Genomic DNA, 111,277 nt, shown 5'->3' with positions numbered 1-111,277 from the left:
TGAGTGTAATTATTCTAGTTCACAATTCAATTAAAGTGTGTAAATGCAAGTAATGGGATCGAGCGCTTAGAGTACATAAAAAATTTCGCTTTAAGCTAATTGAGTTATCTCTTATCTGTATAAGGGTATACAAACACCTGTAAGTTGAAACCTGCATTAAAAACAAAAGAATAACCAAGATTCGCTCAGTGGAAATATGGTCGCAGAACCATCGAAGCGACAACAATGCCGACAGCCAGCCGAGGAGCAGCCATAACCAGACCACTTGCTCATCCTGCGCCGGATGGGAAGCGTCAAACGGAAACGGAAGCAATTGACTGAGTGACAGGTTCTCCGACCCCGTCCACCGAGCACCGAACCAACCCCGCACCTGAAAGGACTAGCAACACCCTGATTAACATTAACTGATTTAAGGTGAACGACTAACCTAAATCCGCGACAACTCCGGTGGCAACAGAGCCGCAACTTTAGGCGCAAGTGGAGCGGAAGGAGGATGTGGCCAACAAACGAAATGAGCAAAGAGCCTGCAATTTATTTTGCACATACTACACCCACATCCTTCATCCTGCCCCAGCACCAATCCGTCAGCCACATCCGCACTTAAATCCTGGTTCATAAATTAAGTCTACAAAATTGAGCATTTAATTGTCGGCGCACAATCCAATAAAAAGGACTCTGCGGTCGCCACAAGGGAAGCGCTTTATTTGATTTGCCTTTGGGCGGGAATATGAAAAAATGCAATTTCATTGCAAATAATAACAGGTGGAAGAATGAGTCAATATTTTCCCGACTTCAGGACATTCTGTCGTGTTTTCCATTAAATAAGGCCACAACGTACGCGTTGCATGTACAGTACATTCTGACTGTGATGGAAATGCGTTCTCATTTTTATTGGCTCATTTAAATTTCTCAATTGTATTATATCCGGCAATGACTCAGTTAAGATTCATTGATTTTGTTTTATGTTTGTCGCTGGGATATTGAGTTATTATTTATGTACTGAACTGAACTGTATGCTTGCACACCCCGAAACACGTGACCAGGTGACGAGCTAAAAATAAAGCAAGGACCTGTTAAAAAGGGATTAAGTCCACCTGTTTGTGTTCCAAAGACACACACACACACATACATGCAGGACTTTTCAGGACGCTTTGAAGTCCGCTTAGTTACTGAATGAATACCTGCAGTACTGGAGTAATGGTGATTGACCAGGCTCGAACTAGTTACGTAGCTACTCCCACATGGTCCCCACATCCCCATGTCCCCGATCCCCCATGTGGTTGATCCTGTGGTGAAGGAACAAGGCAACAGATACGAAAATATGCCGAAATAATGAACTCCATAGCTGCAGAACAAATGGTTAAGAAAACTTACATTATGAAAGCAAGGACAAAAGGAAACCATCAGGTTGCAAGTTTTTCACAGTTGAGCACTAATATAACTGACTAGTTAAACCAATTTTGAAAAATGCGATGTACATTCTTTAAGAGGTGTGTTTTCATAGCACCTTAATTGAATCAAAATATTGTCACACAACAATTTACTTATATTTATTTTCAACTGACCAAATTGGTTTCTGCGGAGGTTCTTATAGAGCCACAAACAGAGAGCTTTATGTTAGTTTAAATATAGTTAAACTTATTGATTAAATTCTAATACATATTAGTTTCTTTTACTGCCAGAAGCAAATAAAATTCTACTAATAATGCAAAATATTAAATGATTAATATTTATTTATTTTTATTTTTTTTTTTTTTGCAACACTTATTTCTCACTTGGGTCGATTTAAAGTGCTTCTTTTACAAAACGGGGTACTCTGCCGGGGAAATGTTTGCTTGAATGTTTTCTGGGGATAGTTTTTCAGGGATCAAAAATGAAAATGAAGGGGTAAGGGTACACATGGGTTGTGGATTGGCGCACCTCCTCCAGCTCTACCTCCGTCTATCCTCTAGTCGGTCGGACGTTTTTCGCTGTGCTTCTCGGTATAGTCCTCGGCGTTTTTCACGAATTCTTCGCGGTCCTTAAGAAACTCCTTGGCCAAGTCCACCCGCAGCGGATGCTCCGGCTCAGGCTCGTTGATTAAGTCCAGCAGTGCCTGGACGACCTGGACGGTGCGTGTGACCGGTTTCCAGTTCACCGAACTGATAATGGCCAAGCACACCTGACCCTTCTCATCGATGTTCGGATGGTAGATGCGTGTCTTGAAGTTAATCTTTGGCGGCTTGAAGGGGTACTCCGCCGGGAAGTTGATCTCGATGCGGAAGGCGCCCTTGTTGTACGGCGGATTGTCCGGCACAATCAATCCCGTCCAGCGCATCAGGTTGTCATCCTCCGCCTTAATGTCCCGGAAGGTCTTCAGTGCGTTGCCCTGCAAATCGCACAATTCTTTTCGCAGACGTCGCGGCGCAATCATCGTGACGTCTGTGTGTGGGTTTTCTTATGCTGATGTGTGCGTGTGCGTGTGTGAGGAACGGAAAGATGTGTGCGTGTGCACTTTTGCTTGCCCTTGTGTGAGCTGCAAGTCGATGGTTTCGTTTCCGGATGAGTAGTACCCTCGTTTGGCCGGCGGTGTTTCGTTGTTGGTGGGCTCCTAGTGCTCCAGTTGCGACGTGTCACCTTTGATTTTTTCACTGGCCCAAAAGAAAATCCGCACGTAAGTCTGCGAATTTCGTTGAAAAATGGTTCGTTGAAGAATCTTCCAAATAGCGTTAGGTTATTTTGCAGACCTGCTGTCAATAGCGCTGCAATTGGTTCACATTGGCCATGTACAACTTTGGCTTGATCACTATGCAACCGCGACAGCAACGGTATGTTTAGGACTAAACAAATCTTTATACGAAAATATTTATCACAGATATATATTTTAGAGAGGTAACAAATGAAAATAAACGAGTGGATTTGTAAAGAGTTAGAAACGTTGTAACGATCAACGACGTTATTTTTGACGATAAAGGCAAAGCCGCTTGAAACAGAAATCAGAAATCAATTTTTATTGATTCCCCGACTATCAGATACTAAGCTTTTATAGTTCCTGAGATCGAGCCGCTTATACGGACAGACGAACGGACAGATGGACGGGGCCAGATCGTGTCGGCTATTGATCCTGATCAAGAATATATATTATTTATATGGTCCTTTTCCCTGTTCCATACTTTTCAATGAATCTGATATACCCTTTTACTCTAGGAGTAACGGGTATAATAATCAAGAGCCACAAAAAGAAATATAACCAAGCATAGGCTACCCTTTTAAGGGGAGGGGATTGACTTATTCACATATTCAGCCCTGCCCGAAGAAATAAGAATATGCAGAGTGGCGAACGCCACGTTATGTTAACAATTCACATCCGCTCATTGTATACAATCAATATCGAAAGCGTGCGATCTCGTTCCCGAAATAATATTAGCAAAGGAGCACTACAAGTAAGATTTTTGTCACCAGAGTTGAGATCAAAGAAATAAAGACGTGAAAACTATGGTGGATTGAATTAGGTGGTTATGGGAAAAGCTTTGGCTTGATACACCTTGCGGATCCGCCACCGTAACATCCTTAGTCCCATTCGAGCCACCACAGGGTCCACTATCGCGGGACAACGAAGGAGTAACGCAGCGCAGCGGACGATAAAGCTGATTTAATCTGAAATCCTGTCTCCTCCTTGGTCAGACACACTAAACATAAATTTGGTGGTTTAAACAAACAAACTCTCTGAACTAGCCGCTGCAACTCATAGCGGTATAAAATGATCGCTATCAATCATTTCAATTGATATAATTGGTATCCGAATGATGATGATGACCATTCCGGAATGCAGGATGTATGGAAGGATAACTTGCCAATGCAATGGCCGCACTTAACTGGTTGGTTATCGATTATGTCGCAAATGGGAGATTGCCATTTCGTGTATTAATTGTAAATGGACTTATAAAGGGGCTAGAATCCTAGATAGCTTGGCTTTCCGTACTCCTCCGCTATCATGCACCCCAAAATGTGGTCAAGATTGGCTGGAAAGGAGTCTTATTTAAAATTGTCAAGTTGTTTAATATTATTAGTTAATATTGTTACTTAAAATAATATATGCATGATTATAAGCCGTTCAGTTCAGTTTACCTTCATCAGCGCTCGGCTGGCTTATATAGGCCTCCTTTAACTGTTTTCGGGGTGGCGGTCGTGTTCGTTTACGCAGCGCAGCATCCAAATTCCATTCCGAAACCAAATCAAACGGAAGATAAAAATGCTTAAGAAGCCTTTGTTGACCCTCACCATGCCAGACCCGCCAAACATCTGGAGAAAGCAACCTCCACACGTTGTGTTTCTAGTAGCGACTAGAACAGATGAAGAATCGCTAGCAAACATCACACCTTTTATAATCAAAAAACCAATCGACTTCACTGTCCAAAAAAACAAAAGATGGAAAGCTGCTCATCCAAACAAATAACATAATACAAGCAAAAAAACAAAAAGCTTCCCTTCGAACATCCCTAATATTAATATACCAATCAAAATAACAGAACACCTATGGCTTTACTGTGTAAAAGGGGTTATTTATTCGAATCGAAGAAAAATATATATTAAAAAATCTCAGATCACAAAAAGTAGGAGTTGAAAAAATACACAAATTTAATCTTGGCACATAAACTGATAAAAATCACTTGAAACTCACAAACTTCCAGATTTCTTATATATAGGATACGAAAGAGTCCAAATACGCCCATATATATTCCACTCCCAATGGGCTGCAACTCCTGCTTTCAAATTGGTCATACCAAAGACACTAGAATAACAAGATGCGTAACGCCATACAATTTTTTGGCACGCGATTTTTTGGCCGTGGCTCTAGGATGGCTCTAGAGGTGACTCTAGAGGTGGCTCCAGGCTCTCTTGAGTTTTTGTTCGAGAGAGAAAGAGCAGAGAGCGCTACAGCAAACAGCTCTTTTCTACGCATACAGTGATAACATACAACTGTATGTGTGCACACGTATGCTCATGTATTGTAAATTTGACAAAATATGCCCTTCACCTTAGAAGTTCGTTGACTGTAAATCTATATTATTTTTTATCAATTGGCACCATGCGAAAAATTCTTGTTTTGCATTGCCTCAACGTTATTATTATTTAAATAAAGCTTAGAAATAGTAATAGCCGAATCTATGTACATCACAAAATGAACTTCGAAAATGACTTTATATTAGAATACTTGTCATTAGGGTATTCAGCTTGCGGCGTGAGAAAAATTAATAAGGCAATGATTGTTGAGTGCTTGTGTCCGCACTTCGTGCCTGACGATATGACTTTTGCAACGAACTGTTTTCATATTTTTATTTATTTTATTAATTTTTATTTTCTAATACGTATTATTATTTTTTATGAAATATTATTATTTTTATTATTTATTAATAAAATTATTATTTTTTTATGAAATTAAATGAAATAATAATAAATAATGAAATTGTTGAGCATTAGTGCACAAATAAAAGTATTTTTTCAACATAAATTTTCAACATAATTATAAATATGTAAGCGGTATTCGAGCGGCGATTTTAACAAACGAATTTAAAAAACTTTAAAATTATAATAGTCAGGGAATTTTTATTTTATTTCATCATATTGCTACGAAATTGGCCACAACTCCAAATATGTAAATTCGTTTCTTCGATCAGAATTGATTTTGGCCCGAAAATCGTCTTCTAGCACAACACGCACACATATACGCGTTCTCGTCTCTTGTTTTTACTCACACAAGCAAGCAAATTCTATTTTTACATTTCTTACGCTCTCAGCGTAAGCGAGCGGAAAGAGAGCAAATTTGGCCTTCACCAAAAAAGTGGCTGCATAGTGCCAAACGAATGTATGGCCGTTACGCATCTTGTTATTCTAGTGTCTTTGCTAATACTTAAGTAGATATTAAAGAACTCCGGCTGAAAGCCCCAGCAGCTATAGCTGATAACTATTCTAGCATAAGTTTAAAACCGTTGTCTACAATGTACAAATAAAATAATTAAAAAATATTTAAAAATTTTTAATTTTGTTACTTAAAGTAAACCCACAACTTATAGTAAGCCTATTAGGTAAGCCCAATAATCCTTATATGGGAATTCATTTTGAAAGTTCATCAGTAAACGATGATTTGACGATGATCTGGCTCCTTTAAATATGCAACAGTTTTCAACGCGCTCTGCAATTGACTGCTTGACCCACTGCTTGACCACTGCTTGACTGAGCGACATACGTAATTTAAGTGTGAGACGAAAAATCCATGGGAAAATAACTTCTCCCCGCACACAAGCTCGCATTCCGGAGGTTGGCAAAGCTAGACAAATTTAGTAGGGGTCAAAAGGTGGACCACACAATTTGAATACATGTATAAATAAAGTGATGAGCCCTGAAAGTCACTGAAAATAATATTCGATACAAAGGTGATTTGCAAAAACAGATATATATGTTTGATATAACCAACAAGCGTGTATAAACGTAGAAGAAAATATTGAATGGTGGTCGCAGGACGCTCTCAATTTCTAGTAAGAATACTGGATATTTCTAATAAATTTTTTTTGAGTGTACAACTAAAACATCCCGTTGGCATCACAGACAGAAGAGAAAACCGCATCAAATATTAAAAATGTCGTTTGGCCAACTTGGCAAGAGTTTTGGCCTGGCCCGCGGCAAGCGAATAGAAAAGCTGGACATTGTCCTCGCTGGTGGTCAGAAGTTGGATCCGGATCTGTGGCCACTTGCATGCATTAATTGCAGTCCCCTCATCTCTCCCATTTGTTTTCACCCAAGTCTGAAACTAAACATCCCTGAATCCTCAACCACACACTGTCTGTTTGTTGTCGAGAAAACCTTGGTGGCCCTAATGGTCGACAACTTCAGGACGAAGAGCACTATTTGGCTAACTTTTTTTTCGATTTGGAGGTCTAATAGCGAGATTTAAAACTTACCCACACATGAATAATTTTACAAGAGAAAACGCTATGGTTAAGTCTTTTGACTATTAGATACTCATTTTCTAGCGAAAGGATGTGTATAACATCACACGAATAAAGAACCCTATGGTCGAGTGTTTTGACTATTAGATACCCCTTCCTTGGCGACAGGATAGCTCCACCTAGCGGCGATTACTTAATTAGCTCATTACATTCAAAATCGATTCGAATAGGGATATAAAAAAATTTTAAAATTTCTTCTATTTGTATATGAAATTTTCGTTTAATCTCCAGTACGCCGTTACATCCAACAATTAACAATTGTAATTTTGTATGAGTATTATTGAATATTGATTGATTTTGAATTTTTGGGAAATATAAATAGAATCTTCCATTAACTTACCTTATTTTCAGAAATAAATCCGTCAAAGAATCAACGCATTTTTGCACAATGTCAATAATAGTACTATGTTAAATTTGTTTTTATACCATTTCCATTTTACTTTATTTTTAATTATGCTCAAAGGTACGAAATACATTGAACTATTTGTTTTGGTTTGGTTTAGTTCGGTTTGGTTTGGTTGTAGTTTTGTGTATGATCTATGTCGATCTGGGGATCTGTTGTTTCTAATCATTAACTAACATGAGACAAACGTTGGGATCGATACAATACAATGCGCTTTAACTTAGGGGGAAATACTGTGGGTGTGAAACCAAATTCCAACCAAATAAGTCGAGAATAAAAGATTGAAACCTCCATGAGTGGGGGTTACAGTTTTTTAAGTTGGTTTCTTCGTTTTTGTTTCTCGGATAGGTCCAGAGTATAATATTTTGGATATACTATGGTTTTCGTAGGCGTTCGTACTTATGCTGGTTGGTTGCGTTATTGTTATACCTAGCTAATGTTCATGGTTTAACAAAATTAACCTTTGGGCTTTCATAATATTTAACTTTTTTGATTGATGCACATGCATGAATTCAGGCACATAGATACAAAAGCAACAAGGACTATCAAAGGTCTATGGGTAAACTAACTGAACACTTCATTCGACTAACCAGCATTTCGGTTGCGAATCCTTTCACAGGAAGTTGATGATTGAGGTGACAATTTAGGCGGGAACTGTATGTAAAGTTGTAGTGATTGCTATAGGTCTTGAAAGGTTTAATCAACGATGGAATGTTCTCTAACTTTGCATTTAGCGGGGAGCCACAAACATATTTTCGTTAACTTCCCATACATATGGTATATGTATAGTCATGTACATATCGTCTATTTATATTCTGCATATTTCACACTTAATGCTTTTGGGCTTTCTCCGATTTCTTTCGGTTATAATCTCTTAAATGTAGGGTAATAAAAAAATACATCTTTCTCCATTTAATATTTTAACATCTCATTCAGTTGTTTTCCTTCTAATTCTCGTTTTGGTTTGTCATTCGTCTAATCCGTAGTTTTAGCGTAATACAATTTGCAACTATTCTAGTTTTAATTAATGTATAATTCTTGTATACATATACATATGTATATTTCCATTCACTTTCTTAGGCGTATTCCTCTCGAGTGCTCGAGTGACCTTAATAAATCCAATTCAGAAACGATTTTATCATTTGGCTACTCATTTAAAAATATAAAATTAGTACAATTTCTGTATGCCGAATAATATACTTAAGAACAATTTTGGCTTTAATATAATCGTGTGACGTTCTTGTTTTTTCATTGTCACAAACCGAATTTAAGGACAGGATAATCTTAAGTAATGCCCGAGTCTATAATAGAAGAATACCCATAGCCAAATTGTTATTTACTTCATATAGTATATATATGTATGTATAAATAATTCTGTATACCAACTCATGGCACTCAGGTTCCGTGGAGCCTTTCTGTCGGATTTCCTCAGCTTTCGTTCCTCAGTATTGCCTAAAATATACACCTAATAATACTCAAAAACACAAGTCTAAACATTTCATCTGGATCCCTCTCAAACGGCCGTTTCGTGATCCGTTTCATCGATCCTTCCAAGGCGCCAAGAATTCGGATCCCCAGCTAAAAGGTGCAAGTGAAAAAAGAGGGAAGAAAGAGAAGACGATATTTATATATTTTTTTGAAGTCTTTGGATGATAAAAGGATGAAGAGGCGGAGACTAAATTTCCCAAATTTGGGAAACACTTTACAAATACGTTTTGCTTACCCAAGGCAATGGAAATAACAATTTAAAAACTTTTGCATGCACAATCTAAAAGCAGGCACACGAACGGTCACACTACATAAATTTGAACACCAACTGAGAGAGATAGTTATGTACACAGAGAAAGAGACGGGGACACACACAGGCTAGCATACATACACAGTGGGCTGCTGTTGTTGTTTCTAGATATTAGGGTCTACATCTTAGACCCTTGCAGAGGGGATGGGGTTTTCATTCCGTATGTAGTTGAAAGTGCAATCGGACTATTATCAAAAAATATCTCTCAGTTCTAAATTGTCTATGGGGTTGTATCTTTAATTGTGAAAAGGCAGACTCATAAATCTTTACAAAAAGGTAACGTTGATGTCTAGAAAAAAACTATAATGCAGTTTTTGAAAAACTTCAATTGACCTTGCCAGCTTTAAGGTACATCAATTGGTGACTTCATGGAGAACTCCATGGTAGAAAGCTGATTCGCTATTTAGAAATTTTTTTCAATGATCAGGCAATATTCGGACTACAAAATCATTAGCCATCGGTCTGCAAGGGCATTTGTGGTTTCGGGGACCGAAACTTAAGATCCATTTCCCTGTAGGACGTTAGACTTACCGCAATCGTAATACTTCGATATCCTAGGCAGGGCTGTTTCATGGTGGTTGTTGGATTTGATTGGTGGTGTTGTTGTTGTAGTTTTGTTGTAGTTGATTAACGTTTATGATGGAGTTTTGGTTTGGAACGTTTACGTTAGACATACAACAAAATTATAGTCACCGAAGAAATAGAAAATCAAATACATAAATTTCATCACAAATCAAACATAGATATAAACTTGTTGTTGATCGTGGAAAATCAGTAGAAAAACGTGGTTAGTATATAGGGGTGAGAAAATCGATCACATGAATAAATATAACACAGAAACAACTTTGATTGTGATACATCCATCCATCACGTGAGTAAATATTGATCTAGTGAATATATACTATATTTCTAAAACAGATGTAGCGCCTGCCATCTAATTGAATACGAATGCCATTTTTAGACGCTCTAATCAAATTGCAAGTATTTTTAGATTCCCTCTTTACTTTCGCGAGTCGATCGCCGCTGTTGATGATAAACAAAACTCTAGAGCCCTACGAAAGTATATTTCCTCTGAAAAAAGTATAGGAGTTACAAACTCCAATATCATATTTGGATCGAAACGTTTACCCAGTAGTAAGAAGAAAAAACTAGGGTATCCGTACTCAGTTACATATTCCCATGAGCTGCAATTCGAAACGCCAGTAAACAGGTATTGCAAATGGGCGGAAGTGCTCGGGCAGGGGCGTGGCCGGGCGCAGGGGCGTGGCATGTGCGTACTGTCGTCGGCTGCACTTTGTGTGTGAGTTTATGGACATGCATGCTGCAATTTTGGTTTTCCGTATTTAATGATTGCTTGCAAAGCCGATCGGATCATCGATGAATGCACGATGAATGCCCTGCACAATTCCATAGCCTATACAAGCTAAATCGATCGCAATCAGCACGCGGCGATCGCGACAACAGCCAAATTGTTTAATTAAATAACAAATATTGTTTTGTTTTCCTCGTGGCGGCAGGCCGAATAATGCGAATTAAAATGAAAAACATATAAATGCCTTTAATGATGTCAATGATGGCTGAGCGCGTGCCTATGCCCCTTAAAACGAAACTCGCCAGTGGATCGACTATTGGATTAATCTGCAGTACTTCATCTTGATTATGTGTTTTTTTATTAGCTTTCGGTTTTTGGCTTGTTTACATTCACATTGATTCCACTACGTTTATTACACTTTCTTGGGGGAGTAGAGTATTTGATTAGGGGCTTCTCGGATTTGAGGGCACTCGGGATTATGTACAGCAAATATATATAGCGTATGTACAACAACTTAGGCTAGGTATTGCTTAACGTTATCAAATATTATTCGATATTAATTCTAATTAGTTTTCACGCTTTCTTCAAGCTCAATTTGTATGCAAATCAATCAACGAATCAACGAAAAATACGTATGCATATAGAAATACAAAAAATAATAATGTGTTAATGGAAGATTTAGAGACTTGATGTATGTGCCAGCACAGTAAATTTCCAGTAAATGCCAAGCGGTAAGAAATCAGAATTTAATCAAATAAAGCGTTGAAAACTCCTGGCCCAGCGGAAAGTTAATTTATTACCTATGTCACCTGTCACTAGACTGATCGATCTTGAGATCTGGAATCGGTAATTGAAGCTGAAGAGCTGTAATCGAACCAGTTTGTATGCTAGTCATTATGCTTGTGAATACTTATAATAGGTTCTTGGAAAATAGTCTGCATCTACAAAGGTTTCCGTTAAAGTCGTGTATAGAAGATCGACTTAATGGTACTCAACCACTTCAACTAATATAAAATGTTTGTATACTGCGTGATATATCAAATATTACTAATTCCAATTCAAACTCAAAACCACGATCAATTAATTTCAAATTTAAACCTTGGCTGGCTTTCTGATCGTGTTCAATTGAAAACCCCACTCAAACTGAAACTAATTCATGTGCAATCAAGTGTCTTGTCTGACTACAACTCAACCATGATCAGTCAAAATAAATTACAATTTTTACAACTGGTTTGACTGCAGTTAACGATAGTTTTTGCGAAGGATTCGGGGAGCATATTGAATTCAACAGTGTTGCCATGTAAGTTTCCTACTTGTTTTTGTGTTTCCTTTGTGAAATAATTGGCTTCTTTATCTTTATGGGGTACAAGTATATTGGTACGGGTTTAATTAAATAATTTTAGCGCGCCAAGATCTTTCTTGTTTTTTTGTTTTTAATGACGGTCTACTATGTTGTGTTTTTCTCTACGCTGCTAAATAGAGTTGTCAGGTGAAACTACAAAGCATTTGAGGCAGTTCTACCGGTTTTCTAGATTTTAGTCCTTACTTTACAAATATATATAAGCTTTTTCCTCCGTTTGATAAAAGACTACTTATGTGTTTGAATAACCCTCCTAAAAAGGGGTATCAGGGGAAATGGCGAATCACACAGATGTCTGTAAACATCTTTAGTAACTTCTCCAAGTTCCTAAAGCCTTCTAAACACGGTGTTTTAGTACATTTCCGCTGGGACGAAAAGTTTATGTTTCCCAAATCAATTACTTTACACAAAACTCAAGCCTCTGGATAATTGTTTGCAGTGGAGTAATACAAAGTTGGCTATTAGAACGATTAGATGTGTTAGATGCTTGTTTAGCTAGTGCTAGTTGCTATGCTAAAGATGAGATTATTATGGAACTTAGGATGCGGATTTAGATGGATAGCTTCCAGATTTCTTCGATAGCTCTTTTCGCTTTTCTGATGATCGTGATGTTGCTGTTGGTGTGGCTGCGCATGATTGATGACTGACTGATGACTGATGGCTGTTTGCATGTGTGGGTGGGGTTGTTTTTCTGGTAGTTCTTGTGCAGGTCAAAGGTGAAGGGACGGATGGGTGCTCTGATTTCTGTTCGTGGCAAGTTGAGCAGCAGCGGGCGGTTGCATAAATTCAGATTGCACTTTGCTCGATGTTGTTGGCGCTGGTTGTTGCTTCTTGTACGCGTTGTTGTTCTAGTTGTTCTTGCAGTAGTAGTAGTTGTTCTTGTTGTTTGTACGTGCGACCGAGTAAAGGAACATGCTCGTCTAAAATTAGAGTTTTCGCGTAGAACAGGTAAAGAAAACGAAACAAAAAAATCAAAAATGCACAAAATATACGCAGGAAATATAATACAAACGAAAATGGAAAATCATAAGTTAAACTATAAGTTACGGGCTTCATTTAAGTAAAGTTATGTTGTTTCGCCATGCAGAAAGCGTGCAAACAGAGATAGATAGAGAGAGAGAGAGAGTGATAGCGACAAAGAGGGGGAGACACACAAAGTCGAAGTGGAGAAATCAAGAGCCCCAAACATCAAGAATGTTAATGAAAGCGTGGGGTAGAGCTAACCACAGCAGCGGTCACTAAAATAATACTGGGAGTACAGATTAAAAATCCTAACAACACTATTTGAATAGCACATTTCTGTATTTTATATTTAATATTTACAGAACAAGGCAATGAAATGGTTCAATCATTAAATTGGTGATTATGACTTTAAAGACTACCAACGTACATGATAATCAGTTAAAAAGGTTATACAAATTTGGATGTTTGCTTCTGAAGATCATTTGTTTTAAGTAAGTTAATGTTAGAACGCTACAAATACAATTTTTTTGAATCTGAAGTTATATTGATTTACGCCTGTCAAGCCATTTGAAAAATGGTTGAACAATTGACAGAAATCTAAATGGTTTAATGCGTTGCTACTATTTTGTTAACCGCCGCTGTACAGGACTAGGTTAGAAGTGTTTAGATGGCTAAGGGAGCCGACCGGGTCAAGGGTCAAGGGGTCTGCACTCACCCTGTAGCTGCCGGTTGATCAGGGCCGTCAGTCCGTGTCCCACATCCACACTCTTCTTGAGTATCAACATGGGCTTGTCCTCCGCATCCTCAGCATATCCACCAGAGGGCAGGAAGCCATTGCTGGCTATCGACTCGCTCACCTAGAATCGAAAGGGCATAGCGATTACCAAAGACTTGTTTATAAATAATACCTTGTAATAATGGACTATCAAATTGAAGTTCTTGATGAAAGAACACATATGACGGCACTAACCTGGGTGACCTGCATTAGCTTCTTGACCACATCCCGGCCCAGAATGTGATCGAAGACGGTCTGCAAGAAGGGCTCGGCCATAATTGACAGTTTGAGCTTGTCGCGATGCCAGATCAGCACGCGCGACTCCTCCATGGCCATGATGGAGACCTGTCGTGGTGGAACAAAAGTACGCAGATTGGTTAATGAGTCAGTAGAGCTGCTGACCAAGCACACCCACCTGAAAGTAGTCATCGGTCGAGACGCCAAACCATTCCGGCGAGTCTAGGAACTGATGGGGAAACACAATGTGCAGGGCGCGCTGATGCTGCGACACCACCAGTCTGTGGATAAAAGAGCATCGGTATTAGCCATATTAGCCAAAGGCGGAAGTCACTCCTTTAGGCACTCACTTGCCGCTCAGCACCAGCGACAGGCTGTCGACCTTGGTGACCTTCTCCTGGGCGTAGACCTCCTGGTACTTCAGGGCACGTATCACCTTCATGCAGTTGAGCACCTTCTTGAACTGGTGGCGTGTCACGTGCAGCGGCTGGAAAAGTGCCAGGTACACCTGCAAATGGAGTCGATAAAGTTAATGGTTATGGCGACAGCTACAGATCAATTAGAGGTATTTATTTGCCTATTATTTACATATAATATATATAATAATGTATATTGTATATTTTAACTTTAAAGTAATTTTACTTAGCGTTGTTCGTTCCTGGTATCTATTTATTACTAATTTGCTTGCTGATGAGTCTTATCTTGATATTCATTCAATAACGCCCATTAAAAATAAGTTCATTAAACATAACTTGCGCAGTTCAATAAATATTTACTGAAAAATGATTAATAGCTTTTACTTGATAAAAACAATGTATTATTTACTTAGAAAGCATGTTTATATTTCTACTTAATTCATGATAAAATAAACTCAAGGTTTCTCTGAAAACTTTCCACGTACATATTCTACTCATGCATCGATGGGATCTAAACTGATGGCCACATTATACATAATACCCAGTTAACGTGTCCATAATTTACATATATGTACGTGTGCCCAATAAAGTAAAGTGGATGGGCAAATGAAAGCTGCACCAAAGTAACGGAAACTTCCTATTTTCTTGGCCAAAAGACTGACATGGAGATCAATAGGACAACAATCACTGTTGCCAAGTAGATGTTGTTACACTCAGCACTGAAAGTCAAACAAACAAGCAACTGAAATAGGCAAATATTATCGCAAATCGAGAGTGTTAACTGCTTTGCATTGCGTCAAGTACGACAAGAGCACGCCCCCTTTTCCCACCATGTTCTCTGTTCTCATTTAAATGAGGCTACACTGCGAGAAACGACCGCTGCTAAGGGCTTCAAAGGAACTTGTCCTTTCGTTTAGTGTAAAAACCCAAAGTCAGGAAAAACATATATGTATGAAGGTTTCTCAAAAAAAAAAAGAACATCTACTTCATTTGCGACTGTTTTCTTTCCGTGTACTTATGTAGCGTGGGCGTGGATGAGCTTTTTGTCAGCTAGATAGTGCTGCGACCAGTTTTTGGGGGATCACCCCACCCCACACCACGCCACCCCGTTCCCAACCCTCTCGAGATCGAAGAGCCAAGCCAGCGATCACATGGCCAAAATGTAAGACTCGTGGTAGCAACAGCCACACACCACGACAACTTTAACTTGTTGCCATGCAAAATATCGTGCGTTTTGCTGACGCAGCCGTTAGACGTGCCAGCTTGGCCGGCTCTAGCCCCCGATCCCGCTCTGCTCCACAGGTGGGCTCCCAGCGATCGGGGCAGTAGCAGCACTCACAACTGCAACATCGGAGGTGGTCGTATTGCAGCTCGCAACATGAAACGCCAGCAGTTTTCAATTTTCCTCAACCCTATCTGAAAGGTATATAGGTTCTTGGATAAAACACAAATAATAACTTAACAATAAATTTTTGGTCAGGGTCCAACGAAGTCGACTTCACAGAAAGGACTTTCAAAGTGGCCCGAATGCGAATGCGGTTTTATTTCGATGGGATTTCGTCGCTTAATTTTTTCATACCGAGGCGACGCGCGGCAATAACATTAAACATTAACGAGCATGTCTAAATAAATAAATAACATAATCAAGAGGCTTGCCCGGGCGTCGGACAAATTGTGATCCGGGGCAGGTTTTGCTGGCGAATCCAGCGGATCCAGCGAATCGTTTCGATTTGCAACAGTCGCCGGTCGCCAGTCGGTCGTCGGTCGTCGGACATTGCCGCGGATTCCCGAGTCACGTAGGCCAGTCTCCACAGAGCCACAGAGCCACCGAATCACCAAACCACCGAGCCACTGAACCACTGAGCACCACCACCAAGCACCAAGCGCAGCTCAGAGAGCCACAAAAAGCATTACAAATGAAATCCAAATCCACACAGGCGCTGAGAACGAAGAGCAGCAGGCACAGATACGGATACACTAAGAAAAAATGAGCCCATCAACATCAAATCAAATCAGCTCAATGGATCAGCTGACCAGCAGGCAAGCAATTCGAATTATAATAATTCAATTCGGTTGACCATATTTAAAGATATAGGTTTAATCCTTTATGGGTAGGTTGTAAACTCTATACAAAGTAACTTTATATCTTTTAGACCATTTATTGCACAAGCGTGCGTCCAATTCCCAAGAATTTGTCTCTGTGCACAGATGCCGCAGATAAGCGGCCTCTAGATGATGATGAACTGCCGGCTGGACAGCCACATATACATGATGGACTGCCGTCGAATGGGAATATGGGAACGGGGATGGGGTCGTTATTCCTTTGCTGTGGGAAACAAAGCACCATTCCGCTGTACCGCTCGCAATTTGCAAATTGAAATCAATGAAAGCGAAGAATTCCAAAAAAAAGTACACATAAGTATTAAAACCGAAACGGAGCAATTTGCGAACGATCGTCGGCCAGAGATAATGCTCTACTTTGGCCAATCTCTGAATGAGATGGGAACAGTTGCCTCCCGAGGTAGATTCAATTGACTAATGGCCAAAAAGGATTCACTGGACCTGAAGCCCTGAATGAGTTTATTCGGTAAAAGATGAATTGATCAATTGATCACTTAACAAAAGGATCAATCCAACGTTTTCGTTTACCGGAATGGGCAAAGATAACTCAACCGTGCGTGCTATATTGTTAAAAATCAATGTGTTATCTAAAGACTGTTCATAACCATTAACTTAGTTTAACTTATTAAAAAAGCCCTCATCATAATCAATGATTAATCCCAATTTATCTTCTTTATAAAACATATTTCTAAGTAGAAAAGGTTGAAAAAGGCCTGTACTCTTAATGCTCATGTATCATAATCACTCACACTTGTGTAATATTGCAAATTTTTTATAAATAATGTGTTCCATATATATATATATATATAACTTAGTAAAATACTTATAAATGCATTAATCAAGTAATTAGGGCAATAGCTAATAAATCGCAAATTAAACATAAATATTATATTATTCTATTCTAATGGCAGAATCTGCATGAGCAGTTTATTAATAATTTCATTTCGCCTCACAACTGGAGGAATTCTTCTGGAATTCTACCACCAACTGATTGTCTTAATCTGCCCTCCCAGCCAAAGATCACCGCGAAGAACATTCTTCGATCGCAGCCTCTTAATTGCGAAGAATTCTCATGGGGCATGCCGCGGATGACGATCGATCGATCGATCCATTATGGGGACACTTATGCGGTTTAATTATCGCTGATCGGGTTTAATTATTTCCCCAATCGATCGATCGTCGGTTTTATGGCTCTGTTTTATATCTCTTTCCGCTTCTTATTCCCTCCGAACTGACCTGCCCAAATGCGCATATAGATCATAGAGAGAGAGAGAGCGATGAAGATCGGTGGGAAAGCATTCATTCGCATACGAGAGCCATTGAACCTGATGATAAGCCCCCCAAAGAGAGGCTCTCTTCCTTCCCTACCTCTTCGACTTTAAGAGAGTCGCAGAAGTAACGGGCAGTCGGCAACAGTGGGCAGTTGAAACAAAAAAAAAAAGCAAACAAATGTCGATCGCTGCACACGACGGCGTTGTGTGAACAATTGAGCTGGTAAACAGTATTGGAATCAGAATCAGAATCTGAATCGATTGCCGTCAACAAGCAACTGCTGCTGATAACGGAGTTTTCTCTCCCACTCTCTGGAAGTTTTCCGCCCCTTTCTGGTCGCTTATCACGGCCGTCAACCGTTAAAATCGCCGTGCAATTGGTGAAATACCAAAATTGGGCATTTTCAGCTGCGACTAAAATGTTGATAACCTATTTAGGGTATGATGCACACTTAATTATATTTTTCATACGTTTGTTTACTTTTGAAATGTTCCAGGTAAGTCCATAAAAACTGTATAAGCCCACAAAAATGTACTAATAACATTCAAACATCTTGAAAAACAAATATGTGTGCGAAATTTTAAGAACATATAAAATATATACAAACATATTTTAGAGTAAGAATCTTTTAACCACACATAACAGTACCCATGAACATCGTGAAAAGCAAAGTAATTCGTTGCTTCACTTTGCCCCCAAATTGATTTGATTTCCCCGCCATTTTCAGTGCTAATTGAGCTGTCAGTGATCTGCGTCTCATTTCCCGGATGATTTAGGTGACTCATGTGACTCCAGGAAGGAAGGCGGTGGGTGATGGGCGTGGCGGCACCCAGTACCCCTTATATCTGGACCTGCTTAGGCCGCTCACGTGGGTCGCTGTTTTTGTTTATTCCACTAAGGGATTACGCCGCACTTCGGACAATGATTGAGTGAAGGCGCGTGGGTGGGTGGGGAAAAGGAGGCGGTACTGGGGGGCGGAAGAGGGTGGTGTGGGTGTGTTGACCACATCGCCCTCTTCTGTCGGATCAATGCCACATGGGACAGCTGATGCTGACGCAGATGTCGTTCGACGGCTCTCCAAGTTCCTCTCTTCGACATAAACGCTCGGTGTGCGTCAGGTGCAGAAAGAAAAACATCACCCGCTATTTTTCGGCCACCTTTCATCCGTCCGCGTTTGCTGGCCCATATGACGCGAAAGCCGGCCGGAACGTCCGCATTGGATGTAAAACGGAGTGGAGTTTGCCACAACGCCAGCTGGGAATAACGAACCAGACTTGGCCCACGTACCCCTGCGTTCCGATCAAAAACACCAGCAAACCGGCAAAACTATAAACACAAATTTCCAACGAAAAATGATGAATAATGATGAAATGATGGTAAAGCAAAGCAGCATGGCGATTGACGATGTCTTCAACCTTCATGACTATCGAAAACTTTAGGTATTACCAAATACAAATGGTTATGATAAGACTCTTATAGACAAATGAATAGCTAATCTTCAGCATCTTCATCCTCGTCTTCATCGCTACCAATTATATTTACATCACATTGCTATTCACCATGAGAAACATTGATGTATAATAAATTTACTGTTGAGATTTAATGAATACCAACTGGATTCGTAAATTTCGTATTGTTTACAGCACGTGGTCCGTGCCACGTGGTCTAAAATAATTTATAAGCTTGTTAATGTCCAAATTCTATGAATAGTTCTCTTAATCGTTATATCATTAACCAGTCCACATATCACAAATTATTTGATGATTGATTTAGTGGAAGTAAAATATATAAATTATCACAATGATGTATCTCTTTGGGGTTACAACTGCAAGGAATTTAAATTATATGTTAGCTTTAAGGGAACACCTTATTATATCAAAATTTTCATTGCTTTGCTAAAGTACAGACTGGCTAATTTATGGTTTAGCTTCAACTTGAATGAATAGAAAAAAGGTTAAGGAATATTTGGACCCATTAAACGATCATCTGTTCTAACATTCTTGGTAAATTGCTACCCTCTTGTTTCGGATTGCTTGATTTGTTCGACTGACTGATTGATCGATTGACTGCCATTTGCAGATTTTCGACTTGAAGATTCGATTCATTCATTAATAATATTATAATTTTTAATTTTTCTTTGGAGCCGCCAACTCGCGGAACGTGCGGCACATGACAAGGGGATCTCCTCGAATCGATAAGATGTACATGGAGAGTACTTTCTATATTCGATTCCTGGCATGGTCGATCGCCGTTCGATGGCTGCCCACAAACTGCTCATTATCTAATTGCGGTTCAAATCCCAGTCGCACTCCCACCAACCATTTCGATCCGCTTCGATTTGTCTGGCCGGACGTAGATCCCTCCTCCGATCGTTTTTGGACGATCGCCTCCTTACGGTGCATACAAATACTGCCATTACATCCGCTTTTGGTCACCCAATTTGGCCGGACATCGTGCACTGGCCGTGATTTCTTGCCCACTCATCGTGGCTCTCAAGAATCGGCGCTCTGCGGATTTATCGCAGGGTGCTGGGGAGGATCGGGGATAATGCCAGGGTCCGGTTCGCTGATTGGCCATGATTAGTCTTTACGCGCCCAGCTTAATCAAGTGACCTTTATTCGAGTAAACAGTTCGTTTATTCTATTTTTTGCCAGCACGTTTTGCGTGGGCTTTCATTTTTTGGGCATTTTTGCGAAAGATTTGCCACACATCACAAGAAGTGGTCAGTTTCAGTGGGGGACTTTAATCAGATCTGGCTAGGAGGCGATCCTCGCCGAGCCCCACTGAATCACCGGGTGATTCACCCAACCAGACATTCGTTATCATTAGCATTTCGAATTGGGTTGCGGCTACGATCTACTATCATATTGTAAATGCATTTTGTTTGCATGTATGGCTAGCTAGTTAGTTACTTGCTCAACTACCGTTTAGTTTAATCATTGCTTTGTAAATTATATTCATCGAGTGATCTGAACGTGTTCTTTTCCATATGATTCACCTGTAATTTCTTGCAGATGTCTTTCGTCAGTGGCAAATGTGTCTAATACCCACAAGATCCGGGGGTCCGGAAAAGTTTTTCCCCCGTATGGGTAACAGAATATTGAATATCCGTTGGGGAGTTTCTCCGAAATAATCGAAATAAGAACGATCCCCACGACGCAAGTGATCGAAAGCAATTCGCCGAATTTAAACCAGAATCGGTGGATCCAAAGTGTATATGGATGTGTGCATATGTGTGCATTAGGCGGGGATTGCTCGAGCGCTGGTGACGTCGCAGGAATTCACGGCATTTGCATCCCGCTGTGGATTCCACACTTTTTCGGCGCAACATTGTTGGAAAGTTTCTGGCGAAAAAATAAACGTCTGAAGGTTGGGCCACTAACTATTCACATGTGGCATCCATTTGTCAGGTGCTTATAAGGCGGCATATAATGCCAAACGATCGCAGCGTGACAGCCACCATTAATTGAGACTTGCTGGTGATAAGGCGGCGGCTCTCTTAAGAACCTCGCTGGATTTAAGAGATCCCCAGCTGAAGTCCAGCCTCCCATCGGCCGCTCTTTTGGGATAATCCAGTTTAAATGCATCGCACAGTGGGCTCAGCAGTCCGGCTTAAGTGGGTTAACACCAATGTTAAAAAAAAAAAAAAAAAAAAAATCAAATTGATTTAAAGGAAACTGGAATTGAGTCTATTGTTTCGCTCAATTTATATACCAATGCCAATAATCGTAGACCAATTGACTAATCTTATCTGTTCGGTTCCATTTTAAATCATTACGATTGATTGTCTGAATATATGGCTTAATTTGTATACGATAGTTAAAACATCATACATATTATATTAAGATAACTATATTGGTAGTATTCAAATATATGGTTTCTAGATGATTGTGTAGATTGCAGATTGCAAATTCTAGACGATATGAGAATATAGCCATCTATTCAAGCGTTTGGCTTTCACGGTTATACAGACAAATGCACTTTGCGGATAAGAAAGCACGCGATCATGGTGATCTGGACCACTGGGCACCGCCATTGGGCCCACTGTTGCATCAGCTCCGCCGATTCGATCGGAGTGCAAAATGTAGATCCCGAAGAGAGCGGAGCGTTCGCCGCGTCCGAAGAGAGCGGAAGCAGAGCGGGCAGCGCCGTCGGCGCAAGAACTGGCGTTGTCGGCGGTATATATAAAAGCTAATGGCAGCGGCGACTTCCCATTCAAAATCGCACACCTCAACGCGCCGCGTGTCGCACTTGGTCCCCCCGGAATCCAAAAAAAAATAACCCACCCCAGAAATTAACCCAACCCCACGTTAAAATCGCAGTCAAAATTCACAAGCCGATCCGAAAGCGCGGTCTAGAAAAATCCCAAATCCAATAGCCAAAATATATATAGCCAAACGGAAAGTTAAGTAACCCCAATACATTTTTTTGCTGTGCGAAGCGAGACAAAGAAGAGTGCCAAAAAGAATACAGAGCATCTAAAGAGGATTACCAATTCAAAGAGGAGCCGCAGAAACCAATGCAAAGATGTGCCACAATTCAGGGATCGTGGAGAAAAACAACGAGCAGCAGATCGAGCGCTACATGGCCTGTGGGATGCCATCGAAGGCGGTGAAGAGTGTCAAGTACACGCTGAAGAAGCGCGAGAAGAAGGAGCAGCAGCGGAGAGATCTGCAGAGGGAACAGCAGTTCCTTGAGGAACTTGAGCTAAGCAGCAGCGCCAGTGACGACTCCTCCTCCTCCTCCTCGTCGGTCACTGGCAGCGATAGCGAGAATAGCGGCGTTACCGAAACCGTTTTGAAATCCTCGCCTTCGGCGGATATGACAACCAGTCCAAAGGTCATATCACCGGCCCCCACACCCAGGAGCGACCTCCTGCGATTCTGCCCACGTTTTCGCAAGCTGCAGCAGGAGCAGCAGCAGCAGATGCTCAAGGAGATGGAGTTGCAGGAGGAGGAGTCCTTGGCCACCAGCACGCCCGCCGCCGCCCTGAAGGCTCAACAGCAGCGCAAGCTGAGCTTCATGGAGCCGTCGATGGACGACGCCCTGGCCATCGGCACACAGATGACTAGGCAGGTGTCCGAGCGAATCACCTGCCTGGTGGCCAAGCTGCAGGCCAGTCGCCTGTACACGTGAGTCTCCCTCCATTATGCCCCCTAAAGCACATCCATAATCTTTCAACTGGACTCCTAAGTTGTCTCATTTCAATAATTACCTGCTGAAAATTTAAGAGATAGAGTTCCGTTGAAACTTTCTAATATATTCGCATACTGCCACTTAAGCCACTTAAAAATATTTAACGCAACATTTGGTTAGTGCTGTTTTTGAAAAAAATATACTTAGGTTTTTGACTCTTAGTGCAGTTTCTATTATTCCATTAGTTCTGTTAACAACTCAGTTGCGAATCCAATTAACTATTGGTAGTTTTACTCCGTTGACGGCGAATATTTTGTACTTTTAATCAGAAAGTATTTGCATACTCTCAAAAATAGAAAAATGAAGTAAATAATTACGGGAGAAGATTGAGTTTCCCAAGTAAAATTAGTCTGTAAATATTATTGTTTTGTAGCGGTCATTGGTCGGCAAATTGCACGCCCCCTGTTACTAAATATGCACCAATAATAAATTCATCAGCTGACGAAGGAAATCCTCACTGTTGGCTGCACTATCAGCTCTTATCAGTTCATTGTCACGGCTGCGGATCATGCTGATCACGCCCCTATATTGACATTTATAAATGCAAATATAGGCGTCGAATTTTTCCACCGTCCGCTGTTGTCCAGTGCGTACAACCGTTATGCAAACAGCAGACACAAGAAACGTCTGTCGTTGGTCTATTAACACACTAAAGTGGCTTCTTAACATAAGTATGACTAAGTTTAACAATATATGTAACCAAAATGTCACAGCTATGGTACTAAACTGATTTGAGCAGCTTTGGCCACATAGCGACATACAACGAAGTCCATTAAACAGATTGTTAGCACCCCATTGATAATGCCTGGCAGCAGACGCCAAACTCGTGACCTGCACGATATCGATCGCCACAGTGGAACCCCAAGAAGTGGAACAATTTAAATTGCATAGCCATACAAGTACAATACGTGTATGTGTGTAGGGGACGGGAACCTCCAGAAGAACCCCTTTCCTAACCTCAGTTAACGTAAGCCCCAATTTCTGTTGGTGATTCACGGGGATTTGGGCCTCTAGGCCGCATTACTAACGCCAAGTGCGTGAATCTAAAAATACGATCTAGTGATATTCGCCTTGACCGTAATGCTGACTCAATGTCAAGCGATAAGTAGAACTCGGGTGGCGCGGGGGTGTGTCTAGAAACGGTCGTTATCTTGCGGTCAGTGGGGCGCTATGACGACAAGTCAATAGAGTTCCCTAAGACCTCGTAGCAACCACCTGCTGGAGTGCAAAGTGCGATCCGGGTCCTACGTCATCGGGAAGAGCTTTCGCGTGCGTACAGTCCGGGGAAAAACTTTAGGATGCCAGGAAGACATTGATTTAAAAGTGCTGTCTATTGCTGTCTATTGAGTTATTTAGTGGCAAGTTTGAACAAATGAATTAAATCAATATTTGCATTGTACATTTATGGCTGGCCTAATATGTTGACTGCAACTGTATGCACTTGCTGTCTTCTCTTCAGCCCCTGTCCATAATCAGCTGCGTTCGCCGCGTTTTATCGTTTTATCAGCTGGTCGCCAGCTGATTCCACTGAATTCGCCCCAAGTGCAAGTGCAAAGCTGCATTATCCACGCTTTTTCGCTATGAATACCGCGGAGAGATTGCCAATTTCTGGCTTTTAGTTCTGGTCCCCTCGAGAGCAACAGAGAGAGGGGAATAGTGGGGGGCGGCGATAATATACAATATTCGGTTGCATGCGTTTGCTCACGTACGCCACTTGGGCTCTATTCGCCGCGCGACAAAAACAAAAACGAACGGCGAAAAAAGTGTGCAAAAAAGACATAAAAACGTAACAGACGGATATGCAAAATGCCAGACTAGAAAGGGGTGGGGAGACGGAGACGCAACAAATGCGTAGACACGAAGAGAAAGAGATAGCCATAACGTTTGGGAAAGGGAGACGGCGAATTTGCACGATCGCAATCGGTGCAAAAGTTCGCCGCAAATGAAATCTAATCAGACATGAGGGCCACGTGGGTAGCCCATAGCCCATTTTCCCGCGGAGTTTGGACCAACGTCAATTGCGTAGCTATTGCATTTATAAGTTATAAGTTCACAACAAGAATTGAACCGAAAGCGTCACGAAAGCACTTCAATCAAAAAAAACAGATAACATGGCCTTGAGACAGAAACACACATATGTACATATGTACATATATTAATATGTTTACAGAACCCCAGTTTTGAGCCATGATCGATAATAATCGATACTGCACGATCAATTCGATACATTTCGATCAAATGCCGATGTTCTGCTAGAAAGTTAGTCTACTTTTCCAACCTTGAAACTTCATTGAAGTAATGCTAACTTCTAAATTTAAATTAGTACTATTTGACGAACACATTGCTCGCTCTCCCATTGCAGAATTCTGACGCGTACGACACAGCCAGCACACTTGATAGCTGTTTGCATCTTGGCCTTTGTGCTGATGACTGTGGGACGCGACCTCATCGACCCAACGACAACAGTAGCAACAGAAGCAGCAGCGGAGAACGCAGCTGCGTCTGCAACAGCAGCATCGACGAGAACAGCAACGGGCGGAGTTATGGCGGCCTTGGTCTTCCTGGGCGCTTTTGCCACCCACTTTGGGTCTCAGATCTGGATGACATTTGTCTCGGGTAAGTGTCCCCATAGCGCAGGACTGTTCTGATCTTCAGGGATCACACATGAGCATCCCAAACATTCATTGTTTCCCAGATGAAGCACATAATGCATTGCCATTCAGGAAATTCATTGACTCATCTCAGCGAACAGTACTGTGAAGATGGTCTAGCCATAACTAGCCATCAGTTCGTCATGGTTTCAGCATATAATGGCCACTGATCACTGGTTCCATTGCCAAGATCAACTGTAATAATACATTTCTTTAAGCCAATCAACACTCGCTTCATTTGTGCGCCAGTCCGCCAAAAATCGTAATTACATTTTGTAGAATCGTTGGGCAGTAAAAACCGTTTACGAGCGAATCTAATTTTTTCCACATCCTTGCAGGACTCTCGCTGTATTTCTCTCTGCCCCGCCACGTTTTCGGTCAGTGCCAGCAGATCCTCTTCCCGCGCTACTTCGCCCTGAACGCCATGCTCAGTCTCACGATGCTGGTGGTGTATGCCAAGTATTTCCTCAGCGGATGGACGACATCGGCGGGCATCCAGATGGGATCGCTGGCCCTGGCGGCGGGAATCGAGGTGGTGGTGCGCCTGTACCTGGTGCCACCGATGCTCCAGCTGATGCACGAGAAGTACAAGATCGAGGATGCAATCGGCAGTGGCCAGGAGGTGGGCAGCCTCGTCCAGGGCGACCTCGTCGATTGCCCGCACTATCAGCGCATCCACAAGGGATTCCGGCGCATCCACATGACCATCGCCATTGGCAATATGACGGTCATGCTGACCACCTGCCTGCAGCTGTATTTTCTGGCATCGAAAATACGCCTTAGCTAAGGCAAGCCCGAAGTGAAGAATTTATAGATTTAGGTTCCCACCACATAACAACGCATACACACATTACTACTATTGTATTTCCATGTTCGATAAATGTCTCAAAATCTATATGGCTTATTGAACACTTGAGTTTTCGAACTGGTCCTCCTCCATCCGGCCCCAAATGCCCTTCCTCCGCCCCATACACCCCCGCACCCCCGCACCACCACACACCCATACGCCCATGCACGAAAATATTTAATTTCTCCCAAGGACGCCTTCTTTGCGGCGACCTTTCCAATCTGATTTCCTGTGATAAACTCAGCCCAAAACTCCCAAAACAAAACACCCACCCGCAAACCACAGCACATTTAGCCTTTAGTTGATAGCCAATAATTTACAAGAAGTTATTAATTAATAGCCTATTGATAATTAATTATACTATTTTTTTTTTTCTCATTCATTAATTTTCTTCTGTTATTTATTAATCCACCGAAAACTATGTTTTTCTCTGTTTTAAGTGCGGATGTTAAGTGAATGTAATTTATATTAAAACAAACAAAAAAACAACAACAAAAGAAACAAAATCAAAAACCAAAAAAGCACAAAAAGAAACAAAAACACAAAAAAAATAAATGAAAAATATCCAATCAAGGTGTAAAATTTAAATGATTCTTTTTCTTAGTTCTTTAACACTGGTTGCCTACTTCTCGGCTTTGGAAAAATGAATTTAAATTTAAATTTAAAATATGGATTTATTTAAAGACGTTTATTGAGGTCATTCTTCAGCCAGTCCCTAAGTTTTCATTTATAATTGCAATATAAAACAGGAATTCCTAACTCATTAAGATGCTATAGTACTGCTCTAACTTAAAGAGACTTCTTATTTTATTATTATTATTGTTCTAAGGTATGATTGTAAACGTGATTGAAGGTTTGGTACACATACTATGTACATATATCACTTACCGCTTCGATTTCCTGCTCGAATCGCACAGGCCTCAGCCGGCACAGCACCACGACGAGATAGATGAAGTTGACAAAAAGTCCCATGCCCGACCACAGGATGACGTCCTTTGCAAAGGCCACCAAGTAGCCATGCATGCCCATCATCAGGCAGCCAATGAGCAGCATGGCCCGCATCCACAGGGCACCGTAGGGACCGTGGGGAGCCAAAAAGGCTAGGAAGAGAAAGGCCCAGCCGAGCTGAAAGTACAGGTGATGTGGCCCGAGGCTCTGTTCGATGGACCAGTCGCCGGGATTGATCGATCGCAGGGTTCCATTGTTGTCCCAGGGCATGGTTCCGCTGCTGGCGGCGCTCGTTCCCGCCGTGCTCTGGGCGATTAAAGTGCCAGCGGAGGCCTCTGCTCCAGATCCCGAGCTGCCTGGTGCTCCTGCTCCCGTAGCAGCTGCTCTGCCCATGCCGATGCCCATGACGCTACTGGCGCTGCTGCCGGCACTGTTGATCAGGGCGCCCATCCAAACGCCAGCTGCACTGCCCGCCGTGCTGGGCATACCGTTGATCCAGGCGAACTGCCTTCGTTTCAGTCTGTCACTCTCCTCAGCCTGATCGTTGAGCTATTTGTTGCAGCACGTCTTCTTCAATTGCTAAACGCCTAATTGGTTGATGTACTGGTTGGTTCTTGTCCCCGCTAAGCCAATGCAAAAATCTGCCTTTTGCTGTTTGCGCTAACACTTGTCTATCTTCCGCCTTTCTATCCTTCTCCTAATTTGTTTATTTTGTTTGTAGTTCACGTGCGGTTTCCCTCATCAACCTTTGTGTTGGTTTTGTTATTGCTGCTGCCCTTTTCAAAATGTTTGTGCTTTGCGGTTGGTGTCTCGAATGTACAGTTGCTTGCGGTTCATGTCCTAGCTAGTTTAAATTTGAATTACTTTGCATTTTACAGCTCAGCCGTTTAGTTCATGGTCTTAAACTCTTGTTTCCGTTTTTGTTTAATATTTAGCTGGGGCTATTGCGGCGTAACCTTTGATGAGGCAGTTGCTGCTACTGCTGCTGCCGCCTGTCACATTTTGCATCGCTTAGGCAGCTGCTGAAAGAAATTCAGAAAACGTTGTCAAAAAAGGTTCAATAGGTAACGAATTAGGCAACGAAATGTTAAGTGTTGTTAAATTGCTGAATAAATGCGAGAGTAATTAGCTTGGGCAATTTATTAATTAACTATTAATGGATATTGCAACACAGTAAAGCCCAGTTGTGAACTTTTTCAGCTGCTAGTGAATGCCCCAGATCTCGTAGTGTAGCCACTCCTTGAACTATTAGAGTAAACTAGGGAAAGGATATCAGATAACTGGCTACCTATTAAAAATATGCACATTTTTTGGGGATCGCACTGAATTTTAACGAAAAACTTGTTCACCAACAAATAGAAATGCAATTCAAACGAATTATAGTTCAAGAGTTTTTTCCTAATCCCCTTAATAAGTAACTTGTTATTGACTACTGAGATTGATATTTATAAAATTCATTACAGACCTCAAGTGGAATTTAATACAACTGATTAGTAACAATGCAACAAAGGCGGTGAGTATTCATCGGAGTTGTTTATAACATTTATAAACATTTAATATGATTATGAATCTCGGCTGACTAATCGTACATACATATGTGGTCAGTTTCCAGTACATAATTCAGTGACTTCTCGTAACTTCAGATCCAAGACGCACCCAAAATTCCGTATAAATTCTCAGAAACCCGTAATATAATCGGGTATAAATCATAGCAAAATCCACTGAAATTCACGGAAGCAGAGACTATCTGCAATGTTATTTTTTATTTTTTTTGTTCGGCCGACAGAGATCCGCACAACCTGTTTCCGACTCGACCAGGCCAACAAAACTTGGCCAAAAACACTCCAGAGAGTATATACACATATAGAACAAAGCAAACAACGGGTGCGAGTTTTGTTTGCTGACCCCAAAAGAGAACGCTAGCCGAACACAAAAACTAAAAACACTGGGAAAGTGGCCAAAAGTGGGCGAGGGCATGGTCTATACGGCCTGTGGTCCGGTCCGTGGTACCCATATAGTTTATGGTATTGGGGCTGGTCTGGTGAGTGCGACTCGAAAAACGAAACATTTCCGGCCTGCACATGAATAATAAAACAAAGCCAACGAGCAGGAAAGATAGCGTGAAAAGAAAAGGGAGAAATTGTGGATAAAAGAGCGACAAAGAAGGGCATCGAAATAATCAATTTGATGTCGCAAAGTTCGTGGTCGCCCATGCACTGGAAGAAAAATAAAGAAAAAGCACAAAAGATAACATTTCCACACTTTCGACAATGCCACATAAATAATGTTGCATTACGATAATCCTGACCCGATCACGATGGCGCTACGATATTCAAATTCTAATTTACCAGAACAAATCTACGCTACAGGATTTTCTCTCAGTGTGATTATTGACAGTGGTCAACCAACCGATGACAGTCTGACGTCCACGATGATGATCATAATGCGTCAGTGATGTGGATTGTGTTGAAGGTTACTCAACACTTTGCATATTGACTGCACTGCCACAATGTCTTTGGCGTGCGCCTAATAACGATAATGATGATAGTGGCAAGTGACACACATCAGTCACAAAAACAAACAAGGCCAACACTTCCTCGTCATTATCATCAACTCTTCGGGGGTGTGCAGCAACACAACAAAGCAATGTAATTCAGCTGAGTGTTACCGAAATGCAAATACCCTAAAAACGAAATGAACATTTACCATCCAGAATAGAGAACAGAGTGCTTGTTCTTGGCCTCGGTCAAAGAAAATGTTTATAAAAGTTGGCCTATACTCTATTCCGAATATCTTACAGGGTAGCAAATAAAGAGTAGTCCGTTCTTGAATACCGACGAGCGCCACCTAGCGGAGGATATACGTATTACTCTTATTTTCTGACGTCGTTCTAAAAATCTTTATTTATTTAGAACTTCTTTTTTAACGATTTTTTTTGTTCTTTTTGGTGATAAGCTAGCAGTTGAAGTATAGATAGATGTTTGGAATATATGTAGGTAGAATTTGGCCAGAAAATTAGGAAAAAACATTTTTCAAACGGTCGTAACCGTTTGTGTTAGGTGTTTCTTGAATCTGCAATCTAAGTCCAAATATTCCAGATCTTATATTGGTTTGGTTTGGTTTTCTTGTCTTGGATCTTGGTTTGGTTTATTGGTTTAATGCTTTCTCCCGAGCGCGTCCAAACTTAAAAACTCTAAATACTTTCTATAAAGGGTATATTTACACCAACGCACGCACACACATTGTGTGGCAACAACAAAAATGTGGGCAGAGAAGATGAAGTCATCGCTTTGTTGCCTTGAAAAAAAAACACACACACAACGAAAAACAAAACCAAAAATTCAAAACAACAAATGCAAATACAACTAAGCGCGACTTCGCTTAAATTTAAGTCCATAACCAAAAGTGAAATGGGTACAATGCGAACGAAGCAAGATCGAAAACTAGAAAATATGCAAACAAATATTGCGGTGCGAGGGCAAATATGTAGTACAAGTAAAAGAAAACATTAAACTGAATTAAAAAATAATAAATAAAAATAAAAACTATGAAATGACCTGCAAAAAAGTTACACTTACTATGTTAACTACGAGCTCAAAACTAAACTAAAACATTGAGGAATTTTAAAGACTTAAATTAGGTTTATATAATGCAGTTAATTTTCAAAGTTTTTTTTTTTTAATTTAGAAGAACGATAGAAAAGACAACTTAAAAGGAAAGACTTTTCTTGCGAAAATCCCAATAGTTTGCGGCTGATAATTGCGAGCAGAAAGGAAAAGTCGCCGGGGGAAAATAAAGTGAAATAGGGTGGGTTGAATGACATGCCAGTGGCCAATGACAATATTGGAAAAGTGTGGGTTTAATGGCCGATATGGAGTCCCTCTTGACTCCCCCAACCCCATATCCCCTCCTTTTTTTCGTGACGAAGTCATCGATTGCCTTTGTCCAGCAATTGATGTTTGCTCAGTGGCAATCATCGTGAAATCGTCGTGGGGGGCATCTAATGAGAAATGGCATTTGGCTATTACATGTAAGCGATTTTTTGTTCGAATTTCCCTGCAAATGATTATAATTATGGAGAAAGTCGCGGGTTTTATAGATGGAGCATTAAGCGAAATGGAAATTACCCTTCTTAAGCAAGGAAAAAACTATCATAGGAGGAAATATATATTTACTAAACTCAAGAATTTATCACTTATGTATTTTGAACTAAGCACTGAATGTTTAAACACATAAATGCATTACAATTTTTGAAATTTGTGCTTTAAAAATAAAGGGCATTCAGATATCGGTAGAGCTATAGCTATAGGCGCCCGCACAATTCCATATCTCGCCCGATTCTAATTGGTGTTTGGCCCGCAGACAAATTGTGGTCGTAATCCAATTGGAAGCGGAACTTGTATGGCAACAATTGGAATTGGAACGGGCGATAGAAGGGAAAATAAAACGAAAAACAATAAGACAGAGAAGGTGTGAGGGAGTGAGAGAGAGAGGGCGAAAAGGGAAGATCAGACAGTAAAGTCATAAGCTTCGTAAAGGCTTAATTACGCGGAATTAATTGTGTAAAACACAACGCTGGCCGCATTTCTTAAGATTCCTCGACTGTGTTTCCCTTTGTTATTTGTAAATTTTAACCACTTTGGTGGGGCAAGTGGAGACCGGTGGTGAGCCGAAAGTGAAACGGCGGCAACTTTTTGCTGTCCTCCGTTTTTTTTTCCCTCGGCAATTTCCGTTTCCCACGTGCAAACAAAAATAATAATAACAATAACCAGACAACAGGCAACATTGTCTCGCCCTATATGCCATATTAAATTTTACATCGTTTTTATGGCCCGAAACGGCAAAAATTTTGTAGATTATTTTGAGGCGAAAGCAGAAATCGAAGAAAAAATAAACAAAAACACTTAATCACTCAATGGCCATTTAAATGGGTTAGGAAATGGTCGACCTCATGGAATACATGGAATATTGATGGATTACCTTACTAATGGTCCACTAACATTTTCAGCTACGTCATAGCCCTTAGTGATAGGAATATCAGTTATCATCAACTGCTGGAGTAAGACTTTCATCCAGAGCCGAACGACTGATAAGGAAACATTTCCATAGTTCAGTGTTTTTGTACATAAGGTCATTTATCTTATCTGAATGCTGCCATAGTTGCGATATCGAATGGCTTTCAGTTATCCAACCGTTTGGATGAGATAGTTTGTTTTTTTACCAAAGAATTTTATTCTCAGTTTATTGCAAAAATACCCACCAGATATTTTTGAAATGCATAATAATTTTTCGAATATTTCGTTTGTTATTTTTGGGCTCTCATTTGAATTATGAGACTTTTGAATTGCTTAGCAATGTCTTGTTTATCGCCTTAGATCTTAGAAGTGGAATGCGGGAATTGGAAACTCATTTCAGAGCTATTCTCCACTGATAAAGTATTTTTGGATCCAATATATTTTTAAATAGGAATTTTAAAAACGAATTTCATCCCCATTTCCCCCTTCTTCGTGTAGTTTGGAACCCATAAGATCTTCAAGTTGGAAGTTACGGAAGCAATTCATCCCAATTGGATCTTATTGGATTGCAATCGGAAATGAGAATGTCACTTCATTGATTTTTTACCAATAAAACACGAGTCTAACTCCATTTGTTGCAAAATGTTCGATTTTTGGGAGCTTGGATAATAATAAATAGTAGTTTCTCTATCTTCTCTCTCTCTCTTGCTCTCGCCTATAGGCACAAAACTTCCATAAATATACGCACACACACACACACATAGAAGTTGCATGCCAGAAATGCCATGCAAATGCAAACACCCACATACACACATTGAGAGAGTAGGTGAGTGGTGGGCCGAAGGAGGAGAGAACGAAGAAGCAGATGCAGAAGTTAAAGTTTTTTGCTTTTGTTTTCCTTTTCTTCCTACCCCCTGCCCGGCCACCCTTCCCATCATGCATTCGATTCCCTTCTTCTTCTTCTTCTTCTTCTTGGATGCGTGCTGGCAACTGCAATCGCTGCCTCTGCCGGCGTCGCTGCCCCCACCCGCACGCACACAGTGACGACCCGATATATACACATACATAACACATGCATTTTTAAAAGCGTGTTGATGTTCGATTTTTCACCATTCTTGCTGCACTTTACACACAAACAAGCGCTTGCCATCGTTATTATTTAATTACTTTTGGCGCGGCTTCAATTAAAAAAAAAACAGCAACAACAACGCTGCAAATAAATACACACACAAACAATACATATGTAAATATCTATGTATATATTGCACATAACAAAGCTGCCACTAAAAAAAAATCAACGATTTGAACTAGCAAATCTCACACACGCAAATGGGAATGGGCTTGCCCATGTATTAGCGAGAACAATTTGTTAAATATTTGACACGTGAGTTTTTCATTGTTTTAGGTACAAGTTTTTCTTCTATTTACCAGCAGAAGTCAACTTGTATTTACTCCGATTCGCGTTTTTTCGCGGATTTGGTTCTCGTTTCGATTGAATATACATATATTTCGGATATCTGATAACTATCAGTAGTTTTTCAGTGGAAACCGTGATTTTCCTGCCCGGCGATTCATCCGATGTTTTCTTGTCATATTTTGTTCGAGATTTTTTTAAAAGGCAATGAAAACACGAAGCAGCGGTGCTTTTATATGGGAAATATATGGCAATTTAAACGGCTGTCGCTCGCTCTCTCTCGCCCTCTCTCATTCGCTCTCCCGCAATGAAAACGAATTTCGCGGTGCACAGTGGTCGCAATTGCGAACTAGCTGACAACTTTTAAAAATTGTTTACATACTCTAAGCTTAAAGCAGTGCAATAGCATTTAAGTTAATGGTTTTGAAAGCAATTAGTCACATTGTCTTGCTTTATATAAAATTTTAAAATTTTTCACTATTATTTTGTGCTTACGGTTGCTTTGGCTTAGTTTCCATCTGCGGTCTAAACGTATTTAGACAAATTTTGACAACTTTCTAATAAATAATAATCGTACCCCACAGTGCGGTGGTTGAAATGGGTTTTTCGCTCTCTGCTCCCTACTCGTGCTCGCTCCCACGGAGAGCCGAAAACAGCTGGGATATAAGCGCAGGAACAGCCGGTTATGAATTGCCGATTCGAATACCAGCCGTGCTTTTGGTGACTCACTAATAGTAACTAATCATAAATCGAGAATTAACTGCCGAAGAAACCGCAATGAGCAGCCAAAAGAAGTGCTTAAAAAGGAAACAATAAAAACGCGCCCAGCGGCCAGAGTTGTCACCCCTATTACCGATAGCCCGGCGATAGCACGCGATAGTCGATAGCACTCTCCGCTCTTTGCCACGAATTGCATGTTTGCGATTCCGTCGCATTCAAGTTTCAGCCATTGTTTTGTGCAAAAAAACTAAGTAATAGTGCTTTGGTGGGCTACAACAAGTAATCCTGGACTTCCGGAATTCAGCCAACAACGCGCACCGGTGACTTTGGGACTCTTGCATCGAATTAAGCAGCGCCGAAAAAAAGCCGGCAGGCGGTAGAGCGAGGAAAATGACGCTGGACGTGAGCGGCGTCGCCAGGGGACTGCTCACCTGGGACAAGCAGGAGCACCTGATCAAGCTGGCCATTCTCATTCTGGCAGCGGTTCTATGTGAGTAAACAGCGCTTATTCGGCATTAACGAGTGGGCGTTGTGAAAAGGTCAAACATTCGCATTTGCTGCTATCGATAGCTTGATGTGCCGCTTGCACTATCTGGTGAAATTATCGAGAGTATATAATGGCTTAGTTATGCGATTCAGCACTATTATTAGTTATTTCCTAGTTTATAAATTCCGTGATATGCATTTAAACAAATGCATGGCTATAAACATCTTCCGATTGCCATTTTGTAGAATATCGACTTGCCAGCCCTGCTAGAGTATCGATAGCTTGATACACGCTGGCATGTGCCATCACTAGCTGGTTGCTTCCTCTTACCACCGCCTACTGAACTTCCTTTTCCTCTTGCATTTCTGGACAGCATTCGCCACACGCTTGTTCTCTGTGCTGCGATTCGAGAGCGTAATCCATGAGTTCGATCCGTACTTCAACTACCGCACCACGCGGTTCCTGGCGGAGCAGGGCTTCTACAAGTTCCACAACTGGTTCGATGACCGCGCTTGGTATCCACTGGGCCGTATCATCGGCGGCACCATCTATCCCGGGCTGATGCTCACCTCGGCGGCCCTGTACCGCCTGATGTGGCTGCTCAACGTGACCATCGACATACGGAACGTGTGCGTCTTCCTGGCGCCCTTCTTCTCCTCGCTGACCACGCTGGTGACCTACGCCCTCACGAAGGAGATACATGTAAGTCACCGTCCCTCAGTGATATATGTTGAAAATAGCACGTGGTTCTTATGATCATTTCCCCTTTTAGAGCACTGGAGCTGGCCTGGTGGCCGCCGCTTTGATATCCATCGTTCCAGGGTATATTTCTCGATCCGTGGCGGGATCGTACGACAATGAAGGCATCGCCATTTTCTGCATGCTCTTCACCTACTATTTGTGGATCAAGGCGGTGAAGACGGGCACGATCTTTTGGTCGGCTATGTCGGCATTGGCCTACTTCTATATGGTCTCCTCGTGGGGTGGCTATGTCTTCCTGATTAACCTAATCCCGCTGCACGTGCTGGCGCTAATGATCACCGGACGTTTCTCGCACAGGATCTACATAGCATACAGCACGCTATACTGCGTGGGCACCATTTTGTCGATGCAGATCTCGTTTGTGGGATTCCAACCCATCCAGAGCTCCGAGCACATGCTGGTGAGTGTAACTACTTTGTGTAATGCTGTGCAGTGTAGCGACGAGTGTGATCTGTTTGATGAATACATTTTAAATTCTTGATAGGAAGAGTATGACACATAATGAGTACCAAAAACCTAGCTGAATTGGTCACCAAAATAACTCTAATTTGAATTACTCGCTATGTCGAAATGAAAGGAGTGTTAATCGTATTTTTCTCTTGCAGGCACTGGGAACCTTTGGCCTGTGCCAGATTCACGCTTTCGTCGACTACCTGCGCTCGCGCATTCCCAAGGATCACTTCGACCTGCTCTTCAAGACGTTGGTTTCCAGTGTTTTGACTGTGGTGTTCGTCGTGGGCACCCTGCTCACGCTTACCGGGAAAGTATCCCCCTGGACCGGTAGATTTTACTCGCTACTGGATCCATCCTATGCCAAGAATCACATTCCAATCATCGCCTCCGTATCGGAGCACCAGCCTACATCCTGGTCGTCTTTCTATTTTGATCTGCAGGTAGGTAAACCACTAGCTTCGTAGGAAACAGTAGATGTGCTCTCAACTTAACAGTGCGCTTATCATATCTATTTTTGTTTAATAAATCCTTATTACAACAACATCCGGTTGATTTTAACCCTATCCAATTACAACTTTTCTGCCGAGGATGAGAACTTAACCACGATGCGAATGATATGCGCCTTAATGTATTGAGTGATTACCTTGCACTTTGATCGCTGAGGCAGTTAAATAAACATGACCCCTTTTCACTTCACCATCCAATATATAGTTAATTCATTGGCTTTCTTTCAAATTTCTCTTGCAGATCCTGGTGTTCCTCTTTCCCGCTGGCCTTTATTTCTGCTTTTCCAAGCTGACGGACTCGAACATCTTTATTATTTTGTATGGCGTCACCAGTATTTATTTCGCCGGAGTGATGGTGCGTCTGATGCTGGTCCTGGCGCCCGTGATGTGTGTGCTATCCGGAATTGCCATTTCGCATCTGCTGGCCAAGTATATCAAGAGCGTTGATGCCGGAAGCTCGTCGAAGCAGGGAGTGGAAAGCAAGCGGCAGCACAAGAAGCTGGAACAGCAGACGGGAGGCGTGAAGAGCGAGGTGGCCATTGGATTCGTGGGTGTCATCACACTGATGCTCATAGTGTACACGCTGCACTGCACCTGGGTCACCTCGGAGGCCTACTCCTCGCCCAGCATTGTGTTGAGTGCCAGGTCGCACGATGGCGGCCGCATCATTTTCGATGACTTCCGCGAGGCCTACTACTGGCTGCAGATGAACACTCCGGAGGTGAATATGCAGTTTTGATTGCCCATTTGTCGAGTGCTCTGCCGAGTTAGCCATAGATCATAGTCAAAAGATTGGCGTAATGCAATAATTTAATGGCTTTTACGATCCAATTTTCATCCGGCTAAGTCGGCAACACGAGATTTCGCATCTTCATGATGACTACATTGTAAATTCTTGATAGGAAGAGTATGAAACATAATGAGTACTAAAACAACCAAGCTGAAAAAACACAATATCCCTTTTAGTTTGCAAACTTTTGTGCGCTCGTACTGACCGTTTCGTAATGTATTTTTCAGGACGCTCGCATAATGTCCTGGTGGGACTACGGCTACCAGATAACGGCCATGGCCAATCGGACGATATTGGTGGATAACAATACTTGGAACAACACACATATATCGCGCGTTGGCCAGGCGATGGCCTCTTCGGAGGAGAAAGCCTACGAGATAATGAGGGAACTGGATGTGGACTACGTTCTCGTGATTTTCGGAGGACTCACTGGCTACTCATCGGACGATATCAACAAGTTCCTGTGGATGGTGCGCATTGGCGGCAGCACGGACCGTGGTGCGCACATCCGCGAAAAGGACTACTACGCGGCCAACGGGGAGTTCCGAGTGGACAAGGAGGGCTCGCCCACTCTGCTCAACTGTTTGATGTACAAGATGTGCTACTATCGCTTCGGGCAAATGTACACGGAAGGTGGCAAAGCCCAGGGCTACGATCGAGTTCGGGCGGCCGAGATCGGCAACAAGGACTTCGAACTGGATGTCCTGGAGGAGGCGTACACCACGGAGCACTGGCTGGTGCGCATCTACAAGGTCAAGGATCTGCCGAATCGTGGCGTCTGAGAACGAAGTCGCAGTCATTCCGCTCTATTCTGTGTTCTGTACATTAGTTAACTCTGCCCGTCTCCCTCTATCTCGAATATTTGGCAATCTCTCTCGCTCTAGGAGCACCAATTGCTGCGTTCTCCTGCTTTACCCGTCATGCATTTAGTTCTACACTGGCACTAAACCACAAAAACCAAGTATTTTTTTTTATATAATTTTACAAATGTGTACCAGATGCGTGTGGCTTCTTAAGCAAGAAAAGAGCATGTAAGCGAATCGAACGAAATATATATATGTGGAAAACTATCGTAGTCATTGAAGTTTCATTGTTGCAAGTGGGGAGCACAGTTTACGTAGTAACGAATTCTTCTCATGGTATCTACTCGTACAAAACATTTAAAATAAATATGATACAAGTAATTGTATTATTAATTATTAATATAGAAATTAAAAGAAACTTATTGCGTTGCCATGGGCTTGAAAGAATCATCTCGAGGGCTAGTAATTTGGAATATTAGTTAATTTCAAACTGTTCCTGACATTTTTATGTTAAATTTCTGCCTATTAAAGTTGCTAATACTTACCACAGCACATGTGGAATATACTTGTATTTATAAACTAATAGAAAATTCTTTCATAAGATTTCTCCTGAGCATAACCAAACAATATATCAACTGAAGATTTTTTCGTTATAAACGTGGAATATGAACAGCTTCGAAGAAAGTAAAATCTTACACAGTATAAATTTCCAGGAGAGAATGGCGAAAATTGGATGAATTAAATAAAAAAGAGAATCCCCGAGATCTTTAGCCCTTAAAGCATTTTTTAACTTCCAGGTTTGCATCCTATATGTATTTATAATTAATTTAATTATTAATATCATGAGTTTAAAATACTGTTAATTCATTCGTAGCAACGTAGGATGTTTCAGTTCTAGCCATATCATACCATTTTTGATATATATTTTGATACTTTAGGATAAAACTTTATTTGAAATAATCAAAATGCATGCGGGTATAAGTTAAAAATGCGTAACATAGTCTGTAGGTGGTTGGATTTCTAGGACACAGATCAATAGCTGGGAACGCTCCAGTTTAGTGGCTGCCGCCGTTGGTGGTGCCATTGGCCTTGGGCTTCTGCTTGCCGGCGGCAATGAAAGTGGTCACGTCCAGCTTGGTGGCCAGAGCTTTGAGCTCTACCTTGCCGGCCGGGTTCTTGACCAGGATGAGCACGCTGGGGTCCACTTCGAGGACGCGGGCCAACTTGCCCACAATCTCGGATTCGTTCAGTCGGATTACTCGCTTGTTGAGCGCCTTGATTGCGGGATCGGACTGCTGGCGGTTCATGCTCACGATCTGGGTGATCAGCGTCTCCTGACCCACGACGCCCAAGACAGAACTAAGTGGGGAAAAAACAAGAGGTTATAACGGTGGAGCGAAAGGAAGGGATTGCGGTGATCGTACCCATCATTCTGATCCACGACGGGCAGCTGGTCCACGCGGTGTTTCTTCATCAGGGCAATAGCCTCACCAATCGTTGCATCCGACTTGAGAATGGCCGGGGTAGCGGGTAGCTCCAACTCGGCGATGTCCAGGCTCCACCACCAGTGACCGTGCTCGTTTACCGGCTCCTTGAAGTTGCGCGCCTCCATCCAGTTGTCCGACACGAACTTGGTCATGTAGTTGCGTATGCCATCGGGCAGAATGACCACGCACCGCTGGCCCTTCTTCAATTTGCGGGCATGCTGGAGGGCAGCGTGCATCGCTCCGCCACTGGAGCCGCCGCACAGCAGACCCTCCTCCGCGTTCAGGCGTCTGCTCATGGGGAAACAGTCCGAGTCGCCGATTTTCGTCCACACATCCACGACGGTGTCATCGAACACGGTGGGCGGGAAGTCATAGCCAATGCCCTCCACCTCGTAGAATTGCACATCGGTCTTGTTGAGCTCAGCAGGGCGGGCCAGGATCGAGCCATAGGGATCCACGCCGACTATCTGGCAACTGGGAGCCTGCTCCTTGATCTTACGCCCAATACCACTAATAGTTCCCGCCGTTCCCGCGGATACCACTATCATATCAACCTTGTTGTCCAGCTGCCACAGGATCTCGGCGGCAGTGCCATCGTAGTGAGCCAGCGGATTGCCAGCGTTGCGATACTGATCCAGGACAATCGAGTTGGGCGTTTCCCGCTGCAGCTGCTGCGCAACGTAGATCAGTCCCTCCGGCGAATCGTAGGCTGCCTCCGTGGGAGTACGTATGATCTTGGCGCCGAGGGTTCGCAGCGCGGACACCTTCTCGTTGGACATCTTCTCCGGCATCACGATAATGCACTTGTATCCCTTAACGGCACAGGCCATTGCCAGTCCAATGCCCGTGTTTCCAGACGTTGGTTCGATGATGGTGTAGCCTGGCTTGAGCAGGCCCTGCTCCTCGGCGTCCTGCACCATGCGGTACCCAATGCGGTCCTTCACGGATCCTCCCGGATTAAGGAACTCGCACTTGGCATCTGTAGAGAGGAAAGAGGCAATTAAATGATCTTAGATTAGATCTGTTCGTTTTGTTACTCAGAGACCAATTTGTGGGTTAGGAAATGAGATTTTATGACTGAGTCAGTGGAATTCTTCGGTGGATTTTCAGGCTATAAACTTACACATCTCGCATTCGATGCCCTCGCTGGCGGGAATGTTGTTCAACTTGACCAGTGGAGTGCATCCGATCACCTCGAGGATGTTGGGCGTAATCTGCTGGCGGTGGGCGATGCCCCGATGGATGTGGGGCGACTTCTCGGCTGTTCCCAGATGCCATTTGCACTTGGACGGCTTGCCGGGATCGATGAAGTCCGCGGGCCTCTCGTATGGCTTCGGTTGTGACATCTCTGAAAGGAGGAAGGAATTGTTATTAAAATGTGTTTGGGAATCTCTATAGCGAATGGAACATGGTTCTGAAAATATAGCAATCAGTTGAAAAGATTTCGCCTGCTAGCCTAATTATCTACAGGAAAGGTTAGTACAATAAGTGTAAAGTAAATAAATTACTTGCTTACTTTAATATATTTCTAGAAGCAATATAGAAGTGTAACCTTCTTCTTCATCTACAGACGAAGGGATAAGGGATCCTTTTATGTCCCGGAATTTCGGAATTCTTTTGTAGGCGCGTATCAAGAAAGTATCTTACAATATCAGACCCCAATTAAGATACGATTTATTAATTAAAATTGGAATTCTGTTTAGTGATAATAGTATGACTTGAAAAAGCTTATCTGCTCCTGAATTTGAATAGATTCGCTTGATTCGCGATCGTACAAACGCCAGATGGTGCCGGTGGACCTCCGATGACCCGTACCTTATCACCCCAGATTTCGGTGTGCAAATAAATGGGGGAAAAATCTCAATCAAAATATATTTTCTGTTGTCTCATTGCGACGGGGTTGCGAAATTGCGTGAGATTACTATTCAATCGAAAGCGAACAGGTCGGGCCCAAAAGCGATGACGTGACAAAACTTAAGGATATGCAAATCAGTTGGAAACAGGAAGTGCAGCTTGTTTGTTTTAATTTGCCAGATCCCGAATTCGAATTCTCCTGAGAAACTTCACATATACATACGCATTTTTTCTAGCTGTAATTCTTTAAAGGATACAAAACTAAAACTCTTAGCTCAAGGCTCTCCTTATCCCAACGAAATTTCAAAATACGCGAGGTCGTTCGATTCTATGGATTCTATTCGATTCTTTGTGGAATGTGTTCTACGGATTTCTCGTTCATTGATACGTCATTTTTTCTAGCTGTAATTCTTTAAAGGATACAAAACTAAGACTCTTAGCTCAAGCTAAAGGATTTTATTATCACAACATAATTTCAAAATACGCGAGGTCGTTCGATTCTATGGATTCTATTCGATTCTTTGTGGAATGTGTTCTACGGATTTCCCGTTCATTGATCCTTCAGTCTATCTTAGACGTTCAGTTCCCAGTTCGAAGCCCTTTAACTTGGTAAATAAATAAGGGCTACTGTCGTTCAAGTGGGTTTCCATTTTATAGATAAGGTTTCCAGGTGGCACTGATTGCTTGCGCTGTATACGGACACGCCACTCGAAACCTATCTATCACCTACAACGTAAACTCAAATAAGGGAACTTTTATTATATGAAAAAAAATTACCAACGTTGTGAGGGTATCTTGTGAACTCAGGACTAATGATAGGGTAGGTCGGAATCTATAGTATCAGCATGTATAAAATTAACTTAATAATTGAATGGAGCGCAAAGTCTTTATAAAATGCTACCTAAGTGTTTATATAAACTTCCTAATATTTATAATTAATGAATTGCACTTAAAATTAATTTTAAGAGCTACGTACAATTTATCAAACGACCCGTTGAATCTATTCATTAAATTATACGTCATGTTTTTAATTTAAATGTAAGCTGAATAAGTGGTATTGAGATACTTTATGTATTAAACTATCCTTTAATAATATAAATATGGCATATAAAATATAAATCAAACAATTTGAATGCAAGGGTGAGCATTAAAATTAAGAAACATTATCAGACGACTAAAATATTATTTATCAGAATTTCGAATCAAAATATCGCATTTTAAAATTACTTGATTTTAATATTAATTTTTTTTTTTTTTTATTTTTTTTTACGCACGGGTCCCACGGCCACACCTCCCGCCCAACCGACCGAGGGGCGCTGCCGTGTATCGTACGGCTCGATTCGCGAGAAAATATAGACGCGATATAAAAAATAGAATAGGAACGAGGAAATGAATATAATGTTAAATAATAAATAAATATTAGTGTTAGTAGGATCTAATTATGTAATAGAAAAGATAAAATCGATTGCTTTAATAGCGGCAGAGAGTCAAGATTACAGATAATAGGATAAAGTCTATTATAGTCAGAACATAAAACTCTGTAAGGGTCATGCAACTCATAATTAGATCTACAATGATTTAAGATAAGGGGTATATAGAAACTTCTAGTGACTCTACTTGGAACCGAGAAGTTAAGCCGACTAATCAAGTCGGGACTCTCAACATCCCCACGAATAAGCTTACAAATAAAGACTGTTCCAAGCATAGTTCTACGGTTAGCTAGGGATGGTAAATTAATTAAAAGTAGTCTACTGGAATAAGGAGGTAATATATGGTTTCTTTTTTTTCTGTGTAAACTCTCAGCTTTCCCGGTTTTCCTTTTTATTGCTCTTTCTTGTTTATCTCCCCCGCCGCTGACATGCACACACACGCATTTTTACATATACATATATGTATATTTGTTTCACAAGCACGCGGCTTCAAAATAGAAAAACAAAAACAAAAACGAACGGCGAATATGTGAGAAGAAAAAACAACATACAAAATAGCAAGCACATGTTTCTCTCTCGTATTCTTTGTACTTCTACGTATTTATAATTCGCCGGTTGGAAATGTGCAAGAAAGAGGCAGCACAAGGAACTTCGAAGGAAAAGGATCAGGACGAATGCACTTTGCACAGTTGTTAGCTTAAGTTTTACTTACCAGTGCTGGTGATTAGTGACCCAGGAGCGACTAACTAGCGCGAACTGCGAAAAGCGACCGCTACGATGCTGCCAACGAAGGCAATTGAACGGAATCGGAATCTAACCAACGCACTCAACTTGCGGCTAACGGTCGACTGCGACGCCGGCAGAGACGGCGGCAGCGCACAGTGGTGCGTATGCTCAACACAACATAAAACCACAGTGTGACAAATATTCATATCATATATCTTTTCATACTTAAAAAAAAAAATACTTGCAATGCCAATAATGCCATTACTTTAGAGTTATTTTCATTTAAATAAAAATTTAATATATTAATATAAAAATTTTTGATTTGACATTACTGCTATTTTCCTCTAGAGGTACATACAATATCCCCGTTTTTTCTGGCCAGTCTAGAAAGACCTAATATAATGTTCGGATACAAAATAAATAATCTGAAAAGTTTGTATGAATTTTCCATATTTAACTGTTACTTAGATAAGGATAAATTTAATTTGCCTTGTATTTTATTTTTCATTGGATCTCATTGGAATTATGGATTTGTTTTTAATTTTTGATATATAATATACATTGTGCTCCAAAATTATTATGATTTTTTTGAGCAATTATCCCATTGTTAAGGTGAGATTGAAACAAATAGTGATAACCGGTTTCGCTCTCCTTCATACACAGCATGGCTTGATCTGCGATTTCCTGCACTGAAAATAAATACGTAATCTAACTAATAAGATTCCGCAGTAGTACCGGTAAGTTTCCAAACTTAAAATTGGTTTGTTTTAATTTTAAACGTAATGCAGAAGTCCGAATCAGTTTCCTACGCTTTTAAAATACCAAACTATAAATTAAGAACCAATTCATCAAAACTTTAAAGCTGTGCTTTTACAGCTACATATACATGTATTGGAAAAGCTGCATGTTAAACATTTTGTAGTGTTATAACTAAATAATCCTATAGCAAGCATTATACAGCACTTTTATTTTTTAAGCTCTCACCTACATACATATGTATATATGTCGACAAAGTGATCTATTCACAAAACGAGTTACTTAATATTCAGAAGACAACTTATTTTAGTTATGGTATCGTAAATTGATAACTGCCATCTGTATATGCATAATATAATATCATAATACATATGGATGTATTGAGATATAGAGATTGAGATGTAGAGATACATTTCTCTAAAATTGAAAAGAAGTTCAAGTGAATTTTTGACATATTGAATTTCCCCAAGAAGAAAACACTTAGATTGTGATCCAACAGCACCAAAGCCGAGGTAGGCGTAACTCTATATTTATGAAATTATTTCAAAATGCTTTAAAAAACAAGAAGGACTAGACCTATGTGCTTAGAAGGCGGCCGAGGCGATGACCTGCAGGGCCATGTAGACGGTGGCGCCCAGGGCCACGAAGAAGGCGAGGGCTCGGGAAGGCTGGGGCACCACGACCACGGCGTAGACCAGTGTGTGGACGATGCGGGCGATGCCCACGGCGCGGAACAGGTTGATGGCCAGGAAGGCGGCCGGATCAGTCAGGACGTAGAGCAGACCGATGGCGAAGAAGGGCAGGATGTTCTCCAGGTCGTTGCGGTGGGCACGGCGCACACGCTCCACGTTCGGATCGTCGAACTTGACCTTCAGCTTGGGGGACATCAGGTCCTCGGGGTTGGCGAAGGTCTGAAAATGAAGATACCGATTAGAGAATCTTAATACAAAAACTTAGGGATGTGCATTTGAATTTCGTATCATTTAGTACAGCCCTCCCAAAGTCCAAGTCTTTATAACTACGTGTTCAATTCGATCCACACCTTATCTTATTATCTGTGTCATCCTAAATTGTCAAAAGGTATAAGACATTTTATATAATCTGAATTACCATCGACCAAACCATTATTTAAATGAAAATAATTAATAACGTATCACCAAGCAATAATAGCAGCTAATACTTCGCGTAAGCTAATGTTAATGTATTTATAAATATATTATTTAAATATTATTATTATTAATATTATTTTAAAGTTGTGGCATATCGGTTTCTAGAATTCAGGTGATAAGCCAATATTAACAATAAAACATGGTAAACTAAAAATTGTGTTATAATAGTAATACTTATTTGTAATTCGTCACATTATTTTTTATTTTAATTTTTTAATTTTTGCAATTGTTAAATGTTTTTAATATAAACTTTGCATTTTTAATTAGTTAACTCCTCATAAAATTTCACTCGTTATTTCCACATATTTTTTATACTAATAGATTAAGTTACATTATTAATTATCACCGTTGCTAGTTGAATTCTAATAACTTTCAACCTTAATAAATTCACTAATCTATTTCGTTAGATCCATTTAAACTTTCACTGGCGCCGAGACTTTGACCCCACTGTGCGACCCGCTCCCCGCCCGCCCTTTCCCCTCACCCACCTTCGTCTTGAACCGCTGGATGGCTGTCAGGAGGCTCATCAGCAGCATTTTGATCACCAAAACTCCGACCCAAAAGGTGAAACTCTTGAAGACGGGATTGGAGAGGCTGAGCAGTTCCACGGGGCTGGCCATTGTATGTGATTTAACTATAACTTTATTATCTTTATATTGCTTAAAATGTCTGGTGTGAATTCAACAACTTGCTCGGCCGTCGCTGAAATATTAAATGAGCGATACTCGCGTGCGCCTTTTTTTTATACCGGCAAATAAAAGCTCTCTCTGCGGCGTAAGCGAATAGGCGAATTTTGGGGCGGAGGCGAACTGTCGCATTTTGCGGCGAAGAGAAAGAGAGTGCTTGCTTATAAAGAGAAGCGAGTGAAGAACACAGCAGAGGCCACAATGGTAAGGCAGCAAAAACAACATACCCTAAATTGTGCGTTAATAAAAGAGAATAGGTTTAGCTAACAAGATAATAACAAATAAAATTAATATATATATATGTTTCGCCTTCTCACATGCGATCCAACTTTCCAATCTCTAAAATCAAGTATACATATAAAAGTCACCTTGAACTGACCGCGAGTGTGAATGTAGAAACGCGAATATCAACCCATTTTCATGTAGATACAATGTAGATGCTGCAGGATACTTACGGCCGTAAAGAAGCGCATGAGACCCGTGTAAATACCAGCGGCGAAGATCTTCAGAATCAATATAGCCGACCATCCCAGGTAGCATCGGAACACCTGGTTCTCCAGCGATATGAGTTCGGGGTTAAGCATTTTGATAGCTACAGGTGCACTTGCATACTGACATCGCTTATAATCGGGTTGCGCTTGAAAACAGAAGCAGTTGATACCTTGTAGATTGGGTATATCGATTTGAGTGACTCTTGTTCTTAAAATTCCTATTTTGTTCAGGTTTTATGCTTGATTATATAGATTAGCTAGTTCGGAAAATGGTTTCTTCTATTTATTTTGAATCTATCAACATGCTGAATAATATTTATCGTATTTTCTACGTATAACTAGTTTTGCTGTCACTGTAAAGTGCTGGCGATTAACTTTTAATAGAACTACAATAGCATGGGAATTGCCGCTAATTACCGTAAAATTGCTGAGACAAAAAGCTTGCCAAAGCTCAATTAGATTTCGTTCTGGTAGTAAATTCTCGAAAAATGCATTTTCCAAATTTAAACAGAAATACGGATTAATCAAAACAGTGTAGCGATAAGAAGGTCTAAATATAGTTTAAGAGCGCACCTGTATGCGTTGAATCATACCACAAATTGCCTTCAAACTGATAAGCTGGGCTTGTGATAACAAATGGTTGCTACTAGTAAGAAATTATTCTAAAAACATATATTTTAACGGTTAGGTTTCTAAATTAATAGTGCACTAAACGGATTCAATATGGCACTCAATATTCTACAGAGAACTAATTTAAAAATCATAACCGGTTATAAATAGATTTCCTCAGCTGTATAATATAATAATTGTAATAACAACTTATATTGTTTTCAAATTGGTACCATAGAACATAGGAGGTGATATTAGTCAGGAAACAAAGTATATATTACTCATATGTATATTGTTGGTCAGAATTAACATCCAACTCAATCTTACCCTGTCTGTTTATTTCCACGTAATCGTATTTATTAAAACTATTAAAACTATTGCAGGTAGTAGATAAGGCCGGGTCGGAATTGTAATTACTAATCTAATTTGATAAACTATATTATTTAGCTAAACCAGGAGCGATCGGAATGGAATAGCCGATTCTTTTTACAGCTTAACGATCGTTAAAAATATGCGAAAAATATAGCTTTAATGATCTGCAACGTTACTTAATAAATTTTATTAAAACCGAACGACTTAGCTACCACTACACTTAATCTAAGCCTTTTTAATTGAAGGGTATATACAATTCGGCTTGTTTTTTATGTTGCTCTAAGCTTTTAAATGCACTTAAAAAGTACAGTAACAGGAACCAACTTCTAATATTTTAAATAATATTTTTTATGCATTACAATTCCTCTTTTACATCTGAAAAGCGTTGCAATCCAACCTTACAACCTAATATTCCACTCTGAACTTCCCATAAAGTCCACAATATTAATCATGATTTGAGGAAGTGATTTCCCCGTCGATCTGTTCCCCAAAATATATGTTTTCCATTATCCACTTGGTTGCCATCGGAAAATTGGCGACCCGTTGGCCCCGATTCCGCGAATTAGCTCCGATCTTGGGCCCCGAAGGTTAGGCAGCAAATTTGGGGTAATGGCAATGCGAGCACAATGAGTCCGAGTCCATTGGGCGGCTGCCCACTGCCCACTGGCCATTGGCCACCCACCGGCACAGAGCATGCATGCAGATACAGTCATTATGCTCCACTCAATCAAGCTGGAAGGGATGGGGCTCGAGTGCAGCTGGCAGCGGAGAACGCAGACGGTGTCCACTTCAGAGATGGAACCGAGAGGTCGGGCGGACGTGGGCGGGTACACAGGGATGGGAACAAGAATGAAAAGCCTATTTCCTAAGTGTAATTAATTAATTTCGCTGGCTGGGCCCGACTGCGCCCAACTGCAAGCTGCAGCCGCATTTGCCTGCCATCCGTCGTCCATTTCCGAATCAGAATCAGTTTGTCCAGCGCTCTGCCGTCGCGAGCACGCTCCAAAGAGGCCAGTCGGAAGAACTTGGAACTTTCTTGAGTTGCGACACGCACACTTTCAAGCTGGACCACATTTTCGAGGACTGTCAGCGGCAGCAGTTTCACAAAATGTCTCATGGCGAGCGGAAAGGCCGCCTCAATGTGGTCAAGTTTCTCGAACTGGTAAAGGATTTTTTTTCAAGTGATTCCACGTGATAGCTAAATGAATAGCTAAATGAAACATATGCTAACTAAACAACGGTTTGTTTCTAAAAAACGACTTGGGAATTACAAGTAAAGACGCGAAATAGCAGGCAGACTCGGAAATTATAAAAACACCAAGAAGCATCACAAATGAAAATCCCCTCATTTTTCCAGGGCTTTGCGGTAGCGTGTCTGGTGCTCCACTTCTACAGCTTCAACGATCGCGATATAATGACTTCGTTCCTGGCCACTGGCACCTTCACGGGCTACATCATAGTGGTCATCGGGGTCTTTGCAGGTATGCCTTAGCATGCCCATCCTTAAGAGTCCCACTCCTTTTAAAATACCAAGAGAAGTTAACCAAAAAGGCACGTGTGCACGCAAACCTACTTAAGATACCTTGAAATTGCAGGTGTTCTGATGCGGGCACCCATACACAAGCGCATCGATATATTCTTCAGCGTCCTGGGCTGCACCCTGTTCGTGGCCAGCGGTGTGTTCATCATCGAGGCCTGGGAGTTCTCCTTCCGCACCCGAACTCGGGATCTCGCGCTCATTAAGGCCTCGCTGTCCATCGTCAATGGGGTGCTATTCGGATTCGATGCGGTGTTCACATTTCGCGACAAGTGAATCGTTCAGGTTATGAGGGCAACCACTGGCCACATCCGCTGGAGCTTCTTTCGTATGCATTTAATAGCTTGTAAGGGTATACATTTCTTTCCGGTTCAACTGGCGATGCCGCCAATCATACAAACAACCAAACTGTTAACGTTTATCTTTATATTTAAGTGTTTTTTTTTCCCAATAAAAAGTAATTCGCCATCGCTCAATTAGTCATACAAGAAAGCAAGAGTCGGCACTTGCGACTGTGTGGTAGTCCCGGTAATCTGGTAATTGTTTACAGAGCGGGACACTCGACACAATACATTTGCAATATACGGCTATCTAAAATAATCCTCATAATTAAAGTACAAATAATTCAATTGGAAATATAAACGGTCTAGAAAATCACTGTAAACTTATGTAGGTAGGCGGTGAGGCCGGCCAGCTGTTCCTGCTCGTTTCAGGGGAACTCGAAATACGAGCTCTTCGTAGCACGGCACTTACCAAATTCGATAGCCCTAGCTAAATTAGATCGCGAGATCCAGGTGTTCGCGGAACATATAATTCTAGGGGTCCGTGGATCGTAAAGCGAGAGTACCGGCCACAATGGGACACAAATGAAGCTGAGCTGGCGGCCCATTTTGTTGACATCGTAATAGTAGTTAGCGTTTAATTTCTTATTTTTTTATTGTGTTTTTGTTTTTTGTTTCTTTTTTTAACTTTTGTATTTGCTGATAATCGTGAGACCGCTGGCTGGCTTTGTTATTCTTTTTTTCTGAGTTCCACTGGCGAGCTTGTTGTTATCATTAGGCGCTGGGCATCTTTGGATGTCGATTATGTGTGGTGCTGAGTGGTGTGCGTTCGTGGGTGTGTGGAGTGCTCCTAGGCAGAGTTGTGGATGTTGAGACGGAAGATGTCGTGGGCCACGAAGAAGGTGCCTGCGTTGGCCTTCAGGACAAAGACCTGCGAGAAGGCGTGTGGTGGATCGTCATCGCACTGCAAAAGAATGGAAGCATAAATACGTTAGCAAGTGCAAGGCAAACAGTGAGATTTAAGGTCAATAACAAGCGTGCGAAAAACCAATTTCAACGTTTTGAGTTAGACATGAAAGGAGTTCACTGTACAGGGGTCGCTCGATAAATGGAACAGAACTAAATGTGCTAGCAAAATATTATTCACGCTTCTCAGCGATACAAGAACTTCTCAAAACTTTTCTTAGTTCCATTCAATATTGAACAACATTTGAAAGTTTCTTAAGGCATATTAGGGTGCTATTAACAATTTTGGATATTTACAGTTCTCTTCTTCGAGCTAATGAACAAAACAATGTGCAAGTTGAGGCTAGTTAGATGGTATTGTGTTTTGTAACAAATGAAAAACAGAATTCTAATTAGAGCAATATCAATGAATTTTAAAGCATCTAAAAATATAATATAAATAAAACCATTTTGTTAATAGTTAAATCGTGTATGTAGAGGTTACAGAAATTGTTTGTGTTACATTAAAATTGCAATATTAGGAGGTTCCAGTTCCCCAACCGAAAGAAAGAGCAAATCCAACTCAAAATCAACGAAAACCATGCACGAAATGAAATGCGCAACATTTTGATTTGGTTAATTTTCGTTGGGCATTCACGTACTGTGAGGATAATTAGAAGAAATTGGACGACGACGGACGAGACGCCAAGGATAAATATTTGTATGTATGTGTGGGCGGAGTGGGCATGGCTGGGCGGCATAAGGTCGACAAGCAGCAGAACTATCCTATCGCTTAGATATTGCTTTCTTTCGTTTTCTAACTGGCTCTCGTCTCGTGTCTGCTGGCTGATCGTTTGGCTGCTGATCTCGATCTCGATTGACACACATATAGCCGGGCGCTGGAGTCTGTTGTGGACTGGGCATGGCAGATCGGGCTCGCTGGTGCTACACATCGTGCAGCGAGAGTCGGAATATATCGTGCTGCACAAAGAAACTGCCGCCCACTGGCTTCAGTACGAAGGTCTGAATGTAGGCATGCGGCTGATCCTCGTCGGTCTGCATTGGTTTTGGCATTTGTATTTCGTTTTGTAATAACCAGAGTTGAGATATTCGATTCAGATTCAGGTGGCTTACATGGAATAATAGATGCAGCGGCGGTCGGCAAATAGCACTGCCTTTACGATTTTACGGAAGAATGATGAATGAGTTTATATCTGAAGCGATGGGCGATTGAAATTTGCATGTAGTTCTCTAAATATATCTAATTTGAACAATAAGGTATCGTAAAATACATTGACGCAGTTACTCCCTTTAAAATTAATTTCATTTATCTACCTACTATAATTGCATTAATAATTCAATGGACATTATAGTTAAAACAAGAGAGACTGCTATGGTCGACTTTTTCGACTGGAAGTGAGAACGCGAAATTTCATAATTTTTCATATTGAAAAATATGAGAAAAATGTTCGGGTTGTGGGCGTTAGAGTGGGCGTGGCAACATGGATCAACAAACTTGCGCTGCGTCTATGTCTCTAGAATCTGTCTGCTTAATATCAACTTTCTAGCTTTTATAGATTCTGAGATCTCGACGTTCACATGGACAGGGCCAGATCAGATCTACTTTTCAACGAATATAGCATACCCTTTAACTCTACTTGTGACAACTAGTAAGTATGCATACGTATCTTAGAATGAAGAACACATAATGGAATAAAGAAGTGGCAGGCTTAATAAAGCTCATACATGATAACAAATAAATGGGAAACAGTGCAAAATTAATAATTTTCTTATGTGAAAATCAAAACAAAACGTTCTATATGTTACAAAAATGATTGTCAAGCATTTACGTGTTGAAAAGACCGAAAAGAAAATCAGAAACTTCAAAAGAAAAGCGATTGGACGGCAGTGCTAATATTCTAACCGCCGCCGCAGGCAGTCATTGAATTTCCCCCCGACAGCGAGTTTAGGACAGTTTTCTTGTTGAGAATTCTGGTTTTACCTGTAGTCTTCCAAGGACGTTGATCAGAACTCCTCCATCGAAAGTGGGCTGCGAGTCCACTGTGGTTATCACTCTGGTAATCTTCTGAAAGCTCAGACTCTGCAGGAATCGGAAGGGTAAGCAAAATATTATTGAACATATGCCATTGACTGTATATAATCAGAACTTACCTGAACTTTTTCCAAAATCTTGGTTGCTCCCTGTATTTGGTGGCCTTCGAAGGTCATGAATGAGTCTGTAGCCTGGAAGTATAAAATTTGTATTGAGATATTTAATCGAAGCAAGAGCATTAATATAATGATTTAAGTGTTATGATGATGTTTAGTATTATTCAGTAATGATATTTAACATTATTAAAAACTAAATTAGTTATAAAACTGTTAATATTTAAATTACAAACATTTCTAGCAGATCGTCTTATTTTCAATATTTTCTTTATATTATCTTTATAGACATTTTTATTCTTTTTTTATCTTTTATGTGACAGAAAAACTGAATAGATTGAAACTAATGAAACACAATTATGCCATATTTTTTCAAGATATGGATACAATTTTTTCAAGCTTTTATATTATATATTGGCCCCTATCGTGCTGACCGCTGTTGTATGTTGGCCATATATTTCGTATGTGTGTATTTATTTATGCGAGCATGGGCGTAATGTGTCACCCGAAACTTCGAGAATCGAACGCTGCCCCCGTCCCTATCAACATTCATCCTATTCCCACGATACCACGATACGCCGACCGCATATCTCCAGCTGCTTTTTCGCGCTCTTTTTCGCATTGCAACAGTTTCCCTATTCATTTTCTGCTGAAAGGTGGCGGAATTTTTCAAGGGCGCGCCGCGCGTCACCTGTGCGTGCGATGGGGACGGCAAGAGAAAAATGTGCAGGCGACGGCGGAGACGCGGATAAAGGAAAGATGAAAGGCGACGAGCAGAAGCGGGAAGCAACAACACTTACGCTATAGAAATTAACCACGTTCGCCCGGTTCGCCGGGTCATCAAATATCGCATAGTACTGCTGCACAAATCCCTTGCCAATTTCCTCGTACTGCGGATTCAACGACATTTCACTTGAAGGATAGGCGGTACGCTCAGAGATTATTGGGGAATTCGATCCGATCGCGGCGAGACGAACAATTTAAAAAAAAAACTAAATGAAATCAACCGACTTCGCTCAGAGCACAACTTTTTGTTAGGAGTGAAACGTCGTCGATTTTGTCAAACACTACGCTGCCTGCTATTTCGCAACTATCGATTACGACACCCAGGGCTACAGCACGATGCTCCAATAACCACATCGAAATTGGAATTTGATATATTGTAAGATATTATTAAGTAAATTTGTTGCAGTTGGAGTCATCATCGAGGGGTGGAGTCATAGGAGTCTTCCAGGGCAAGCTCCCTTGACTCCAGAACAATTCATGGCTATTCCTTGAGGTTTCGACCGCCGCATTTGCTTGTAACAGCCGTCAACAGCTATCGCTAATTTTGGCGCTAAAATTTAAAACTCAATTTGGCTTATATTTCTTTAACTTACCTCGATCATTTTAATCAATCCGGAGTCACTCGCGAGTCAAAATTGTCATAGTCGTGCCGTTCAACAAACAATTATTTGTTTTTCATATATTATTTTCCTGGTAATAACGAAAACATCTTAGTAGATGTATTCTTACATTGGAAAAAGTTTATATCTAAAATTAAATATGCATTGCGATTTGTAATAATATTAATATTTTCGATATACCAGCTTAAATCATTTTTTAAAGCTGATAACGTGGATTGGTAACGATATCGATAAGAGTGAACGATCAACGGCAGCGCCGCAGGGTTCGCCCCTCTGGTCATACTGGCAGTGCGTATGCATCGCAGCAGGAAAATTTGGGAGGCGAAGAAAAGAATTGGTTTTCCACGAAGATCGTTGCATTTGACGCGCACGATTCGTGGCGATGTTCACCACATTTACGGACCTCGCGCGCCTGTGCAGGATTTGCATGCGTCATCTGCGCGACCGCGACACCCAGTGTCCCGATCCGCGAATCATCGCGATTCTGCAGAAGTTGCTGGACATCGACATTCTGCAGCAGCCGCAGGGATTTCCCACTGAGATCTGCAACCTGTGCCACAACGCGGTGGTCTACTTTGAGGAGCTGCGTCAGGTGGCAAGGGAATCCAGCCAGAAGCTTATCGAATGGCAGCCAGTGGACATCGCGGTCGACAGGGTGGATATATATGTCTTTTTCGGCTTGTTAAACCTGGATTAATACTTTCTTAGTTCTATCATAGGTGAAGGAGGAGCCACCGTACGAAGGACTCGGGGAAAAGCAAGAGGAAGATCAGCAGGAACTGCAGGAAGAGCATGAAAAGCGGGCGGATGGGCAGCAGTTAGATCTGTCGGAGAAGCAGGAGGATCAGAAGGAGATTCTTGACGACCGGGAGAACGAGGAGTATCCAGATGAGTACGAGAACAGCCAGCAACAGCTTGGCCAAGGCTCTGGCAGCAAACGACGCGCTGGCCTGGCCTGCGATCAGTGCGGCAAGCAGGTGTACAAGCTACCGTACTTGGAGGCCCACATCCGCAGCGTCCATCAGGGCTACTCGAAACCCTTCTTGTGCCGCAGCTGCGACAAGTGCTTCACTCGCTACGAGCAGCTGCGCTCCCACATGCGCAACGCCCATCCACAGCTGGAGCAACTGCAGCAGGAGCTGCGCGACCTCATCTGCGAGCTGTGCAACCGGCAGTACAGCACGAAGAATGCCTTGGGCGAGCATTTAAAGCGTCATGCCCAGCGCAAGGAGCACGTGTGCGAGCACTGCGGAGTGGCCAAGGTGACCCGAACGGAGCTACTGACCCACCTGCGCACCCACAATCCCACCTGGGAGCGCTTCAAGTGCGAGCAGTGTCCGCAACTCTTTCGTCACAAGAGCGCCATTAGCCGGCATGTTCGGGTGGTCCACGAGGGTCAGCGGCGGTTCCAGTGCGGTCATTGCGAGAAAAAGTTTGGGACGCATGCCTCGCAGGTGCGGCACGAGCGGCTGCACACGGAATCCACGGGCTCGGGAGAGGCAGCCGAGGAATGGCCATTTGCCTGTATTCACTGCCAGGAGCCCTGCGTCTCGCGACAAACCCTTGAGTTGCACCTACGAAGGCACCGCGCGAGAAAGACGCACAGAAAGCGAAGGGAGCAGAGTCGGGAGAGTCAGGAGCAGGAGCAGGAGCACGGCCGCGATCAGGATCAGGACGCTCGGGAAGCTCAACAGGAGCAGCTTCGCAAGAGGAAGAAGCTACGGCAGAGAGATCTCTCCAGGGAAAGCCACCGAAATGAGGCGACCACGCAGGCGAACCAGTGGCCAAATGAGTGTCAACAAGGTCAAGAGTTCCACGATCCGGAACCGGATCCGCTGGAGGGAAGTCAGTGCAAGCTAGAGCAGGAGGGTGCACTCGATCCGGAATGGCAGCACAAAATAGAGCAGGACGCAGAATCGCAAGACTCGGAGCGACTGGAAGGGCATTTCCATGACTACAAACTTAGCCCTTCGGAAGCCTAATGATCAACTATAATCATCTATATATCTATATACACTGCGCATCATCAAGTTAGCGCCACTTGAGCAAAAATCTTTGATTTGAGATATTTTGAAAACTGCTCAAGCTAGAGTTTTGAATATTTTTTTTTTCATTCAAACGTTGAATAATTCTTTAAATGAAAAGTTTATATGGGATGCAGTTTGTTGTTTATAGATTTTTATATAAATAAAAAAGAAAAACATTCCATAAATGGGTAAATCACAATTGTGTCATCGGGATACGATAATTAAAGTTTGTTCGATTTATTTCGAAAAAAATGGGATGATTAACTTAAATATATTAAAATATTTTTCAATTAAATTATGGACTTCACACATTCGTCTGGGTAGTGAATCTTATATTTTTATGAAGGTAATCCAAAGTAATCGTAGACCAACCGAGTTTTATTCCGCTGATCGATTCCTCTTGAGTGGCATATTGTTTACCACCTCTACAAAACCCCCTCGCTACACTCAGACTAGGGTGCTCATAGACACACTAGGCTGAGACCGACTGGAAGCACCTTACTGCCGAATGTCCTTGGCATGATAGGTACCCACAACTCGTCCTTGGAGATCCTCCAGCTCGTAATACGCGTTGCCGATCTTCTTCCGAACTCGAGACTTCACGAACGTCGGTCCAAACTTGGCGTTGTAACCCTGATTGCAGCAATTACTGATCTGTTCACGCGCTCAGAAGCATTTGCCTGAGGCGAGTGAACAGCGGTCAGCGTGTGCTTAACGCCGTACTGCTCCATAAGTTTCTGGAACGTCCTAGCTCGAAATTGGGAACCATTGTCAGACAGTATCACTTCGGGCACTCCGAACGTCATGAACAACTCGTCTTCCAGGTACTTTATGACGACGCTGGAATCAATCTTCTTTACGGGTTTCAAGAACACGTATTTCGAAAAATAATCCAGGACAATAAAGATACCTATGTTGCCGCTCCTTGACCTAGGATACGGTCCGAGAAAATCAATGGACAAACGCTGGAAGAATCGCTGAGACTCAGCGAGGTATTTTCCTTTACGGTCTCTACCAACTTTACGTAGTCACCGGACTGGAAAAATTCAGAATCGATATCAACAATTAAGTCCTCTTGCAAGTCCACCGCGGCCACAATCTCTTCGTTTACACGAGACAATGTATCCGGGATGACATTTAAAGAACCCTTACGGTGTTCAATCTCGAACTTGAATCTCTGCAAAGCTAATGCCCATCGCGCCAGTCGTGAATTTAGATCGTGATTGGACATTAGCCACTTGAGCGAAGCATGGTCGGTTATTATTTTAAAAGGGAGTCCTTCCACGTATGCTCTGAAGTTTTTGAGAGCTACTATTGCGGCCAAACACTCCTGCTCTGTGACGGTATAATTTCGTTGAGCTTTGTTCAGCTTCTTCGAGACGAAGGCGATAGGACGCTCGTCACCTTCTTCAGACACTTGTACTTGACTTGCATACAAAAGTGACTTTTGGCGACGTTTAGCGTTAAGCCCGCGCGCTTTATCTGCAGGGCTAACTCCCTCAGTACATTCAAATGGCTCTCAAAACAAGAAGATACTATCAGTAGGTCGTCTAAATAGATAAAAACCTCGTTTCTCAAATGAGCCGGCATAGTGACATAGTGCTCGTGGCGTTACACAACCCGAAAGGCATGACTTTAAACTGATATAACGGTCTACCCGGGACGGTAAAAGCTGTTTTGTCCCGAGACTTAGGATCCAAAGGGACCTGCCAATATGCAGCCTTCAGATCTAGGCTCGATATGTACTCGGCTCTCGGCAAACGACTCAGTATCCCGTTTATTTGGGGTAAAACTATATACGGATATGCATCCTTCTCCGTAAAACTATTAACCTTGCGACAGTCAAGACAAATTCTAGCTTTGCCTGGTTTTGTCACCATCACGATCGGCGAAGACCAAGCACTCTCAGACTCTCTCCTCTATCACCCCTAAGCGTAACATCCGGTCGATTTCCGCATACATTGCTTTTTCGACGGCGGGGGAGACAGGGAAATGACGTTGCTTCACAGGCCTAGCGGTGCCCACATCGATCGAATGAGAGACCAAATTCGTCTTACCTAACCCTTCTTGGCTAAAGGAAGGAAAACAGTTGATTACATTGGCCAACTTGGCTTTGTCACCTTCACATAATTCGTGCTGATCCACCACCGTTTGCCGGTTGGGCTCAGGCGACAATATCTCAGCTATTTTCAAATTAGCAGGAAGGAGGTCATATAGTTTCCAAAAGTCAATTCCCAAATAGAGATCCTGTTTCAACGATGGCACGACATACAACTTCAAAAGCTTTTTGATGTCACCGTATTCCACTTCTATTTTTAGCAGTCCTACTAAACGACTTAAACTTCTCGTTTTCCATCGCAGCTTGCACTAACCCTCCTCCAATACAACTAATAGATGCGCCTGAATCCAACAGTCCATAGACCAGGCGATTCAATAAGCGAATCGGTAAGAACGGTCGAGGGTCTCGAGGTCCTGTTGGAATAGAACTGATGTAATCCAAACAGGGTTTACATTTTTTGAAATTCTTCCAGAACAATTTCAAGCGTCGAGCACTACGAGATTTCCGTTTAAGAATTGTAAGAGTTTTTCTGGAATCCGAAAGGCAGACGTTCCGTAATTCCGAAATTTTGCTGTGAAGCAGTCTAATAGCCGGTTTAATTGGTACGTCAGGGACACTTTTATCGGTGTTCTCTACTCATCGGCCATTGTTGACTGATTCCGTGCGGCATTCGAAGTCTTCGGTTTGACTGGCAACTTCGACATGCCGACCTTGAAGTTTTTTGAGCATTTTCTACAACTTGGTTTGTAGGTGTTTGCTGCACGACACCCTTAACAAAACACTCGTCTTTCGGCTATACATTCTTGGTATCGGTGTCCTGCGACTCGGCAATTCCAACACACTAGGGAAAAAGCTTCAATGTCGTTCTCACCTTCGTATGTTGACCTCACCTCATCTTCACTCTCCTGACAGACCTCGGAGATCTCGCGTTTAAACGGAGTATCTTTCGCGTAGCTACTGCATCTTCTGACGTCAGCCAGGAATGCCTCCCTTCGCTTACAAATCTCTCTCAACTCCGACACCGTGTCGTAGAAACTATCAAAAGTTTCATTTGGTTTTTGTTTGGTATTCCTGATCAGTTCTTCTATGTCCCCATCGTCGCGACTCTGTCGAAATTGCAGTCGTAGGGCTGTGCAAAACCTCTCCCACAGAATTTCACCGTTGGCTTTATGATAGCGCCAAAAGAAGTCGTTCGCCTTGCCTTCAAACATAACAAGTTGAAATTTCCATTCAACGTCTGCCTTGTAAGCGCTTCGACTCTGTATATAAAGTTGTCCACTGACACTCCTACACCAGAATATTTTATTTTCCAACCATTTAATATGTGGACGACTTTATCTGGCCGATCAAACAAATCGGAAGAAGCGCTTCGTGGAGAAGGAACAGGATTTGGCGATGCTAATTACTGCCGCTCATAGGCATTTGGGTGATCAGCGGACATTTCACTGGCTGTAACGACTACAGCCGGACTCGGAGTGGGCATTATTCGCTGCATGCTTGAGGTGATAGCGATTTGTACTAAATCAGCCATCTTCTCTGACAACGTTGCTAGAAGCCTACGCTCCATGGCTAACAAAGCTACTGCATTAGCACTTACAGCGCTTGAACTAGCTTCATTTGCGTTAGCACCGCTGGCTGATGTCGAAGGACCCCCGTCTACTGTTGCGGGTGGAAGATTTTTAGTTTTACTGCGAGCTTCTCTCCCTACCCTTTCGGTCGCTTCGACTGGAGGCCTACAGGTTAGTTTGCACCTCGGACAGATCTCACTTTTTTTAAAATGATTGCCAATGCACTCCCTGTGAAATTCATGGTGAAAGGTTGTCACGTTTACAGGTTTGTATCTTGTGTGCTGATCTCGGCTGCACATAATTTACAAACAGGGTTTGAGACACTAGGAGATTTCCTAGTTGGTGATCGGTCTAACCCCATCATACTTGCGAAAAATTACAGGTTCAAAAATGGCGAGCAAAAATAGAATAAACTTATTCGTAAAATATCAACGATAAGGTGCGAAAAGATAATAAAACTGAACTCTTGGCTTGAGGGGCTGTCTATTAGTTTGGCTCAAAATTCTCACGAAGGCGTAGAAGGAGTTTCGTTAAAAGAAGATATTCCATGTTAGACTAAATTTCAACACCACCAGTAGGTGTAACAGTGAAGTCCTGGATCGTGGCTTTTCCTTGGCACGAATATTCCAACCTAAAGGAAACTCTATCTTATTTAAAACGAATAGTAAAAAGGAGGAAAATCGTCAACTATATGAGGATCTTGCATTTCTCTCTTTTCTTTCTCTTTTCTTTTGAATAGCGTTTAGTTAGCTCAAGGAAGTAGATAAAACCGGGACAGAAACCTAACCGAAGTTACTGTTACTCTGTTTTCCTCAGCAAAATCCACATTTCCTTTTGCTACACTTAGGAAAATTTTTGGGATCAGTCTTAGTTATGGCCAGTCAGCAATATTAGTATTGACTTGACGTGTACTCCACAACCAATTCTAAACACAACAATTTTTGGAAGTGAGACGGAAAATGTAAAGAAAGGATTGAAGATATTAATTCGCGAGTCTTAATGAATTTAAAAAAAAAACTCACTAAGCCCCACGTTGGGCGCCACTTTATCTTATTTATTATTATACTTAACTAAACTGTAACGTGTAACGAATTAAAATGATGGATGACAGGAGTACCTGTACTTGCGGGCGCACGCTTTAGAGGCCGGCTCTAGCTCATGGCATTGGGTGTGGTGGTCTTGCTTGTACAGATCTCTTTTCGTTACAGACAATAATGAATAAGATCAAGAAATTGAGCGTGCTTGCAACAACAACAAAATGAAGGAGCTAGAATACATAAGCGGAGGAAGCAAATTAATACTTTCGGAAGCGGACAGTTCTAGAATGGGAGGAAAGTTTGAGAATTTTTCGCCTGCGAAGCACAGGTGGAATCGTGTTCGCGCATTGCCCTACCCTACCTTAGACCACTTCCCTTAAGAGCATAGCTCTAGTGGCCCCTTCAGTGCCCTACGTCAGGAGAATCATCAGCCGAGTCAGTATTTAGGTTTTTAGAAATTGATATTTTCAATATCAATCAGTACTTAATAATTAATAACAATATTTATATCTAAAAATAAGTACATACTAAAGGAACCAAGTAAATATAAAAAATACAGACTAGTGTAACTCAAAGGAATCTAAAGCAAGGTTTTCTCTTAGTTGCGAGATCAGAAAATATAGGTTTAATCCGATATTCGAGACCATTACAATTAAAAAGTTAAAGATACTAGTGGCTAAATATATTTTCAGGAAGGAACAAAGCTTTCATTTAAATCTTCAATAATTTTCGTTCTCTCTATAATCTTGTTCTGTGAATTATTAATTTTATTTATTTTTTCTTTGAGTTTTCTTTATAACGAATCTTTAACGAGAAGAAAAATTAATTTCGTTTGAGAGAGAGCCGCGAGTAAATTCGGTTAGATTCTTCCTTCTCTTTATTTTTCCCTTTATATTTCAAATGGCTGCTCTCGCCACTCCATTATTATTACTTGTTTATTTGCAGTGTGTATACAATATAAGATGACCTCTAGCAAAATTTAACCGGTTTACTACCGAATATTTCCAATAAAAATAAAGTTTTATCAATGAGACTCACTCAACATTTCACTCCTCGGCGAAAGATCGAAAGATCAGCTCATCCCGGCGCAGATGAGCTGAAACGAAAAGGTGGCTTTTTTTTCCACAAACACTATAAGGAGACATCATTTTGGATTACACGACTGCGATCAAACTTTTATAAATCCTTACTCGAAAATTTAAATGAGCACTTTCCGAAAAGGAACTCTTCTTAAAAAAATTTAATTAGCTTAGGTTAGATCACTTACTATATAAAAATTTTAATCACTAATGAGAATTCCATTTAAATCCAAGAAAAATTATTAAACAGCATGACCGAGTTTCCTACTCGAGTACATATTCTTATAGCTTAACGTTAAACTTAAACTACATAAAAAAAATTTTAATTTCTGCCACTCTATGTTCAAGATGGTGATCCGGTTGGATTAATACTCTCTAGTAAGGTTAGGTCTGACTTTCAGCTTTTTTGCGTATAATTAGCAATTTTGATCGATTTAACTTTGATTTAATTTAATTTCGGGCATTCTGGACTGCCAAGCAAGCAAAAAAAAAAATTTTCCATTCACTCTAACCTCACTTTAATGTGTCACAGCTGACCACCCTTTCGATTATTCATCGAGATTTTTCTCACCCACTGCTTCAGTCGCCTCTACACACCCCCACACGTTTTCTATCATATTCAGGTCTGGGGAGTGTGGTGGCCATTCCAGAACTTTTACATTTTTGCTTTGAATCAATGTTTTTACTGGATTCGGAACGTGCCATATGGATTCGGGCATTGTCGTGGTGAAAATTCCATTCTTGAATTCCAAAAACGTTTTTAAAGTAGGGAAGTGCAGTTTTTAATACACAATTATATACATTCGCGTTCATTTTTGCTGTTAGAAACTGCAATTTACAGGGGAAATAATAGGATACTGCTCCCCGTACCATGACACATCCAACCCGACTGTGTAAGTGATCCAAAATGTACTCCCCTTTACACAAATCGTGATAGTAATGACTTTAGTCGTCTGGTTCCTCCAGATTTAATTTCTTCTCGTCCAAAATCAAGCTAGTCCTTAGATCTTGTATGTATAATATATAAAATAGTTTAATATGCTCGCTTGCTTCGTATTTTATACGTTTTTATAATAAAATTGTTTACAATAATTGCTTTTCCATCGACTTTTGTGAATAAATTTCGGATATACCTTATTTTTAGGTGTATTCAGTCATTTCATCAATCATTTTTTGCTACAAAAGGTGACCTGTGACATTTGTTTATTGAAGGTCATTAGTTTTTCCCCGTAGCAAAAAATCATCAGCAAAAAAGCGCATTAAATAATTTTAAATTTATTATTATATATATAATTTATCTAATAAGTTATCTAAGTTATAAAATATCGATACTTCCAAAAGCTCCCGTCGCTGGGAATATTTGGCGCTCTGCGCACGGTCACACTGAAACGGAATGTACATAAACAAGGCCGAAATTCGATCGGAAAACGCTAAATAAACGCCAGCTGATAAACGCAAAGATGTCGGCCATTTCGGGACGCGCCCTGCACTATGTGTTCAAAATCGGAGATCGGGCGAAAAACGCCTTCTTCTTTCGCCAAATCTTGGGAATGACGGTGAGCTGGGAGTGGTGGGGGATATCGCCAGAAATCGGCAGACTTCCTTATCGCAGGTTGTTGTGTCTGGCTGTAGTTTTATCTGGACAACGTGTCAACGACGCGCAACTGCTAATTAAAAAGCCCGATAATGTCATATAATGACTGTGCTAAAATTTCTTTTTTCTCTCATCATTGTTGCGCCCTTCTATCGCCATCCCGCTCGTTCGCACGGCAACAGGTGCTGCGGCATGAGGAGTTCAAGGAGGGATGCGACGCAGCGTGCAACGGGTGAGTGCGAGGGAGACCACTACGCGCTTGTGTGTCGGAGTGTTGCGACAGGACTAACCGGTAATCGTTAATCCTTTACAGGCCCTACGACAACCGGTGGAGCAAAACGATGGTGGGTTATGGACCCGAAAGTTCGCATTTCGTCATCGAACTCACGTATAACTATGGAGTGAGCAGCTACGAACTGGGTGAGACACATACCGGATGAAAATGTTAGGCTCACATGAGGGTTAAAAGTTCCGAGTGCAAGCTAACTAGCGGTAACGTTTTAACCCTAAGTAATATGATCCTAAAATACTTATTTATTTTATCAGGTATTATAGCGTTTTTAATAAGAATTGGAAGTTGAAAAGGTTTGAAACATCAGAGATAGTGGACTATTTCGCATATTTATTTCTGAAATTTGAAAAAGTTTACAATCCTAAAAATGATGACCGCGTTATATTCCAAAATATTCAATCTAACACACAAGTAAAATTGGGATGGCTTATCTTTAAGTACAAATGGGTTATTCTATCTTCGACAACTTTATAATTAAGTGTTTCACTAATAATAGCTATTCGATAAGTGACTTGGCATAAGTACGTAAAGATAGTAGGTTATTAATCTTTTGCTTTATGAATACGCAAATAGTTATCTATAAGTAGGTCGAAATCTATCAGTCATTGTATTTAATTAATTAATTATTTTGAGTGTTAGGTTAATTCCTTTTTGAGTGTTTTCGCTACTAATCGGCGATCACTCTTTGTTCGCATATTTTGACGCTGCCTGTGTGCAGCAAGTATACATAATTTGAATTCAGTTACCAATAAACCTCTGCGCTGTAAACACGTTTAATAGAATTAATTCCCCAGTTAATTTTTAAATCCTGTTAATCGATACCTATTCTTTTCGATTCAGGCAATGATTTTGGGGGCGTGACCATACACTCCAAGGATATCCTTTCCCGCGCCGCTGAGCACTCGTATCCTGTGACTCAGGTGGCTGGAAAAGCCGGTAGTCTGCTGACTTCCCCCGATGGCTACAAGTTCTATGTGATCGATCAGGCCTCTGCCAGCTCCGAATCTGTCCAATCGGTGGAGCTCAATGTGAGCAATCTTCAGAACTCGCGCAAATACTGGCACGATTTGCTCCAACTGAAAGTTCTCGAGGAGAGCGAAGCAAGCGTGCGTTTGACTTACGATGAACAGCAGGCTTCACTGGAGATCACCCAGATCTCAGAGCCAATCAATAGAGCTAAGGCTTATGGCCGAATTGCCTTTGCCATTCCGGCGGCCCAGCAGCCGCCTCTCCAAGACACGGTTAAAGCAGCTGGCGGGGCCATTCTAACACCCCTGATTACCCTGGATACGCCAGGAAAGGCCACCGTTTCGGTGGTGATTCTCGGCGACCCCGATGGTCATGAGATCTGCTTTGTCGACGAGGAGGGCTTCGGCCAGCTATCTCAGGTGGAGTCCGATGGCGATAAGCGACTGGACAGGTACATCGAAAAGGATCCCTTCCAACCGAAGTGACTTTCCCAACAATCCTTGAGCACTGATATTTGTACACAGCACCTTTTGTATTTGGATTTTGTATTGCTCTAATGGTTAATGGCTGTCTTCAACGGAGATATTATACATTTTAAAACATTGTAAAACATCACCTACGCTCGTTCTTGTTTACCAACATACATATATTTTATTACATAAACGATAAAATTAAGCGTGCGTATGGTATTTATTTTTCTTTGATATAAGAACTATTTTAGCTTATCTAGTAATGAATCAATCCAAAACACCTCTAAACGAGGTAAAAAGTTTGTGAGGATCGCACATTTAACATTAAAAAAAACATCTGATATCAGCCATTGTGACGAAACATGGTTTTGATTTGACTAAACAAACAGACTGTTCTAAATCTGCTTATTTGGTCCTTACTAGGGAAAAGGATTTCAAGTATATGTACTCTTGATTTGGAACATATGTTTTATCAGGTTATTTTTATGATCCTAGCACGTGCTCTGGATTTTCCCTTCATTTTCATTTCAGTTATAGAAGAAACAAATTGGTTTCGATTTCGTTTTTATAGCATTTATTTTTTAGGGAGTTTCTGCATTTAATTTTATTTTTTTTTTACTTGAGCGACAAAGAGACGTTGGTGCAGAATGAAGGACTCGAGTCAATCGGCGCCGGCGGGCCTTTTGGTGGCAAATCTGAAGTCTTGGGAAACGTTCGACTGGCCGACGGAGCAGCAGCGTTGGATCTACCGCAGTTGGGGCCAGTACTTTGCCCGGATGCGGAAGAACACCTTTGCCCAGAAGTACTTCGACAAATGCATCACAGAGAATGAGAGCACGGATCACAAGGCTCTTTATTTGCGCAGCAAGTTCAAGAGATCGGTGGCCCTGACGCAGGACGCATTGGAGGATAGTCTGAGGGCCATGGAGGTAAGGCAGGCGTGGGACGCGAATGTGTCCATGGAGCTCGGAGATGCCCTCTACGATTTGAATCGGTTTGAGGAGAACAAGAGCCTGCTGCACGACAATGTCCGTCGGCACGCGGGCACCGCTCTGAAGAGCTTCGAGAATCGCCTCCTGCTGGTCGATGAGAATCTCAAGGATTGCACGGGCTTCAGCTTGGCCAACTTCTTTATGGAGCACTCCTCGCAGCTGCCCGGCTTCTATGCCCATCAGCAGGAGGAGCTACGGAGGGCCGACACGCGGCCGCTGTGGAAAATCCTCAAGGAGCGAAAGGAGTGTGATGTCCAGAGCACGATCGATCGCAAGGAAGTGATGCTCTCCCCACTGGAAAGAGAGCGCAGGCGTCGCAAGACCAAGATCTTTTATCAGAACTATCTGGGTCGCGGCTGGACCGATTTCTTCTTTCTGAAAACACTTCGCCGGCAACCCAACTGTCTCCTGGACAATCATTTTGGCTCCTCGCCGGACCGCACCAAGTATCTGGAGTATGCGTTCCAGCGCCTTAAGACCTTCACACGGATGCTCCAGGCAAGGAGACCCATGTACAAGGAGTACTACCATCGGAATCCCCGGATAGAGGCTCGCATGCGGGATGCGAACTTGTTCCGGATCCAGTACCAAACCAGGCGAAACATGCTGAGCATCCTTCGGACCATTAAGGTGCTGAGGGGGCGGAATGACATCAAGGTGAGCTACGGCTGGTATGTTACACCACCTATGCGATACCAGCTAATTTAAAATAACTAACCACATTAATTATAGCGCCTGCGCAAGTTTGTGGAGGAAGTGATGGGCAGCTACGTGGTAATCAAGACGAACCGACTGATGCCCTGGAAGGCGGAGTTCATGAATGAGGTGTACAACAATCTGGCCCTCAGTTTGTGCGAGGGATACCGTCTGCCAGCCACGCGGGTCACGCCCTACGACAAGAGCGCCATGTGCCAGCTGCTCAACATTCCGGTGGCCAAGCCCCTGGAGCACACGGAGCTCATCTTCGGGGATCGATCCACCTACTCCTATGCCGGCGCCGACAAACAGAGCACCGATCGATTGGCAGACCAGTGAGTTTCAGTTATTTCAAAGTATAGCGTTTAGAAGTATGCTCCAATTTATGCCATATATGAGTAGCAATCAGCTAGCGCCATCTATATCTGATGGCATACATACATATTTTGTAAATTTAGCGGGTATCTAATAGTCGATCTATAATCTACAAACGTCTGAAAGCAGTGGGAAACGTGCTTAAACGCAATGTACAATTTAAGAAATTTAATATTGGCTTATTTTTATAAATTTATAAACAAATATTTTAAACCTGATTAATTGGCAATTTAATTTCGCCAACAGAAACCATATCGAGTACCTGGAGAAACGACTGCTCTTCGCCCGCCTGCCGATCGAAAGGAGCTACTTGCTCCACGAGCTGGCCGATCGGCATATGCAGCAGAACCACTTTGTGCAGAGCCTGTCCTACGCCCAGAAGGCCATCGAGGAGGCCAGGGTATGCAATAGCCTCATCTGGGAGTTCCTCAGCACCATGCTGATGGCCAAGTCACACGCGGTGCTCCACAAGTACGAGCGCCAAACGGAGGTGCTCAACTCCGCCTACGATCTGGCCGCCCAGCTCAAGTCGCCCCAACTGTGCACCTTCATCGAACTGTGCCGCATGCTCAACAAGGACTACATAACGCTGCGCAAGATGTCCCAACTGGTGACCACCAAGCGGCTGCGCACCAAGATCTCCAACAGGTCCAGTTTCCTCAGCTCACCCAACTGTTCGCCCAACTTCTCGGAATACAAGAAGGACGAGTATGGCCATTTGGCCGCCTAAGTCGCCGGATTGGATGGAAGGCAGTGCTCATAGGCAGTGCCTTCTATTCGAACCGTTGCCTTTGGTGGCCAAGTGTCAGCCACACAATCCGCTAAAACAAATCGAGTTCCTACCAGAAAATCGTTAAAGTAAAAGTTCAGAGCCAGGTGTTTGTAGCATTAAAAGTATGCCCTTGCATGTAATGTAACTAAATCGTACAAATGCACTGAAGAAAAAACAAAATCCTATAAATATATCTAAACTTAAACGTTCATATGTGCTGAATTGAGCTGTTATGCCAATGACACTATTTGTGGGACTATATAAATGTTTACCGATGATACATTCAATTTAATAACGACCTTCGAGAATGTGTGACTTAAAATCGAACAGCGATACCCTTTGGCATGAAAATAATCCGAAATTAAAATGTCACTGCCCCATATTTGAATACAAATGAACGGCATGAATAAAGTTAACAAAGTGCAGGGATTGTAAAAACTATTAAATGGGCCAACAAAATCAATGGCAATGAGATGCAAAACTAACATCAAAATAAAATCATTTAAAAAAGCATAACAATTAAAAATCACCATATCGCATTTCAACGAGATTATAACAATAACAAAAAAGACGTTTCTTTTTTCGGCTGCACTTATTTTTGGTCCTGGCATAAAAAATTTGTTTTCACACTCTTAAATTATTTATGATCGATGGGGCGGGTATGCGATTGCACTTGACTCCAATTTGGCCAATACCCCCCACCACGCCCCTCTACCGCACGACTGACCTCGCCCAACTAGAAACTACGATTTGCATATTTTGTTGCTACCATCGTTGTTATTTTTGCCATTTTTCGTCGTTGTTGTCAGCATTGAATTGTCGCATGTTGGCCAGGGTTGGGAACTGCAAACTGGAACTAGAACTGGGCCTGAAAGAGAAATTACATTTTATTTTGTCGCATGTCGCGGATGGCCAACAACAAACAACAAAAGGCAAAAGGCGTATGGAAAAGGGGGATACGAAGTTCAGAAATAGTAGATACTCTTGCATTTGCATAGTGGAGATATTGATTTTATCCCAGAACATCAGTTGGTGTGGCTTGTATTGGAGTACCATTTGTTGGTGAAATTTAACTACAATACTTCAAACTCTTATAATAATATCTGTAATAATGTACTTCTTACCGAAAAGATGGCATACGAAGTTGGGGAGTAGAAGATACTCTGTTTCTTCAAAGTCTTAATTATTGGAGTGCTATTCGTTGGTGAAATTTAACTACAATACTTAACACTCTTATATTGATATCAGTACATCCTAATACATTTCTTAAGGGAAAGGGGGCATATGAAGTTGGGGAGTAGAATATACTGTATTTCTTCAATTACAATAATAAATGAATTTAATTCTGGTTTGAATTTTATTGGAAAATCATTCGTTGCTGAAATTGGATTGATGATTGGTGTACTTCTTTATACAATTGGAATGTTTAGGTGAAATCTAACTGCAATTTGTCTCAAAAGACATTGTAGCATGCTTTTTGGCACCTTTTGCTTTTGACTGGGATCTTAGGGTAAACAGTTTGATTGATGTCGTTGACGTTTTACTCTCAGTGTTTTCCCAGTAAACAGAGTAGATCGCAATAATGCAACAATTTTATTTAAGGCTTCTAACGAAATTAGTTTCGAATTCAAGTGGCATGCCTTTTTTAAGAGTATGGAAACATTCAAAATATGCAAAAGAGCAAATGCGTCTATAAATGCAACGACAACAAATATTTTATTGTGTCAATGCTGGCCAAAAGGCGGTGTAAAAAGGGGGGGATGGTGGGGGGTATGACCGACAACAGGGGCATTTTCAGGCAGTTCCCAAGTGGCCAAAACAAATGCAGCATGTTCGAGTTTGGCCTGGTGGCACATGGCACACATAGCAGCTCATTATGCCAGTTGCCATTAAAAGTGAAAGAGAAACCTGCCCAAGGACCCACAGAACCTGCCCGCTCCGCGCTCCCCCTGCCCACCGCCATCGCTTTTCCCCGCAGACACTGAGAGAAATTGCCAGAGGCGTCCTCTTCCCCAGCCCCACCACATTCGCCATTCGCCATTCGCCATCCGCCTCACCTTGCACTTCAATCAGCTGCCATCGCCAAGACGCGAAGGCAATCAACAAGCTCGAATCTCGTGGCTTGCGGCTCCCTTCGCCTTTGTATTTACTTTTTTAATTTTTTGCAGACAAGGAAACCTTATTGGCCAAATTGGGGTCAGCAGAAGAAGGTCGCGATAACAGCGCAAATAATTGGTAATGGCAGCGCCACCAAAAGCCGGCCAAATTGCATCGAACGTTAAGGCTTCTGAGCCATATTTTCCGGCTTGCCTGCAAGTCACTCGGAATTCTGCACTGACGAGTAGCGAGTATTTATATTCTTTTTGGGCAGCAGTCGTTGGTTTTTCCCCACCCATTGCTTAATGTGTGGAAAATGGCTTTGGAGGTGCATACAATATTGCATTGATTGCAGCGATGACTTTTGTTTGGCAGTTTAAGCCACTTGAGTTGTAGCTGTGGTCTGCTTTTTTGCTTAATGCAACAAAATGATTTTATTGCGAATAGCATTATTTGCAATTTTGACGCCTGTACCTGTCGTTGTAGGTCCTCTTTTGAATGGAAACTATGAGGCTACCAACGAGTTCTAATCTAACTGTTGCATACTATTAGACACCCTGTTCGTTACGATGTCGATGTGTTGGAGTAATAATTGTGTGACCCATATATGTATGTAAGTATCTTCATATTTCTGTAATTTTTCTAGATTCTAATTCCCAAAAAAAGATTATAAAACTACTTTACATCATTTCTTTTTCTTTGCTATTTCCCTGACTTTTTTTAAAGTTTACTCTACCATTTTAGTTCGCATTTGCTTGTTGTTGTGCTTTGTATATTATAGCGTAGTATATTAACGTTTTATGTGTATTAGATTCCTAACAAAGTATGTAATCAATAAAGATTATAAATGTTTATCAAGAGTTAGTTAGTCTTGACTTTTCCGTCTGTCCGTATATTTGTCCGTCCGTATAAACATCGTAACTGGGAGCACAATAGGATCTACATATGGATTCGAAGTTTTGATATTATTATGTATCTAAGTTATACAAACTGAAGTATATATGTACATACATATATACATATGATAACATAGATGTGTTACTCTATATATAGTGTGCTTGCAATTTCTGCTGTTGCTGTATTCCACTGAATATTTTATAGGCCTAATCGGCCTGTAAGTTAATTGGTTAAAACTGCTTTGGGAGTCGCTGTAAGTAGGTGGGCAGCTAGCTCTAAAATGGGAATAATTGGCCTTGGAAACTATTCTTCCATGTGGATATTTTACATTAGACCACTCTCGCCTGAACTCAAACAGGTGCACCAATTTAAGGCTACCGCAAATTTCGTGGCGAGCCCTTAATAATAATTTCACCTCACACTTTTCCCGAACTTTTCCTTTCTCGACTTTTTCAACTTTTCTCCCTCTGCACGCTGGAACTTTTCAGCTGCAGTTGCTAGCGTTGGTGTTGTTGTTGGTGTGATTGTTGTGGTGTTGTTGTTGATGGTGTTACTGCTGCCATTCGCAACTAATTTACGACTGCCCGTCGCGCTGGGAAGACTCTCCAAAGACTGCGGCAATTGTCGGGCAATCCCTGCAGCAACCCGCCGGCCCCCAATCCCCAATCCCCAGCCGCCCCCCCTGTCTTAACACCCTGCACCGCAAAGTTAAATGAATGTGGCGGTGGCCGGCAAAATATGCTACAAGTAAACCATGAAAATAAATGCCCGAAAATGCAACTAGAAATTATAGTAAGAGTATACCCGTGCAGCCGGCGAATGGCGAGTAGGCGTTGCTCGCATTAAGTGTCCCCAATAGAGCAAAATAAAAGGAGCGAAAACGGGAAATAAAAATAATACTAAAAATGAGAGAAAAAAAGCAAAATAAAAATACAATTCAACGGCGATGAAATGTCGGCGGATGACCTCAAAGCGTACACATTCGATGTGGTAGAAAGGCCACCAAGGTGCCATTAGAGCCATTAGAGTTGGCAAACTTGAGCCGCACCAGCATGTCGATGATGCAGCAAAACTAATAAAATTAAATTATTATGTAAAATGCAAATAAAATAATATGCAAATCGAATCTGAGCCACCCCGGCAACGGGCGAACAGGGAGCCATGGAGCCATGAGTAATCACAGACGCAAAGCCAAAAACAAGGCAAATAAACACATAAATAAATCAAAAATGGACTACGACAAATCTCGGTTGTCCCAAAACAGAGACGGAGCAGCGAGAGCATTAAAATATGGCCAATAATAACCGAAATATCCATGTGATATATCCCACTGCCCCCGACTCCAGCCAACCCTCGAACATAATGCCGCAGTCCGGGCTGGACTAAAATGGGTAATACGAGCAGGGAGTCCGGGTCCGGTTCCGGAGTTGGAGGTAAAACTAAGAAGGAGCCATCACGCATAGGGATCTCAACTGTTTGATACTCAGTAAATCGAAGTTTGCTAAACAAATGCACAAAATTTAAGAGAAAGCATTCGGTTTTCCAATTCAATGTCATTAGAAGTTTTGATCTTATGAAGAATTTTGAAATTTCATACTGGAGTTACTAAAACTTACTGGAGAGGAATGACACTTTTGAGTATCAAGGCAAGTACTTCTTTCATAGCATACTTTTGGACACCTTTATGATTTATGAAATAACGAATTCCTAACATTTTGATTACCTAGTGCACATAATTCCCTATTAAGTAGATTTTTGTGAAATTTCTCATATGCCTTAAATGTCCCATTTAGCTACCCTTACTACCCAATACTTTTGCCTAATTTTTTCAGGGGGAAATAAGAGATATCTGTGAAAGGCAAGCCAAAAATTCGACTTGCACACACAAATACAGTCGCAGACATTTTCGTAATCAACATAAAATCCAATCATCCGTCATGGACAGTAAAAGCAGCAAAGGGCTGCCCATTCCTCCGCCCAGCCCCTTCGGAAAGTCACCGAAAACCCCCCGATAAAAGCCGGGCTGCCCAAAAACCAACTCCAACCAACGTTAGTTCTATGGCCTTTAAAAATGCCAAAAACGAACAATTTTGATTTATGAGCAGACGAAAGCCAAAGTAAAAGAGGAGCCAGAAATTATGTGTGTTTGTGTATTGGCCTGGCTCATTTATAACGCGCTTAAATCTAATACGCGGACAGTACTCAAGATGGGGCGATGGTGGGGAGTGTCGGGTTACTTGCTAGAGTCTCTTGTCTTCCGCATCCGCATCCGCGTCCGCATCCGCAGCCAGCAGACGTGCGTAAAGCGACGCGTGTCCGCTTTTTGATTAATATGCGCGACAAAACACGAAATGCACGGCACAGGGATACCTCGCTAAAGTGGACAGCAGTATTGAAGAAATCATTTGAAGAAATCACCAATAATCCGCAGCGAGTTTAAAAACAGTGAACGACGACTTAGTCGATTAATTTCATTATCCCTTATTTGAAATCACTGCCTGGGAAAATGATACATAGATATCGTATGCTTCCGATAGTGCACACGTGCTCCACCTAGCGCCTGCTACATTAACTATAACTGGTACACTATAACCTTAACAAATGGGAATGTCGATGGATACCTATAAACAAACCTAAGTACCATTTTAACTTTTATGTTATAAACTTCTTTTACTTCTTTAGGCCATGTGTGTTCTTGTGGTGTTAGAAAGTATTAATTGTACCGACAGGAAGACGGTCAGACAAGTGGACGGACATGGCTAGATCGACTTGGCAGTAGATAACAATCTTAAATATATTGCTATAGTATATATTATATTATATATATTTTGTAATATATATGTATTATATATTATGTATTAAATATATTATTATATATTTATTAAAATATTTATTAGGCTTATAACTCCTACCACCTTATAAATATAAGATATGTAATTGTTGCAAGAGCGTTTCATTTATCGAATGAGTACTGTTAATGGCATGGGAAGGAGAGAGAGAGAGAGAGGAGAGAGCCTTGCACAAATTTACCGTTTGACACGCAGCCAAAGATAAAGACGAAGTAACGGGAACCGGAAAATGGGAAACACAATGCCCAGACTTAGACACCCGCCTCTCCTTTTCCTTCGCCCGTTCTGTCTCACTCCATCAGATCTTATGACCAGTTGGCAAGCACAGACTTTTCCCAGCTTTTCCGCATATTTGGCATTGCACTGCTCTGGCCTTTTCAGGGGCGGAAAAATCGGTGAAAAAGTGCGTGCCATTGGTGAAAGTGAGAGGGGCAACTGTCTGTATAAGTTTACATGGCCGATGAAGTCCTGGATGTCAATCTATAGGGATTGGCTTATAGAACCAGATGCAGCGGTGGAATGGAAGGATGCTGATCCTTTGAAAATTAAACGCTTCATGGCTTATCTACTCGGGTTTTTAGCCAAACAATTAAGTTAAGTAAACCTTATGATTTTTTTCATACCGCATAAATTCGAATGCAATTGATTGACTTGAAACTTTATGAATAAAAACGAAAGCTACCAATCCCTAAATTAGAACAAAAACTTTGTGGAGTTCCGATTCAACAAAAGCCGATGTCGGGAATTATAAGCAAGTTGGGCCAATATGTATGTGTGGTTGGTGGTGGATTGGGGAATGGGGATTGGGTCAGACTTTAATCCCGGCTATTAACAATTTTAGCTCACCTTTCTCCGGCTCTGTGTCCTTCTGCTCGACTTCCTCTGAAACTGGCTTTCTCTGTTTTCGCTGACCTCTTCCTCTGGTTGTCGTTTTGCTTTTGTGCCTTTGTGCGGCTGTCTGGGACAAAGGATATGGGCTGTGGGCGATGGGTGGTGGGTGGTGGGCGAAGGAAAATGATAACGACAAACAAACAAATTAGCACAACTACCGCAGTAGCATTTGTGGCCTGCTGCTCCACCTTTCTCCAGGACGTGTTGCCCCCTTTCTCCTTGGTCCTTTCTCTTTGAACATTTGTGTGTGTGTGTGTGTTAGCTTACTGGCAAAGTGGCACACTAACACCCATTTGCTCACCTTTCAGCCTCACCTTTCACAGCCGAAACCCCACCCATTTTCGGTCTTTTGGTGTCTCCGGCATAACTTTATCGCCTGCATGTCATATTCCATATTCCATTGTACTATTTGCTGTCATACGTAATGAAAAGCAGCGCACATTTGTTAAAGAGCAAACGAGCGCGCAAATGAACGTGCGAGCTGACCCAGGCCGAGGTTTTCCCATCTCTATCGTTCCATGTATGCCCATCTCTTTCGGGGAACCCCCATTTTGGGCTCAGCGATGTCCACGTGAAAAAGCCCTTCGAATTGCTGTCGTCATTTGAATGAGAATGCACTATAATACAGCATGGTCTAAAAAGTATCTTTGCACTTATTTAAGAATTATTAAGCAAAATTGAAGAATACGAGAAGTGATCATTTGTATCTTTCAGATCGACGAAATACAAATCTTTATTTTGGAAGTTGGAAAAATTGCAAAAATATTCGAGCATGATATTTTTAAATACCGTATGCGTTTGTTTAACGATATAACTAACTGAGATTCAGAATGCCTTATAATAATAAATACATTAAATACGGATTACTTCTCACTTTGCAGTTCTTCGCGTGTCACGAGTTCATCTCTATGCCAGGCCTGCTTCTGATGTTTGTTCGTGTTCGGTGTCCTTTTTTTGCGAGTCCTGCTCTGCCCGGTTTGGTTGCTTGTTGTTTTGGCCAGTGCGGTCAGCATGGCACCCCAGTCTTACGCCCACTCTGCCACCTGCCCCACACCTTGTGGCCCCTGCAATTCTTGTGGTCGTTTTTGCACCTTTTCTTGTATATATATTGTACATACATATCTATTTTTACCATCTGCAAGCGGCAAATACATATTAGGGCCGAGATTCCAGCGCTTTCACTTGGCCATCACGTACGGCAAACACAACAACCGGGAACGGATCCAAAAGTTCGCCCCACTGTGCAGGCACAGTGGCAGCAAAAGTGCAAATGTCATTCGATGCCTGCCGCATTTAAAGTATTACGGAATTAACATTTCTTTGTGTTGCCCCATTCTTCCCTTTTACTTTCCCCCTTTTTTTCTTTTTTTTGCATATCCTGAGGTGTGAGTGTGTGTGAGTGAGTGTGGGGAAATTGTGCTTCTTTTTGTGCCGTCGCTTCACATTTTTCATTAGTTTAGTGGGTTTGTGGCACATGACAGTCACAGTCGGGAAAAGCCAAGGAGCAGCCATCGCCCAGGACTCTGGAGAAGGAGCAATCGAGATGGCGGGAGACCAGAAGAGCGACAGAGAGAGAGAGTGAGAGAACGAGATAAAGAGAAAGAGAGATACAGAATAGTCGAGACGATAGCCAGCAACTAACGATGTGCGCTGTGCGATGTGCATACCTCAGCCATGCCCTTTTTCATCCAAAGGTCCCACTGATCTAGGGAACTACCAGTCACAGAGCTGAACTTTTTGGGATGCAGATGGGTTTTGATTGGTCTGCACAGATTTAACCATCACGTCAGCTATATTACGAACAAAGTCCAAATAGTCTAGGAATGCTTGAGAACGGTTGATCGTCATGAAGTTAATCGTTTATATTTCTTCCCAGATTTAGCTTCAGTCTTAGAATCAAGAGCACCATATTATCCTGGATTGTTTTAAATAATCAGTTTTAATACTAGGTTATAGAACAGGGTGTCTCTTAGTCGTTTCTTCTAGTCGTTTTGTGCTGCATATTATAGAACTCAAACCACTGGCACACTCTCATGAAGATATCGCTGTTGTTGTCGTTGTATTATTTCACTCTTTGACTTCCGTTTTCTTCTGTGCTGCATATTTCGTAAATGATTCAAATTTGTGCAGCTAGCGATTCGGGGAGGAGAAGAAGGGAAGGGAAAGCGCGGTTGAGGTTGCCACAAAAAAAGCAGAAGCAATTGTTGGGCCTAATTCAAAGTGGAGCAATGTGGCAGAGAAACTCCTTGCATGCAACACGGGGAAGCGAAGCAAGGAATGGAAGCAACTCATTTTCTTCATTGACAAAAGACCTCAAATACCAAAGGTTGCCGGTTAAGTTTTTAAAAGAAGATAATGCATTCAGGAAAAATATGACGTCAAGTTTCTAACTGCGTCTTCCGATACAAGTGAACTTGAAAATATGTTATTAATTAGTAATACCCAAGAGTAAAGCGTACTTTGTTTTAATAAGCCTTAATAAGAAAGTGTGCAAATGGAATCCTATAAGAAAGGTTAATTAATTAGCAAAATATGTGGATCCTAAGCCAAATCTCTGAATCGTGTACCACATTTACAAATGTATCCGTTTTACTGGCTCCGAACCACGAAGAATAAATAGTAAAAACTGGTTCCTTTACAGATTAGCCCATTCTAAGCTCTGCCAACAATCCAACCGGAAAAGACTTAGCTCAAGGACTTACACTTGCAACGTCTGCCAGCCAATTATGCCGTGAATCGAACAGGGAAGCGCCCCCCACCATATCCTGGTCTGTCAGATAGATGTCGGGACTTGATCTATGCGAAGGCGTCTGTCTTTATAGCCAGTGCGACAACTTCAACTTCACATAAACAATTGCTTAACCAAACACTCACTTATTCGGCCTGGACAAATGCCACACACACGAGCACACAGGATCCGGGAGAAGGGGCAAGCCCACAGCCAATCCTTGGATTATGGCCGATGTGGGTGTGGATGCGATGCTATTGTGAATGTTGCGGTGGAGGGGAATACGTTTTTGTTATTGATTCATAAATATTTCAATACACATCGAACTGAACGGAAACATGGCAACCAATTTCAATGAATATATCAAACAACTATAAAAATGCCGCAAAGTGTTTTCTTTTGCCCACCAGTTTACCTTGAGAAACCATCTACCCCATATTCCCCATATACCCCACGCTAATGCTTATCGGCATCAACAGTTAAAGAAGAAATTCCTTTTTTTCAGCTCTTCTTGAATTTTCATTTTTATTTATTTGCGCATATGTGATTTCGTCCAATAGAAAAAATGCTCATGAAAGTGTAGGAATTGTGGAATGCCCTTTAGAGTGTTTCTATCTGTTCGGCTATGGATATCTTTCATGCTGGCTTTTCATAAATTATTAAGTCTTGAATTCCAAGCTACCTTAGCCAGCTTATGGTTTCGGCTTTAAGCACTTGAACCTCGTATTTGGTTGTAATTTAACTTTATTTGAATTGACTTTTAACTGATTTGTTTTCCCTTGAAGCAACCGCAATTTAAACTAGAAACTCAGCTGCAACTACTTTAGAGTAAATCACATGCTTAACAAGCAGGACAAGCCTCTGGTTCGAATTGGAAGGCTCCTTTTATGAGTGTATGAAGGGAAAGAGTTTTCGGTCGGCGTCCCGGCCACTTCGTTCCACTTCTGGCCACTCCACTCCCCGCTGCAGGATGCTTATGGGTTTTTATGTGCCTTGTTTGGGGTGCTGGTGCTCCGTCGACTTGGGCTGCCGCATCCTTGAGCATTGAGCCAGCATATTGAAGTAGGCGTGTGTCCGAGTCTGTCCATAAGGTCCTTGTCTCCCGACTCTGTCCTCTGCCAATAAAAAAAGGGCCGCAACACACACCACACACCACACACCACATACCACATACCATACACATTCGGATTCAGATTGCGCCTGCTTACGGCTGGCACATAGTTATAAAGCATATATCTACTCCTTGGTCTGTTCCCCTGATTTAAATATCTCGTCGGAGTCGCAGACGGCATCGGTGTCCGTTTTTGTCCGCTGTCCGTTTTTGTCCGCTGTCCGTTTCGTCCGCTATCCGGAGTTTGTACGGAGTCTGAGGGTTATGCTAAATATTTATGCATGACTGCTTTTCTGTGACATCAAATAAATCACTTTTATAGTTTTTGGGGCTGGAGTTGCTCAATATTCTTTACCAGGTCGTGTGCTCTCTTTTTTTTTTATTTTATTCTTTGTAAATTTTTAGTGCGTTGGTGTCCTGCTGAGGCTGCCACTGGGGCTATGGCCATATTTATTGAGTCGAGCAAATTGCTAGACACAATTTGCATACATGCACAATCCGATCCCAATTGAAGGGCAAACAATGGCCACACACACGCTCGAGACACTTTGCTTAACCCTTAAAGACGACGCTTCGTCCTCAAATTTAAACATGGCTGGGATTGATGGCTGCTTGGAGTGTTGGGTTTTACCTGCAGCAGGATTCGTTGATTCGCCTGTCCGCCGGGCAAACCGGGACGACAAATGCTTGACACTTGACCGAAAACATCAAAACCCCATTAAGCCAAAGGCAGCGGGATAATTCGAGGGTACTGGCGGAGGAAGCTTCGATGCCCCGGGAAAGGAAGGATTTAAGCTAGGTCAGGGCTCAAAAATATATCGAATGTGCTGGAAATAGGATCTAGATACTGAGGTTTTAAAATTTCTAAACAATGTAAAAACCAATGTCACACCACAACCGAGCGTAAAAACATGGTAGAGCCTCCCGTATTTGAATAATTATTTTCAGAAAGGAAAGAAATCGAATTACTTCACAAATTCTTATGCACTTTTATAGGCAAACTATACAGATACCCGTTACTCAAATACTCGTTACTCAGCTAAGATAGCGACATTTTCCAAAATTGAACACGAGCGCCACCTATTTACACTTTTTGCCTACGACTTCCGTAACATCATATTTCTATGAATTGAATTGAATTGAGTGAGATTTTATGAGTTTAAAAATGTTTTGAGTTAATTTGAAGAACTAAAATGCATGTATACCCTGCATAATACAAATGCGTATTCCACAATGTTTTATTTGTTATTAAAACTACACGATAATTAAGAAGGAAGTATACGAATATATGAGAAAAATTAGAAGAATGAAATTCTGGCAACAATTATTTTAAATTAAAATATAAAAGGAAAATTACAATACATTCAATTTAAATTTGATTTTCATAATTCTATATTTGTAGTGCTTTAAAATCAATACTATATACCTATTACGAAATGCAAACAAACTTTTTGTTTTTTATCCATTTTGTATATTTATTATCTAACTTATTTAGATATAAATGAATAATAATCATAATAATCTCACCAATCCCATTTAAGTTGATTTTTTTTTTGTACTTTGCTTTTTATTTATTGAATCTTCTTGTATAAGAACTAACAATAAGTTTAAAAATCTTAACTATAACAAGTATTTTTTGAACAGTTGTATTATTTTTCCAACTGGTCTATGATTAAACGGCCCTAATAATTTATTCGCTGGGTTGGTAGGTCCTTTCGCCGGAGACGGGAACGGCTGCTGAGCTGGATTAGACCTCGCGCTAGGTGGTTGGGGTGCGTGTAAAGCTTGCTATGGTATACGGCCGCTAGTGTAAGGAGAGTGTTGTCATCCAGCTGAATGATGATAGATGTGGCCTGAAGATTATTTTCCGCAAATTCTTTGTAAAAGTGGTGCTTCATACGGTTCCTTATGAGTATGGCGGTGCCACCGTGTGCTTTTCCGTCGGGATGATTTGTACCGTAGAAGTTGATTTAATACGATTTTCATCTGTTATTCCGATCTTGTACTTTTTTCAATCAAATGCCGACCGTTTTTACCGTTTTAATGGGTGGAAAATGGCCGGGAAATGGGTGGTGGGTTGCGTGCAAATCCTGTTTGATTTTGGGGAAACACCTCGGCTTGCAACATGCCGCAAAACCGGCAAACTAAAATCTGCAAACTTAACAGAGGCGTCGCTGTCGCCGCGGGCAGAGCCGTTGACGTCGGCCGAGGCAGCGCCAGCGGCAGAGAAAGCTTTCCGCAAACAGAAGTAGCTCTCATCTGCATTTTCCCGCTCTCTCTCTTGCTCTCTCTTTCTCTAAGTCGGGGAAAAGCTCAACTTCCCTGGATGCTGTTGCTGCACATTCGCTTCCGGTTGTTGCAGCAAGTGCTGCTGCAGCTGCAACTATGCTGCTGTTGCTGCTGCCATGCACTGGGAGAAACTGCATTGAAAATGTTTTTAAAGTTGTAAACTGCTGATGTTTTATTTCCTAGATAGATTAATTTTTGTTTTAATTAGGCTGTAAAATAGATACTGAATATGAGGATTAAAAGTACGGTTATTCTGAAGAACTGATTGTCTACAAATCATTTCGCTTTTATACTTCATGTGCATTATGCTGCATTTTTGGCTGTGCTTGTTCTGCTTCTTCTACTGCTGCTATTTCTTCCTCTTCTGTTGTTGCTGCAGGTTGAAAATGTTGTAACTTTGCAGCTTATCCTGGAAATTACGTAAGCAGCGCAGCGAGCGGTGTTTGCAGAGGGGTCGCCAGGGCAGGAAACTAGGGGGATAGAAGAGGGGGTCAAAGGACACGATTCTAAAGAGAGAGACAGAGAGAGAAAGAAGGAGAGCAGCAGCGGCGCAGGGGGGATTGCAATACTAGGACTACTGCAATGCTGTCGCAATGAATAAGGCGGCAAATCAAAACAAAACTAAATGAAAAATAAATCGACGACAGACGAAAGGAGGGTGGCCAAGGGAGGGGAATGGAGCGGGGGGAAGGGTGGCTGATAGGGATGGGCTATAAGAGGGGCGGGGGTCTTCCCTGGGAATGCAATGAAGCAGCACAAACACAGAAATTAGGAGACGACGACGACGACATCGTTGCACCTTTTTGGCTAATGTCACCAGGGGCACAAGAGGAAGAATACGAAGAATTGGTGGCTAAGGAAATGGAGGAACTGTCGGGGAATACCTGACAACGCCAAATCCACAACTTTTCAGATTTATTTAAAACATATAAATAAAATCAAAAACATTGCACTATGATGCATGGCAGATGCAATAGTAGAAATTGGTAAAAATGTCTTATTTATGTCAACAGTGCGTATGAGTGATTCTTTTTTTCAAATAGCGAGCTTGGTATGAAGCACAAAAATACAGTGCTTACGCATGTAAAATATATAAATATATATATACATATATAGTTTTTTGAAAAGATTTTAGTAGATTTTTAAAGTAAACATGTTCCCGAAATTGACAGCATGGAAAATGTTACTGTCACGTGGCGTATGAGTACTATTTTGAACTTTTCATATTTTATCAGTATGTTTCCTCATCTAGTTTTACTAAGCAGACTGGCAGTCGCAAAACGCGCATGGAGTGTCCAGGAAGGCCAACGTTCATTTGCTATCCCGTGAAGGACCAAAAAGGAGCAAGACGATGACGATGCTGGCGGTTAAAACTTGGCTTAGCCTCCCAAGGGCTTTCCCAAAAAAAAGGGCGGCTTGAAGGAGGCGGGTGATATACTACAAACCCACGTAGATATTCTCGTACACACACATACATATATAGTTGCGCGCCTGTGTCTTTTTGGCAATGCACTATGGGGCATTTGGCCTGTTTTTTTTTTGCAAAAATGTGTTTTTCACAAGTATGCAAAATTGAAGTATTTTAGTATTAATACATTGGAAATATGTTAAACTATTATGTTTTAGCCGGCAAAAGTAAAAGTAACAGTGTACTGTTATACTGTTAATAACAGCTGTTGAACTCAGCTGTTGCGAGCACATACCAGGTGGCTGCAATGCGCGCAAAATTTAGCTTAACTTTCAAAGTGTTAAAATTTTAAAAGAAGATCGTAAAAGAGTAAAATTTGAAATGGATAATCAATATTCAGGTTTGTATTATGTATATATATTAATATATTGTTAATTGTGTGCGTCTATTTCTAACAATTTGTACATTTAGCAAGTGGTGTCAACATGTAGCTGTTAGAAAAAAATTTCAACTTTGAATAGAGCTATAACAATTTGTTCAAATTTGTTCAGTATGTGTTTATATCCATGTTGTAGTGTGTTCAATTCCTAACTCATATCAGGTAGTCTCTATGTGCGTTTTTTGCGGGTTTTCGAGACATTTGATTTTTTAAGGAACAACATCTCGATTGCCAATGCTGCCCTGCTGGAAGGGTGGCGCAAGCAAAAGGGTGTTCGTCAAAAGGAAAATTCTTTTTGCACTTTTATTAGTGGGCATTTTTCTGATAGCAAGCTAGACTTTAATGAATGATTAACGAATAGTAATAATAACGAATGTTTTCAGTCAATCTTTTGCGAAATTGGAGAAAATGCAATCGAAAAATATATGAACTTTCGAAAGTTTTTTCAAAGTGGTTAGAAGAACACCTAGTCCTGAAGGTAAAAGAGAAAAATAAAAAGGAAAGGAAATTAGCTGGATGCCCGAAAACGTCATATTATATTAAAAGTTTGAGTGGCCGAAGACAGCAAGTAGATGAACTCGTATGGGCGCAGAACCACAACGAACGTCTTTTGGGTCAAGCTGCAATGCTAGCTGCACGGAAGCGCGGCCTGCTGGATCTTGCAGACATACTTAAAATTCTTTATTTGAACCCAGCCAAGGCAAATATAAATAATATCCCATAATATCATCAATAAATATAAAAAGGCGCGTTCGAAAACAAAGTCGACTATAGTATCTCTTCCACCAGAAGTCATTCAAAATTTGAATTTCAAATGTTAGCTTGCGAATTTGAACGTGACACCGATTCTTCAGACTCTATTGATTGTAAAGATATAATATTGAAATTAAAACTTAACTTTAAAAATATAAAATTAAAAAAAAAATAAAAATAAAAAATTGGGGCGGAGTTGGGGGCACGCCCACTTTTCCAAAATATTCCTGGGGGCATATGTAACACATAAAAAAAATTCATCCAAATATCTCCCATAGTTTAGGAGTTATTAATTTTTGTTAAAAAAACAGGCCAAATGCCCCATAGTGCAATGGCCACGTGCACTTCATGAGTGTTTGCATGCGTCCTTGTGTGTGTTTGTGTGTGCCCGACTGTGCATAGCTGTGTGTGTGTGTGTGAGGCCAGGTTGCAAGCGTTAATATGCCACAAGCTCACGCATACACACACACACACACACACTCACTCACACATCCAGAGATAAAGAGTGCCAGCCAAAAGGATAATGACACTTGGCGCGCATTTACCGTTAGTTGGCAACTAACCTATGGCTGGGTGCCATTGTACGAGTGTGTGTGTGTGTGTGTGCGAGGAAGTTGGAGTTGTCATTGCGATGCGATAACTCTGATAAGATCCTTCAGTCCATAGACAAATGTTCAAGGAATGCTCCATTATTTTCGGCTTGATAATTGTCGTCCAAAACTTGAAATGGCAGGGAAAAGTGGTTCTACAAACATTTAAAGATCAATGAAAATAACAATTTGCTTGTAAACATTTGGTGCATAAGTTGAAAAACTTCGCAATGACTTTGGCAAGTGTTCAAGGAAATCTTAATTAATATTATCTGTTCAAAAATGGCGGCTTTAACTTTCAATGAGTATTTAGTAAAAAAAGCTTGTAAGGACCAATGAAATAGTTCGAAATAGTTGTATACATCAGAAAATGGCGTATAAACTACATTGTTTTAGCATTTTCGTTAGTAAACTTCCACTGCCTTCATGAGGAAAAAAAACGATATCGATTTCATGAGATTATACGATAAAAAATAATTATATACACTGTGAAAAGAATGAAACGCTATTTTTAGAAGCGAGGATACGGAGAAACAGAATCTCAAAATTGGAAAACATTTTTCTTCGAAACGGGTTCTTTTTTTTAATCTTTAGATGGAAATGTATATTTTAATTTTTATGGTCAGTAGTTTTTAATGTTCAATACCGTGTGTAAATTTATGTTTTCTTGCAATGAATACGTACAATAATCTATAAGATAAGTGAATATAATAAGAGAACTTAGTTTTCGTAAATACCTAAAGTTTTCTAATTCTTTGTCGCAAAGTCGAACTGCACTTGATGTCATCTTGTTTAATTAATTTGTGAAGCGTGATTTCGGTTTTAATGACTAACCATTATTATCCGAAACGCAATCATGGCGAAAGTTAGATTGTCTTTTTGCAGGTGGCAAGTGGTTGGCAATACAGCTTTGTTTGCCGATTTACCCTATGCCTTATGCCTTGCACCTTTTCTGGCCGTGTTATCTTGTTAATTGTGCTCCGGCTCCGATTGCAATTCTGAAGTGGGTCTTCGCTGAAGTTTTCGCACCTCGAGCTGGTGTGCCCGGGAAACCGTGCAAGTCAAGTTTGAAGTTCTCTAGAGCAAGAGAATCTATCCCGCTTTGGGGCGCCTCTTCTTGCTGTCAAAGGAGTGGCAACCAAGTTGGGCCACCTTTGCAGTTTGCCGTCGACTTAATTAGTTTGTTATCCCGCCGCCCCCCTTTGCAACATCCACGTGGTTGTGTTTCTACGTCGATGTCTCGTCTAGTTTTTGGTCCCTGGTCCTTGGTCCCTTCCTTTCTCCATTACTCCTCAGCGGAAGTGGTTTGACAATGGAACTTAATAAGTATAAGCGGAAATTTAATCAGCAGTATAAATAATGAAATGACAGCTGAATGGCTCGACAACGTTGCCCGCTCTTCCCTAGCTTTCCCACCGTTTTCCCTCGCTTTTCCGTCCCGTTTTGGGTTTCATTCTACGCTAAATGAATCAAAACTCATTTGCTTCGCTTGTTAACTGCGAATTGGTCGTTTGCCGCTTCGTGTTGTTTGTCAGTTTTTGGTCAATACGGATCGGGAATTAGTTAACTGTTCATCTACACGGTTATTGTAAAGGTTTCGATTTTAAAGTTCCAAATAACAATGACATACAAGCTAAACTTTTTGAATTTTTAAATTTTTTCAGGTACCTGCGAATGGTGGGCTCTAGTGTGGGCGTGTCCAACTGTGAGCTTTCTAGCTCCAAATCTCGCAGCTCATACGGACAAACAGCCGGACAGGCAAACGGACAGACAGATTTCTAGCGAGCGCAAGAATTGAAATGTGATTGCGGTCATTTTATACCGTCCAAAGGTCTCGGTGAAAACACACATATATGTATATAAATATTTATTATAAATAAATAATATTATAAGTATTTATAGCACATCCTGGAGTAAGTTCAAGTGGTAATGTTCCGGAACTTTTTTGACTTGTTAAAAAAAATCCTTGAAAGACTTTAAGGGAAACATTGCCCAAATGCTATTATGTATTTGATATCATGTCCACCCCTACACATCTCACCGATGTACATATGTACATAGAAGTGAATATAAATGGGACAACAAAGCAAAGGGTCTGGGTATCTTGAGTCCTGATGTCCTTCATATAGGTATTTCCGTGAATGGAACAGTATTTCTATTTGCATCCAAAATTAAAAGTTCTTTATTGACGTTCCAAAATACAAGAACGTATCCATTTCAATAAGAAGCAACTCTACTGGTTGTTTGGAAACAGAAGAAAAGTCAATGCTGGCAATGAAGTTGCCAAGGAAATTGAGAATTTGTGGGCGAAGAATTGGGGGTGTGGCGAGTCCTCGCTTATGTTTTATGTGTGTGCGGCGGAGCATGCAATTTGAATTGAACTTTCTGTATGCAAATAAACTTCGGGCTCCCCCCTGACAACACCGTTAAAAAGGGACGCGGGGTGGAAAAATGACTGGGAAACTGTGAAGACTTTAATTTTCCAATTCATAAACAATTTCTGAAATAAAAGCCAAACCCAAAGTAGCAGAAATAACACTGAAAATAATCCAGTTCGATTTAGATTGAAGAATATTAACACACACTAATACCCTGTCTGCAAAATTAATTGTCTTCATTACGTGTAACTCTAGTTTGTATTATACCCGTTAATCGTAGACGAAAAGGGTATACTAGATTCGATGAAAAGTATGTAACAGGCAGGAGGAAGCGTTAACGACCATATAAAGTATATACATTCTTGATCAGGATCAATTGTCGAGTCGATCTAGACATGTCTCAGGAACTATAAGAGCTGGAAGGTTGAGATTCAGCATACAGATTCTAGAGACAAAGACGCAGCGCAAGTTTACCACGCCCACTCTAACGCCCGAAACCCGAATAAAACTGCCACACTCACATTTTTGAACCATTTTTCGATACTTTTTCAAAATTTTATTAGTTTTGTAAATTTCTATTGATTTCCAAAAAAGAAAATTGCCACGTTTATTCCGTATTATCTATCGATAAGACAAAATAAAATATGAAGTTTCGCGCTGGCATTACCAATAGCTGAGTAAAATGACTATTAAGTTCAACAACTTTTCAGTTCCCATGTGATGAGTGGGCGTGGCAGTCATTGCCGCCTCCCGATGAGCTTGATTTGAATATTTCATCTACTGGCGCTGACAAATCTCCACCCTGCTGACTTTACCAACTCATTGGTCTCCGCAAAAGGGTTATTCTTGCAAGTTTATGCTGACTTCCTTGAGTGCCTCACTCCCTTTTTTTGGTGGGTGTATGTGCATGCCACATGATGGCAACGACCAAAAGTTATGTACATTTTTTCGCAAGTTTTATTTTCTGATTTTAACGTCATAAACTTTTCAGGAAGCAAACGAATCACTATCTTAATCCGATCGCAGAGCAACAATAATGTAATTATAGCTCGAAAAAAAATAAATGGAAGTAATAAAAAAAGGAAGTAAACATGAGGATGATTCGTATGGTCGAAATGCATAAAGCTATATTAATAGGCCAATCTAATAAAGTATAAGCTGCATTTAAGATCAAAGTTTTAGATATTAACCCCTCTAAATGGCAATTGCTTGAAGAAGTTCGTAAATAAAGAAGTGTTAAAGTTAGAGTTTAAAAGCTAACGCTTTTCCATTTGGTTCTATACGTATTGCAAAGTCTTGGAATTTTTGGAGAAACGCTCTCTGCACTCAATGTTTTACGTAATTAAAAGAGCCTATCTGCTTTGGTTTAGCAAACACATCTTCTGCAAAATTGCAATATAGCTGTATAGGAGCATCTGGTAAGTAAAGGGTGTGGCCAGAGGAATTGATGGTAGTGCAAGGCAAAACGGTGGCAATCCTGCAACTAAAACAACCCTAGACATATATCGACAACTATTAGCAATCGAAAAACAACGAGGCTGGAATAACGTTTTGGAAATTATAACAGGGCAGCCTTTTTAGAGAAACACACACTTTAAGGAGACGCATAAGAGCTCTCAAATTGTCGCCGGTGGAAGCTAACATTGAACTCCACCAGTCCGGTCAAACTTACACTCTGTTTCAACAAGGTCTACATTCTAGGATAGCGAGAAGATCCGGGCAGTACCGTAAGGAGACCGAGGCAGACTGAAGCACGTAGTGCGGATTGCAGAGAGGTAGAAGTCGTAACGGTGCTGGGAGAAGACAGAGACACCGGAGCAGACGCCAAGGGAATTACGGGGAAGCCCAAATGGAGGGTCGAAAACCGTGGCGGAAGGTGGCAGAAGCTTTGAGCACAGACGATCAGAAGCAACATGAAGAAGAACCGCCGAAAATGGCCGGCCTAGGTCAGGGTCCGGAAGAGCCAGCCCTCCAAGGAGCAAGTGCGGTGGGGAGTGGCGCCCGAATCATGCCACAAACGATGGAACTGCCCGACCTAGGTCAGGGTCCGGAAGAGCGAGCCCTCCAAGAAGCAAGGGTGATCGGGCGAGACGCACGAATCATGCCACAGGCGATGGTACTGTCCGCCCTAGGTCAGAGTCCGGAAGAGCAAGCCCGCCAAGAAGCAAGGGTGATCGGGCGAGACGCACGAATCATGCCACATACGATGGAACTGGCCGCCCTAGGTCAGGGTCCGGAAGAGCGAGCCCTCCAAGAAGCAAGGGTGATCGGGCGTGTCGCCCGAATCATGCCACAGGCGATGGTACTGTCCGCCCTAGGTCAGAGTCCGGAAGAGCAAGCCCGCCAAGAAGCAAGGGTGATCGGGCGAGACGCACGAATCATGCCACATACGATGGAACTGGCCGCCCTAGGTCAGGGTCCGGAGGAGCAGGGCCAGGGACCTGACTGCAGACCGGATCTTACCGGGGACCGCCCCAGTCTTCAAGGAGGCGGAACTAAGCCCCAAAGTGAGGGGGGAGACGTCGGGCGTCAAGGCTGACCGCCTGGAAGCAATAAAGCCCCGCAGCCCAACCGCTTGGCAGCACGGAGAGAGTATGAGGAGGAACGCGTGCCAACAATAAAGGTGAAGGAAATAAGAACTACTGAGTGTTGTTACTGGAACGGGGTGATCACGTTTGATATAAATTTGGTGAGACGAGCGCACGAAATCTTCTGAGCTAGCCGCACGTATCTCGTAGCGAGTACAACTAACTAAATCAGTTCAGTCCGGGTTGTAAGGACAACTGAGGAAGGTGCTTAGAAGACTGCTGAACTGAGAAACGAAACGGAGTCCGGGGGCAGTGTCAATGAATAGCCAGGGAACTGCATATAATCACGGTGCAATACGTTAGATTTAATTAGAATTGAGTCAAAAGTGAACCAAATATACATTTTTATACCCGTTACTTGTAGAGTAGGGTTTTTAAACCATTTTTCACAATTTTTTCATAATTTTCCTGGTCTTGCAAATTTCTATCAATTTGCCAAAAAACTTTTTGCCACGCCCACTCTAACGACCTTATGCCGCCAAACCGGTCAAAAGAGCCTATCTGCTTTGGTTTAGCAGGCACATCTTCTGCAAAATTGCAATATCGCTGTATAGGACCATCTGGTAAGTAAAGGGTGTGGCCAGAGGAATTGATGGTAGTGCAAGGCAAAACGGTGGCAATCCTGCAACTAAAACAACCCTAGACATATATCGACAACTATTAGCAATCGAAAAACAACGAGGCTGGAATAACGTTTTGGAAATTATAACAGGGCAGCCTTTTTAGAGAAACACACACTTTAAGGAGACGCATAAGAGCTCTCAAATTGTCGCCGGTGGAAGCTAACATTGAACTCCACCAGTCCGGTCAAACTTACACTCTGTTTCAACAAGGTCTACATTCTAGGATAGCGAGAAGATCCGGGCAGTACCGTAAGGAGACCGAGGCAGACTGAAGCACGTAGTGCGGATTGCAGAGAGGTAGAAGTCGTAACGGTGCTGGGAGAAGACAGAGACACCGGAGCAGACGCCAAGGGAATTACGGGGAAGCCCAAATGGAGGGTCGAAAACCGTGGCGGAAGGTGGCAGAAGCTTTGAGCACAGACGATCAGAAGCAACATGAAGAAGAACCGCCGAAAATGGCCGGCCTAGGTCAGGGTCCGGAAGAGCCAGCCCTCCAAGGAGCAAGTGCGGTGGGGAGTGGCGCCCGAATCATGCCACAAACGATGGAACTGCCCGACCTAGGTCAGGGTCCGGAAGAGCGAGCCCTCCAAGAAGCAAGGGTGATCGGGCGAGACGCACGAATCATGCCACAGGCGATGGTACTGTCCGCCCTAGGTCAGAGTCCGGAAGAGCAAGCCCGCCAAGAAGCAAGGGTGATCGGGCGAGACGCACGAATCATGCCACATACGATGGAACTGGCCGCCCTAGGTCAGGGTCCGGAAGAGCGAGCCCTCCAAGAAGCAAGGGTGATCGGGCGTGTCGCCCGAATCATGCCACAGGCGATGGTACTGTCCGCCCTAGGTCAGAGTCCGGAAGAGCAAGCCCGCCAAGAAGCAAGGGTGATCGGGCGAGACGCACGAATCATGCCACATACGATGGAACTGGCCGCCCTAGGTCAGGGTCCGGAGGAGCAGGGCCAGGGACCTGACTGCAGACCGGATCTTACCGGGGACCGCCCCAGTCTTCAAGGAGGCGGAACTAAGCCCCAAAGTGAGGGGGGAGACGTCGGGCGTCAAGGCTGACCGCCTGGAAGCAATAAAGCCCCGCAGCCCAACCGCTTGGCAGCACGGAGAGAGTATGAGGAGGAACGCGTGCCAACAATAAAGGTGAAGGAAATAAGAACTACTGAGTGTTGTTACTGGAACGGGGTGATCACGTTTGATATAAATTTGGTGAGACGAGCGCACGAAATCTTCTGAGCTAGCCGCACGTATCTCGTAGCGAGTACAACTAACTAAATCAGTTCAGTCCGGGTTGTAAGGACAACTGAGGAAGGTGCTTAGAAGACTGCTGAACTGAGAAACGAAACGGAGTCCGGGGGCAGTGTCAATGAATAGCCAGGGAACTGCATATAATCACGGTGCAATACGTTAGATTTAATTAGAATTGAGTCAAAAGTGAACCAAATATACATTTTTATACCCGTTACTTGTAGAGTAGGGTTTTTAAACCATTTTTCACAATTTTTTCATAATTTTCCTGGTCTTGCAAATTTCTATCAATTTGCCAAAAAACTTTTTGCCACGCCCACTCTAACGACCTTATGCCGCCAAACCGGTCAAAAGAGCCTATCTGCTTTGGTTTAGCAGGCACATCTTCTGCAAAATTGCAATATCGCTGTATAGGACCATCTGGTAAGTAAAGGGTGTGGCCAGAGGAATTGATGGTAGTGCAAGGCAAAACGGTGGCAATCCTGCAACTAAAACAACCCTAGACATATATCGACAACTATTAGCAATCGAAAAACAACGAGGCTGGAATAACGTTTTGGAAATTATAACAGGGCAGCCTTTTTAGAGAAACACACACTTTAAGGAGACGCATAAGAGCTCTCAAATTGTCGCCGGTGGAAGCTAACATTGAACTCCACCAGTCCGGTCAAACTTACACTCTGTTTCAACAAGGTCTACATTCTAGGATAGCGAGAAGATCCGGGCAGTACCGTAAGGAGACCGAGGCAGACTGAAGCACGTAGTGCGGATTGCAGAGAGGTAGAAGTCGTAACGGTGCTGGGAGAAGACAGAGACACCGGAGCAGACGCCAAGGGAATTACGGGGAAGCCCAAATGGAGGGTCGAAAACCGTGGCGGAAGGTGGCAGAAGCTTTGAGCACAGACGATCAGAAGCAACATGAAGAAGAACCGCCGAAAATGGCCGGCCTAGGTCAGGGTCCGGAAGAGCCAGCCCTCCAAGGAGCAAGTGCGGTGGGGAGTGGCGCCCGAATCATGCCACAAACGATGGAACTGCCCGACCTAGGTCAGGGTCCGGAAGAGCGAGCCCTCCAAGAAGCAAGGGTGATCGGGCGAGACGCACGAATCATGCCACAGGCGATGGTACTGTCCGCCCTAGGTCAGAGTCCGGAAGAGCAAGCCCGCCAAGAAGCAAGGGTGATCGGGCGAGACGCACGAATCATGCCACATACGATGGAACTGGCCGCCCTAGGTCAGGGTCCGGAAGAGCGAGCCCTCCAAGAAGCAAGGGTGATCGGGCGTGTCGCCCGAATCATGCCACAGGCGATGGTACTGTCCGCCCTAGGTCAGAGTCCGGAAGAGCAAGCCCGCCAAGAAGCAAGGGTGATCGGGCGAGACGCACGAATCATGCCACATACGATGGAACTGGCCGCCCTAGGTCAGGGTCCGGAGGAGCAGGGCCAGGGACCTGACTGCAGACCGGATCTTACCGGGGACCGCCCCAGTCTTCAAGGAGGCGGAACTAAGCCCCAAAGTGAGGGGGGAGACGTCGGGCGTCAAGGCTGACCGCCTGGAAGCAATAAAGCCCCGCAGCCCAACCGCTTGGCAGCACGGAGAGAGTATGAGGAGGAACGCGTGCCAACAATAAAGGTGAAGGAAATAAGAACTACTGAGTGTTGTTACTGGAACGGGGTGATCACGTTTGATATAAATTTGGTGAGACGAGCGCACGAAATCTTCTGAGCTAGCCGCACGTATCTCGTAGCGAGTACAACTAACTAAATCAGTTCAGTCCGGGTTGTAAGGACAACTGAGGAAGGTGCTTAGAAGACTGCTGAACTGAGAAACGAAACGGAGTCCGGGGGCAGTGTCAATGAATAGCCAGGGAACTGCATATAATCACGGTGCAATACGTTAGATTTAATTAGAATTGAGTCAAAAGTGAACCAAATATACATTTTTATACCCGTTACTTGTAGAGTAGGGTTTTTAAACCATTTTTCACAATTTTTTCATAATTTTCCTGGTCTTGCAAATTTCTATCAATTTGCCAAAAAACTTTTTGCCACGCCCACTCTAACGACCTTATGCCGCCAAACCGGTCAAAAGAGCCTATCTGCTTTGGTTTAGCAGGCACATCTTCTGCAAAATTGCAATATCGCTGTATAGGACCATCTGGTAAGTAAAGGGTGTGGCCAGAGGAATTGATGGTAGTGCAAGGCAAAACGGTGGCAATCCTGCAACTAAAACAACCCTAGACATATATCGACAACTATTAGCAATCGAAAAACAACGAGGCTGGAATAACGTTTTGGAAATTATAACAGGGCAGCCTTTTTAGAGAAACACACACTTTAAGGAGACGCATAAGAGCTCTCAAATTGTCGCCGGTGGAAGCTAACATTGAACTCCACCAGTCCGGTCAAACTTACACTCTGTTTCAACAAGGTCTACATTCTAGGATAGCGAGAAGATCCGGGCAGTACCGTAAGGAGACCGAGGCAGACTGAAGCACGTAGTGCGGATTGCAGAGAGGTAGAAGTCGTAACGGTGCTGGGAGAAGACAGAGACACCGGAGCAGACGCCAAGGGAATTACGGGGAAGCCCAAATGGAGGGTCGAAAACCGTGGCGGAAGGTGGCAGAAGCTTTGAGCACAGACGATCAGAAGCAACATGAAGAAGAACCGCCGAAAATGGCCGGCCTAGGTCAGGGTCCGGAAGAGCCAGCCCTCCAAGGAGCAAGTGCGGTGGGGAGTGGCGCCCGAATCATGCCACAAACGATGGAACTGCCCGACCTAGGTCAGGGTCCGGAAGAGCGAGCCCTCCAAGAAGCAAGGGTGATCGGGCGAGACGCACGAATCATGCCACAGGCGATGGTACTGTCCGCCCTAGGTCAGAGTCCGGAAGAGCAAGCCCGCCAAGAAGCAAGGGTGATCGGGCGAGACGCACGAATCATGCCACATACGATGGAACTGGCCGCCCTAGGTCAGGGTCCGGAAGAGCGAGCCCTCCAAGAAGCAAGGGTGATCGGGCGTGTCGCCCGAATCATGCCACAGGCGATGGTACTGTCCGCCCTAGGTCAGAGTCCGGAAGAGCAAGCCCGCCAAGAAGCAAGGGTGATCGGGCGAGACGCACGAATCATGCCACATACGATGGAACTGGCCGCCCTAGGTCAGGGTCCGGAGGAGCAGGGCCAGGGACCTGACTGCAGACCGGATCTTACCGGGGACCGCCCCAGTCTTCAAGGAGGCGGAACTAAGCCCCAAAGTGAGGGGGGAGACGTCGGGCGTCAAGGCTGACCGCCTGGAAGCAATAAAGCCCCGCAGCCCAACCGCTTGGCAGCACGGAGAGAGTATGAGGAGGAACGCGTGCCAACAATAAAGGTGAAGGAAATAAGAACTACTGAGTGTTGTTACTGGAACGGGGTGATCACGTTTGATATAAATTTGGTGAGACGAGCGCACGAAATCTTCTGAGCTAGCCGCACGTATCTCGTAGCGAGTACAACTAACTAAATCAGTTCAGTCCGGGTTGTAAGGACAACTGAGGAAGGTGCTTAGAAGACTGCTGAACTGAGAAACGAAACGGAGTCCGGGGGCAGTGTCAATGAATAGCCAGGGAACTGCATATAATCACGGTGCAATACGTTAGATTTAATTAGAATTGAGTCAAAAGTGAACCAAATATACATTTTTATACCCGTTACTTGTAGAGTAGGGTTTTTAAACCATTTTTCACAATTTTTTCATAATTTTCCTGGTCTTGCAAATTTCTATCAATTTGCCAAAAAACTTTTTGCCACGCCCACTCTAACGACCTTATGCCGCCAAACCGGTCAAAAGAGCCTATCTGCTTTGGTTTAGCAGGCACATCTTCTGCAAAATTGCAATATCGCTGTATAGGACCATCTGGTAAGTAAAGGGTGTGGCCAGAGGAATTGATGGTAGTGCAAGGCAAAACGGTGGCAATCCTGCAACTAAAACAACCCTAGACATATATCGACAACTATTAGCAATCGAAAAACAACGAGGCTGGAATAACGTTTTGGAAATTATAACAGGGCAGCCTTTTTAGAGAAACACACACTTTAAGGAGACGCATAAGAGCTCTCAAATTGTCGCCGGTGGAAGCTAACATTGAACTCCACCAGTCCGGTCAAACTTACACTCTGTTTCAACAAGGTCTACATTCTAGGATAGCGAGAAGATCCGGGCAGTACCGTAAGGAGACCGAGGCAGACTGAAGCACGTAGTGCGGATTGCAGAGAGGTAGAAGTCGTAACGGTGCTGGGAGAAGACAGAGACACCGGAGCAGACGCCAAGGGAATTACGGGGAAGCCCAAATGGAGGGTCGAAAACCGTGGCGGAAGGTGGCAGAAGCTTTGAGCACAGACGATCAGAAGCAACATGAAGAAGAACCGCCGAAAATGGCCGGCCTAGGTCAGGGTCCGGAAGAGCCAGCCCTCCAAGGAGCAAGTGCGGTGGGGAGTGGCGCCCGAATCATGCCACAAACGATGGAACTGCCCGACCTAGGTCAGGGTCCGGAAGAGCGAGCCCTCCAAGAAGCAAGGGTGATCGGGCGTGTCGCCCGAATCATGCCACAGGCGATGGTACTGTCCGCCCTAGGTCAGAGTCCGGAAGAGCAAGCCCGCCAAGAAGCAAGGGTGATCGGGCGAGACGCACGAATCATGCCACATACGATGGAACTGGCCGCCCTAGGTCAGGGTCCGGAAGAGCGAGCCCTCCAAGAAGCAAGGGTGATCGGGCGTGTCGCCCGAATCATGCCACAGGCGATGGTACTGTCCGCCCTAGGTCAGAGTCCGGAAGAGCAAGCCCGCCAAGAAGCAAGGGTGATCGGGCGAGACGCACGAATCATGCCACATACGATGGAACTGGCCGCCCTAGGTCAGGGTCCGGAGGAGCAGGGCCAGGGACCTGACTGCAGACCGGATCTTACCGGGGACCGCCCCAGTCTTCAAGGAGGCGGAACTAAGCCCCAAAGTGAGGGGGGAGACGTCGGGCGTCAAGGCTGACCGCCTGGAAGCAATAAAGCCCCGCAGCCCAACCGCTTGGCAGCATGGAGAGAGTATGAGGAGGAACGCGTGCCAACAATAAAGGTGAAGGAAATAAGAACTACTGAGTGTTGTTACTGGAACGGGGTGATCACGTTTGATATAAATTTGGTGAGACGAGCGCACGAAATCTTCTGAGCTAGCCGCACGTATCTCGTAGCGAGTACAACTAACTAAATCAGTTCAGTCCGGGTTGTAAGGACAACTGAGGAAGGTGCTTAGAAGACTGCTGAACTGAGAAACGAAACGGAGTCCGGGGGCAGTGTCAATGAATAGCCAGGGAACTGCATATAATCACGGTGCAATACGTTAGATTTAATTATAATTGAGTCAAAAGTGAACCAAATATACATTTTTATACCCGTTACTTGTAGAGTAGGGTTTTTAAACCATTTTTCACAATTTTTTCATAATTTTCCTGGTCTTGCAAATTTCTATCGATTGGCCAAAAAACTTTTTGCCACGCCCACTCTAACGACCTTATGCCGCCAAACCGGTCACGCCCACTCTTTGAAAATTAAATTTTTTTTTTCATTTCATTCCCCAATATCTATCCCAGCAAAATGACGAAATTTCGCGTTCGAATTCACACTAGCTGAGTAAAAAGAGTATCTGATAGTCGGGAAACTCGGACAGTGCACTCTCTCTTCTTGTTATGTTACTTTCGGTTGTATATGTCAATTATTAAATAAGTAAATAAAAAATAAATAGTTGAATTTTCAAAAATTTCGTATATTTCCTCTAATTTATTATTATAATTATTAAATATTTCGTTGTAATTCACATCATAACTTCATATAGCTTCATCGCTTTTTAAAAAATATATGAAAATGTAAAGTAATAATAATCTAATGTATTTTCAATTTTCAATCATCTGTACAGAAGCAACTAGTTCAAAAACGCATTTTTGAAGTAGTTGCTTCTGTACAGATGATTGAAAATTGAAAATACATTAGATTATTGTGTTATCCTTAAATTTATTTTTATATTCAAGCGTTAAAAGTTAGCTTAGATGGGAACGTTTGAAAAAGCAGCACAAACAGCACAAAGCACAAAAATTATGCGATATCCATTCAATTAACGCATCAGCTGGGCAAAGGGAGGCGGCGAATCGATGTTGAAATGGGGAAAACTGGGCGGCGGAACAGTGGGCGGGGCGTAGGGAAACGCACATATACAGAGGCGCATAAGCGGCCATATAATCACTTCAATCACGTTTGCATAATTGTTCAATTATGAAGCAATTACCGCAAGCGATGGCCGTCGTCTCAGTCGCTGTCCCTCTCTGACCGCCACCCCCATCCATATGGTCATCTCTGTCTGGCTGCGTGCGACCCGTCTCTTTCGCACGTTTTTCGGGTAGGCGACCGCGATTACTGAGAACACAGTAATATGCCAAAAACCGAAAAACGATGCCTGGCCACCAAAAATCATCAGGCTCATGCGATGTCCTTTGGACATCCTAAAGCACCGGACCGACGACCCTCCTCCCCCGTTACCCATTCACCAACCGCCCCTGAAGCCTTCAGCTCGTATTGGTGTGTCATATTAATTAAGCGTTTGATTACCTACCAAACGAACGCTGGGAAATCCATTCGGATTTGGTTGGATTTCCCAATTTTTTCCCCTGCGCTGCTAGCTATATTTGAGGTTTCCCGTAGAGTAGAAGGGATTTTTGGTAGGGGGTTTTCGGTAGTGCTGCGTTGGCAAGGAAAAGGAGAAGGAGAGGAGAGAGAATGGGGGCCGTAGAAGACTGGGCATAATTGCATGCAATTTTTATCGCCGCGAGGACAGATGCCCAGAATGACGATTGGTATGATGATAATGATGATGGCCGCACTTAACTGGTTGGTAATCGGTTATGCAGCAGTTGATAAGCCTCATAATTGCAGCAAACGCAAATGGGAGATTGTCAATTCGGGCATTAGACTATGAATCAAATGGTAAATGGACATGCAAAGGGGCTAGGATCCTGGATAGCTTGACTTTCCCTGCATCATGCATCCCAAAATGTGGTCAAGATTAGCAGGAAAGGAGCCTTAATAAAATTGAAAAGCTATGATAATTAATAAAGACAATATTAATTATTTAATATTATTACTCAATAAATTCTTTATTGTATTCTCGCCAACCAAAGTAAAAATATTTCCATAACAGTTATTTATATAAAAGTAAAGTTTTATTTATTTACTAAAATCGAGTAATTTTAAAACAAACGAGAGAGAATGCTGTAGTCGAGTACCCCGACTATCAGATACCCCGTACTCAGGTAGTATGAATTCGAACGCGAAACTTCATTATTTTTCTGGGATATTGGGTTAGATATTGGGAAATAAAATGAAAAAAAAAATTTTTTAATTATTTCAAAGTGTGGGCGTGACCGGTTTGACGGCTTTAGGGCGTTAGAGTAGGCGTGGCATTTTTTTCTTGGCAAATCGATAGCAATTTACAAGACTAATAAAATTATGAAAAATATTCGAAAAATGGCTCAGAAGTGTGGGTGTGGCGGTTTTGTCCGGTTTGTGGGCGTTAGAGTGGGCGTGGCAATTTTGCACTGCGTCTTTGTCTCTAGAATCTCTTTGCTGAATCTGCTTGCCTTTAAAGTTCCTGAGATATCGACGTTCATACGGACAGACGGACATGGGAAGATCGACCGGCTATTGTTAGATACATTTCAACAAATCTAGTATACCCTTTTACTATACGCGTAACGGGTATAAAAACACACATACAGTGCTTATCAGTGAAATAAAACATATAATTTAATGAAAAGCAAGAAAAAATAAAGGCCAATTTCAAATTATTCGCCCCACTTAAACAGCACAATGTTGGAGGAAAAGAAGAAACTCATCTGCATTGTTAATGGTCATCGTGGGTCGAACGCCCAGGAATTGATCATCCGCCATGTGGCCGCTTCATTAGGGACGACGAATGCTACCTGTTATAGATATATCATCCCATATCCAGCCGTGTGTGGGCAGTTATCAAAATTAGGCAGTGGCATAAATTAATTGAAGGCCAGAAAGTCGACGACTGACTCATTGACCAACTGACCAACTGATGGATTGACGCACTAGCCAGAGATCTGAGTCTAAATAAGTGCTCACCATCAATTAACGTTGACAAATGGAAAAATGGACGAGATTGGGACTGGGAAATTGGGTGTGGATGTGAGCTAGGGAAAGGACATTGGGGGGCTGGGGATGGATATGGGGGAATTGGTAGGCGAGAATTCGATGACAACGGCAGCTAATTGGCGCCCGGCTGAGGCTCAAACAAAAGCCAAAGAAATGACAATAAAACCGGCCGATTAGGATGGCGACACACACACACACAACGACACGGTTGCACGACACGGCCAACGATATCCAAACGAGGCTAAAAGCGGCATTAAGTATCAATCATAGAACCCAAACCAGCCATGTGAGCCAAGCCAGCGCAAATAAAGGAACACGCAAGGCTGCCAAGGACCGCGGGTCGCACTTCGGATTACCCTGGAGTTACTTTAATCACTTGCATTGAATGTAATTTACATTTTTTAATTGTTTAATTAATTATTATATTCAAATCATAAACTTATCATAATGCGCACATCTTTCAAACGAGTTTTGAATATTTATAATGAAATCGGAAGTACTTATATAGTATTCTAGTTTCCCCACATTAAGAAGGCAACTTTTTCTAAGCTTCGAATATGAATTGCACAACACCGAAATCAGTAAAAATCACAGATTCTAAAATCGTTCTATCGCTCTTTCGTAAGATCTTGCTATAATTCTATATTATTATTATTATTATTTTTATTATTTATTTATTTATTTACAAGAACATAGAAGTTTAGAATCCAAAAACTATATGCCCAAAGAGCCGTGGGTATACAATATTTCAGGGGTTCCCTTTTTGAAGAGGGCCCAAAAAGCAGGACACGTGTGCGTGTGTGTGCGTGAGGGGAGTAGCCTTTTTTTTGGTGGTGTGCGTGTGTGTGCGATTATCGGTCGCCCGTTGCTTGTTACACGTCTAATCTGTTAAATCCTGTTTACCAAGATTACAAATCAATTGTGGCCAGGAAATAAAAACACATGTGGTCCCACACCCCCCGAAAAATACACCTCCGCCTCCTGCCCCGCCCAGTTCCTTCGTTTTTGTTGCTTTATCAGTGATGAGGGTATTATGTGGCATTTGGCGACGGGGGAGAACCCAATGTTCTCTTCTTTTCTTTCGGCCCACCATTGGCGAGTCTTTAAAAATGGGGAAGATGATTTTTATGGGCAATTTATTGGGAGCCATACAAATGGATTGTTATCATGGGATGGGCTTATTCGAAAATGTATATCAAAGGACATTTATTCCCAAGTTCTTGTTTATTGTTCCAGCAACATTATATGATTGATCAAGCGTAATTATGTCTTGTGTTCTCTATTTAAATATTGGAATATTGGAATATTATTCTACATTTTTATAGCGCTTGAAATATTTATTTAGGAATTGTTTTAGAGCCGCCACAATTTATTGTTTCACTCAGTCATAAATGTTCGTTGGTTGAGCGTGTAAGAGGGAGGCTTTCCCCAAGTCGGTTTTTTTTGCTATAATTATTGACTCGGGCCATGCATGTTTCCTCGATTAGCACCTACTTACTCTCGGGAAATGCGTGACAATGGAAAGGACCTTTTCATATCAATGAAACTTTTTTTGTCCTTGCTTTCTTATTTCCTCCCTTACCGACAAAAGAAATCATTGGGTTTCAGTTTCATCACTGATATTTCCTTGCAGAGGGTGAAAAACTGGGCGGAAAAGGGGGGGAATTCGCTTGGCAGTGCCAGTGGTGACTATAATTGATGTTATCAAAATATTGTTTGTGGCGTAATTTATCAATAAACACCAATCGAGTGGAAATAATTTGATTATGCTTGATTTGGTTTTGAGGCATATTTGTGGTGTAAACAGTGGAAAAGCTTCCCGTATATCCAGCTACCCCATTTCATTGACTTAATGCGCATAATTTATGCGACTTTAAAGCCCTGCCCCATTAATTAGCTGTTAATCAACACTGGCCAACATGCAAAACATCGGGAAATTGCCAAAATGCCACATGCATAAAAGTTAACCAAGTTGATATTTAATTGTCAATTTGCACGACGCCATGTGCACTCCAATGATTTTCCGAGCCGCGCGATTTGCCCGCCAAATCGCTGGCCATGTAAAGTGGTAATAATGGGATTAAGTCTTCTACTCACGCACACCCACACAAACACAAGCATATTAAAGCAGTTTCCAGGGTATATCTACATGTGTTTAATTGCTAATCCTGCAAAATTAATGAGCGGCCATCGAGAAGCCTCAAAGTATGCTGTACAAGCGTTTATATGTATGTATATAATCTAATTTGAAAGCGTTTCATCAATTCAATGGCAATTCAATTAAAGCAGCTCGCAACCTCTTTATCCCTCCGATTTTTCCATAAGCGGATAATATTTATAAGTTTTAAAGCTCGGACAATTAATTAGCTGTTAATAAACTACTTAATGCGAGTACTTACACAAGCAGATAAGTCTCAAATTTATATATATTTATATATATATTAACATATATTAACAAATCAAACCAAATTAACATGCAGTCATCACTTTTTCTGGCAGTGCGCCTTATTGGCCGAATTAAAAGCCATGTCCATTCCAGAGAAGCTCTTACTGTTTATTTCCAGTCAAAATTCGTATGTTTATGTCCTTTACAGTGCGCATACTTGATTCGCAGCTGTTCGTCCTTTTTACAACTACTCACAGATTTGTTGGCTTAAGTCCTTGTGTCTAACTCTCGTCTACGAGAGAGACAGACAGACAGACAGACAGCCAGACGGTCGAGGGTGAGGGAAAGAGAGCGAGGCAGCACACGTGACCAGCGCTTTATTACCATTTTTCTTCATTAATTTAATTTTTTCGTCTGCAGTAAACTGCTTTCGTATGCAATTTTATTGTACTTTTGCACTCGTGCCTGGTGCGCTTTGTTGTTCCGTTATGCTGCGCACAGTTTCCCAGTTTCCCAGCTTCCACCCCAGTTTTCCCACCGCTTTTCACACGGACTTTCCATCTTTGCTCCTGTGTTAATCCCGTACTTCTCTGCTCTGCTGGCAAAAAAAAAAAAAAATGAAAATGAAAATGAAAATAAATAAAAACATGCCAAGTTCTGCTGCTGTTGTTTTATTTTTTATTGCCGCGCAAAAATACAAGTTTGACTGCCTCGGCAATTGTTTTTGCATGGTCGGTGTGTATGGGCTTACCCTATGAAACTGGGCTTTGCCACTTGATTTTTGGACTATGCGAAGTGTACGTGTAAGTCAATGGGCCCTAGGCCAATGACACATATTCACATATTTTGCAATTTATTGACACAACCTATTTAAGAGCCGTCACTGCACAGATTAGTTAACATATAGTTGCAGTTAACATATCGATCCTGGCCAAACACTTGCCAAATCTTTTGAGCGGAGTTATTAAGTGATTCTTATAGAGAGTGTTTGGACTTCCGTATGCCAAGCGGAGCGGAGTGAATTCTACATTTCTGCGTTCGCTGTTTGTTGTTGTCTATACTTTCACCGCCCCATTCCCGCCCAGAATTTTCTTTGTGGCTCCTTTGTTTCGTTTTCGTTTTGCAGTTCGCTTTGTGCGCCGGCTTTTCGCAGAGAGTTTTCCTTTGCCAGTTGCGTTTTCTATGCCGGCAAATTGTTTGCATTATTTATGGCATATTTTCGAAGATTTATAATGGAGTCGCAACCGAGAGGCCCGCTCTCGCTCCAGACTCAATCATATATTAATGAGTATTGGCCCTGGCTACCTTATTATATATTCGATCAAATCATTTTTCCAGATTTCTTTGAGTTGTTGCTTTTTATTTCTTTTTTTTTTTTTTTAATTTCCAGTCTTTGAGTTGCTATGTTATTTTTTATTTATTTTTTTTTTTATTTCCAGTTTCTTCGCTTTTGATGAAAGTTTTGTTGTTTGGGCCAAGTGTTTGGCTATTTCGCTCCGTACATTTCTCTTTGAAAACTTCATACTTTTTCACATTTTACGAGCAATTAAGCGAAAGATGGCAAAGTACTTGGCCAAAAAAAGTGTGTGCTTGCACTGGGAAAAACCGATGTGAAAGTAGGTCACCAATCATCGTTTATAACGGTATTCAAATGCCATTGTCCAGCAATCGCCAAATTATAATGATTGCAAACGAGAATATATGGTAATATGTATCTGAAGCTTATAGCTAAGAATTTTTATGTTTTAAATCAGATTATTTATATCGAAACTGCAAATACCATATTATAAGTTTATGGTTTTTTCTTGGTGCACATATACATATATTTGAGTGTGGAAAAGTTGCTTAGACTGGGAAACTCGTCTTTTCTCTCCTTCGCGCTCGCTTTCTGCAAAATACCCTCTCTTTCGCACAATCATAAATATTTTAATATGCTCAAAGGATATGTGTGAGTGTACGTCACTGGAGCAGGCATCAAAGTTTTAACCACATGCTAGCAACTATTTTCGCTTCCCAACCTCAAACCTGCCCGTTTTTCCGAACCCCCTTCATCTGAATTTTCCGCCCCGCCGGTAGAATGCAAAAAGTTAATTAATAAAACATCAAAAAGTTCTACGTTTTTGTGTTACAATAAACTTTATATAAACTCCATGCATTTTACGCTCTTAAGCGGACCTTTCTGCAAAAAAAAAAAAATACCTCACACACAGGAAAAAGGAATAAAATAACAGCAAAATCAGGAGCTGCAAGGACGTCCACATCGACGTCGACTGAGGCAGCGCAGTCGCTGTTGACTTTGACGTTGCCCGAAAACTGTCTGAAAATTGCAACAAAAACAAATCGCTGGAAAATGCGAAAGAGCAAAAACAAACGTTTCCATAGTTTAGTTTAATTTTCATGAAAAGGGTGGAAAATGGAGCGGCAGCCTTCCAAATGAATGTTAAGTTAAGGGAGCAGTATACACAAACTAAATGTTTTTACCTAATTATGCTGATTGCTGGGCATTTCAGATAGGATAATTGGCCAAAAATGCAATATAAGTGTACAGAAATCAATTACTTATACAGTTTTGGGATAGCTGTGTGTACTAATAAATATTACAAATATTAGTTTTGTTGTTACAATACCAACTAGGAATGACCCAAAGCTGCAAGGCATTAAGGCTTTGTTAGATATATTATGCCTTGGCTGAATTTTTTAAATGCGGCAAAAGCAATTATACTAAATCACCAGTGTTGAGTAAGGGAATAATTTCGGGGAAATATCGCTAACTACTATTGCTCTCAACACTTATCATTTATCTGTAGAAATTAGTGATGGCTCTATTCTAAAACCACGACGACCAACAGCTGGAGCCACAACTGCAAACAAAATAAATCTAAAGATTTTTTAAAATCGTGGGAGTTCGGACATGGCCAGATCGACTCGGCTAGTGATCCTAATTAAAAATACACATGATTTCTTTAGAGGATCGAAAACGCTTCCCTATTCAAAAATGCCGTGCGTTGGTATTATAAATTGTGAATTTTTTAAAATGTTTAAATTCATAAAAGTCTTTTAATAATCAAATTATACTTCAGTCAAGCACATTTCACGAGGAAATAACCATATAATGTTAGAAGTCTTAGTGACTAATAAATTTGGAAATGAAAACTAACACTCGACTGTCTTAATTTTTTTTGTGGCAAATAATTTTCACGTACGCGTCGTAAATTTGGTGCTACGTTTCGAGTGCCATCCCTAACACATACAACATGCACTATATATATATAGATATATGCATATATACATATGTATATATATATATATATATATATATATATGTATATGTATATATATATAATCTGGAATTGGGACATGGGGTTTTTGGGTTTGAGTTTGGGTAAGTGCAACTGGTTTATTTGGCGCTCGACAAAGCGACATCGAAACTTTCGCCAGTCGAAAAAGTTCTGCTACGTATTCAGCTTGCAACAGCAGCTGCTCCTTCTTCTTTTAGCCAAACCCGCTTTGGCTACCGCCCCTGAACGGGGTTCCAATTGGAGCGTCCCTCTGGCTGTGGCAGCTTTAATTGGAGTCCGACTGGGCATTTAATTGGACTGTGATTTGTGGTGCGCTTCGCAAACGTATCAATAACATGCTGCAAATGTTTCAAAAGCAAAAACTATACACACAGAAAAAGATACCCGGATGCTAGATAACTAGTTCGAAATGGAGATACTCTCATTTGTGACGACAGAAATGCTCGATCTAGGTAAGTACTATATAAAATGCATCATTGCAACCAAACAACTAGAAGAGGCTTCAGCTGTTTTAAAAGTGAACTTGAAACTTATAAGCTAATTCCATAGTTTGAAAATTCTATCTTGCTTGGTACGTTAATGACAAGCTGATATTCAGAGATACTTTTAAATTTCTAATCGGTACGGAATAGTAGTAGTAGCAAAAAACCTTACTAATCATTCTCATTAAGATTAAACCCATATGCACCAAAACTATATACCCATTGGCTGAGGGGTATTGAAATAAAGGGCATTACAGGTAAAAATTATGCGGGCGGTTGTCGACATTGGGGAGGACTTGTTTTTGGTCCTTTCCTAGGTTTTTTTTTTAGCTCGCTTTGCGGTTGGACCACACAAACCGCAACGGTAGCTCAACCAGAAGAATCTGCCAACTGCAACTCCAACTCCACACATATTGTGCACACAATACCCATGCGAAGAACTTCCTGCCCATTCCGCTTTTCGGATGGCCAAAGCATTTTGGGGTTGTCGGGATTTCCCGCAAGACGAGGCTAAATTGTGCTGACTTCAAATCGGATGACAATTAATTCGCTGGCATGCCAGGAAAATTAATAATATTGCGGTGGATTTTCTTGACCGTTGTGGCAGCAGCTTGGACCCCAGAAATCGTGAGTGTTGGACAATTAGAGGATAATACAAACAATTACGATAGATTTACACTGGGAAGTTACTTGGGACTTGGGACGGCTTACAAGGCAAAATAAAAGTAAATAGATAATGCACTTATATATAGTATTTTCAAATTTCAAATTTTTATTGAAATCAACGAGAATCCATAAGTCTGGAACAGTTTCAATGATATATTTAAAACATCTTATTATAAAACTAATATTGTCTATCGAAATCGATATTAAAGCTTCAATTGGAATGTAAAAGGTATGTTAACATAGATATTAGGTATTTACGTTTATATCAATGCAAGTCAAATTAGTTAGATCTCGTTTTTGAGACTATGTCCTTATCAAACAGGCAGATATCGCATCCCTCGCTCATCAATATTACATTTGAATTAATTGCGTGGCTGTTAACGTTTGTTACCTTCAGCTCCATTTATTTCCCACTTTTCCCAGCTTTCACCCATTTTCTCTGTGTGCTGTGTTTTGATTGAGGGACTTGCGGTGGCTCTTGTGCGCAGAAGGGCCCCCTGAGGGTTAAGGGGCTGCGAGGGGTTACTACAGGTGGGCCTGCGGCACACGCACAGTGCACCTCGCCAAAGATTAAATCATATTTAGCACAATGAGCCAGAAGCCCTGGGATGAATTGAGGCCTGAGATTGTTTCAATATTTGCCAGTCGTTTATTCTGCGCTAATTTAAAACTAACATTATAAATATTGATGGGGTTGGAGCCCCTGCCACGCCCCTTAACCTAATCGCAATGCGAAAGGGAAAGCAAAAAGTGTGGCATGCCCCCTGTGGCCTTTGCCACTGGGTTCACTGACTGGTTTTAATAAGCATGCACTGAAAGAAATTCAGCCGATGAACACTCTGATTTTTGTTATGAAAAGGTAACGTTTCTCTTATAAAGGATTCATTGCAGGAGGTATTTGGAATCTTAACCGTTTTCTTGAAAATGAACACATTAAATATAATATACTTATGCAAGATAAGGTGGGTAGGCAACACTAGAACTTGATTGTTTTATAACAAGAAGAGATGGACTAGGGTAGTTATCCTGATCCCCCATTAACACCGCGCCATCGCACCATCAAAATATAACAATTTTTATAACTACTTTAGTGACGAAAAATCATTTTGCCATTCAAAATTAACCTTATAAATTTATTTATTACATACATTTTATTAAAGACGGCATTTTCTATATATGTTTGTATGTATTTGATATTGCGATATTTCTGTTTTTGGTGATATTGATAATAGTCTTATTTACTTTAAAACTTTCATCAAAAATTTTTCATACGTCGCAGAGCCGACAACCCCTGCAGATTTCCATTTCTTGGTGTATATATGTATGTCGCACATACTTTTGGTGCGCTTCGTCACTATGTCGAAGTTCAATAACTGTCATTTAGTCGAGAAACTCGACATTTTTGATTAGTTAAACCAGAAATATTTAATTGAAAGATTATCAGCTCAGCAACGGCTATCAAATGGTCGATCCACTTAACATAGCGTGTTTGCTTAGTTTTTTATTATTATATATTTTTTCTTTTCACCTAGTTTAATGTTTAAAGCTTAAACTTGATTTGTATTCACATGTGTCATCTAATTTCTCGCGGTGTAGTTAAACGTCTTCCCGGCTGGCAAACATTTGCCGTGCGCTTAGTTAACGGCCTGCCACAGGTACGCGTACCGGTTGCCGAACATGGTTGAGTGCCCCTGACGCGGAGCTGCGCGAATTAAGCGCAAACAAACAGGAGGCAGCCACGCCCTCCACACGATCCAGCCACCGAGTACCCACACCCATGGATTTCCCAAAGGCCCAGAGTTGGCGGCTTTCTAGACGGAAAAGTAGCCAAACTAGAGTAGAGACTAATGTAATTCTCTTGCCTATCTAAGATTTAGTTCTTAAAATTATTTATAAATTTCATTTGCTTCGATTTCATTTTATAGTCATAACTCATTTGTTTTGCCTCTCCTATTAAGAAAAGTTTGGGGAAATTAAATTTGGCTTTGATTTTATTTCAGCTTTTTAAATGGGCAGAAATATGGTAGCCTTGGCAAATTATTCGCTTTTCCGCAGGAAAACATGAGCAGAACCTGAGGAGCTTTCGTGAGTCCCTCAGCAATTGGTTTGCCGCTTTTGCTATAATTTTCAACAACTGTTACAAAGAATCAAGAGGATTACCCCTATATCTTGGGTTTAGCTAACTGGCACACTCGATGGGAATATTACCCAGCACCTGAAGTTCTGGTAGTTATGTATTGTGTTGCTCGAAAAATAAGTTAATTTGACATCGCAGAGCAAGAATTTCTGGATGTTAGCTTAGTTTTCAATTAAAAACTTAATGGCAATTTGAAAGAAAGTATTTTGACGGCTTATCCTGAAAATTCAGGCTGACGAACCCTTAAGAATTTAAGATTCTGAGCATACCCCATGGCGATACCCATTGACCTATTGAAACAGTTGAGGCTTGAAAAGCATGAAGCCATGATTCGTGAGTGGCCAAAGGAGTCCAAACAGCAGCCCAGTTCCTTTTCCTTTTGCCATTTCCCATTTTCGGACCCCCCTTTCACTTTTTTCACCCCTGTGCACCATTTTCCTGCGTGGGCGCGAGTTGCGATGATTGATGACAATGTTGGGAGTCGCTTATCCCGGCCTTTCACTTCCCACCCCTAGCAACTGGGCCTCCTCCAGTGCACTGAAAGAAATTACTTGTTGACAGTACGGCAGCTTTCTTAATTTCTTTAATGATGAAAGAAAAATAAAAACAATAAAACCCAAACTAATTTTATATTTAATTCAAATGTTTTCGTTATTTATTTATATAATTCTTATTTAAAGTCTAATTATATTTGGCTTAAATTGATTTGATTTTATGAAAATGTGGGTTAGATGGCCCGTTGGGACAACTATAACTTATATTCAGGTCTCCTGATCATCACACCATTTTTTTCCGTGCATTTGAACCATTACGTTTTGGGGCACACCTGCTAAGTTTCGTTATGACTGTTGTTGTTATTCCTTTTACTTTTCTGATTTGTATGGATTTCCGACTTCCCCTCTTTTCGCGTTGGTTTATTTCTTTCTAATGTTTATTTCATTTTGGTTAGGCCCCTGTCTTTTTGGTTTCAGATTCGGCGCTAGAAACATATGTAAAATTCATAAAGCAGCAGAGCAACTTTTCCCTTTTCGAGTCAGGGACTTTCCTCTTAATTCTCGCTCCCCCTTTTGAAACGTGGCTTGGGACATCAGGCAAACATTTTGGCCATGGCGAAGGCAAACACAAACGGGAGAAGAAGTACTTTCTCGGCCGGTCTTTGTCTTTTTTGGGGTTCTTTGTTATATTTTGCAGGCAGTCACTTGTGTGTCCAGCATCCTAGTTGCTTTTTGCTTGCTTTTGTTGCACGCAACGCCACACTTGGAGAAATCACATGAACTGGTCACACTAGTACGTTGATGACTAACGCCTATATTTGGTAATTATATAATAATGTGCTCGATGGTGTTTGCTTACTAATGATAAGAAACTCTGATACACAGTGTATACATAAGTTTAAAATTAGTACCAGTTATATTCTTTTTTAAACATCTTAGATAAATAATACTTTGAAGTACTCTGTTTCACAGTGAGAATGACACGATACGCGGCTAGAAAAGAGAGAAAGAACCGCGATTGATGGACTTCACTTATGCTGTGTTACAAAATCTGAAGCTGTAGCGGTCAGCATTTTTTCGCACCTTCATAAAAAACGTGGAAATGGAAGGAAGGAAAAGAAGTAACTTCATAAAAATCATACAAGCGTTAAAGTTTAAATTCTGTGTTTTAAAGCAAAACGAACAAACAAAACATTGTTTCTCCATATGATATGATTTAATATGATTGATGTTACTCGTACTAATGCTTTACAAAATAAAAACAAATAAAAATACTTGCCATTTAATGTATTATGTCTTTTAAATACATAGCTTTAGGCTTATGTTATGAGCTGAAATACAGATATTACCTTTAATTTGTCCGATCTGTACAATTGATTTTGTAACCTTTTTCTGAAAATACGATCAGAACTTTCACTTGCTTGCAGGCATAGAATGAATCAAACAAGCCGTAATACATTTATACTAAAAATTGTTTTTTGAGTAACTTTGTGTAAATGTGAATGCCAGTAATCTTCAACTGCTGTGGGTAGGTGTCCAGCTAATTTACTCACACTGCTGCCTAGTGGGAAAATCCCGCCCATTTTCTCGGGAAAAACCCGTGTCCTTGTCGCTGTTATGCACAAATGTTTGTCTTTAAATTAAGCTTCATTTCGGCAACTTTATGCGGCCTGTCCCTGTTTTTCAGTCCCTTCCGCCCAAATTCTACGTGCCTCGCTGCCACTTCATTTTTCGTGGAAAAGCGGGAAAAGTGGGAGAGCCGGGGGCGTGACGGTGGTAGTGGGCGGTTGAAAACGAGAAATTCATTTTTCAAGTTGTAGACCGGCCTGGTCGGATGCTGCTGCACGTTGAGACTTTTACTTGTTAACGGGGTCATAAATCATGCGTGAAAATATCGAACGGAAAACAGATTTTCCTGCTCTGTACCGCCCGTCGCGACCCTCCATTCCACCACCAGCCCTCCAACAAACAATGAAGAGCGACTCAAGCTGATGCAGCGATGCTTTTTGGCCAATACGCAATCCGTGTCCGAGTTTTGGATTTCTCAAAAGACTTCTTAAAAAAAAAAAACAAATCCCCACACTCACAAAAAGGAGAATAAATCCATCCTTAAAAAACCATATCCTGAACCCTTTTCGATATGCGAGCTAATAATCGATTTGTTTGTTTGTTTTTAATTTCTTTAGGACCGAACTTTGACTGCTCACGTAGGACACTAACTCAATGGCAATCCTCGAATCCTTGAGTCCCGAATCCAGAAACCTAAATCCCGATCCCAAACTCTTTTGCTAATGTGCAGCTGCTTCCGCTTTTTGGCCCACTCATCGTTTTTCTATTTGTCATTTCTGATACTTATTATTTTGGAAAGGGTATGCTCCTAATGTGAAATGTCCTTTTTAAAAAAACTTATTCCGGAAACTATTTGCAAGACTCTACAAGACTTGTACAGAAAGAATTGTGCACTCACTTTTTAAGAGGTATTTAAAACCGAATCAGAGTTAACATAAATTCTCAGTGTTTTTTTTCTGTTGATTTTGTAGTTTCTTTTTCGAGCGGGCTGCGCTTCCTTTTTTTACAGCATCGCAAATCTGATTTAATAACGATTTTCTTTTCAATACCTGGGTATAAAAAAATAAGTTCGAAGCCCCCTAAAAAC

The 111,277-nt window shown here is 41.8% G+C and overlaps 12 protein-coding genes, 1 long non-coding RNA gene and 2 other non-coding genes across 26 annotated transcripts; 10 read left to right on the top strand and 5 right to left on the bottom strand.

The window, feature by feature from the left end:
• Nucleotides 1-1,775: 1,775 nt before the first annotated feature.
• LOC6615190 (ubiquitin-conjugating enzyme E2 L3) lies at nucleotides 1,776-2,939 on the bottom strand. Its single transcript, XM_002039567.2, has 2 exons — nucleotides 2,727-2,939; nucleotides 1,776-2,659 (listed from the first exon to the last, which is right to left on the bottom strand). Exon 2 carries the CDS (start codon nucleotides 2,411-2,413, stop codon nucleotides 1,949-1,951), a length of 465 nt encoding a protein of 154 aa, XP_002039603.1. The 5' UTR covers nucleotides 2,414-2,659; nucleotides 2,727-2,939; the 3' UTR covers nucleotides 1,776-1,948.
• A 4,460-nt stretch (nucleotides 2,940-7,399) lies between these two features.
• Nucleotides 7,400-33,933, bottom strand: LOC6615188 (blood vessel epicardial substance). 4 transcript variants are annotated; one of them, XM_032726464.1, is made up of 8 exons: nucleotides 33,729-33,933; nucleotides 27,226-28,307; nucleotides 14,185-14,342; nucleotides 14,013-14,115; nucleotides 13,793-13,942; nucleotides 13,538-13,679; nucleotides 9,719-9,751; nucleotides 7,400-8,967 (listed from the first exon to the last, which is right to left on the bottom strand). In XM_032726464.1, exons 2-8 carry the CDS (start codon nucleotides 27,769-27,771, stop codon nucleotides 8,903-8,905), a joined length of 1,197 nt encoding a protein of 398 aa, XP_032582355.1. In that variant the 5' UTR covers nucleotides 27,772-28,307; nucleotides 33,729-33,933; the 3' UTR covers nucleotides 7,400-8,902. The 4 variants fall into 4 exon arrangements, with proteins under 4 accessions (XP_032582355.1, XP_032582356.1, XP_032582354.1 ...); XM_032726465.1 differs by lacking the exon at nucleotides 9,719-9,751; XM_032726463.1 differs by lacking the exons at nucleotides 7,400-8,967; nucleotides 9,719-9,751 and adding an exon at nucleotides 12,557-12,779 and having other exon boundaries at nucleotides 33,729-33,932.
• LOC6615189 lies at nucleotides 21,850-26,399 on the top strand. The gene is made up of 3 exons (XM_032726462.1): nucleotides 21,850-22,775; nucleotides 25,202-25,455; nucleotides 25,829-26,399. The coding sequence occupies exons 1-3, from the start codon at nucleotides 22,171-22,173 to the stop codon at nucleotides 26,275-26,277; spliced, it is 1,308 nt and encodes a 435-aa protein (XP_032582353.1). The 5' UTR covers nucleotides 21,850-22,170; the 3' UTR covers nucleotides 26,278-26,399.
• A 655-nt stretch (nucleotides 33,934-34,588) lies between the features above and the next one.
• LOC6615183 (dolichyl-diphosphooligosaccharide--protein glycosyltransferase subunit STT3A) lies at nucleotides 34,589-38,507 on the top strand. The gene is made up of 6 exons (XM_002039563.2): nucleotides 34,589-34,924; nucleotides 35,295-35,623; nucleotides 35,694-36,083; nucleotides 36,289-36,576; nucleotides 36,884-37,363; nucleotides 37,660-38,507. The coding sequence occupies exons 1-6, from the start codon at nucleotides 34,825-34,827 to the stop codon at nucleotides 38,212-38,214; spliced, it is 2,142 nt and encodes a 713-aa protein (XP_002039599.2). The 5' UTR covers nucleotides 34,589-34,824; the 3' UTR covers nucleotides 38,215-38,507.
• LOC6615186 lies at nucleotides 36,133-36,213 on the top strand. Its single transcript, XR_048613.2, has one exon. It is a non-coding gene; the product is annotated as a small nucleolar RNA Me28S-U3344 (small nucleolar RNA).
• On the top strand, nucleotides 37,509-37,592 carry LOC6615184. The gene has a single exon (XR_048611.2). It is a non-coding gene; the product is annotated as a small nucleolar RNA Me28S-U3344 (small nucleolar RNA).
• Nucleotides 38,508-39,155: 648 nt separating the features above from the next.
• Nucleotides 39,156-43,821, bottom strand: LOC6615182 (cystathionine beta-synthase-like protein). The gene is made up of 4 exons (XM_002039562.2): nucleotides 43,719-43,821; nucleotides 40,846-41,070; nucleotides 39,660-40,701; nucleotides 39,156-39,594 (listed from the first exon to the last, which is right to left on the bottom strand). The coding sequence occupies exons 2-4, from the start codon at nucleotides 41,066-41,068 to the stop codon at nucleotides 39,291-39,293; spliced, it is 1,569 nt and encodes a 522-aa protein (XP_002039598.1). The 5' UTR covers nucleotides 41,069-41,070; nucleotides 43,719-43,821; the 3' UTR covers nucleotides 39,156-39,290.
• Nucleotides 43,822-44,973: 1,152 nt separating this feature from the next.
• LOC6615180 (microsomal glutathione S-transferase 1) lies at nucleotides 44,974-46,950 on the bottom strand. Of its 2 annotated transcripts, none has more exons than XM_032724161.1 (2): nucleotides 46,799-46,950; nucleotides 44,974-45,399 (listed from the first exon to the last, which is right to left on the bottom strand). In XM_032724161.1, exons 1-2 carry the CDS (start codon nucleotides 46,925-46,927, stop codon nucleotides 45,073-45,075), a joined length of 456 nt encoding a protein of 151 aa, XP_032580052.1. In that variant the 5' UTR covers nucleotides 46,928-46,950; the 3' UTR covers nucleotides 44,974-45,072. The 2 variants fall into 2 exon arrangements, with proteins under 2 accessions (XP_032580052.1, XP_032580051.1); XM_032724160.1 differs by lacking the exon at nucleotides 46,799-46,950 and adding an exon at nucleotides 46,146-46,378.
• Nucleotides 46,467-49,828, top strand: LOC6615179. 3 transcript variants are annotated; one of them, XM_032724162.1, is made up of 3 exons: nucleotides 46,467-46,547; nucleotides 49,173-49,296; nucleotides 49,411-49,828. In XM_032724162.1, exons 1-3 carry the CDS (start codon nucleotides 46,545-46,547, stop codon nucleotides 49,626-49,628), a joined length of 345 nt encoding a protein of 114 aa, XP_032580053.1. In that variant the 5' UTR covers nucleotides 46,467-46,544; the 3' UTR covers nucleotides 49,629-49,828. The 3 variants fall into 3 exon arrangements, with proteins under 3 accessions (XP_032580053.1, XP_032580054.1, XP_032580055.1); XM_032724163.1 differs by lacking the exon at nucleotides 46,467-46,547 and adding an exon at nucleotides 47,163-47,483; XM_032724164.1 differs by lacking the exon at nucleotides 46,467-46,547 and adding an exon at nucleotides 48,712-48,977.
• A 412-nt stretch (nucleotides 49,829-50,240) lies between these two features.
• On the bottom strand, nucleotides 50,241-53,810 carry LOC6615178 (probable nuclear transport factor 2). 2 transcript variants are annotated; one of them, XR_004362326.1, is made up of 5 exons: nucleotides 53,545-53,810; nucleotides 52,751-52,822; nucleotides 52,581-52,679; nucleotides 51,241-51,634; nucleotides 50,509-50,597 (listed from the first exon to the last, which is right to left on the bottom strand). XR_004362326.1 is itself a non-coding variant. In XM_002039558.2 (4 exons), exons 1-4 carry the CDS (start codon nucleotides 53,650-53,652, stop codon nucleotides 50,484-50,486), a joined length of 393 nt encoding a protein of 130 aa, XP_002039594.1. In that variant the 5' UTR covers nucleotides 53,653-53,801; the 3' UTR covers nucleotides 50,241-50,483. The 2 variants fall into 2 exon arrangements, 1 of the variants encoding a protein (XP_002039594.1); XM_002039558.2 differs by lacking the exon at nucleotides 51,241-51,634 and having other exon boundaries at nucleotides 50,241-50,597; nucleotides 53,545-53,801.
• Nucleotides 53,811-54,420: 610 nt separating this feature from the next.
• On the top strand, nucleotides 54,421-56,370 carry LOC6615177 (oocyte zinc finger protein XlCOF28). The gene is made up of 2 exons (XM_002039557.2): nucleotides 54,421-54,805; nucleotides 54,870-56,370. The coding sequence occupies exons 1-2, from the start codon at nucleotides 54,533-54,535 to the stop codon at nucleotides 56,130-56,132; spliced, it is 1,536 nt and encodes a 511-aa protein (XP_002039593.2). The 5' UTR covers nucleotides 54,421-54,532; the 3' UTR covers nucleotides 56,133-56,370.
• Nucleotides 56,371-63,289: 6,919 nt separating this feature from the next.
• On the top strand, nucleotides 63,290-65,450 carry LOC6615176 (glyoxalase domain-containing protein 4). The gene is made up of 4 exons (XM_002039556.2): nucleotides 63,290-63,476; nucleotides 63,697-63,746; nucleotides 63,828-63,934; nucleotides 64,647-65,450. The coding sequence occupies exons 1-4, from the start codon at nucleotides 63,381-63,383 to the stop codon at nucleotides 65,258-65,260; spliced, it is 867 nt and encodes a 288-aa protein (XP_002039592.1). The 5' UTR covers nucleotides 63,290-63,380; the 3' UTR covers nucleotides 65,261-65,450.
• Nucleotides 63,942-64,578, top strand: LOC116802151. Its single transcript, XR_004362525.1, has 2 exons — nucleotides 63,942-64,006; nucleotides 64,061-64,578. It is a non-coding gene; the product is annotated as an uncharacterized LOC116802151 (long non-coding RNA).
• Nucleotides 65,451-65,555: 105 nt separating the features above from the next.
• LOC6615175 lies at nucleotides 65,556-68,590 on the top strand. 2 transcript variants are annotated; one of them, XM_002039555.2, is made up of 3 exons: nucleotides 65,556-66,894; nucleotides 66,970-67,268; nucleotides 67,555-68,590. In XM_002039555.2, exons 1-3 carry the CDS (start codon nucleotides 65,893-65,895, stop codon nucleotides 68,036-68,038), a joined length of 1,785 nt encoding a protein of 594 aa, XP_002039591.1. In that variant the 5' UTR covers nucleotides 65,556-65,892; the 3' UTR covers nucleotides 68,039-68,590. The 2 variants fall into 2 exon arrangements, with proteins under 2 accessions (XP_002039591.1, XP_032581366.1); XM_032725475.1 differs by lacking the exon at nucleotides 67,555-68,590 and having other exon boundaries at nucleotides 65,556-66,908; nucleotides 66,970-67,094.
• A 19,367-nt stretch (nucleotides 68,591-87,957) lies between these two features.
• Nucleotides 87,958-96,037, top strand: LOC116802204 (ribonuclease Y-like). 4 transcript variants are annotated; one of them, XM_032725889.1, is made up of 6 exons: nucleotides 87,960-88,921; nucleotides 90,283-90,654; nucleotides 92,016-92,387; nucleotides 93,749-94,120; nucleotides 95,482-95,667; nucleotides 95,854-96,037. In XM_032725889.1, the coding sequence occupies exons 1-6, from the start codon at nucleotides 88,360-88,362 to the stop codon at nucleotides 95,979-95,981; spliced, it is 1,992 nt and encodes a 663-aa protein (XP_032581780.1). In that variant the 5' UTR covers nucleotides 87,960-88,359; the 3' UTR covers nucleotides 95,982-96,037. The 4 variants fall into 4 exon arrangements, with proteins under 4 accessions (XP_032581783.1, XP_032581781.1, XP_032581780.1 ...); XM_032725890.1 differs by lacking the exons at nucleotides 95,482-95,667; nucleotides 95,854-96,037 and adding an exon at nucleotides 94,121-94,332 and having other exon boundaries at nucleotides 87,959-88,921; nucleotides 93,749-93,934; XM_032725888.1 differs by having other exon boundaries at nucleotides 87,961-88,921; nucleotides 95,482-96,036.
• Nucleotides 96,038-111,277: the final 15,240 nt, after the last annotated feature.

Source organism: Drosophila sechellia, chromosome X (assembly GCF_004382195.2).
Source record: "Drosophila sechellia strain sech25 chromosome X, ASM438219v1, whole genome shotgun sequence".
Taxonomy (NCBI): Eukaryota; Metazoa; Arthropoda; class Insecta; order Diptera; family Drosophilidae; genus Drosophila; species Drosophila sechellia.
Note: the sequence above shows the minus strand (reverse complement) of the source record. Positions and strands in the feature narration are given on the sequence as shown.

Bases quoted from the DNA above. Each gene is read 5' to 3' on its own strand.
- LOC6615190 (XM_002039567.2), bottom strand. From the start codon at position 2,413: ATGATTGCGCCGCGACGTCTGCGAAAAGAATTGTGCGATTTGCAGGGC.
- LOC6615189 (XM_032726462.1), top strand. From the start codon at position 22,171: ATGTGCCACAATTCAGGGATCGTGGAGAAAAACAACGAGCAGCAGATC. The intron at 22,776-25,201 runs GTGAGTCTCCCT...CTCCCATTGCAG, and splicing joins CAGGCCAGTCGCCTGTACAC to AATTCTGACGCGTACGACAC. The intron at 25,456-25,828 runs GTAAGTGTCCCC...ACATCCTTGCAG, and splicing joins CTGGATGACATTTGTCTCGG to GACTCTCGCTGTATTTCTCT.
- LOC6615188 (XM_032726463.1), bottom strand. From the start codon at position 27,771: ATGCCCAGCACGGCGGGCAGTGCAGCTGGCGTTTGGATGGGCGCCCTG. The intron at 13,943-14,012 runs GTGGGTGTGCTT...CCACCACGACAG, and splicing joins CGACCGATGACTACTTTCAG to GTCTCCATCATGGCCATGGA. The intron at 12,780-13,537 runs GTGAGTGCAGAC...CTCTAATTTTAG, and splicing joins GATCAACCGGCAGCTACAGG to ACGAGCATGTTCCTTTACTC.
- LOC6615183 (XM_002039563.2), top strand. From the start codon at position 34,825: ATGACGCTGGACGTGAGCGGCGTCGCCAGGGGACTGCTCACCTGGGAC. The intron at 34,925-35,294 runs GTGAGTAAACAG...ATTTCTGGACAG, and splicing joins CATTCTGGCAGCGGTTCTAT to CATTCGCCACACGCTTGTTC. The intron at 35,624-35,693 runs GTAAGTCACCGT...TTCCCCTTTTAG, and splicing joins CCCTCACGAAGGAGATACAT to AGCACTGGAGCTGGCCTGGT.
- LOC6615182 (XM_002039562.2), bottom strand. From the start codon at position 41,068: ATGTCACAACCGAAGCCATACGAGAGGCCCGCGGACTTCATCGATCCC. The intron at 40,702-40,845 runs GTAAGTTTATAG...TCCTCTCTACAG, and splicing joins GGGCATCGAATGCGAGATGT to ATGCCAAGTGCGAGTTCCTT. The intron at 39,595-39,659 runs GTACGATCACCG...TTCCCCACTTAG, and splicing joins GTCGTGGATCAGAATGATGG to TTCTGTCTTGGGCGTCGTGG.
- LOC6615180 (XM_032724160.1), bottom strand. From the start codon at position 46,277: ATGGCCAGCCCCGTGGAACTGCTCAGCCTCTCCAATCCCGTCTTCAAG. The intron at 45,400-46,145 runs GTGGGTGAGGGG...CTTCATTTTCAG, and splicing joins TCCAGCGGTTCAAGACGAAG to ACCTTCGCCAACCCCGAGGA.
- LOC6615179 (XM_032724164.1), top strand. From the start codon at position 48,924: ATGTCTCATGGCGAGCGGAAAGGCCGCCTCAATGTGGTCAAGTTTCTC. The intron at 48,978-49,172 runs GTAAAGGATTTT...TCATTTTTCCAG, and splicing joins TGGTCAAGTTTCTCGAACTG to GGCTTTGCGGTAGCGTGTCT. The intron at 49,297-49,410 runs GTATGCCTTAGC...TTGAAATTGCAG, and splicing joins GGTCATCGGGGTCTTTGCAG to GTGTTCTGATGCGGGCACCC.
- LOC6615178 (XM_002039558.2), bottom strand. From the start codon at position 53,652: ATGTCGTTGAATCCGCAGTACGAGGAAATTGGCAAGGGATTTGTGCAG. The intron at 52,823-53,544 runs GTAAGTGTTGTT...TTATACTTCCAG, and splicing joins ACGTGGTTAATTTCTATAGC to GCTACAGACTCATTCATGAC. The intron at 50,598-52,580 runs GTAAAACCAGAA...ATTCTTTTGCAG, and splicing joins ACGTCCTTGGAAGACTACAG to TGCGATGACGATCCACCACA.
- LOC6615177 (XM_002039557.2), top strand. From the start codon at position 54,533: ATGTTCACCACATTTACGGACCTCGCGCGCCTGTGCAGGATTTGCATG. The intron at 54,806-54,869 runs GTGGATATATAT...GTTCTATCATAG, and splicing joins TGGACATCGCGGTCGACAGG to GTGAAGGAGGAGCCACCGTA.
- LOC6615176 (XM_002039556.2), top strand. From the start codon at position 63,381: ATGTCGGCCATTTCGGGACGCGCCCTGCACTATGTGTTCAAAATCGGA. The intron at 63,747-63,827 runs GTGAGTGCGAGG...AATCCTTTACAG, and splicing joins TGCGACGCAGCGTGCAACGG to GCCCTACGACAACCGGTGGA. The intron at 63,935-64,646 runs GTGAGACACATA...TTTTCGATTCAG, and splicing joins AGTGAGCAGCTACGAACTGG to GCAATGATTTTGGGGGCGTG.
- LOC6615175 (XM_002039555.2), top strand. From the start codon at position 65,893: ATGAAGGACTCGAGTCAATCGGCGCCGGCGGGCCTTTTGGTGGCAAAT. The intron at 66,895-66,969 runs GTGAGCTACGGC...CATTAATTATAG, and splicing joins GGGGGCGGAATGACATCAAG to CGCCTGCGCAAGTTTGTGGA. The intron at 67,269-67,554 runs GTGAGTTTCAGT...TTTCGCCAACAG, and splicing joins ACCGATCGATTGGCAGACCA to AAACCATATCGAGTACCTGG.
- LOC116802204 (XM_032725888.1), top strand. From the start codon at position 88,360: ATGGAGGGTCGAAAACCGTGGCGGAAGGTGGCAGAAGCTTTGAGCACA. The intron at 88,922-90,282 runs GTCAGGGTCCGG...TGCCCGACCTAG, and splicing joins GATGGAACTGGCCGCCCTAG to GTCAGGGTCCGGAAGAGCGA. The intron at 92,388-93,748 runs GTCAGGGTCCGG...TGCCCGACCTAG, and splicing joins GATGGAACTGGCCGCCCTAG to GTCAGGGTCCGGAAGAGCGA.